Genomic DNA, 144,179 nt, shown 5'->3' on the forward strand with positions numbered 1-144,179 from the left:
TCTAGCACCCAAACTGTGGCTTTCCCCCATTTATGGGGTATCGGTATGTTCAGGAGAAATTGCACTACTGATTTTAGGGTCCATTTTTTGCTGTTACCCTTGTAAAAGTAAAAAATTGGGGTCTAAAATAAAATTGTAGTGAAAAAATGTTAAATGTTCATTTTTCTCTTTTCACATTCCATTTGTTCCTGTGAAGCACACGAAGGGTTAATAAACTTCTTGAATGTTGTTTTGAGCACCTTCAGGGGTGCAGTTTTAAGAATGGTGTCACTTTTGGATATTTTAAGGGCATAAGAACTCAAAGTTTGAAAATTGCAAAATTTATAACATTTTCGCCAAATTTCTGTTTTTTAAAAAATAAACGCAGGTCATAGCGAAGAAATGTTACCACTTTTATGAAGTACAATATGTCACGAAAAAACTTCTTAGAATCAGTAGGATCATTTGAAGTGTTCCAAAATTATTACCACATAAATTGACAGTGGTCAGAATTTTAAAAATTGGCCTGGTTATTAATATGCAAACAGCCTTGGAGAAAAAGAGGTAGCATGGGTTTAAAGAGATATTCTTATCTTCATAGATTGATATTGTAGGACAAGCTCTTCTGCAATTAACTGCTTATTAAAAATTTGTAGCTGATCTAGAGATTGTGATGTCCCGGGTGACTGGATACTCCGCCTCCAGCAGAGCGAATTTAAACAAAGAAACGTGCAGCCGGATACACCGCCTCCAGCAGGCGAATTTACAGAGATAAGGGAAACACCAGGGAAACCGATACAATGGAGGGCCCTGCAATAGGGAACGAGGATGTGGAGACCTCCTGCACTCCCCTGAGTCAGTGTCTCTACACTCCTGACGGTCCCTAGGCAGGTTCCGCACCTGGCGACGAGCAGGATACCTAAAAATCCTAGCTCACCCTGCACCTATCCCTTTCTAATGAATTGGACAGTGCAGAAACTAATCCCACCACTGCACTAAAACACACATAAGGAAAGTTACAAACAGGGAAAAACCACTTAGCTTTGCTCTGTTGCTATTGTAGCCCTGTACACAAACTAGCTCCTTCTACTTGCATGGGTTCGTCTGGAGACTTGGAACGCACTGGGCAGGCTCCCATAAAATGGCCCGGCTTCCCACAGGAAAAGCATACTCCCCCACCACAGCAAGCTGCAGACAACCCCTTTTTTGGACCAACAACACCGGGCTGCCTAGGTTCCGCCTACCGCACTGGTGGGTCCTCCTCCCTAGCAAGGACAACAGGGGGCACATTTTGTGTATGTCTCTCCCTAAGGCGTCTATCCACCCGGATGGCAAGGGACATGGCGGCCTCCAGCGACCTGGGGGCGGCGTACTGCACCAGAGTATCCTGCAACTTTGAAGACAGACCCTGCACAAATTGACTCCTAAGTGCAGGATCATTCCACTGAGTGTCAGAGGCCCACCTCCTAAGCTCTGAGCAGTACTCCTCAGCAACCCGGGCTCCCTGTTTACACCTACGGAGTCGGGATTCTGCCAGGGAGACGCCATCAGGATCCCCATACACAAGCGCCAAAGCCTCAAAAAACTTGTCCACGGACTCTAATGATGGTGAATTGTCCGGCAGGGAGAAGGCCCAAGATTGGGGATCCCCCTTAAGAAGGGACATAATGATTCCCACCCGTTGCTCTTCACTCCCTGATGAACGAGGGAGCAGCCTGAAGTATAATTTGCAGGCTTGCTGAAAAACCAAGAATTGATCTCTCCCTCCTGTCAGGGAGGGATATCTTGGTGAGCCTGTTCCTGAACCAAGCCCCCAAAGCCCACCAACAGCTGCAGTTGCTGCACCAACTCACTGCGCAGCCCCCTAATCTCATCAGTAAATATCTGCAGCATTTGGACAAAGGTCTGCATTGGGTCCATGGCTCTGCAGAAAAAATGTAGGGTTGGTGATAATGTGATGTCCCGGGTGACTAGATACTCTGCCTCCAGCAGTGCGAATTTCTATGACACCCGTGACCCTGGATACACCGCCTCCAGCAGGGCGAATTTAAACAAAGAAATGTGCAGCCGGATACACCACCTCCAGCAGACGAATTTCAATAGTTACACGTGTATCTGGATACACCGCCTCCAGCAGGGCGAATTTACAGAGATAAGGGAAACACCAGGGAAACCGATACAATGGAGGGCCCTGCAATAGGGAACGGGGACGTGGAGACCTCCTGCACTCCCCTGAGTCAGTGTCTCTACACTCCTGATGGTCCTTAGGCAGGTTCTGCACCTGGCGGTGAGCAGGATGCCTAAAAACCCTAGTTCGCCCTGCACCTATCCCTTTCTAATGAATTGGACGGTGCAGAAACTAATCCCACTACTGCACTAAAACACATATAAGGAAAGTTACAAACAGGGAAAAACCACTTAGCTTTGCTCTGTTGCTATTGCTCCCAGCAACAGAGTCCAGCACCTGAGTGCAGCTTTCCTCCTGAATAGTTGCTACTTCACCAAAGCTGTCAGAGCTGAAATGAACTCCTCACTGTTGCTCTTTCCACACCAGGACTCTGACTGAGCTGCAAGGAACTCCTCTCTAGCTCCTTCCTCCACCAAGGATGGTTGGAAATGACCAATATCACCAACAGTGAGTGAGACCACCTGACTCTCCTTTATAGGCAAGAGCCAGAGCAATCACACCTGCTAGTGATTCCCGTGTAATAATACTATCCACCACCGGGGGCAAAACTAGAACTAAAGACACCACTGTGTAATGACCCTAATGGTCACCAGGGGCAAAACTAACTTTAAGCAAACAGCTTAAAAGGAAAAAAAGGTTACGTGTGCTTTTATCTGTCACAATCCAGCATGGATCGTGACAGAGATGTCAACAAATTTATTTTCTTTTGTTTGCTCAGGAGTCCAATCACAACTGTTGTTTAGCTTGTGGACACTGCCCTGAAGCTGACTGGGATTAAAGGTAGCATTTTGCTCCTCTCAAGGTCCGCAGCTTGACTGCTATTTTAACTTTTAATTTTATTGCAAATTTGCTAAATTCAAGGAGGGTATCTAATTTACATCAAATAAATTAGTTGTAAGTCACAACTTCCAGAAAGATTCTAAAAAAGTAAATAAATAACCTGTTGTGCTCACCTCCCCTCAGATTATTGCAAACTTGTGCCTCTTGCTGTTTGTCTAGTCTTGTGATTGTCTCCTCTTCCTTGGTTTTTTTCCACCTCAACTATACAATAACTCATATGTCATTGATGTGAGTTGTGCCACACTTGATAAAGAAGGGTTTAGTTAGCAGTGGTGGTGCCTGCCAGAAAACCCTAAGGAAAAATAAGAGGGAGAGAAAACTAAAAGAAAATCAGATTGGGAACGGCGATGGCAACAAGACATGTTTGACTATGAGTCTTGCTGTTACTAGTTGAATTTTTCTTTGCTTCAGAATAACTAGTGTGAGAAAAAAACAGGTTTTATTAAAGAAGTATCACATCATGTTTATCCATTAGCTACATGCATTATGCCCTGTAATTCTAGAATTCACACCTAATAGTATGGGGCCTCTCTATCCCCAGGCTAGATCTGAAACACTCACCTTGCCTGACAAAGCTCCTCTGACAAAAGGAACAGAATCATAATTAGGTCAGTGAAACAAGCAGTAGCAATTATATAACTGTCAAAGATCACATCCGGAGGTAGGGGTCACGCTGAAGTACCATGCTGTTACCTTTTTGTCATGAACAGTCTTCTGCTGTCACCTATCATCAGGACAGTTACGCAAATAATGATTAACAGAGAAGGCTGAGGCTATTACTATTATTAGGCTGGTTACTGGGGAACTCACAGTGAGTGTATTGTATATATACAACCGTTTCCAACTCAAGGAATAAATATATACCTCGGTACGACGACGCAATTCATATAAACTTCTCACCTTTAATTCTAATAAGGAGCCAAATACAAAAGAGAGATCTTTACATTTCTCCTAGTCCTTATTGCGGTTGTAAATCTGCTTCTACACATTCCTGGTTAAATGGCCTCACATCTGTTAGCCATTAGGAGTTTCCTTAATTACCTGATTGCAAAGGAGGGAGTCAGCCACATAGTGACATGTGAAGTCAATTTTTTGCATGCAAGCTCCTTCTCTCATCTTTGCAAGGATTTTAATTTTCTCTATGAAAATAACTAACAAAACATATGCCACATAGAACTAGCGGCTGTATATGGCCAGTGCATAACAAGAGTCTTAAATGTAATTAACTATCAATAATTATTTTACAGTGTATCTGTGTTATACGAATGTTTAATTTATTTTTTTCTGGTGTTGTTTAAAGATCACCCCTTAGTTTTGTGATTTTTCTACTTTTTGTGTGTATTATGTTGCTCATATGGTCCTACTGGCAGATGAATTCAGGACTAAAAGGCATTTTTTTGTAAGCTTATCCTACTGAGAGGGGTTCAATTTAAATTCTGAGAATAAACCTTTAGACAGAGAAATGCGGAAATGGACCAGCTTTGGTCTCTTTGTGATTGAGGGAAGATTCACAAAACTGTATTGTACTCATACTAAACCATGTGTATTACAGACATAATTTTCTGTATGTCCTTAGGGCTGTTGTCCCACACCAACTGTCAGGATTTGAACGCAGCAGCTCTTGTACACCAGGCAGCAGCTCTTCCCCATTGTTTCCCTCCACATCACTACTGTTAGGCGTCAGGTTCCGGGTGCTGCACAGCGGGAATACCAAGCCTTACCATTGACAGTCTCCCATTCCCCTTCAGCCGCAGTGGAGCCTGCTCAGAAGACACCTCGATCCCGGCGTTCTGCTCACACCAGCATTGTGGGCTCGGTTGCTGCAGCCACCTCTGGTCCAGTTATGGCAATGCAGCCTGGCCAGCAGCAAAAGACTCCAGAGTCTAAGTCCTTCCTTCTGTCCACTGAGCATGCTCGTGGGACGATCTCCCATTGGGGATCGGGAGTCACATGCTCAGGTCCTTCTCCTGCTCACATTGGATCTTCAGGAAGGTCCTGGAAGGACGTTGCTAAAAAAGGTTTGCATACCCGCCCCGCCATGCGCTATGATAGACTCTGAGGCTATAGTGTTTAGTGTATATGTGATGACAGATGTATGAGACTGGTGATTGACTCATTAAGATTCCCCCTCCTTGGATATTACGCATGAGTTAGGGTTTAGGAATCAGAGTCAGCACCGTTGCTCTGACACTGCTTAGCGCCGCAGTGTAACTACTCATCACTCTCTAGCGCCCTGGGGTGTCGGCCAGTACAGACTTCTCGAACCACTGCTACCGCAGCGTCCGCCAGAGTAGCACCATGTGCTGTTTGTGCGCTTTCCAGCTCAGTTGTCAGGCTGGTTAGTGGCGTCCGCCAGAGCAGACATTGCACCTGCTCAGAGCAGTGGTTCACATTGCTGTGACCTGTGATCTTAACAGGTCTCATTTATTCGCCGGCTGGTGTGAACTCCGTGAGGTAACAGAGTTTGTCCCTGCAAGCACCAGGTCAGTGGTTACCCACCGGTGTCCGGCTTCCTCCTGCACACCTCTCTCCTCATTGCTTAGCTGCAGTTTGTCACCTCTGCACGGTGGGCCCCCGAGCTGCGAACGCACCTCATATCTTATTTCATCTTTATTATTTGGTGCGTTCCGCCAGCCCGTAACAACAACTTTCGAATCACACAACTTACTGAGGTGATCCACAGATGGGCGAATCTGCAGAACGGTTTGCACATTCTATTCCATGGCTTTCAGAGATCTGTTCCAAAGATTTACAGGCTCAAGAGGAGGAAAGCATCTTCAACGATACGCAAACAATGTTTCAATTGGATATGGGGGCACACGAAGTAGGGTTCTAGCAGAATCCAGACCCTCATTACCAGATGTTAATCCCAGAGGATGAAGGTGATCCTGATGAGACTCAGATACCTGAGGCACACATGGACTGTATTGTGCTGTCAGGACAGGAAAAGGAGGATGGTGAATCACAGGACATAGAGTGGGAGAACAGAGAGAATAACGATGAGGTTGTAGATCCTACATGGTGTGAACCCAGAGGCACACAGTTGAGTAGCTCATCAGATGAGGTGAAGGAGGAAAACCAGTAGGCTAGGCTGCGGCTTCCCACACAGACACTAAGTGATGCAATCACGACAAGCACTACATCCTCATCCACAACTGGCTATGGCAAGAAGCGGTCGTGAGTCTGCAGTTGCAGGGGTTGCCTAGACTGAACCTTTTTTGAGACAACAAAGGATCACCCAACTCACTTTATCTGCCAATTTTGTAAAAAAATTGACTGAGTACAGGCAAAAATATCCAATAATTTGACTATTACATGCATGAAGCGGCACATGCACGATCAACATGTGTTAGTCTGGGAATCTCACTGCTCTAAAATGTGGACTAGCGGACCTTGCCAACCACTGGCCACCACATCAACCACATCTGCTAATTCTTTCTCCTCGGCCAGTGTGGCAAATATCCTCGCACAGGCCTCCATCCGCAGAAACTCCACTTGTTTACCCACTACAGACGTGATGAGTGACAGCTTGTCAGCTGTTACCGAAGTGGATATGCCTGCTGATTTTGCCCAATCTCAGACACCGAGCACATCACATGTTTCTCAATTTTCCATAACATCCCTGCCTGCACCTCAGTCACAGTACAGCTGTAACAAATAGAAGCGAAGGCACAGATGTTGCAGTGTACATTCGTTTTTTGCTATTTTTGTGAAACCTCGGGACCACGTACTGGGGGGCTCTGAAGGGGGCGTGACTATGCGAGGCCCAGACACCCGTAGTAAGACCCCCCCCAAACAGGATCAGAATGGAATGTCCAGGGGATGCAGGTGCTACCTCAAGTTAGACCCGGACATGTGGAAGCTGGCCCAGTGGAGCAGGTAGACTGGCAGGAATAACAGGTAGTGGTGGACTTGACAGACCTCAAGCGGCTGAACAAGATGGACCTGGCACAGGCAGTACTGATGTTGTCCTGGGTAATGGAGTGACGGACGGCGGAACGGGATGGTACTTGTACAGGCAACACTGGTATCGTCCTGGGTACGAAGTAGAGAGCCGCTGATACTCTGAGAAGACAAACTGTATTAACTGGATACTGGCAGTGCACAACAGAACATAGCCACAGCAGTACAGGTAATTGGAAACTAGCAACAGGAAACACTTGTTGATCCGGCACCTCCTCTATTACTCACTATTACATCATTGGTTTGGAGCATATTTGAAAAATGCATGCTGTCTCTTTAAGAGACCGGGAGCGCACGCGTGCCCTCAGTGTCATTCCCAGAGATCTGCTGGCCTCGCGCAAGGAAGTAGGAGCAGGAGAGGGGCCATTGACCTAAGCCAGGCAGCGGGGAGCTGAGCAAGAATGAGAGCGAGAACGAGGGCCCCCTTTCCCTCGGAGGTACGGATGCTACAACAGCAGTTTGTCATGTTCACCCAACTCTACCCTTTCCGTACAACAGTAAGCCCTTTTTCACGTAGTTGTAGTCACATAAAAGATTGTTTCCTCCTTCATATGGCAAAGCTAAAATCTTTAAATTCACCATCCCCAATCTACTATTAACTTTATTTATACAGTGCAAACATATTCTGCAGCACTTTACAAGTCAGCAGTTCAGTCATAAGCTACAAAGTAAATTATAATCCAATAAATACAGCAAAACTAATGATGACCCTACTCGTAAGAGCTTACAACTTACAATGAGGTGGGGGGTGACACAAAGTACAGGTGCTTATTTTATTATTATTATTATTATTATTATTATTATTGTTTTTACAATGATGGTCCTGCAATCTTGAGGAAATGGGGAGCAGATAAAGTTTGCATGAGGTAGTCACCAGCCAATATTTGTAGTGCTTTTGGATGCAGTAGAGTTTGATGGCAAAATTATGTCCAGAGAAATAGAGAATGGGCTATATATAAAAAGGACTTCGGGAACATGATAGAATGCCCTAAACAGAGGTGTTTTTAGGGGGCGCCTAAAACTGTGTAAGTTGTGGTTAGTCCTAACTTCTTGGGGTGGAGAGGGGAAGAGATTATTTATCTAGGTAGGAGACTGAACAGAGCCAGAAAAAGAACAGATCAAGGGTGTTACCGTCTTTGTGTGTCTCAGAGGTTGAAAGCTGTGAGAGGCCAAGAGAAGTGGTTAAGTGTAGAAGCTGGGATGCAGATGGGGAGGTGGGGCTGTTTATGGGGATGCTGAAGTCTCCCAGCATAAGGGTCGGCAATTGTGAGGACATGAAGTGCATCAGCCAAGCAAAAAAATGGTCAAGAAAGTGGGTGGGTGAGCCTGGGGGACAGTATATGACCGCTACTCTGAGGGTGAGGGGATGGAAGAGCCTGATGGTGTGGATCTCAAAAGAAGAATGGTGTCCAATCGTCCTGTATTTATTTTTTTAAAATTGGTGATGGTAGCGAGTAGTATGGGGTTATCGTGGAGTTAGCAGTGATTGTATGGGGGTGTGGCAAGGTCTCTGGCATGATATGTGTGGGGAGATATGTGTCTCGGAGACTGCTTTCCTCCATGATCTAGAAACCCATAAGTTTCCTTTCAGCATGGTACGTGCTGAAGGAGTTAAGAGGCAAAGTTATGGGCAGGTTTTTAGGTGAGTACACACCTACTCACCATATCTCCACCGCAAGGGTGTGGCTAGGAAAATAAATGCCCAGCCAGTTTTTTTTTTCTGTTCTCTGTGTTGTGTAAAGGCAAGCAAGCCCTAGGCTGACGCCTCTGAGAGAGCTGGCCCAGAGGACCTTGGCAGGACTGTTTATGAACTTTTTGGTTTCTTTTGATCCAGCAAGGCTGTTTTTCCTGTTACCATTTTGTAGTTTATGATATAATAAGCAACCCACAGACTTTAAACCAATTGTGCCTGTGTCTACCTCGAGGAGCAGCTAAGTGAGCCGACCTGCCACAAGGGTTATTTTGGAAGCGGGCAAATGTTCCAGGAACACGTGTAGCAGCGGTGGACAAATCGTATGTACTGGGTAAAGTTAGCTACGGAGATGGAGCAGCGGTCGGACAAAATGGACCAGCTACTCAAGCACCTATTCCTAAGCCAGCAGCAGCACCAGGTACAGCAAGAGACAAATAAGCTCCTAATGCAACTGATACAGCAGCAGCAAAGGCAGTTGAAACTCCTGATGGGAGAGGTATGCAGCAGAGAAACCGCCCCACCCCCATATCAAGATGATGATTCGTGCGTCTGGAAAACGGTAAGACGAGCCATGCAAAAGATGAGATGAGAGCAGAGCGGGAGAGGCTACCCTGGAGCAGTGGACAGAGGTGCTGGCCCCCTATCTGACAGATGAACCCCAGAAAACCTATTTTGATTTGGCCTTGCAGGATGCCCGGGAATATGCCAAGTTGAAAACAAAGATATTGGCACGTTCAGGGGTCACAATGTCTGTCAGAGCCCAAAGTGTTCATCACTGGGTGTATTGTGGTGAAAAACCTCCCACTTCAAAAATGTTTGACTTGTTGCATTAGGTCCAGAAATGGCTGCAGCCAGAGTCCTCCACTCCAGCCCAGATGGTTGAGCAGGTCGTCATGGACCGATTTATTCACTCTCATCCCAGGCCAGTGCAGACCTGGGTTGCCCAAGGAGACCCCCGGAATGCGGATGACCTGGTGGGCGTCGAAGAAAGGTACAGGTGGTCGAGAGTTCACTGAGGAAGCCAATGGGTGGTACATCTCCATACTGGGATACTGAGTCCCAAAAGAGGGGTAACAGAGCCACCACTGGGGGGAATCCAAGATCTCAAGGAGCCGCTGAGGGGCTACAAAAGTCTGCTGCTAAAGGACTGGTCAGCTGGCAGTGTCACAGTCCTGGACACATAGCATCCCGTTGGCCTATGTCTGCCAAGCTGATGGATTGCAGCCTGGGCAGGTGCTGCACATATTATGCCTACCCAGCCTGCAGTGTGGACTATCAGACCAGAGAGGGGCCACAGTCATGTCCCGTAACCATAAACAGAGTTCTGATGTCAGGACTCTTGGACTCCTCCTTATGAGGGCCACGCTTCCCCACCAGTTGATCACAGGGAAACTTGTGGGCATCCGCTGTATCCACAGGGATACCAAAGACTACCCTGTTGCAAGAGTGATGATTAAAACTAGCCATGGTATGGAGTTCCATGAGGTCGGGGTAGTCAGAGACTTGCTGCACCCCGTGATAATCGGGCTGGACTTCAGCCTGTCCTAGGACTTGTGGGGAACAGCAGGGGTGTCCAGTGTCTCAGGCAGGAGCCAGCACAACCCTAGTGAACCCCCACTGCAGTCAGAGGTGGAGGAGTTCCCCTTGTGTGTCCTAGCTGGTGATGATGATGAATCGGTGGTTAGGGAGGCCAAGCTTCCTAAGCTGCAGGATTCTGGTGAAAATTTTGTGACTGCTCAAATGCGGTATCTTACCCTAAAAGGGGCTTCTGAGAATGTGACTGTGATTGATGGAGTTGCTCAAGAGCCAGGGGCTGACACGAGGTACCCACACTTTGAAGTCAATAGCAAATTGCTGTATAGAGTGACTACACTGAAGGGAGGTGAAATAGTGGATCAGCTGTTGGTTCCAGGTCCCTACCAGGGGAGGGTTCTAGAAATGGCCCATTTGCATGTTTTGGGGAGACATCTGGGGGTGGAGAAAATGCAGGAGAGAATACTGCAGAGGTTCTATTGGCTGGGATGTTATCGGGAGATCCGGAATTATTGTAGGTCCTGCCCCACCTGCCAGAAAACCGCTCCCTCTGCGAACATCCAAAGTCGTCTATTCCCATTACTGGTAATAGAGATCCCATTTGAGAGAATTGCCAAGTAATTAGTAGGTCAATTATTTAAGACGGCATAAGGGCACCAATATATCCTAGTGGTAATGGAATATTCGACCCGGTACCCTGAAGCATAGAATCATAGAATGGTAGAGTTGGAAGGGACCTCCTAGGTCATCTGGTCCAACCCCCTGCTCCAAACAAGATTCACTAAATCATTCCAAATATTTATCCAGCCTCTGTTTGAAGACTTCCACTGAAGGAGAACTCACCACCTCTCGTGGCAGCCTGTTCCACTCATGGTTTACCTTAACTGTCAAAAAGTTAGCAGTATGCTTAAGGAACTCTTCATCTAAGAGTATCGTCTGGACGGGCCTGCCGAAGGAGATTCTTACAGACCAGGGAACTCCCTTTATGAGCAAGGTTATGAAAGAACTCTGTAGGGTCCTCCAGATTGCCCATCTGTGAACCTCAGTGTATCATCCACAGCTTGACGGCCTAGTACAGTGCTTTAATAAAACTCTAACAGCCATGCTCAAAAAGGTCATTGAGAAGGATGGTCAAGACTGGGACTATGTGCTTCCATTTCTGCTTTTCTCCATCAGGGAAGCTCCCCAGGCCTCTACTGGCTTCTCGCCATTCGAACTCCTGTATGGTCAACATCCGTGAGGGCTCCTGGACATCGCCAAAAGAACATGGGAAGCTGAGGTCACACCGGAGCATTAAAGAGCATGTCGCCCGGCTACAGGAGAGATTGGCGAAAGTGATACCTATTGTGAAGGAGCATCTTCTCCAGGTACAGGAGGCACAGGCAAGCGTGTATGACCAATTTGCAAAGCTGAGGCTGTTCCAGCCAGGGGACTGCATGCTAGTGCTTATCCCCACGGTGGAAAGCAAGTTCCCAGCCAAGTGGCAAGGCCAATACGAAGTGGTGGAAAAACTAATCAAAGTTACTTACAAGGTACACCAGCTGGGGCGAAGGAAGCCGTACCAGATCTATCATGTGAACTTGCTAAAACCCTGGAGAGGCCGAAAATCACAGGGCACCCTTTGCCTGGGAGCCATTCCCAAAGTCACCATTGTAGAGACTTTGATGCCTACCCAAAGGCAACAGTGTCGGGAGCTGTTGCAGCGGAACCTTGATCTATTCTCAGAGTTGCCGGGGCATACACAGGTGGTGGAGCATGACGTGTTGACGGAAACACACGTAAGGGTGAACCGCAAGCCATATAGAATTCCGAAAATACGTAGAGAGGTGATATCCAATGAGGTGAAGAGGATCCCAGACTTCTGGGTGAAAGAGGAGACGAAAAGTGGATGGTCAAGTCCTATCGTGCTCTTACCAAAGCCTGTTGGTGAGTGGCGGCTCTGCAATGACTATCGCAAGCTGAATGAAGTCTCTAGTTTTGATGCTTACCCAATGCCTCGTGTGGACAAACTCATTGAGCGACTTGGACCTGCAAGGTATATTACAACCCTGGACCAGATGAAGGGCTATGGGCAGATCCCCATGCCCCAGAGTGCCAAGGATAAGACAGCCTTCTGGGTGCCTGATGGGTGTTTTCAATATACCAGGATGCCCTTCGATCTACAGGAGGCTCTGGCCACCTTCCAGAGGGCGATGGATCTGGTCCTGGATCCACATAAGAAGTATGCCACAGTGTACCTCGATGACATAGTGGTCTTTAGCCCTGACTGGGCTAGTTTTCTACCAAATGTACAGGCTGTCCTGGATGCTTTGAGGAATGTGGGGTACACCGCTATACGGTGTCTGTATGGAAAATTGTCAATCTCTGTCTATTTGTATAGGGACTGACACACGCTGTCTCTGTCTAGTTTTGACCATAATCAAACAGCAGATATAAGAAACTGTTTGAAAAGTGGACAGCACTCTAAGGTGTATGTCTGGAAAAACAGAAAAACTCCTCGGCTTTTTTTTCCAAAGTCACACACAGATAGCTTCTATTTGTCCGTGATACAAGGCGGTACACGGTAGTGTGTGAGGAGCGTACACCGCTATATGGTGTGTGAAAAAATGAACACTCAGTAACTCACCAGGACAAAATAATAAAAGTTGGAGTGCTTTGAAAAAAGCAATTTGAACAGCAGTATGCACACAGCAATGCAGCTAGCAGCTAGACTTAAAAGGCAGCCTAATCACTACCAGCGCTGCTGCACACAATAAAAGTCCTCCCCTTTCACTGCACACTAACTGTACAGTGAGCTCTATCAGCAGAGGCATTTTTTTTTTTCTTCTTCCATGCCTAATGCTCTCCCTGTTCAGAATCAGCAGCAGCACCTCTCCCTATTCTAAGATCGGCAAAAGTAAGATGGCGGTCGGCAGTCATAGCCTTTTATACCCACTGTGACGCCACACAAAGCCAGCCAATCACTTCAATGCACTCCTCTAAGATGGTGGTGGCCGCTGCCCATGTCATCGCGTTGCCCACAGTGTACGTCCTCCATCATTGGTTGAGAAAAGGCGCTGGAAGCATTATTTGAAACGCGACTTTGGTGCTCTGATCGGCGACCTCATGGCTGACCTCATGCTATGGTCAGGTTTCGATCGGCGAAACCCGACTTTAGCTAAAGTCGGCTATTTTTGAATTTGACCGACCTGTTTCGCTCAACTCTAGTAGCAGGCATAGCACAATGGGACTTGTAGTCCCATCAGACGATGCCTGCATACAGACACACACACAACCGGCAGCCCCCCCGCAGTCAGCAGAGCCCCTTCGCACAGCCCCCCCTGCAGACGGCCCACACAGCACTCCTTGCAGACAGCCCACACACAGCCCCCCCACCAGCACACACACAGCCCCCTCGCCTGCACACAACCCCCCGCCCGCAGACAGCCCTGTCGTTCTGGATGGGAGAGGAGACAGATGCTCCAGAGTGACGGGGTAGCCTGTGACGTGCGGTGTAGCACCGCCCACAGACTACTGTCACTCTTGATCAGTGACAGCAGTGTGCAGAGGCTGGGGCATGCCTGCTGATGATGTTACATCAATTTCCAAAGTCAGGAAATTGACGTGACATCAGCGGATATGAGCGGCGGCTGCAGCCTGGGGTTCATGTGACCCGGACTCAGACGCTGGCATAGCGCCGCTCACAGGAAGAATTGGCAGCACAAGGTAATTACAAAAATCATTAGGGGCCCGGGGGGATACATTGGGGGGTTAATATAAAGTACTGGACAACCCTTTTAATCATGCTCACTGCTACTCCATTTATTCTAATGTAATTGTCAAAGATTATCTGAGTGCAGAATGAAAATAATGGATGCACAAATGATTCCCAATTCTCCATTCACGCAGGGACTCTTCAGAGCTCTGGCTCTATGGATCACTGGGGGTCCTAGAGGTCAGACCCCAAGCGATCAGAAAGTAATACCCTATATTATTGTTAGGGGATAACTTCCAAACTTTAGAATACCCCTTTAATTGTAGAGTGATGTTCCATAGTATTTGTATATATGTATGTACAGTTGAGGCCAAAAGTATTGACACCCCTGCAATTCTAACAGATAATACTCAGTTTCTTCCTGAAAATGATTGCAAACACAAATTCTTTGGTATTATTATCTTTATTTAATTTGTCTTAAATGAAAAAACACAAAAAGAATTGTCCTAAAGCCAAATTGGATATAATTCCACACCAAACATAAAAAAGAGGGTGGACAAAAGTATTGGCACTGTTCGAAAAATCATGTGATGCTTCTCTAATTTGTGTAATTAACAGCACCTGTAACTTACCTGTGGCACCTAACAGGTGTTGGCAATAACTAAATCACACTTGCAGCCAGTTGACATGGATTAAAGTTGACTCAACCTCTGTCCTGTGTCCTTGTGTGTACCATATTGAGCATGGAGAAAACAAAGAAGACCAAAGAACTGTCTGAGGACTTGAGAAACCAAACTGTGAGGAAGCATGAGCAATCTCAAGGCTACAAGTCCATCTCCAAAGACCTGAATGTTCCTGTGTCTACCGCGCGCAGTGTCATAAGAAGTTTAAAGCCCATGGCACTGTGGCTAACCTCCCTAGATGTGGACGGAAAAGAAAAATTGACAAGAGATTTCAACACAAGATTGTGCGGATGTTGGATAAAGAACCTCGACTAACATCCAAACAAGTTCAAGCTGCCCTGCAGTCCGAGGGTACAACAGTGTCAACCCGTACTATCCATCGGCGTCTGAATGAAAAGGGACTGCATGGTAGGAGACCCAGGAAGACCCCACTTCTTACCCTGAGACATAAAAAAGCCAGGTTGGAGTTTGCCAAAACTTACCTGAAAAAGTCTAAAACATTTTGGAAGAATGTTCTCTGGTCAGATGAGACAAAAGTAGAGCTTTTTGGGCAAAGGCATCAACATAGAGTTTACAGGAGAAAAAAATAGGCATTCAAAGAAAAAAACACGGTCCCTACAGTCAAACATGGCAGAGGTTCCCTGATGTTTTGGAGTTGCTTTGCTGCCTCTGGCACTGGACTGCTTGACCGTGTGCATGGCATTATGAAGTCTGAAGACTACCAACAAATTTTGCAGCATAATGTAGGGCCCAGTGTGAGAAAGCTGGGTCTCCCTCAGAGGTCATGGGTCTTCCAGCAGGACAATGACCCAAAACACACTTCAAAAAGCACTAGAAAATGGTTTGAGAGAAAGCAATGGAGACTTTTAAGGTGGCCAGCAATGAGTCCAGACCTGAATCCCATAGAACACCTGTGGAGAGATCTAAAAATGGCAGTTTGGAGAAGGCATCCTTCTAATATCAGGGATCTGGAGCAGTTTGCCAAAGAAGAATGGTCTAAAATTCCAGCAGAGCATTGTAAGAAACTAATTGCGCTAATATAACCCACTAGAATGCAATTTATCACTCAATAGCGATCCATAGTAAAATTAACCAAATAATCTCAAAAGACAGAAATATCTCCCAGAAGTTTATGTGGATAGCGCAAATAATAAAGAAATCTCCTAAAACTGTTATCAAGATAATAATGATAATAATAATGCCAGCAACCGTGGGTCTCTTAACACGAGGAGACAATTTAAATGACCGTCCAGATCACTGTTCACAACACGTGCGTTATTAAAAGTTCAACTTGCACAAATGTTTCTCCTACCTTACCACTATAGGCTGGGATGATAACGCATTCCACAATGCCAATGCTGTATTTGTAGAAAATTCAATAGAGATTTCAGCTGGCGGAGAGACGCTCTCCTCCTGTGCTCCTACGTGCTGGAGTGATGGTACATTCCCAAATGGTGACGATTAGAGTTGAGCGACTTTTGTTTTTCTAGGGTCGCGTTTCGTTTCGTGAAACCCGACTTTTCCAAAAGTCGGGTCGAGCAAGATCGTCCGATTATAGGGAAAAGTCGGGGTCGTCCCGAAACACGAAACCCAATGTAAGTCAATGGGGAATAAAAGTCGGCAGTGAGAGGAGGATAGGAAACACACCTACAGTGCCCATTTGAATGCCAAAAGCATCAATTCTTCTTACTTAAGCTTGTCAACCTTAATTAACTTCATAATACAAGTTACGCACTGAAAAATGGGGGTTATTTGGCTACAGTTGTGGGGGGGGAGGGCTGGCTCCAGGTTTTCATTTGCCCTGGGTGAAAGAGCGCCCCTTTAACACATACCACAACTCATCATGCTCCGATACGGCAGAGAAATAGCGGTATAGTACAATGAAAAATACTTCACTTTTTACATCTCATGACGAGGCCCATCTATTTCTCCATACAGAATCATTGGTCCCATATAATGTTTGAAACAGTATATGATGAGCTCCACATAATGCTACAGTATATGTTGGTCCCCATGGATGAAGCTCCACTGTCTTATGGGCCCAAATAATGCTCCAAACATAATGGGCCCCATTTCTAATGCTCTAGTGTATAATGGGCCCTGTAAATGCTGCTCCAGTGTCTGATGTCCACCTTTGGAATGTTCCAGTGTATGGTGGGCCTCATCTATCATTCTCCAGAGTATAGTGCTCCCCAAAAATTGCTGTCCCAACATTGAAAACAATCAAATAAGTCTCCTCGCTAGGGAATCCCTGTACTTGTCTGGACTCCTCGTCGTCCCCATCTTCCATCTCACTGCACAGTATTTCAACTTTGCAAGTGCTGTGATCCTGAGCAAGCAGGGCGGGCCCACTCGTTGGCGACGGCACTGGCACAGGGCCCCTGATAGTACGGTGGTGTGTCTGATGGCGGGTGGGCCGAACCTGCACTTTCATCTGCAGCTTCCTCTTTGTCACCGTGTAAGATGGAACTGTATATGGGAAGGGTAACCTGAGTTTCATCAGGGTCAGATTCAGGCCGTGTAGCGTGCGAGGGGAATGTAGTGGTCTGGGTCAATGTACCAGCAGATTCATCGAGCAGTGGCTGGGCATCAGTGCACTTGTGTTGCCCCCAGGAGTACGGTCGCCACAGTGGCATTACCTTCCTCCTAGGGAGTGTGATGTCATGCTTGGGAGCAACGAAGGATCTCTCTAGCAGGTTAACTGATTGGGCGGCGTTATTCCCACGAGTCATGACCCTCCAAACAGCGTTCATGAAGGCAAAGTGTTTGTTTTACGTGGGCAGTATGGTTGCAAAGCTGAACCTTAAAGGAATGTCCAGAAGGGCACCACCAGGAGTGGAGCCTACGGTTAAATTCGACTCCACCTGGGAAACCTCAAACATGCCAGCTACAGAACAGATGCACACATTGCAAGCTTAATTCCGTTAACGAACGAGACTCCGTCATGCCCCGCGGTCCGAGTCCGGCTTATTAGAGGGACACGTGAGGCTCTGGCACATGAGATTGGCCAATAACTGGTGTGTCATGCCCTTACATGTCCGTGGCTGCATGTGCGCTACACTGAAAAGGCCAGCGTTTGTCGCTTACAGGTGCAGATAACCCGCTGAACAACGTTAGTGATGGGGATCACTGATTACAATTATTACCCGCGAACAATGATTTCCCAGTAAGTGCAGGTCAACCGCAGTTCCGGAATTAGGCCTAACCGTCATTCCTGAAAAAATGAAAAACTTACGTGTGCAAACCACAGGTGCTGTAGCTTGCTTAACAGCTCGCCAGCCGTTCTCACGCCCAGTATGGATTACATGTGATTGCACAAAGGTGAGAAAGGGTACCGTATCCCCAGATAACATGTATGGATAGCGTACACATTCAAAATATATGTCTATACATCAGAAGGCAGGCTCAAACGGTGTCAGGCCCAGTATGGATTGCACGTGATTGCACAAAGGTTAGAAAGGGTACCGTATCCCCGGATAACATGTATGGATAGCGTACACATTCAAAATATATGTCTATACATCAGGAGGCAGGCTCAGACGGTGTTAGGCCCAGTATGGATTGCACGTGATTGCACAAAGGTTAGAAAGGGTACCGTATCCCCGGATAACATGTATGGATAGCGAACACATTCAAAATATATGTCTGTACATCAGGAGGCAGGCTCAGACGGTGTTAGGCCCAGTATGGATTGCACGTGATTGCACAAAGGTTAGAAAGGGTACCGTATCCCCGGATAACATGTATGGATAGCGTACACATTCAAAATATATGTCTATACATCAGGAGACAGGCTCAGACGGTGTTAGGCCCAGTATGGATTGCACGTGATTGCACAAAGGTTAGAAAGGGTACCATATCCCCGGATAACATGTATGGATAGCGTACACATTCAAAATATATGTCTATACATCAGGAGGCAGGCTCAGACGGTGTTAGGCCCAGTATGGATTGCACGTGATTGCACAAAGGTTAGAAAGGGTACCGTATCCCCGGATAACATGTATGGATAGCGTACACATTCAAAATATATGTCTGTACATCAGGAGGCAGGCTCAGACGGTGTTAGGCCCAGTATGGATTGCACATGATTGCACCGGCACTCGCACGGTGTCGTGCGCTAGGTGGTGACCCCGGCCATGGGGCGGGGGAGGCAGCACAGTTAGGGAGTTTTAGAAAGTGGCATATGTTGATGTTGGACATTCAGCTGATGCAAAAGGTGAAATAGGTCAAGTCCCAGGAAGAGGTGGACCAAAGCAAGCCATTTTTCTGTCACCCTATGTGTCATCAGGGGAAGGTGGGACAAAATCCTTGGAAACCCATGCGTGGTTCATTTTAATGAAGGTTAGATCATCCACATTTTGGGTTGACAGACGGGTCCTTTTTTCTGTCAGGATTGATCCAGCTGCACTGAAGACTCTTTCCGATAGCACACTTGCAGCTGAGCAAGCGAGCTCCTGTAAGGCATATTGTGCCAATTCAGGCCAGGTGTCCAGTTTAGCGTTCCAATAGTCAAAGGGGAACATCGATATGGGAGGAAAAGTAGTTTGTAACCATAGTTGACAACTGCTGTCTCCTGTCACTTTCCATCGATGCAGTATTACCAGTTGTGTGAGCGGTACTTGAAAAATCAGTCCACAACATTGTCATGAAAACCCCTGTCTCCAACGCCACTTCTGTTGTGTGCACCACGAACACCTCTGGCAAGCTGCCCCCGGCCCGTACGGCTCGTGTGAGAACCATCACCGCTGCTGTGTGCTGGGAATGCCTCAAGCAACCGATTTACCAGAGTTGCTTGTTTATTAGCCAATATTAGGTCAAGGTTCTCCTGTGGCATGATGTTTTGTAATTTGCCTTTATAGCGTGGATCCAGGATGCTGGCCAACCAGTAGTCGTCATCGTTCATCATTTTGGCAATGCGGGGGTCCCTTTTTAGGATCAGCAAGGCATAATCTGACATGTGGGCCAATGTTCCCGGTGTCAGTGATGCACTGTGAGTGCTGGTTGGAGGAGCACTTTCTGGCAAATCCACATCCCTCCAGTCACGCACAAACCCTGTACCAGACCTTGCCACGCCAACATTTTCACTTGCCCCACGAGATGCATCCTCCTCTCCTAAGTAATCATCCCCATCATCCTCCTCCTCCTCTTCTTCCTCCACCTCGTCCAGGAGAGGTCCCTGAGCAGACAATGGCTGAATGTCATCAAGGATTCCCTCCTCCTCTTCCTCCTCATCAACATTGGCTGCAGAAGCCTGCTCCTTAAGGTGCGTCAAAGTTTGCATGAGCAGACGCATAAGTGGGATGCTCATGCTTAGGATGGCATCGTCTGCGCTTACCAGCCGTGTGCATTCCTCAAAACACTGAAGGACTTTACAGAGGTCTTTCAGCTTCGAACACTGCACACCTGTCAACTCCATGTCTGCTCTCAAAGTGCCTGGCCGTGTATCCTCCCACAAATGCATTATGGCCTGCCTCTGCTCGCACAGCCGCTCCACCATGTGCAGGGTGGAGTTCCACCTTGTTGCAATGTCGATAATGAGGCGGTGGTTGGGAAGTTGGAGCAATCGCTGCAGATTCTGCATACGAACGGAGTGTACAGGCGACCGGCGGATGTGCGCGCACAGTCTTCGCACCTTCTGGAGCAGGGCTGTTAACTCCGGATAATTTTTGAGGAAGCACTGCACCACCAGGTTCAAGGTGTGAGCCAAGCAAGGTATGTGGCTGAGTTTTGAAAGGGCTATGGCTGCCACAAAATTACGGCCGTTATCACTAACTACCTTGCCTGCCTCAAGATGTACACTGCCCAGCCATGACTCAGTTTGTCGCTTCAAGTACTCGGCCAGCACCTCGGCGGTGTGTCTGTCGCCCAAACACATCATCTGCAACACAGCCTGCTGACGCTTTCCACTAGCTGCTCGATAGGGGGACACCTCGTGTGCAACAGTGGCAGCTGCAGATGGAGTGATCGTACGACTGCGCTCTGTGGACGAGCTTTTGCTTCTGGAGGAGGAGGAGGAGGAGGAGGAGGGTCGAACGCCTACAGCCAACTGTTTCCTATACCGTGGGCTAGGCAGCACTGTCCCACCACCACTGTCCCCTGTGGACCCTGCATCCACCACATTAACCCAGTGCGCAGTGATGGACACGTAACGGCCCTGGCCATGCCGACTGGACCATGCATCAGTTGTGAGGTGCACCTTTCCGCTCACTGACTGCTTGAGTGCATGGACAATGCGGTCTTTCACATGATGGTGGAGGGCTGGGATAGCTTTGCGAGAGAAGAAGTGGCGACTGGGTAGGTCATAGCGTGGTACTGCATAGGCCATGAGTTCGCGTAAAGCTGCGCTTTCCACCAACCGAAAGGGCATCATCTCAAACGAGATTAGTTTGGCAATGTGGGTGTTCAAACCCAGTGTACGCGGATGAGAGACTGAGTACTTTCTTGACCTACTCATAGTGTCTGGGAGGGTGAGCTGGACTTGAGAGCTGCATATGGTGGAAGTAGCGGTGGACAGGGCGGACTGAGAGAGGGTTGATGATGGTGATGGAGTTGGTGTTCTTTCTGATGGCCTAGAATCAGTCTTTCATTGATATAACAGTGGGATTCCCTGACTGCTGTGGCCTTGCAACGACACCTCAACATTTGCTGCTGTGCTAACCGGTGGGCTTACAGTGGGGGAAACAATGTAGCGTTGCTGACTACCTTCGTTGTGATCAGTTGCACATGTGGCACTTGAGGTTTGGTGTTGTGTCCACGCTTGCAAGTGCATGGTGTTTAAATGTCTAAGCATGCAACTGGTATTCAAATTTTTCAGATTTTTCCCTCGGCTAAAGGTCTTTGCGCACTTTTTACAGATAACCTTGGCCTGATCATGAGGATTTTGTTCAAAAAAGTGCAACACTGCACTCTTCCTACTTTGGCAGACATTTTGCGGCCTAGCACACTGTAATCTTTTGACCCTCTGGACAAGCTGTCAAGCAACTCTTTTGATTTTTGGAACCTGTCTTTGGAGTGCTCCGGGCCTGCCAGATAACAGCTGTTGCGATGTCGATGTCTGCTGTGGATGCTCCTCATCTGAGCTATTGTAAGCAGCACCCTCTTCCCCCAATGGATGCCAATCTGTGTCAACAACTGGGTCATCCATCACCTCCTCTTCAATGTCATGTGCACCTTCCTCTGTGTCAACGTGTATGGTGGTATAGTGTGCGGGAAGGGGCACCTGAGTCTCATCAGGGTCAGAATCTGGATCTGTACACTGCGAGGACAATGTAGTGCTCTGAGTGAATGTACCAGCAGAATCATCCATCAGCGGCTGTGCATCAGTGCACTCCATGTCAGATTCATCTTGGCCTGGGTAATTCACCATTTCACTTGATAATCCAGGCATGGTATGTGAAAACAGCTCCATGGAGTAATCAGTAGTATGGCCTGCGTCATCCTTCAATCTTGGTTGGGGTGAAGGACACAAGGAAAGGTGTGGTTCATGAACATGAGCCTCCAATGACGACTCAGTGCTTTTACTTTTTACAACTGAAGAAGAGGAGGCGATAGAGCTGGAGGCTGAGTCAGCAATGTAAGACAAAACTTTTTCCTGATGCTCTGGCTTTAAAAGCGGTTTGCTAACTCCTAGAAAACTAAGCCTTCGAAGCCTTATGGAGCCAGACGATGACGCAGGCTCAACACCTCCTGCATTCGGTCCTATTTTGCTCTTGCCACTACCATCAGATCCACCACCAACACCATCATTACCAGCTGCCAACCCTCGCCCAATTCCACGGCCTCTTCCACCAGCCTTCCTCATTTTTGGTAGAAATGTAGACAAAATCCAACAAACTATATAGTAATGTAAAACAAGGTACAAGGTGTCTATAGGACAGGGGAGATTTTGAATTTCTGCTCACACTAGTGGACACTGGACACTTTTGGATTGTGTGAGGCCCACTGAATATCTGAGCGCTATGTCACAGGCTCGATGGCACAGCTGTGACCAAAGTGACTAGAGGATAAGGGAGATTTTGAATTTCTGCAGACACTGGACACTTTTGGATTGTGTGAGGCCTACTGAATATCTGAGCGCTATGTCACAGGCTCGATGGCACAGCTGTGACCAAAGTGACTAGAGGATAAGGGAGATTTTGAATTTCTGCAGACACTTGTGGACACTGGACACTTTTGGATTGTGTGAGGCCCACTGAATATCTGAGCGCTATGTCACAGGCTCGATGGCACAGCTGTGACCAAAGTGACTAGAGGATAAGTGAGATTTTGAATTTCTGCAGACACTGGACACTTTTGGATTGTGTGAGGCCCACTGAATATCTGAGCGCTATGTCACAGGCTCGATGGCACAGCTATGACCAAAGTGACTAGAGGATAAGTGAGATTTTGAATTTCTGCAGACACTGGACACTTTTGGATTGTGTGAGGCCCACTGAATATCTGAGCGCTATGTCACAGGCTCGATGGCACAGCTGTGACCAAAGTGACTAGAGGATAAGGGAGATTTTGAATTTCTGCAGACACTGGACACTTTTGGATTGTGTGAGGCCCACTGAATATCTGAGCGCTATGTCACAGGCTCAATGGCACAGCTGTGACCAAAGTGACTAGAGGATAAGGGAGATTTTGAATTTCTGCAGACACTTGTGGACACTGGACACTTTTGGATTGTGTGAGGCACACTGAATATCTGAGCGCTATGTCACAGGCTCAATGGCACAGCTGTGACCAAAGTGACTAGAGGATAAGTGAGATTTTGAATTTCTGCAGACACTGGACACTTTTGGATTGTGTGAGGCCCACTGAATATCTGAGCGCTATGTCACAGGCTCGATGGCACAGCTGTGACCAAAGTGACTAGAGGATAAGGGAGATTTTGAATTTCTGCAGACACTGGACACTTTTGGATTGTGTGAGGCCCACTGAATATCTGAGCGCTATGTCACAGGCTTGATGGCACAGCTGTGACCAAAGTGACTAGAGGATAAGGGAGATTTTGAATTTCTGCAGACACTTGTGGACACTGGACACTTTTGGATTGTGTGAGGCCCACTGAATATCTGAGCGCTATGTCACAGGCTCGATGGCACAGCTGTGACCAAAGTGACTAGAGGATAAGTGAGATTTTGAATTTCTGCAGACACTGGACACTTTTGGATTGTGTGAGGCCCACTGAATATCTGAGCGCTATGTCACAGGCTCGATGGCACAGCTGTGACCAAAGTGACTAGAGGATAAGGGAGATTTTGAATTTCTGCAGACACTGGACACTTTTGGATTGTGTGAGGCCCACTGAATATCTGAGCGCTATGTCACAGGCTTGATGGCACAGCTGTGACCAAAGTGACTAGAGGATAAGGGAGATTTTGAATTTCTGCAGACACTTGTGGACACTGGACACTTTTGGATTGTGTGAGGCCCACTGAATATCTGAGCGCTATGTCACAGGCTCGATGGCACAGCTGTGACCAAAGTGACTAGAGGATAAGTGAGATTTTGAATTTCTGCAGACACTGGACACTTTTGGATTGTGTGAGGCCCACTGAATATCTGAGCGCTATGTCACAGGCTCGATGGCAAAGCTGTGACCAAAGTGACTAGAGGATAAGTGAGATTTTGAATTTCTGTAGACACTGGACACTTTTGGATTGTGTGAGGCCCACTGAATATCTGAGCGCTATGTCACAGGCTCGATGGCACAGCTGTGACCTAAGTGACTAGAGGATAAGGGAGATTTTGAATTTCTGCAGACACTTGTGGACACTGGACACTTTTGGATTGTGTGAGGCCCACTGAATATCTGAGCGCTTTGTCACAGGCTCGATGGCACAGCTGTGACCAAAGTGACTAGAGGATAAGGGAGATTTTGAATTTCTGCAGACACTTGTGGACACTGGACACTTTTGGATTGTGTGAGGCCCACTGAATATCACAGCGCTATGTCACAGGCGGAAATTGGCTAGTGTATCACAAACTACAAGGTGTATGTAGAATTGGGCAGAGTAGGAATCTCCCTAGAGTGCAGGTCTGTAAGAACGGAACATGTCCTCGACTTATTCTCACAGAGTGACACAGATAGCTTCACTGTGGCTGTGATAACAGCCGTTACACGGTACTGTGTGAGGAGCGTACACCGCTGTATGGTGTGAAAAAATGCACGCTCAGTACCTCAGCAGGACAAAAAAAAAAAATTGGGATTGCTTTTAAAAAAGCAGTTTGCAGAGCAGTGGATAAACAGCAATGCAGCTGTCAGGAAGCCTTAGAAGGCAGCCCAATAACCAACACCACTGATACACCACAATATAGCCTCCCCTTGCACTGCACACACAGTGACTGGTGTGTTGTACAGGCAAAATCGCTAGCAGCAGAAGCAGTTTTTTTTTCTTCTTCCCTGCCTAACGCTCTCCCTACAGAATCAGCAGCAACCTCTCCCTATGCTAAGATCGGCAGAAGTAAGATGGCGGTCGGCGTGCACGCCCTTTTATACCCCCTGTGACGCCCACCAAAGCAAGCCAATCAGTTGCATGCCCTTCTGAAAGATGGCGGTGACCCGTGCCTATGTCATCACGTTGCCCACAGTGTCCGTGGATCCTGATTGGCTGAAAAAGAGCGCAAAACAAACTTTTGAAACGCGACTTTGGCGCGTAAGTCGCGACCTCGTGGCCGACCTCATCCTAGGGTCGAGTTTCGTTTCATGAAACCCGACTTTGCCAAAAGTCGGCGACTTTTGAAATTTTTCGACCCGTTTCGCTCAACTCTAGTGACGATCACATAGATGTTTAGGAAGTAACGGATAAGAAATAAAAAGTGTCCACCTCTGATGTGAGTAGGTAACGGGCAATGCTCCGGCCGGTAGCAATAGCCCAAATCTCCAATAGTAATCGCCGATAAAGAGCGGGTCCAGCGGCGGGAGATATGAAAAAAGCCGGCAAGGTGCAGGACCTTGCGTGACGTCACTATCACGTGATGAACTACGTGATCGGCGTTTCGGAGGCTTACTGCTTCCTTCTTCAGGGATCATCATCCCTGAAGAAGGAAGCAGTAAGCCTCCAAAACGCGTAGGATTGGTTTTTGGTCCTGTCAGTCATTTCAGCCGAAACATTTGTGCAAGTTGAACTTTTAATAACGCACGTGTTGTGAACAGTGACCTGGACGGTCATTTAAATTGTCTCCTCGTGTTAAGAGACCCACGGTTGCTGGCATTATTATTATCATTATTATCTTGATAACAGTTTTAGGAGATTTCTTTATTATTTGCGCTATCCACATAAACTTCTGGGAGATATTTCTGTCTTTTGAGATTATTTGGTTAATTTTACTATGGATCGCTATTGAGTGATAAATTGTATTCTAGTGGGTTATATTAGCGCAATTATTTTTTAATATTTTAATTGTTTTATCAGTCAGACAAAAAGGTGGTGTTGTCTGATAATTTGCAGCTTGTATATCCCTAAACGCAGCGCCACTGGTTGTATTATATTCATTGTAAGAAACTCATTGATGGTTAACGGAAGCGGTTGGTCGCAGTAATTTTGGCTAAAGGTTGTGCAGCCAAGTATTAGGCTGAGGGTGCTAATACTTTTGTCTGGACCATTTTTGGAGTTTTGTGTGAAATGATCAATGCTTTGCTTTTTGCTTCATTCTCTTTTGTGTTTTTTCATTTAAGACAAATTAAATGAAGATAATAATACCAAAGAATTTGTGTTGGCAATCATTTTCAGGAAGAAACTGAGTATTAACTGACAAAATTGCAGGGGTGTCAATACTTTTGGCCACAACTGTATCTGTATTGACCATTGCGTATGTACACCTGCATCTATATATATATATATAAAGATGAGAGTATGTATGTGTGTGTGTGTGTGCGTGCATGTGTCAAGCTAATCCCACTCCACATAGGCCTGCCCACTGGTGGCTGGAGAGCGGGGTTGCAGAGGGAAAGTGCGGGATGCGGGTGGAGAGTGGAGCTGGAGGGAGAGTGGGACACAGATGGAGAGTGGGGCTGCGGAGGGATAGAGCGTGCCTGTGGAGGGAGAGAGCGGGGCTGTGGAGGGAGAGTGGGACACAGATGGGGACTGGAGCTGCAGAGGGATAGAGCAAGACGGCGCATGGAGATTGGGGCTGTGGAGGAAGAGAGCGGGGATCTGTGGAGAGATAGCGTGATGGCGCGTGGAGAGCGGGGCTGTTAAAGCGGACTTGTCAGCACTTTTGGTCGATATAAGATACAGCCACTGCCTTTTATGGCTTATCTACAGCATTCTATAATGCTGTAGTTAAGCCCCCAATCCAACCTGAAAGATAAGAAAAATAAGTTTTATTATACCCACCCGGGGGGGCGGTCAGGTCCAATGGGTGTCGCGGGTCCAGGTCCAGCGCCTCCCATATTCTTGCGATGCCTCCTTCCTGCTTGCTTCATGGCTCCCCAGCATCGAGCTCCTGCGCAGGCATACTTCTCTGCCTTGTTGAGGGCAGAGCAAAGTACTGCAGAGTGCAGGCGCCGGGAAAGGTCCTCTTGCTCTGCCCTCACCGGGTTCTTCAGCTAGCAATAATCTAATATATAAAGCTCAAAGTGTGTATGTATGTATGTGTGTATGCATGTGTGTATGTATGTGTTTATGTCCGGGATAGGCATCCGCACCGTCGCAGCTACAGCCACAAAATTTGGCACAGTCACACGTCTGGACCCCGAGAGCGTCCTAAGCTATGTTGTGAGGTGAATTTTAACCCCGCGCGTTCCAATTCACCAAGCAATTTTGCCCCTATCTACATACTGGGGGAAAAAGTGTGTGTGTCAAGCCCCGCCCCTCATTATGATGTCATAATGCCCCTATTTGCATACTGGGGAAACAGTGTGTGCGTATCAAGCCCCGCCCCTCATTATCATGTCACAATGGTTGACTATGGGATGGAGGATGTGTGATGGGTATATGGGCACTGGACTATGGGATGGAGGATATGTAGGATGGGTATATGGGCACGGGACTATGGGATGGCGGATATGTATATAGGCACGGGATTATGGGATGGCGGATATGTATATGGGCACGGGACTATGGGATGGAGGATGTGTGATGGGTATATGGGCACTTGACTATGGGATGGAGGATATGTTTGATGGGTATATGGGCACGGGACTATGGGATGGAGGATTTGTGATGGGTATATGGGTACTGGACTATGGGATGGGGGATATGTATGATGGGTATATGGGCAAGGGACTATGAGATGACGGATATGTATGATGGGTATATGGGCACGGGCCTATGGGATCGTGGATATGTATGATGGGTATATTGGCACGGGACTATGGGATGGAGGATAATTATAATTTGCTATAACTAACCACAGTTACTTACTATGCCCGGGCAGCGCTGGGCTCTTCAGCTAGTACAATAATATAAGTAGTGCTGGCCTTGTTCTATATTTTTCAACACTTAGCCTTTAATTACTGATACTAAACCTCATAGCAGCATGTCCTGTTCATCACAATCTTTGACGCTTTTCCCAATTGACTGCAGTAGAGAAAATAAACAAGGCATTTTGTAAGTCATACCATTGGTGCAGTTTTGTATAGAAGCAGTGCTAGAAGTATTTCTGGGAACGGCTTACAGTAGTTCTTAAAACATGACTTGTTTGAGTGCTGATTTGTTATTTTCATTGTTGATAATATATTTGTTTAATTAATATCTTAATATTAATTAATATCATAATCAACCATTATCTTGAATAGACCATAAACCTTTCCTTAACTTTAGACCAGTTGTTTCCAACCTGTGGAACTTAGTCTACATCTCCCAACATGTCTTGATTGTCCCAGGCAGTGCTTAGGGCTCTAATTCATTTTGGAAAATCATCCATTGTTCATCCTGAATTTGTTTTTGATAGTTATTACATGCATAGTATGTCAGGTATTTTTTGCCTGTTATACACAGTGGGGAAAAAAGTATTTAGTCAGCCACCAATTGTGCAAGTTCTCCCACTTAAAAAGATGAGAGAGGCCTGTAATTGACATTGTAGGTAGACCACAGCTATGAGAGACAAAATAAGAAAACAAATCCAGAAAATCACATTCTCTGATTTGTCAAATTATGGTGGAAAATAAGTATTTGGTCACCTAAAGACATGCAAGATTTCTGGCTCTCACAGACCTGTAACTTCTTCTTTAAGAGGCTCCTCTGTCCTCCACTAATTACCCATTTTAATTACATCTGTTTGAACTTGTTAACAGTATGAAAGACACCTGTCCACAACCTCAAACAGTCACAGTCCAAACTCCACTATGGTGAAGACCAAACAGCTGTCAAAGGACAACAGAAACAAAATTGCAGCCCTGCACCAGGCTGGGAAGACTGAATCTGTAATAGGCAAGCAGCTTGGTGTAATGAAATCAACTGTGGGAGCAATAATAAGATAATGGAAGACATACAAGACCAGTGATAATCTCCCTTGATCTGGGGCTCCATGCAAGATCTCACCCCATGGGGTCAAAATGATCACAAGAATGGTGAGCAAAAATCCCAGAATCACACTTGGGCACCTAGTGAATGACCTGCATAGAGCTGGGACCACCATAAGAAAGGCTACCATCAGTGACACACTACGCCGCCAGGGACTCAGATCCTGCAGTGCTAGATGTGTCCCCCTGCTTAAGCCAGTACATGTCTGGGCCTGTCTGAAGTTTACTAAAGAGCATTTGGATTAATCAGAAGAGTATTGGGAGAATGACAAATAGTCTGATAAAACCAAAGTAGAACTGTTTGATAGAAACAAAACTCATCGTGTTTGGAGGAGACATAATGCTGAGTTGCAGCCAAGGAACACCATGCCTACTGTGAAGCATGGGTGTGGCAACATCATGCTTTGGGGCTGTTTCTCTGCGAAGGGACCAGGACGACTGATCCGTGTACATGAAAGAATGAATGGGGCCATATATCGTGAAATTTTGAGAGCAAACCACTTTCCATCAGCAAGGGCACTGAAGATGAAACGTGTTGGGTCTTTCAGTATGATAATGATCCCAAGCACACCACCAGGGAAATGAAGCAGTGGCTTCATAAGAAGCATATGAAGATCCAGGAGTAGCCTAGCCAGTCTCCAGATCTCAACCCCATAGAAAAACTTTGGAGGGATTTTAAAGTCCATGCTACCCAGCGACAGGCCCAAAACATCACTGCTCTAGAGGAGATCTGCATGGAGAAATGGGCCAACATACCACCAACAGTGTGTGCCAACCTTGTGAAGACTTACAGAAAACATGTGACCTCTGTCATTGCCAGCAAAGGATATATAACAAAATATTTAGATGAATTTTTGTTAATGACCAAATAATTATTTTTATTTTTATAATTTGCAAAATAATCTCGCCAAATTAGAAAAGGTGATTTTCTGGATTTGTTTTCTCATTTTGACTCTCATAGTTGTGGTCTACCTATGATGTCAATTACAGGCCTCTCTCATCTTTTTAAGTGGGAGAACTTGCACAATTGGTAGCTGAAATAGCACAGAAAGAGGACTTAAAAATCCTCCAAAAATAGAAAACAGCAAAATAGCATAAAGGTTTACCCGTCCAGGCCTCCAGACAAATACACTATCAGGATGCAGTGGACCCATATAATTAAGATGGCAACACATGTGCAAGAATACCAATGAAACAACCTCTCACAGCCTACCATTACAAAAGGAGGCGGTTGCCTGGTATGTTAATGCACAATAAAAAACTTGTATGCGGCGCTGTTCACACTATGGCCATGCACAGCATCCAGGCCAGCCTAGTAGTGACACCCTTCTATTAGCTTAGGCGGGCTGCCCTGCGCCATCAAAATGCATGCCATGTGAACAGACACAGCAGTTTACAAGACCAAATGGGCCCAACTGCACCCTGTATAAAAAGTGCAAAAAACACATTAAAAAATGTGGAGTATTAGCTGATATTTTGGCCAAAATACGTGAGCCCGTAACCTGCGCCAAAGGTCTCCACGTTTACGGGTACCTAACACTAAATCCTAACAATGAAATAGCACAGAAAGAGGACTTAAAATCCTCCAATAATAGAAAAGCGCAAAAGAGCAATAAGGTTTACCCATTCAGGCCTCCAGACAAATGCACTATCAGGATGCAGTGGACCCATATAATTAAGGTGGCAACACAGGTGCAAGAATACCGATGAAACAACCGCTCACAGCCAACCATTGCATGGAGGGGGCGGTTGCCTGGTTTGTTAATGCACGATAAAAAACTTGTATGTGGCGCTGTTCACACTATGGCCATGCACAGCATCCAGGCCAGCCTAGTAGTGACACCCTTCTAACAGCTCAGGCGGGCATTAACATACCAGGCAACCGCCCCCTCCTTGTATTGGTAGGCTGTGAGCGATTGTTTCATCGGTATTCTTGCACCTGTGTTGCCATCTTAATTATATGGGTCCACTGCATCCTGATTGTGCATTTGTCTGGAGGCCTGGACAGGTAAACCTTTTTGCTCTTTTGCTGTTTCCACAATTGGTGGCTGACTAAATACTTTTTTCCCCACTGTATAAAAAAATTAATAAGTCTGACTTACTAAGCATACATCTTTTTTGACTTTTTTTATCAGACGTCTAGTGACAATATTAACCTGCAAATTGGAATGTGCACTCTGTGATTTCTTTTTTAGAAAAGGATTTCAATTGTGCATCTGACCATTTTCAGAATAGTTTGCAGAAATAGGACCATTGACCATATTATTTTCAGTATTCAGTTACTAGATACTCGACATAAAATGAGTATGTGAATCAAAACTTTATAACATGTAACTATTTTACTCTTTTTAAAGAAGGTTTCTGTAAATCCTCAAGGAATCTTTTTAGCCTGTAAGTAAAGGGTTAAAACATTCGCTGCTGTTTCTTCAGGAACTACAGAACACTCCTCTACCTGCCTTCAACCACAGATTGGCTGTAAAACTGAAAGATCCGGTTTCTTTTGTGGTTGCTTGATTTAGAAAAAAAAAGACACTCCCCAGGACTTTGAGTCTCCGCTTTACAATTGAAGAAAGTCTAAAAAACGCTCTTTTATATTTAAATATCATATGGCAACGTGATACCATGCATCTACTCCCAAGGGAACATTGTAGCCCACTGTTAAGGTAAGTGTTTAATTCACTATTTCTTGGTTATACTACATATGATTCTCAGGGTAGAAGGTCTAAGTAATATATTTTCAATGATGTTTCCGAAGTGTACTTGAAAAGGAGAATGTATTGAGTCACAGCAAGGGCTGAACACTGGGCACTAAATGGACTACGTAAATGAGTTTGCCATTTCAGTGCTTATCAGAAAACCAGTATTTCCGAGTGGGTGAATTATAATTACTTACCGTAAAAGCTTTGTTAATATTATCATGCAGTAATTAAATTTATCCATGGAGAATAATTCTGCCCAATCATTGGCCACTCATCTGTAAACTTTGTGTAGTATGCTTTTTAAGTATTCTATTTTTTATAATATAGATACACCTTAAAGTCAGCTTTTCTTATTATCTCTATGAAGGCAGACAGACTGCATCATAAGTCACTCTGATGCCAATCAACATCTGAAAACACATACTACAGGCAGATATGAGAAGACCTAGTTATCCAAGCATTTAAATTCCTAACTGGTCATCAGTTTCAATCTTTTCCAATCACGACCTCTGAAAACAGAGAATCATGAATAAAATCAAAAGGAAGAAACTTATGATTAATCACTTATATCTGACTGCCTGGCAGCCACTAAATGTGAAAAATGTTCAATTGGCCACATCTATTCATGGGTCACCAGAAGCCTCAGAACACCTTCAGAGGTCTGGTGGACTTCACATGTCCTAGTTGTTTTTGTGACCTGAGGTGGACCTACACGGTATTAGACAGGTGACTGGTTTATACATTACATATGTTTCTTTTTCATTACAGATAATGAACACAGCAGTTGATAGAATATTCTATGTTTATTAGACTATCAAGTTCCAAACACTCCATAATGATTTATATGTGGTCAAAAAATGTATATACACATGCAATATATACCTAAGTGTATAATGATACTGAAGAAGCAAAAATTTTGAACCAGAAGACGACAGCATCTTGATCCTTTTCTCAGATAAACCATGAACTGGGGAATTTTCCAAGGACTTCTCAGTGGAGCAAGTCATTTCTCTACTGCCTTTGGACGTATTTGGATGTCAGTGGTCTTTGTTTTCAGACTACTGGTATATGTGGTGGCTGCCGAAAGAGTGTGGGCAGATGAGCAAGGTGAATTTGACTGTAATACAAAACAGCCGGGTTGCACTAATGTTTGTTACGATCACTACTTTCCAGTATCTCACATCAGGCTTTGGGCCCTCCAGCTAATTTTGGTTACTTGCCCTTCTCTTCTTGTCATCATGCATGTGGCATACAGGGAAGATCGAGAAAGAAAACATAGGCAAAGAGAGGGAGAGGATTGTGGAAGACTATATGCGAACACAGGTAAAAAGAGGGGAGGTTTATGGTGGACCTACCTTTTTAGCCTTATAATAAAGGCTGCAGTGGATTCAGTTTTCCTCTACATCTTTCATCACATCTATAAGGACTATTATCTTCCTTCTATTGTCAAGTGTACATTGCCCCCATGTCCAAATATTGTGGACTGTTTCATATCAAGACCCACTGAAAAAAACTTGTTCACCCTGTTTATGGTTATAACTACTATTATTTGCATTCTGCTCAACCTAATAGAGATAGGATACTTGGTCGGTAAAAGATGTCACGAGCGTCTGACAAAGCAAAATCAGTCTCAAGATGTTATTGCATATCTCCAAAAACAAGAAATGTTTCAAGTCAACAACAAACTGAACGAAAAGATAGACATGTTGCCAAGGATTCATATAACACCATGTGAAACTAAATTAAAATGAGGGAAGGAATGTCTACATACAGCCAATGTATTGACTGAATGACTGATACCATGAACCAAAGCAAAGTAAATAAAGTGGCAATGAAATAATTTCAAATTTCACGTCAAAAGGGCTAACACTTTAAAAAGAACCTGTCATGTCATCAGAGTGTCTGATCTAAAGTGCTGATCAAATTGATATACATTTTTTAGAAAAAACATTTATTACACTTTGTATTTTTTTCTCCACTTTGTATAAAAAAAAGTGTCTTGTGACTGGTCCTACTCAGTGACTGTCAGTTTTAACTCTATGAATGTGCTTAGATAGGTGTCAATTAGAGATGAGCAAATTTGTTTGGATTTTGGCCCCAAATCTGATTTTGACATGTTCTGGCCATATTCGAACACTATTTGTGCCGAATGTTTGTCTTATGTTTGGTTCCAAACATATTCGATAATTTCTACTCCCATTGACTCTAATGACCTTCGGCTGTGTTCGACGAATATTGCAAAAACAAAATTCGATTCCAATCATATTCGGAACCTAATCCGAACAAATTCGCCCATCTCTAGTGTCAATCACAAATTAGGACTGCCCACTGGATTCCTAAGTATGTATGGGGAGGAGTTTTTAAAAAATAAAATACAAGGTGTACTCAATCTTTTCCCACAAAATTAGAGATCAATCTGCTTGGCTTCTTTTGCTTTGTGTCAACAGATAGGACTTGATGTACAGGTACAGGAGGCTGCATGTACAGGCCATGACTAATATGCTTTATATTTCACCATGGAAAAGTGAACAAAACAGGCTCTTTTATTTCATGTTCAAGGACATTCCTGTTCTATCTTGCCTAGACATTATGTAGCACACATTTCACAGTGTGCTCATGGGAAACATCATGGAGAGGTAAATGGCCTAATGGGGAAATTTGCCAAACCATGATATTTTATAACATTCCTTGAATTTAATCTCATTGTCTATTTAGAGTCTAAAGGTTGCACTCATAAACTTAAAGGGTACATCATTCCGCAAAGGTCTCTGAACTTTTTAAGCAACAAAGCGGAACTTGCATTATACAATGAAGTTTGGGGGTAGGTTTTAAGTTCTAGTTTAATTAAAATATATCTATTGGAGCAGTAATAACGGTAAAACATAACCATCATCTTGTAACACAACATAGACACAAACGTTCATGTAGTTTAACCCTTTCACGCCATCGTTATTTTGTTTTTTGCTTCCCCTCTTCCAAGAGCAATAACCTTTTTATTTTTCCATCAATATAGCCGTATGAGGTTTTGTTTTCTGAGGAACGAGTTGTAGTTTTGATTTTACCACATAGTGTACTGGAAATTTGGAAAATAATTCAAGAGCGGTGAAGTTGCAAAAAAAAAAAAGTGCAATTCCACAACTGTTTTGTGTTACCAAATTCACTATATAGTAAAACTGACTTGGCAGTATGATTCTGCAGGTCAGTATGAGTACACAGGTACCAAACATGTTTATTTTTTATTTAAGTGGTGAAAAAAAATTCCAAAATTTATATGAAAAAAAATTTGCTTTTGACGTCATTTTCCGAGACCCGTCCCATTTTTATTTTTTGGGATCTGGGGCTGGTTGAGGGCTTAGTTTTTGCACCTAAAGCTAACATTTTTAATGATACCATTTTCCTGTAGATGCGACAATGTTTTGATCACCTCTTATTGCATTTTGTTGCGGCGGCCAAAAAAACAATTCTGGTGTTTCAATTGTTCTCGTTGCACTGTTTACCGATCTGATTAATTTATTTTATATTTTGATAGATCGGACATTTCTAAATGCAGCAATAACAAGTATGTGTATTTTTTTAATTGTTTTATTTTCAATGGGGCAAATGAGGGGTGATTTGAACTTGTGTTTTTTTTATTTTTTTTTTCATTTTTTAAAAAACTTTTTTTTTTACTTTTTACTGAATTTAATACACCCCTTAGGAGACTTGAAGCTGCGCTCTTCGGATTGCCTATGCTACACATAGTGCAGCACTGCTTTGTATAGCAGAAATCGTAATCTCCTATGAACGCAGGTTACGAGCAAGCATTAACAGGAGTATAGTAAAGACTAGCACATTGGTGAATTGCAGACACCTGACTGTCATGAAAACCCATTGGCGCTCGCGATCACATGACAGGCCAGAATAACTGCTTAACAGCTGCCAGTGGAGCTCAGATACACCCGCGGCTGTTAAAAGCACATGACAGCTGATTAAATCAGGAGTCATGTGCGGGGAATGACGCAGGCTCGTCGTTGGAGGCCGCATCAAAGTCAGGGACACGTCATATGATGTACATATACGTCATACATCGTGAAGTGGTTAAAAGGAACGTGTAATTTCCATATTGGTAAATAGTAAACTATCCATTATTCCCCCTAATAAAAAATTCCGAAGAGCATTGAGTTACTTGCTTTATCTCTTCCCACAGTTCTAATTTTTATACTTGTTTCTTCCATACTATTATGTGTTTTGGAAACTGGATATTTTTTCCTCTGCTAAGTAACAATGTCATTGTTTGCTTTATATCACGATGATACCACATGGATCAGCATTGTAATCTATACTTGGTTACCATGTTGGCACATTTATTACTGTGTTTACCTTTAGATTTTTACAATTTATATTTATAAAAAATTGGGGAAATTAAAAAGGCATATGTACTAAATTACATATTCTTTTTAATGTATTTTTACTACTTTTAAAATCTCCTCTGGAGCCTATTCCTATTTTCTATGAAACATGATATTTGAACTTTATGGTAGCTGCAATAATTGAAGGTTTATGGTCTGGAAAGTGGACTAAGACCTCTTTCACACCTCAGTTTTCTGCCATCAGTCACAATCCGTCGTTTTTTGAAAAAAAAAAACGGATTCAGCAACTGATGGCGCTGGATCTTTTTTTTTCTCATAGACATGTATTAGCAACGAATTGTGACGGATGGCCGCACGTTTCATCCGTCGTCCGACTGATCCGTTGGAAAATATTTTTCCGTCGGCCAGAGAAGACGGACATAGTAACGTTTTGTATGTACGTCGAAAAGTCAGACAGCGACAGATCCAGCACTGTCCCTCGTTGGCTATAATGGAAGCCTATGGGTGCAGGATCCGTCACGAGTGATTCCGTTCTTTAAAACTGAGCATGCCCGGAATAATTTCTATTCCTTTAATTTAACCCCTACAGCTGCTTTTTCCAATCGCGCTCTCTCTCGCTCTAGAATTCTATTCCTTTATAAATCCTACAGCTGCTGCTTCAACGGCTCCGTCAAAAAAACGGATCTGGTGCATCAGTTTTTTACAATCTGCACAGGATCTGTCTTTTACACACTTTGACGGATTGTGACTGTTTCTAAAAAAAAAATGTGTGAAAGAGGCCTAATACCTTTGAAGTACTACTACAGCATTTTTTTTCATATCAGCACTGGAATCTAAGTTCAGTGACCCTAGTAATAAACTTATCAGCAGCTGTCTTCTGCTGTTCCCATCTCTGCTCCTATCCTGTGCCATCATCTTGTGACCACAACTTCTGACTGAGCGGAAGTCAGGGGTAACGGTCCCAGACTCTCAATGTCTATGTTAATCTTGTTCTGGCCTCGTTCTGGCTGTCATAAACTTACATTGAGAAGTGACCTCTGGCTCACCCGCCAGTCACTGGAGTCATCCGAGAGTTCACATACTGCAGAAGACAACCGGCATGATGCTGATAAAACATGAAGGCCACATTAACGTGTTCAGTATTTGGTCAGTTTTTTACTTCAGTATTTTTAAGCCAAAACCAGGAGTGGGTAATAAATCCAGAAGTGGTGACGCGTTTCTATTATACTTTTCCTCTGATGTTCCACTCATGGTTTTGGCTTACAAACACTGATGTAAAATACTGACCAAATACTGATAGTGTGCACCTGGCCAATGATGGCAGCTGGTAAGTATAACACTAGGGGCAGGGAACTTAGATTAGTGGCACCACTCCTGTGCTGCAATAAAAAGTGCTGGAGTGGTACCTAACAGTACAAGGAAATGAGATGCAATTCCATGCATATCGTCTGTAGTGGTGTGCTGTGGTTTCTGGAAGAAAGCAGCTATGGTTTTCTAATATCATACAACCCTTTTACATCCCAACCATCTAATGGTAATGAGATGATTCTACTAACCCCACCCTTGCTTAACTAACAAAGCTGGAAAGAGGGCTGCGCAGACCAGGAATTTTCACCCTGTTGTGTATGCTCTAATGACTAAGGGTATGTGCACACGTGGAGTATTTGCATCAGATTTTTCTGAGGCAAAAACCAGAGTTTTGGCAGGAAAATCATCGCATTACATATTCGCACTTTTTCTTTCTTTTTTTCCCTCATTCATTTGAATGGGTGAAAAACGCTGCAAAAACGCTGAAAGAATTGACATGGAGCAGATTTGAAAAAAGTTGAACTCTGCAAGACAAAAATAAGCAGCCTGTGCATGAGATCTCAGAAATTTCATTCACTTTCTTAGTACTGTAAAGCACTGAATTTTTTCATGGCAAGCCCTAAGGTAGTATCTCAAGATTTTATTTAAATCATCAATTAAAAATAATAAAGCTGATTTAAACAATACAGTATAATAATCTCCTGATACATTCATTTTAAATCATATTTGGTAATGCAATGCCTAAATCTGTCAGACAAACAGTATTACATAAGAAAAAAAATATGTTATCAAGTTGGAATTTAGACCTGCAAGTTATATTTATGATATCCAAGTTACACGTTGTCTTGCTGTATAATATGACAATACATGTTTTTATCATTCACTGCTATGATTAATTGTTTATATCTATAATTGTTCATATTTTAAACAAACCATTTATTTTGTCACATATTTATTTCCATCTTGTTATGTTGTCTTATAAAGTAGTATTATAATCTTTGTATTACACAAAAATAAAATAGTTTTTGGCAATGAGATGCAGTGGCAGAGACTTGACGGCGCCTTCACAGAAGATCGATGAAGATTCTGCCTATAGAAGGGCGGATAAGGTTCACATAACCACGCAAGTGGACGGCACATGCGCGGGATTACAGTGCTGCAACTGCACATCACAGGTCAGTGTGACATGTATGAGAGAGGGGTGCTATTATAATGAAGACAGGAGGCAGGGATTTCTTCCTGGCACTGCACACCCCAGAGCCTGAAAAAAAACATTAACATATAACATTAAAACTGCTTTTCTCAACATCTAGACCACAGCTATGAGGCATACAGTTGTAAGAGTGGTTTAACCTTTCTTTTACCTGTATGACAATAGTAATAGTTTAAATTCGTCCAGGGGGTGACAGATTCCCTTTAAGCAAGTTGAAGATAAAATGATCTCTAGAAGGCCTGAAGTTAAAGATGTCAAATTTCCTTTGTATTTTAGTTGAGTAAATATTTATATATATATATATATATATATATACACTCACTGGCCACTTTATTAGGTACACCATGCTAGTAACGGGTTGGACCCCCTTTTGCCTTCAGAACTGCCTCAATTCTTTGTGGCAGAGATTCAACAAGGTGCTGGAAGCATTCCTCAGAGATTTTGGACCATATTGACATGATGGCATCACACAGTTGGCGCAGATTTGTCGGCTGCACATCCCTGATGCGAATCTCCCGTTCCACCACATCCCAAAGATGCTCTATTGGATTGAGATCTGGTGACTGAGGAGGCCATTTGAGTACAGTGAACTCATTGTCATGTTCAAGAAACCAATCTGAGATGATTCGAGCTTTATGACATGGCGCATTATCCTGCTGAAAGTAGCCATCAGATGCCTGTTCTTAGCTGAGAGGAGTGGTACCCAGTGTGGTCTTCTGCTGCTGTAGCCCATCTGCCTCAAAGTTCGACGCACTGTGCGTTCAGAGATGCTCTTCTGCCTACCTTGGTTGTAACGGGTGGCAATTTGAGTCACTGTTGCCTTTCTATCAGCTCGAACCAGTCTGCCCATTCTCCTCTGACCTCTGGCATCAACAAGGCATTTCCGGCCACAGAACTGCCGCTCACTGGATTTTTTTTCTTTTTCGGACCATTCTCTGTAAACCCTAGAGATGGTTGTGCGTGAAAATCCCAGTAGATCAGCAGTTTCTGAAATACTCAGAACAGCCCTTCTGGCACCAACAATCATGCCACGTTCAAAGGCACTCAAATCACCTTTCTTCCCCATACTGATGCTCGGTTTGAACTGCAGGAGATTGTCTTGACCATGTCTACATGCCTAAATGCACTGAGTTGCCGCCATGTGATTGGCTGATTAGAAATTAAGTCTTAACACACAGTTGGACAGGTGTACCTAATAAAGTGGCCAGTGAGTGTATATACTGTATATATATATATACTGTATATATGTATACATATCCACTATATAATCATCTAATTCTGTCTGTCTGTAACGGAAATCCCGCGGCGCTGATTGGTCACGTCCGGCCGGGCGCGACCAATCAGCGACAGGCGCAGTCCGGCTGCGAATTAGGGCGGCATTCGAACTACGCATGCTACCGCTACTATCGGGGGATTTTCTAGCCGCTGATCTCCCGACGGTTGCCACGGGTCATCTCCTGCCGCACGGAGGTCAGCGGCGACGCAGCCGGGAGCTGACCGGCACAGCGCTCAGTGTGCGGATGGTACCCAAGGTCCTCCAGGCCTTGGGTACCATAAACCGGTAAAAAATAGAACTAAAATAAAAAATAGTAATATACTCACCTTCCTATCGCCCCCGGACTCTCTCCCTCCACCCACCACACGCCTGGCATCTTCCGGTCCCAGTAATGCTTTGCACAAAAGACCGCTGATGACGTCGCGCTTTCACGAGAGTGACATCATCTCCGGTCCATCGTGCTAAGCATTACTGGGACCGGAAGATGCTGGGAGCGTGGAGAGGACATCGGGGGCCATCGGAAGGTTAAAATAAAAAAATAGTGATATACTCACCTTCCGACGGCCCCCGGACTCTTTCCTTCCTCTCACCATGTGCCCGACATCTTCCGGTCCCAGTAATGCTTTACGCGAAAGACCGCTGATGACGTTGCGCTCTCGCGAGAGTGGCGTCATCTCCGGTCCTTCGCGCTAAGCATTACTGGGATCGGAAGATTCCGGGAGCGTGGAGAGGAGATCGGGGGCAGTTAGAAGGTGAGAATAACCTCTTTTTAATTTTTTTAATTATTTTTTACATTCTATCTTTTACTATTGATGCTGCATAGGCAGCATCAATAGTAAAAAGATGATCACAATTGTCAAACACTATGCTTGAAAAACGTGTGAAAACGCATGTTTTCCGTGGGAAAATGCATGCGAATTCGCATGCGTTTTTCTGAAGGCGGGAGTTGCAGAAATGCTGTGGAAATTTCTGCAACATGGGTACTTAGCCTCAGTGTGACACGCAGCAGCCACCAGGCCCCCGCTGTGAGATTGCAGATCGTGGTGGATGGTCCTGAACCATCTTTTGAACGTCGGTCTCCCATTGGCCATATTCTAGAATACCCGATGCGTTAGAATCGGGCCACCATCTAGTATATATATATATAAAATATATTTCATCTTTTACATTTTAAAAATTATGAAAAGGAGGATGAGCTGACGCAAACGTTTTGGCAACCTGCATGGTTAGTACCTAATATCTTTTCCTTTTGAAATGATCATAGCTTGTAAACATTTTACAAAGTCAGCCAGCTGTCTTGTTTGAGGGATTTTCATCCTTTCTTCCTTGGAAAATTCTTCCAGTTCTGTGAGATTCCTGGGTCATATTGCATGCGTTGCTATTTTGAGGTCTAGCCACAGAATTTCAATGATGTTCAGATCAGGAGACTGTGAGGGTCATTGTTGTTCATTTTCCCCTTCACTACTGAGGCCCGAGGAACTCCCTCTTCTGGTGAAGAAAGGTAGTGAGCCTGATTGTCAAACACCTGGGGCTGATGATGATGACTGGCTGAGTGGAGTTAATGACTGGATATAAGGCTGCCGACGCCCCTCTGGCCTGCGGGTGATTTCTCTGTGGACTTCTAGGAAACCAGTCTGATTCCTGCTCATCTAAAGCTAAGATTTCTGCTTTGCCTTTTTGCATTAGTGTTTTGTTTTCCTTGCTTTTCTGGATTCTGCCATTCCCTGCTGGGGTGAGCTGAATCTCCTTTTGCCTGTTGCTTTGTCTTCAGAATATTCCTGAGTACTGACATAGCCTTTTTTGAAGCCTAGCGTCTTCAGGGCCTTTTTTACTGTCAGTTTGTTGGCTCTTATTTTCATAGGGTTTTTTCATGGATTGCAGACAGCAGCCTTCCTGTCCTTTCCTATCTAAGCTAGCTTGGGCCCCATCTTTGCTCAGTCTATCTTTTTGTCTGTGTTTTGTTCTTTCTTCTTGCTTCACCATCATTATATGTTGGGGGCTGCCTTTTGCTTTGGGGTCTGCTCTGGGGCAGTGTAGATTTCCCTTTCTGTCTTTAGGCTATGTAGTCCTCCGGCTGTGATCGAGGGGCCTAGGGCATCGTAGGAGCCCCCCACGGCTACTGCTTGTTGTGTTGATAGGTTCAGGGGTCTGCAATCCGATAGCTGCCAACTTCTCTGGTTTTCTGGACTTAACTAGCATTTCTATTTTTGCCTCCTACGGTGACTCAATCATAACAGGTCATTGTAAAACCTTCAGCTTGTGCCTTTTAAGGTAGTCTATTGTGGATTTTGACATGTGTTTAGGATTAAATTCATTATCCATTTGTAGAAACCATCCTCTTTTCAATTTTAGTTCTTTTACAGATGGTTTTATGTTTGCATCAAGAATTTGTTGAAATTTCATTGAATTAATTCTTTCTTCTACCTGTGAAATGTTCCCCGTGCCATTGCCTGCAGTGCAACCACAAGGCATGATTGTTCCATCCCCATGCTAAATGGCTGGAAAGATGTTCTTTTCCTGAAATTCTGTGCCCTTTTTTTCTCCATACATACATTTGATTATGTCTAAAGAGTTCTATTTTAACCTCACTGGTCCACAGGACTTGTTTCCAAAATGCATCACGTATATTTAGATGATCTAAATGCTGAATTTTATGGTGAGGATGCAGGAGAGGTTTTCTTCTGATGACTCTTCGATGAAGGCCATATTTGTGCAGGTGTCTGAACAGTAGAACAATTTACCACAACTCCAGTCTGCTAAACCTTTCTGAAGATCTCTTGCAGCCAAGCGCGGGTTCTGATTTGTCTCTCTAGAAATCCTACAGCAGATTTCACTGAAATTTTGCTTGGTCTTCCAAACGTTATCTTGATCTCCGCTGTTCCTGTTAACTGCCATTTCTTAATTATATTTATATTTTTATTTTTTTATTATTTTTTGTCTAAAATATAAAGGAAATGTGTCATCTTTAACTTTAGCCTTTTTATAAATCATTTCATTTTCAACTTGATTAATTGTTCACAATAACAGTAATTTTGACCAAGGGTGCCCCAACTTTTACATGCCACTGTAAATATGCATATGGGTACAAGGCAATTCAAAAAGGATGAAAAAAAGAGGGAGCAGACTGTCTGGTTGGGAAATAACACACACATACAATATACCAAAGCAGCAAGGGGTACAACTACTGTAATATAATATAACTGCAGCCATTTAATACATAGGTAAAAAATACAGTGGATACACATACAAAATATGGACAGCCGTATATAGATAAATCATTTTCAAAGACACTCAATGAAGCAATAAAGCATTAAAAAGGGAACAATAATACTATGAGAACTCAGGCAGCCTGTTTTCCAATTGCTTTGTGCATCCAAAGAAAAGTTAAGTAAAACTAGGCTAAAACCAATTACTAAACATATTCATCACCTAATAGAAAATTTTTATTTGTGCTAAAGCTAAACCAGCATTTATGTATGGAAAAAATACAAAACTAATATAATAACATAGTAAAACATTAATTTCATTCTGCAACTGTTTAGAATTAACATAGCCAAAGGAAAGATTTAAGGTCATCATCAACAAATCACTTGCTGAATAAAAATCAGCACAATTGTTGTTACTAAATGAATATGCGAACTGCAGGGTTCAATCAAGAGTAATTTTATCTGTTATTCAACTTGTTCCCCGCTGTGATTTATTTTTTTATCATTATCAAATATGGTCAGTTGGTATTTTTGTGTGCAATTGTAATAATAAGCAGCGGTGGCTGGCACAGGTAGAAGAGGGCCCTTGTGTAAGAACAGTATAAGGGTCCGGCCCATCTTTGTGACTGACAAAAACTGGAAATGGGCAACGGCACAGGTTGCATCAATTGTCTGTCCGCCCCTACTGTTCCATTAAGGAGAGAAAGAAGAGCACATGGCAGAACAGGCAGTTTCTGGTATGAGGGGATTCAATTATTAGGGAAAAATATCAAAATATAATTATATATGTGCTTATTGTTTTAGATAGATACTGACTAAAATCTTTACATTTGTATGCCTAGGTTTCAATGAAAGTGTGCTGTCATCTTCTGAATTGCACAGCTTCTCATTGAACTCTCTGTGCCACGCATGCTGCTTATGAGCACTTGCAAGCAGAGAGTAGAAATGCGCTGCTCCCAGGACCATAGTGTTACTTAATCAGAAGAGTTTTACCAGACTGTCTACAGCTTCCCTGTCTATCATGTCATACTGGTGTAATAGTGATAGAGAAGTTGCAAAGAGGCAAGGAAAATTGTGATTGGAGTACTTACTGTAGATGATGGGCAGTGCTTACTGGTTTAATAGATCATCATGTGATTAGTCATACAGTATGTGATTTGCATTTTTATGGTCATGTGCAGACTGGTTCATCTTCTTGCTTCTCCGAATGCTGTTGAATAAGCATTGGGAAAAGCAGGAAGAGAAGCTAGTCAGCATATGACCACAAGTATGCAAATCACATATTAGTGATTAAGAAACGACTGAGCAAATTGGCAAGAAGAGCCAAATCCTACACACTGTTAAGACTTTACATGACACAGTGCCTGAATATGATTATATCTGGTCTCGAAAACCTTTAATGATCATGCAAAACGACTATTGATGAGTGAGTATGCTCATTACAGAAACCTTTGCTTGCAATTACAGAGATCAGACATTTCCTGTAGTTCTTGACCAAGTTTGCACATAGTGCAGCAGGGATTTTGGCACACTCCTCCATACAGATCTCTCCAGAATTTTTAGGTTTAAGGGGTGATGCAGGGCAGCACTGAATTTCAGCTCCATCCAAAGATTTTCTATTGGGTTCAGGTCTGGAGACTGACTAGACCACACCAGGACCTTGAAATGTTCTTACGGAGCCACTCCTTAGTTGCCTTGGCTGTGAGTTTCAGGTCATTGTCATGCTGGAAGATCCTGCTGTGACCCACCTTCAATGCTCTTACTGAAGGAAGGAAGTTGTTGGACAAAATCTTGCGATACATGACTCTATCCATTCTCCCCTCCATATGGTGCAGTTGTCCTGTCCCCTTTGAAGAAAAGCACCCACAAAGTATGATGTTTACCCCACGATGCTTCATGGTTGGGATGGTGTTAATGGGGTTGTACTCATCCTTCTTCCTCAAAATATGGCAAGTGGATTTGATACAAAAAAGTTCTATTTTGGTCTTATCTGACCAAATGAACTTTTCCTGCGCCTCCTGTATCATCAAAATTGTCATTGCTGATCTTCAAACAGGCCTAGACATGTGCTGGTATGAGCTGGGGAACCTTGCGTGCCGTGCAGGATTTTAATCAATGGTGGGGCGTAATGTGTGCTATTACCAGTGATGTTTGAGACTGTAGTCCAAGCTCTCTTCAGATCATTGACTAGGTCCTCCTGTGTAGTCTAGGCTGAATCCTGACCTTTCTCAGAATAATCCTTACCACAAAAGGTGAGATCTTGCATGGAGTCCAAGACTGAGGAAGTTTGACAGACATATTATGTTTCTTCCATTTCATTTTTTAATAATTGCACCAATAGCTGTTGCCTTCTCAACAAGCTGCTTGCCTATTGTTCTAAAGCCCATCTCCACCTTGTGCAGGTGCCTTGTGCTGAAAATACCCCCCTCGGCTTATACACTAGTCAATTATCTCAGAGGGCCGGTGGGGGAGGGGGAGCAGCAGGTCACAGGAGGCAGTAGCCTGTGGGTGTCACTGTGCCCACTGCTAAAGAGAAATGAATATTCAGTTCTCTTATAGCATGCACAGTGACAACTGTAGCCGCTGGCTTCCAGAAGACATTCTGCTCACCCTCCTGCACACCCTCACAGCATCTTGTTGGTGCCAGAGCCCTGGCGCCGGCAGCTCTTCCTGTGCCTAGCAATCACACGGCCCCACTCATTAAGGTAATGAATATACATGCGTCTCCACTCCCATTGGCATGGAGTGCATATTCATTAATGAGCAGGGCCATGTGATTGCTCGGCAAGAAGAGCTGCTGGCACAGCAAAGAGGCATCAGGGTGCATAGGAAGGTGAGTAGGATGTTTTTTTTTTTAATATGAAGCATGCATACAACGACAGGGAGCCATGCGTACAATGACAGGGACAGGGAGCCATGCATACATGACAGGGATGGGGGAGCCACGCATACAAGGACAGGGATGATGGGACAATGCATACCCGGCTTATAAGTTTAAGTCAATAAGCTTGCACAGTTTTTCGTGGCAAAATTAGGTGCCTCGGCTTATACTCGAGTATATATGGTAGTATGGTTGTGAGCTAGTATGGTGCACTATAAACAGCCATATTAGGACCTATTCCCATCAAATATTTCCCTTATGTTTTTCTTTTATGTGATCCAGTACATGAGTCCATTTGATTTGATCGTGGCTGGGATTTACACGGGATTGTTCATTTCAATACAGTAAACACCATGAAACTAAATTGAAACCTCCCTATAAATTGACCCTCCCTGAAAAAGTATCCAATAAAATGTGATCAAGTCAAAATATGTACACCAAAAGGATACCAATTAGTGATGAGTAGTGATGGGCGAGTGGCATTGTTGCTTGGGTGATCTCCGAGTATTTTGGTGTGCTCAGAGATTTATTTATCGTTGTCTCAGTTGCATGATTTGCGACTTGTAGACAGACTGAATACATGTGGGAATTCCCTAACAATCAGGCATTCCACACATGTATTCAAGCTGTCTAGCAGTCGCAAATCATGTAGCTAATGCGATGAAAACTAAATCTCGGAGACCACCTGGGCATGCTCGGGGAGACCCGAGCAACGAGCATACTCGCTCATCACTAGTGATGAGCGAACATGCTCGCCACTACTCATTAATCACTCGAGTATCGCTGTACTAACGGTACTCGGCGTGGACCAACCATTTTCAACAGAAGCTCGGGTCCCTGCCCTGCATGTTTGGCGCTATTTAGAGCGCCAATCAACATGCAGGGATTGTCTGCCACGCACTGTAATGCCACAGCCATCTTTGTTGTAGTATAACAGTGATTGGCTGGCAGCATAGCATCATCAGGTCTATATCAGACCTGGAGCAGCCCTGCTCGGCGCAGTCGCCTCCGGAATCAGATGGTGTAGGTAGAGTTGTTGCTGAGATAGGGAGAGATTTGAGATAGTGTGGGTATACCATTGTTGAATCCACATATCCAGCTAAACCAACTGTCTTTATAAGGACTAGTTACGGGGTATATAGATTGCAGTGCTAGGTAGGCAGGGAGTGTATGTGGCTATATACATATCAGTGCAAAGCATGCAGGCACTGTATGTAGGTATAGAGATATCATTGTATACATCAAGAGGGTCAATTCCATTACTGTCTGCTGCTGCCTATAACATGTATTGCCTGTATATACCTAGCCCCAGGTATTAGTGGCTAGGAATAATATTTTTTGCATCATGATCCTGATTATTTTATTCCAAAGCAATCCAGAACCCCTTTTTTTCTCCAATTGCTTGTTGACACTGCAGACTACAGCCAGATCCTTTTGATAGTACAGCATGAAAATCCAGCAATTTTAAAGAGGTTAGCCTATTATGATGAGTCACCGAAGGAGGAAAAAACAAAATACCAGCTAAGTCCAGAAAAACCAGAGAGGTTGGCAGCTATCGGATTGCAGACCCCTGAACCTATCCACAACAACTAGCAGTAGCCGTGGGGGGTTCCTACGGTGCCCTAGACCCCTCGATCACAGCCGGAGAACTATATAGCCTAAAGACAGAAAGGGGAAAAACTAAACTGCCCCAGAGCAGACCCCAAAGCAATAGGCAGCCCCCAACATATAATGACGGTGAAGCAAGATGAAAACACTAACACAGATAGAAAGATAGGTTGAGCAAATGATGGGGCCCAAGCTAACTACATAGGACAGGATAGGAAAGCTGCTGTCTGCCATCCACAAAAACCCTATCAAAATGAGCCAACTGACTGATAGGAAAAACAGGCCCTGAAGTCGCTAGGCTTCAAAAGACTATATCAGCACTCAGGTATATTCTGAAGACAGAGCAAAATATCAACAGATCAGAGACAAAAATGGAGTTCAGCTCACCCCCGGCCGGGATGGCAGAACTCCCAAAAAACAAGGCAAAACAAAAACAAAACTGAAGAGTACAAGAAAGAGCAGAAAACTTAGCTTTGAGATGCAGGAATCAGACTGGTCTCCTAGAATCCAGCAGGAAAATCACCAGCCAGGAAGAAGGGCGTCGGCAGCCTTATATCCAGTCCTCAATTCCAGCCACCCAGTCATCATCTAGCTGCCCATGTGTTTGGTAATCAGCCTCACTACCTTCCTTCACCAGAGGAGGGAGTTCATCAGACCTCAATGGTGAAGGGAAAAATGAACTCACAACAGTACCTCCCCCTTGAGGAGGGGTCACCAAACCCTCATCCATGCCACCAGGGCGATCCGGGTGAGCCCGATGAAAGGCACGCACCAATCTTTCGGCATGAATATCAGAGGCAGAGACCCAGGAATTATCCTCCTGACCATAACCCTTCCACTTAACCAAATACTGGAGTCTCCGTCTAGCCAGACGGAAATCCAGTATCTTCTCTACCTCATATTCCATGTTACCTTCAACCAATATAGGGTCAGGAGGTGCCACCACAGGAACTACTGGTTCAACAAACCTCTTCAACAAGGACTTATGAAACACATTATGAATTTTAAATGTGACAGAAAGAGCCAACCAAAAAGAGACCGGATTAATAATCTCCAAAATCTTGTAAGGTCCAATAAATCTAGGCTTAAACTTAGGAGAAGCCACCTTCATAGCGATATTTTTTGATGACAACCAAACCATATCACCCACCTTAAACTGGGGACCAACGGTCCTACGCCGGTTGGAAAACCGCTGGGCCTTTTCCTGGGAGAGAGACAACTTATCCACTACTTGGTCCCAGATCTGGTGCATTCTCTCCACCACAGTGTCAACACCTGGGCAGGCAGAAGTCTTCACCTGCCCTGAAGAAAATCGAGGGTGAAAACCAAAGTTACAAAAAAAAGGTGACATCAAAGTGGCAGAACTAGCTCTATTATTTAAAGCAAATTCGGCCAAGGGCAAAAATGAAACCCAATCATCCTGATCGGCAGAAATAAAACATCTCAAATACGACTTCAAAGTCTGGTTTGTTCTCTCTGTCTGCCCATTGGTCTGAGGGTGAAACGCAGAGGAGAAGGACAACTGAATTCCCAGCTTGGAACAGTAAGTCCTCCAAAATCTAGACACAAACTGAACTCCTCTGTCAGACACAATGTTCTCAGGAATCCCGTGCAAGCGAACCACCTGTTGCAAAAACAAGGGCACCAACATAGAGGAAGATGGCAAATTAGGGAGTGGTACAAGATGGACCATCTTAGAGAATCTATCACAAATCACCCAAATAACAGTCATTCTCTGAGAGACAGGCATATCAGAGATAAAATCCATTGAAATATGGGTCCATGGCCTCCTGGGCACCGGCAAAGGCATCAACAAGCCACTAGAGCGAGAACAAGGTTTAGACGGGAGCAAGTCCCACAGGACTGCACAGAATTCCTGACATCATGAGACAAGGCGGGCCACCAAAAAGACCGACTCACCAGATCTCTAGTACCAAAAATACCTGGATGACCAGCCAATGCAGAGCAATGAACTTCAGACATCACTCTCTTCCTCCACTGGTCAGGAACATACAACTTTCCACTGGGACAACGCTCAGGTTTGTCCTCCTGAAACTCTTCCAGAGCACGTCTCAAATCGGGCGAGATGGCAGAAAGAACTACCCCTTCGCCTAAGATGGTAGCAGGCTTAGTCACAACAGGAGAATCAGCAAGGAAAATCTTAGAGAGGGCGTCTGCCTTGACATTCTTTGTGCCCGGAAGAAAAGAGACCACAAAATCAAAACGTGTGAAAAACAAGGCCCACCTAGCCTGTCTAGGATTCAAGCGCTTGGCCGACTCCAGGTAAATCAAATTCTTGTGGTCAGTAAGGACCACGACTTGGTGTTTGGCTCCCTCCAACCAATGTCTCCACTCCTCAAATGCCCATTTCATGGCCAACAGTTCCCGATTCCCCACATCATAGTTACGTTCGGATGGGGAGAACTTTCTGGAAAAGAAAGCACAAGGATTCATTTTAGATGTCACAGGATCTTTTTGGGACAACACCGCTCCTGCACCAATCTCAGAAGCGTCCACCTCCACCTGAAACGGGAGTGAGACATCAGGTTGCCGCAAAACCGGAGCAGAAGTGAATCTTCGCTTCAGCTCCTGAAAGGAAGAAACAGCCTCCGGAGACCAATTCAGCACATCAGCACCCTTCCTAGTCAAATCCGTCAATGGCTTGGCAATACCAGAAAAATTAGCTATAAATTTCCGATAAAAATTAGCAAAACCCAAAAACTTCTGGAGGGCCTTCAAAGAAGTGGGCTGAACCCAATCATAAATGGCCTGTACCTTGGCCGTGTCCATTTCAATAGTTGACGGTAGAGTTGAGCGACTTTTGGTTTTTTAGGGTCGCGTTTCGTTTCGTGAAACCCGACTTTTCCAAAAGTCGGGTCGAGCAAGATCGTCCGATTATAGGGAAAAGTCGGGGTCGTCCCGAAACACGAAACCCAATGTAAGTCAATGGGGAATAAAAGTCGGCAGTGAGAGGAGGACAGGAAACTCACCTACAGTGCCCATTTGAATGCCAAAAGCATCAATTCTTCTTACTTAAGCTTGTCAACCTTAATTAACTTCATAATACAAGTTACGCACTGAAAAATGGGGGTTATTTGGCTAAATTTGTGGGGGGGGAGGGCTGGCTGCAGGTTTTCATGTGCCCTGGGCGAAAGAGCGCCCCTTTAACACATACCACAACTCATCATGCTCCGATACGGCAGAGAAATAGTGGTATAGTACAATGAAAAATACCTCACTTTTTACATCTCATGACGAGGCCCATCTATTTCTCCATACAAAATCATTGGTCCCATATAATGTTTGAAACAGTATATGATGAGCTCCACATAATGCTACAGTATATGTTGGTCCCCATGGATGAAGCTCCACTGTCTTATGGGCCCAAATAATGCTCCAAACATAATGGGCCCCATTTCTAATGCTCTAGTGTATAATGGGCCCTGTAAATGCTGCTCCAGTGTCTGATGTCCACCTTTGGAATGTTCCAGTGTATGGTGGGCCCCATCTATCATTCTCCAGAGTATAGTGCTCCCCAAAAATTGCTGTCCCAACATTGAAAACAATCAAATAAGTCTCCTCGCTAGGGAATCCCTGTACTTGTCTGGACAGGTGCTGTAGCTTGCTTAACAGCTCGCCAGCCGTTCTCACGCCCAGTATGGATTGCACGTGATTGCACAAAGGTTAGAAAGGGATAACATGTATGGATAGCGTACACATTCAAAATATATGTCTATACAGCATGAGGCAGGCTCAGACGGTGTTAGGCCCAGTATGGATTGCACGTCATTGCACAAAGGTTAGAAAGGCTACCGTATCCCCGGATAACATGTATGGATAGCGTACACATTCAAAATATATGTCTATACAGCATGAGGCAGGCTCAGACGGTGTTAGGCCCAGTATGGATTGCACGTCATTGCACAAAGGTTAGAAAGGGTACCGTATCCCCGGATAACATGTATGGATAGCGTACACATTCAAAATATATGTCTATACAGCATGAGGCAGGCTCAGACGGTGTTAGGCCCAGTATGGATTGCACGTCATTGCACAAAGGTTAGAAAGGGTACCGTATCCCCGGATAACATGTATGGATAGCGTACACATTCAAAATATATGTCTATACAGCATGAGGCAGGCTCAGACGGTGTTAGGCCCAGTATGGATTGCACGTCATTGCACAAAGGTTAGAAAGGGTACCGTATCCCTGGATAACATGTATGGATAGCGTACACATTCAAAATATATGTCTATACAGCATGAGGCAGGCTCAGACGGTGTTAGGCCCAGTATGGATTGCACGTCATTGCACAAAGGTTAGAAGGGGTACCGTATCCCCGGATAACATGTATGGATAGCGTACACATTCAAAATATATGTCTATACAGCATGAGGCAGGCTCAGACGGTGTTAGGCCCAGTATGGATTGCACGTCATTGCACAAAGGTTAGAAGGGGTACCGTATCCCCAGATAACATGTATGGATAGCGTACACATTCAAAATATATGTCTATACAGCATGAGGCAGGCTCAGACGGTGTTAGGCCCAGTATGGATTGCACGTCATTGCACAAAGGTTAGAAAGGGTACCGTATCCCCGGATAACATGTATGGATAGCGTACACATTCAAAATATATGTCTATACAGCATGAGGCAGGCTCAGACGGTGTTAGGCCCAGTATGGATTGCACGTCATTGCACAAAGGTTAGAAAGGGTACCGTATCCCCGGATAACATGTATGGATAGCGTACACATTCAAAATATATGTCTATACAGCATGAGGCAGGCTCAGACGGTGTTAGGCCCAGTATGGATTGCACGTCATTGCACAAAGGTTAGAAAGGGTACCGTATCCCCGGATAACATGTATGGATAGCGTACACATTCAAAATATATGTCTATACAGCATGAGGCAGGCTCAGACGGTGTTAGGCCCAGTATGGATTGCACGTCATTGCACAAAGGTTAGAAAGGGTACCGTATCCCTGGATAACATGTATGGATAGCGTACACATTCAAAATATATGTCTATACAGCATGAGGCAGGCTCAGACGGTGTTAGGCCCAGTATGGATTGCACGTCATTGCACAAAGGTTAGAAGGGGTACCGTATCCCCGGATAACATGTATGGATAGCGTACACATTCAAAATATATGTCTATACAGCATGAGGCAGGCTCAGACGGTGTTAGGCCCAGTATGGATTGCACGTCATTGCACAAAGGTTAGAAAGGGTACCGTATCCCTGGATAACATGTATGGATAGCGTACACATTCAAAATATATGTCTCAGGAGGCAGGCTCAGACGGTGTCAGGCACAGTATGGATTTGACGGCCCAGATTACACAGCGGCGGAGCAGGGAGAGGTAAAGATTGCAAATGCTGGGGCCCTGGCCAAGCAAGGGGGGCCCACTCATGGGCGTCGGTACTGGCACTGGGCCCCTCATAGTACAGCGGTGTGTCTGACGGCGGGTGTGCACCACCACCGTCAGAGACACTTGATTGCACTATGAGGGACCCTGTGCCAGTGCCCGCGCCCAAGAGTCGGCCTACCCACCTGTCCAGGGCAACGGCACTCGCACGGTGTCGTGCGGTAGGTGGTGACCCCAGCCATGGGGGGGGAGGCAGCACAGTTATGGAGTTTTAGAAAGTGGCATATGTTGATGTTGGACATTCAGCTGATGCAAAAGGCGAAATAGGTGAAGTACCAGGAAGAGGTGTACCAAAGCAAGCCATTTTTCTGTCACCCTATGTGTCATCAGGGGAAGGTGGGACAAAATCCTTGGAAACCCATGCGTGGTTCATTTTAATGAAGGTTAGATCATCCACATTTTGGGTTGACAGACGGGTCCTTTTTTCTGTCAGGATTGATCCAGCTGCACTGAAGACTCTTTCCGATAGCACACTTGCAGCTGGGCAAGCGAGCTCCTGTAAGGCATATTGGGCCAATTCAGGCCAGGTGTCCAGTTTAGCGGCCCAATAGTCAAAGGGGAATGACCTGTGTGGGAGAACATCGATATGGGAGGAAAAGTAGTTTGTAACCATAGTTGACAACTGCTGTCTCCTGTCACTTTCCATCGATGCAGTATTACCAGTTGTGTGAGCGGTATTTGAAAAATCAGTCCACAACATTGTCATGAAACCCCTGTCTCCAACGCCACTTCTGCTGTGTGCACCACGAACACCTCTGCCAAGCTGCCCCCGGCCCGTACGGCTCTTGTGAGAACCATCACCGCTGCTGTGTGCTGGGAATGCCTCAAGCAACCGATTTACCAGAGTTGCTTGTTTATTAGCCAATATTAGGTCAAGGTTCTCCTGTGGCATGATGTTTTGTAATTTGCCTTTATAGCGTGGATCCAGGATGCTGGCCAACCAGTAGTCGTCATCGTTCATCATTTTGGCAATGCGGGGGTCCCTTTTTAGGATCCGCAAGGCATAATCTGACATGTGGGCCAATGTTCCCGGTGTCAATGATGCACTGCGAGTGCTGGGTGGAGGAGCACTTTCTGGCAAATCCACATCCCTCCAGTCACGCACAAACCCTGTACCAGACCTTGCCACGTCAACATTTTCACTTGCCCCACGAGATGCATCATCCTCCCCTAAGTAATCATCCCCATCATCCTCCTCCTCCTCCTCCTCTTCTTCCTCCACCTCGTCCAGGAGAGGTCCCTGAGCAGACAATGGCTGAATGTCATCAAGGATTCCCTCCTCCTCTTCCTCCTCATCAACATTGGCTGCAGACGCCTGCTCCTTAAGGTGCGTCAAAGTTTGCATGAGCAGACGCATAAGTGGGATGCTCATGCTTAGGATGGCGTCGTCTGCGCTTACCAGCCGTGTGCATTCCTCAAAACACTGAAGGACTTTACAAAGGTCTTTCAGCTTCGACCACTGCACGCCTGTCAACTCCATGTCTGCTCTCAAAGTGCCTGGCCGTGTATCCTCCCACAAATGCATTATGGCCTGCCTCTGCTCGCACAGCCGCTCCACCATGTGCAGGGTGGAGTTCCACCTTGTTGCAATGTCGATAATGAGGCGGTGGTTGGGAAGGTGGAGCAATCGCTGCAGCTTCTGCATACGAACGGAGTGTACAGGCGACCGGCGGATGTGCGCGCACAGTCTTCGCACCTTCTGGAGCAGGGCTGTTAACTCCGGATAATTTTTGAGGAAGCACTGCACCACCAGGTTCAAGGTGTGAGCCAAGCAAGGTATGTGGCTGAGTTTTGAAAGGGCTATGGCTGCCACAAAATTACGGCCGTTATCACTAACTACCTTGCCTGCCTCAAGATGTACACTGCCCAGCCATGACTCAGTTTGTCGCTTCAAGTACTCGGCCAGCACCTCGGCGGTGTGTCTGTCGCCCAAACACATCATCTGCAACACAGCCTGCTGACGCTTTCCACTAGCTGCTCGATAGGGGGACACATCGTGTGCAACAGTGGCAGCTGCAGATGGAGTGCTCGTACGACTGCGCTCTGTGGACGAGCTTTCGCTTCTGGAGGAGGAGGAGGAGGAGGAGGGTCGAACGCCTACAGCCAACTGTTTCCTATACCGTGGGCTAGGCAGCACTGTCCCACCACTGATGTCCCCTGTGGACCCTGCATCCACCACATTAACCCAGTGCGCAGTGATGGACACGTAACGGCCCTAGCCATGCCGACTGGACCATGCATCAGTTGTGAGGTGCACCTTTCCGCTCACTGACTGCTTGAGTGCATGGACAATGCGGTCTTTCACATGATGGTGGAGGGCTGGGATGGCTTTGCGAGAGAAGAAGTGGCGACTGGGTAGGTCATAGCGTGGTACTGCATAGGCCATGAGTTCGCGGAAAGCTGTGCTTTCCACCAACCGAAAGGGCATCATCTCAAACGAGATTAGTTTGGCAATGTGGGCGTTCAAACCCAGTGTACGCGGATGAGAGACTGAGTACTTTCTTGACCTACTCATAATGTCTGGGAGGGTGAGCTGGACTTGAGAGCTGCATATGGTGGAAGTAGCGGTGGACAGGGCGGACTGAGAGAGGGTTGATGATGGTGATGGAGTTGGTGTTCTTTCTGATGGCCTAGAATCAGTCTTTCGTTGATATAACAGTGGGATTCCCTGACTGCTGTGGCCTTGCAACGACACCTCAACATTTGCTGCTGTGCTAACCGGTGGGCTTACAGTGGGGGAAACAATGTAGCGTTGCTGACTACCTTCGTTGTGATCAGTTGCACATGTGGCACTTGAGGTTTGGTGTTGTGTCCACGCTTGCAAGTGCATGCTGGTTAAATGTCTAAGCATGCAACTGGTATTCAAATTTTTCAGATTTTTCCCTCGGCTAAAGGTCTTTGCGCACTTCTTACAGATAACCTTGGCCTGATCATGAGGATTTTGGTCAAAAAAGTGCCACACTGCACTCTTCCTACTTTGGCAGACATTTTGCGGCCTAGCACGCTGTGATCTTTTGACCCTCTGGACAAACTGTCCAGCAACTCTTTTGATGTTTGGAACCTGTCTTTGGAGTGCTCCGGGCCTGCCAGATAACAGCTGTTGCGATGTCGATGTCTGCTGTGGATGCTCCTCATCTGAGCTATTGGAAGCAGCACCCTCTTCCCCCAATGGATGCCAATCTGGGTCAACAACTGGGTCATCCATCACCTCCTCTTCTATGTCATGTGCACCTTCCTCTGTGTCACCGTGTATGGTGGTATAGTGTGCGGGAAGGGGCACCTGAGTCTCATCAGGGTCAGAATCTGGCTCTGTACACTGCGAGGACAATGTAGTGCTCTGAGTGAATGTACCAGCAGAATCATCCATCAGCGGCTGTGCATCAGTGCACTCCATGTCAGATTCATCTTGGCCTGGGTAATTCACCATTTCACTTGATAATCCAGGCATGGTATGTGAAAACAGCTCCATGGAGTAATCAGTAGTATGGCCTGCGTCATCCTTCAATCTTGGTTGGGGTGAAGGACACAAGGAAAGGTGTGGTTCATGAACATGAGCCTCCAATGACGACTCAGTGCTTTTACTTTTTACAACTGAAGAAGAGGAGGCGATAGAGCTGGAGGCTGAGTCAGCAATGTAAGACAAAACTTTTTCCTGATGCTCTGCCTTTAAAAGCGGTTTGCCAACTCCTAGAAAACTAAGTGTTCGAGACCTTATGTAGCCAGACGATGACGCAGGGTCAGCACCTCCTGCATTCGGTCCTATTTTGCTCTTGCCACTACCATCAGATCCACCACCAACACCATCATTACCAGCTGCCAACCCCCGCCCAATTCCACGGCCTCTTCCACCAGCCTTCCTCATTTTTGGTAGAAATGTAGACAAAATCCAACAAACTATATAGTAATGTAAAACAAGGTACAAGGTGTCTATAGGACAGGGGAGTTTTAGAATTTCTGCACACACTTGTGGACAGTGGACACTTGTGAATTGTGTGAGGCCCACTGATATCTGAGCGCTATGTGACACGCTCGATGGCACAGCTGCCTGTGACCAAAGTGACGAGAGGATAATGGAGATTTTGAATCTCTGCGTACACTTTTGGACACTGGACACTTGTGGATTGTGTGAGGCCCACTGATATCTGAGCGCTATGTGACACGCTCGATGGCACAGCTGCCTGTGACCAAAGTGACGAGAGGATAATGGAGATTTTGAATCTCTGCGTACACTTTTGGACACTGGACACTTGTGGATGGTGTGAGGCCCACTGATATCTGAGCGCTATGTGACACGCTCGATGGCACAGCTGCCTGTGACCAAAGTGACGAGAGGATAATGGAGATTTTGAATCTCTGCGTACACTTTTGGACACTGGACACTTGTGGATGGTGTGAGGCCCACTGATATCTGAACGCTATGTGACACGCTCGATGGCACAGCTGCCTGTGACCAAAGTGACGAGAGGATAATGGAGATTTTGAATCTCTGCATACACTTTTGGACACTAGACACTTGTGGATGGTGTGAGGCCCACTGATATCTGAGCGCTATGTGACACGCTCGATGGCACAGCTGCCTGTGACCAAAGTGACGAGAGGATAATGGAGATTTTGAATCTCTGCGTACACTTTTGGACACTGGACACTTGTGGATGGTGTGAGGCCCACTGATATCTGAGCGCTATGTGACACGCTCGATGGCACAGCTGCCTGTGACCAAAGTGACGAGAGGATAATGGAGATTTTGAATCTCTGCGTAAACTTTTGGACACTGGACACTTGTGGATTGTGTGAGGCCCACTGTTATCTGAGCGCTATGTGACACGCTCGATGGCACAGCTGCCTGTGACCAAAGTGACGAGAGGATAATGGAGATTTTTAATCTCTGCGTACGCTTTTCGACACTGGACACTTGTGGATTGTGTGAGGCCCACTGATATCTGAGCGCTATGTGACACGCTCGATGGCACAGCTGCCTGTGACCAAAGTGACGAGAGGATAATGGAGATTTTGAATCTCTGCGTACACCTTGGACACTGGACACTTGTGGATTGTGTGAGGCCCACTGATATCTGAGCGCTATGTGACACGCTCGATGGCACAGCTGCCTGTGACCAAAATGACGAGAGGATAATGGAGATTTTGAATCTCTGCGTACACTTTTGGACACTGGACACTTGTGGATGGTGTGAGGCCCACTGATATCTGAGCGCTATGTGACACGCTCGATGGCACAGCTGCCTGTGACCAAAGTGACGAGAGGATAATGGAGATTTTGAATCTCTGCGTACACTTTTGGACACTGGACACTTGTGGATGGTGTGAGGCCCACTGATATCTGAGCGCTATGTGACACGCTCGATGGCACAGCTGCCTGTGACCAAAGTGACGAGAGGATAATGGAGATTTTGAATCTCTGCGTACACTTTTGGACACTGGACACTTGTGGATGGTGTGAGGCCCACTGATATCTGAGCGCTATGTGACACGCTCGATGGCACAGCTGCCTGTGACCAAAGTGACGAGAGGATAATGGAGATTTTGAATCTCTGCGTACACTTTTGGACACTGGACACTTGTGGATGGTGTGAGGCCCACTGATATCTGAGCGCTATGTGACACGCTCGATGGCACAGCTGCCTGTGACCAAAGTGACGAGAGGATAATGGAGATTTTGAATCTCTGCGTACACTTTTGGACACTGGACACTTGTGGATGGTGTGAGGCCCACTGATATCTGAGCGCTATGTGACACGCTCGATGGCACAGCTGCCTGTGACCAAAGTGACGAGAGGATAATGGAGATTTTGAATCTCTGCGTACACTTTTGGACACTGGACACTTGTGGATGGTGTGAGGCCCACTGATATCTGAGCGCTATGTGACACGCTCGATGGCACAGCTGCCTGTGACCAAAGTGACGAGAGGATATGGGAGATTGGATTGCTTTTAAAAAAGCAGTTTGCGGAGCAGTGGGTAAACAGCAATGCCAGCGTGTCAGGAAGCCTTAAAAGGCAGCCCAACAACCAACACCACTGATACACCACAATATAGCCTCCCCTTGCACTGCACACACAGTGACTTGTGTGTTGTGCAGGCCAAATCGCTAGCAGCAGAAGCAGTTTTTTTGTCTTCTTCCCTGCCTAACGCTCTCCCTACAGAATCAGCAGCAACCTCTCCCTATACTAAGATCGGCAGAAGTAAGATGGCGGTCGGCGTGCACGCCCTTTTATACCCCCTGTGACGCCCACCAAAGCAAGCCAATCACTTGCATGCCCTTCTGAAAGATGGTGGTGACCCGTGCCTATGTCATCACGTTGCCCACAGTGTCCGTGGATCCTGATTGGCTGAAAAAGAGCGCAAAACAAACTTTTGAAACGCGACTTTGGCGCGTAAGTCGCCGACCTCGTGGCCGACCTCATCCTAGGGTCGGGTTTCGTTTCATGAAACTCGACTTTGCCAAAAGTCGGCGACTTTTGAATTTTTTCGACCCGTTTCGCTCAACTCTAGTTGACGGAGACAAAATAAATCCCAAAAATGAAATCCTCTGTACCCCAAAAAGGCATTTTGATCCCTTGACATACAGGGAATCCTCCCTCAAAGTCCGAAACACAGTCCGAACATGTTCCACATGAGAGTCCCAATTCTTGGAGAAGATCAAAATATCATCCAGATAGATAATCAAAAATTTATCCACAAAGTTTCGGAATATATCGTTCATGAAGCACTGGAAGACAGAAGGGGCATTAGTGAGCCCAAAAGGCATCACCAGGTACTCAAAATGTCCCTCCGGAGTATTAAACGCCGTCTTCCATTCATCCCCATGCTTAATGCGAATAAGATTATACGCCCTCCTGAGGTCAAGCTTGGTAAACCAGGAAGCACCTTTAACTCTGGAGAATAGATCAGAAATCAGGGGTAACGGATACTGATATTTAACAGTAATTTCGTTGAGGGCACGATAGTCAATACAAGGCCTTAATGAACCATCCTTTTTAGCCACGAAAAAAAACCCAGCACCTAAGGGTGAAGAGGATGGTCTAATATGACCCTTCTCCAATGCCTCCTTAATATAGGATCGCATAGCCTCATGCTCGGGTACAGATAAATTGAAAAGCCGACCCTTGGGGAATTTACACCCCGGATTCAGCTCAATTGCACAGTCATAACTCCTATGAGGAGGCAAAGACGCAGACTCATTCTCACTAAATACATCATAAAAGTCAGCCAAATAGTCAGGAACATCATGCGACTGGGGAGAGGTGGAGAAAACAGTAGCATCACTAAGGGCACACCGACAACCCCAACTCACCACAGACAAAGATTTCCAATCCAGAACTGGATTATGGATTTGCAACCAGGGAAACCCCAGAACAATGGTATTATGCAAATTATGCAACACCAAAAATCTGCAATTTTCTTGATGGTCTGGGGCGACCCGCATTACCACCTGGGTCCAAAACTGAGGTTTATTCTTCGCCAAAGGAGTAGCATCGATACCCCTCAAAGGGATAGGCGTCCGAAGAGGTGTCATAGGAAATCCACAACATTTAGCAAAAAAGTCCATCAGGTTCAGAGCTGCTCCTGAATCCACAAAAGCCTTGGCGGAAAATGTGGACAGGGAGCAGATCAGAGTAATTGCCAGAAGAAACTTAGGTTGAACACCACCCACAGAAAATGTGTGTGCACAACGTTTCTCTCATTTAGGGCAGACAGAAATAATATGCGAGGCATCTCCACAAAAAACACAGCTTATTACGCCTTCTGAACTCCTGACGTTGCGCCCTAGACAAAACTCTATCACATTGCATAGGTTCAGACATTTGTTCAACAGGTGGTAACATCTCTCATGTAGTTTTGCGTTCACGTAAACGTCGATCCACCTGAATGGCTAATGACATAGAATCGTCAAGACCAGAGGGAACAGAAAATCCCACCATAGTATCTTTTACAGTTTCTGACAAACCCTTCCAAAAGAGGGCTGCCAAGGCACCATCATTCCAGGTAGTAAGGACCGCCCACTTTCGGAATTTTTGACAGTACAACTCTGCCGAATCCCGACCCTGGCTTAATGCCAACAGGGTCTTTTCAGCCTGATCAATAGCATTAGGTTCATCATACAACAACCCCAAGGCTTGAAAAAATGCGTTCACATTATTCAGAATAGGATCATCAGGTTTCAAAGAAAACGCCCAATCCTGTGGATCGCCGCGCAGCAAAGAGATGACAATTTTAACCTGCTGCGCGGAGTTCCCCGACGAGTTAGGCTTCAAGGCAAAAAATAATTTACAATTATTCTTGAAATTCAAGAATTTAGACCGATCCCCCAAAAATACATCAGGAGTAGGAATCTTTGGTTCAGCAGCATGTGAATGAGCAAGATAGGCGGAAATTCCCCGCACTTCAGCAGCGAGCTGCTCCACATGATCAGACAATTGCTTCATCTCCATTGAGAGAAAAATTCCCCCTACGGCCTCAGAGATATAGAGGAAAAAATATGCACACAAAAAAAAAAAAAAAAAAAATTCTGACACTTTTTTTTTTTCTTACAATTCTCTCCTGCTATTGAGTACCCTAGGATCTGCGGTATGGCTGGTGATTCTGTTATGATGAGTCACCGAAGGAGGAAAAAACAAAATACCAGCGAAGTCCAGAAAAACCAGAGAGGTTGGCAGCTATCGGATTGAAGACCCCTGAACCTATCCACAACAACTAGCAGTAGCCATGGGGGGTTCCTACGGTGCCCTAGACCCGTCGATCACAGCCGGAGAACTATATAGCCTAAAGACAGAAAGGGGAAAAACTAAACTGCCCCAGAGCAGACCCCAAAGCAATAGGCAGCCCCCAAAATATAATGACGGTGAAGCAAGATGAAAACACTAACACAGATAGAAAGATAGGTTGAGCAAATGATGGGGCCCAAGCTAACTACATAGGACAGGATAGGAAAGCTGCTGTCTGCCATCCGCAAAAACCCTATCAAAATGAGCCAACCGACTGATAGGAAAAACAGGCCCTGAAGTCGCTAGGCTTCAAAAGACTATATCAGCACTCAGGTATATTCTGAAGACAGAGCAAAATATCAACAGATCAGAGACAAAAATGGAGTTCAGCTCACCCCCGGCTGGGGATGGCAGAACTCCCAAAAAACAAGGCAAAACAAAAACAAAACTGAAGAGTACAAGGAAGAGCAGAAAACTTAGCTTTGAGATGCAGGAATCAGACTGGTCTCCTAGAATCCAGCAGGAAAATCACCAGCCAGGAAGAAGGGCGTCGGCAGCCTTATATCCAGTCCTCAATTCCAGCCACCCAGTCATCATCTAGCTGCCCATGTGTTTGGTAATCAGCCTCACTACCTTCCTTCACCAGAGGAGGGAGTTCATCAGACCTCAATGGTGAAGGGAAAAATTAACTCACAACATTAGCCCGTCCCAGGCATCACATCTGGGAGCGCAGAAAAATCTACCATTTTTTGTGGTACTGTAGAATTTTTTTGGAGTGTCTTATAAAATTTTTTTACACCATTTTGCTGCCAAAAAAATATTTAGCTACAGGGCAGATATTTTATACTGGGTTTTGTCCACCACACGGATCACATATCATTGCGCTCAAAATTTTGCTTTTTCAGGCCTCCATAGAATTTTTTGTTTTTTGTGCATCATAGTCTACTTATTGATACAATTTTGCTATCTATCTGTGGGCTACAAATTGTCGCATTTCAGGACTCCATTACACTATATTTGCTGTCTGTTACTCCAGTTCTATAGACTATTAGACTATTTTGAACTAAAAAATAAAAAAATACAGGCCACATATTGAACAGTGTGGCATCTCCATCAGACTCCTGATCTATCTGTGGGCTACAAATTGTGGTATTTCAGGCCTACATTCACCTCTTTTTGCTGTGTCTTACCCTAGTTTTATAGACTATTTTGGGGTAAAAAAATAAAAAATACAGGCCACATATTGAACAGGTTAACAAAAACTGACTTCTTTGAAGCACATCTATTCATTCCCTATCTAGGAAAAGAGCTAGAGTACAACAGAAAAGCGGGACAACTCCCATTATAAATAGATCCTACTAGCTGAAGAGCCCGGCGTTAACTGGGCATAGTAACCAACTGTGGTTAGTTATAACAAATTATAATGATTATATTGCACATAAAAACATTTCACATCATATATTCAACACTACAGATTTGTAACACAAATTAACTAAACAATTACCCAAGTATTGATAGTATTTTATTTTCAACTTATTCAAGAGCCTTTTGATAAACAACATGTGTATCTGTGTATCGAACCCTATCCTGTGCGATAATGTCTGCTGAGCTGTGTACCTAATCCTCTCCTGTGTGATACTTTCTGCTGAGCTGTGTATCTAATCATATCGTGTGTTACTGACTGCTCAGCCATGTATCTAATCCTATCCTGTGTGATACTGACTGCTGAGCAGTGTATCTAATTCTATCCTGTGTGATACCGTCTGCTGAGCCGTGTATCTAACCCTATCCTGTGTGATATTGACTGCTGAGCCGTGTACCTAATCCTATCATGTGTGTTACTGACTACTCAGCCGTGTATCTAATCCTATCCTGTGTGATACTGTCTACTGAGCCGTGTATCTAATACTATTCTGTGTGATACTGTGTGCTGAGCTGTGTATCTAATCCTATCCTGTGTGATACTGTCTGCTGAGCCGTGTATCTATTCCTATCCTGTGTGATACTGACTGCTGAGCTGTGTATCTAATCCTATCCTGTGTGATACTGCCTGCTGAGCCGTGTATCTAATCCTCTCCTGTGTGATACTGACTGCTGAGCTGTGTATCTAATCCTCTCCTGTGTGATACTGTCTGCTGAACCATGTGTCTAATCCTCTCCTGTGTGATACTGACTGCTGAGCTGTGTATCTAATCCCTTGCTGTGTGATACTGACTGCTGAGCCATGTATCTAATCCTCTCCTGTGTGATACTGACTGCTGAGCAGTGTATCTAATCCTATCCTGTGTGATACCATCTGCTGAGCCGTGTATCTAACCCTATCCTGTGTAATACTGACTTCTGAGCCGTGTACCTAATCTTATCATGTGTGTTACTGACTGTTCAGCCGTGTATCTAATCCTATCCTGTGTGATACTGACTGCTGAGCCATGTATCTAATCCTATTCTGTGTGATACTGACTGCTGAGCTGTGTATCTAATCCTATTCTGTGTGATACTGTCTGCTGAGCCATGTATCTAATACTATTCTGTGTGATACTGTGTTATGAGCTGTGTATCTAATCCTATCCTGTGTGATACTGTCTGCTGAGCCGTGTATCTATTCCTATGCTGTGTGATACTGACTGCTGAGCCATGTGTCTAATCCTATCCTGTGTGATACTGACTGCTGAGCTGTGTATCTAATCCTATCCTGTGTAATACTGACTGCTGAGTTGTGTATCTAATCCTATCCTGTGTGATACTGGGCTCCCCCTGCAGTCTGTGTCAGAGGGTGGTCTGTGTTGGCACGGTAATAAATTGTGTTATTTCCAGCTTTACGGAAGGATGATAACACCATAGAAATGATAAGAATAATAGGAAAAATTGTTTGGTGAATTAGAACGCGCGGGGTTAAAATTTCTCCTCACAACATAGCCTATGACACTCTCGGAGTCCCGACGTGTGACTGTGCAAAATTTTGTGAAAAATGAGGATGAATGAACTCAAGGAGATCAACATGCAACACTACTGAGACTCCATCACATGTTTCTCAACGCAGTGATTCTAGAGCAATGCCCCCATCCCTTATGGGAAATATGCAAAAACATGCAAAACACAAGCTGCGGAGACACCATCACATGTTTCTCAATGCAAGCAATGACTAGCCAGGTCTTTCTCCGGAAAGGAACAACCACGGGAAGGGCAATCTCCAAAGAAGGAAACCACCTATGCCAAAACATGGTATCCATCCACAGACAGCTGTTTCGGGGTATTGCCCCTCATCAGTATGGAATAGGAAACTGGCTAGTAGGAGCAATGCCTAGTAGAAGACTGTGAAAAATGAGGATGAATGAACTCATGGAGATCAACATCCAACACTGCGGATACACCATCACATGTTTCTCAACGCAGTGATTCTAGAGCAATGCCCCCATCCCTTATGGGAAATATGCAAAAACATGCAAAACACAAGCCGCGGAGACACCATCACATGTTTCTCAACGCAAGCAATGACTAGCCAGGTCTTTCCCCGGGAAGGAACAACCACGGGAAGGGCAGTCTCCAATGAAGGAAACCACCTATGCCAAAGCATGGTAACATGCAAAACACAAGCCGCGGAGACACCGTCACATGTTTCTCAACGCTGTCTCCGCAGTGTTGGATGTTGATCTCGATGAGTTCATTCATCCTCATTTTTCGCAGTCTTTTACTAGGCATTGTTCCTACTAGCCAGTTTCCTACTCCACACTGATGAGGGGCAATACCCCGAAACAGCTGTATGTGGATGGATACCATATTTTTGCATAGGTGGTTTCCTTCATTGGAGACTGCCCTTCCCGTGGTTGTTCCTTCCTGGGGAAAGATCTGGCTAGTCATTGCTTGCGTTGAGAAACATGTGATGGTGTCTCCGCGGCTTCTGTTTTGCATGTTTGTGCAAAATTTTGTGGCTGTAGCTGCGACGGTGCAGATGCCAATCCTGGACATACACACATACATACACACACACACACATTGAGCTTTATATATTAAATAACGAAATACGGAGTATGAAGCCCGAAAATCATATATAACAAAGTACCACTTTTACAAAAAATATGCAAATTTTAATAAACAAATACAAAGACATAAAAAAAGAAGAAAAATTTGGTAATAATTATGGAAATATGGTGATGACATGAAGGACAAAAATAGCTACACCATACAATTCTATGTTACAATCTGCAGCAAAGCACTCAAAGTGCGCAATTTAGATGCCTGTATATTATATTATGCATACTCGGAGTTGTCCATCCCAGGAGCCGCAAGTGGTATAACCCTAAATGCTAATAACTGGGGTCAGAAGTCTGAACAATATCACAAGGAGTATCCACGTTTGCGGCTTACAAGTGGAACAAAACAACCGGCTCACAGGCAAAAAATTTATAAACAAAAGTAAAGTGCCGAGTACATATAAAAGTGCTACATATAATGCTTACCCATATGGGACATAGATGAGGTGCACGCTAGGTCCTTAACCCCAACGCACGTTTTGCGCTATAGGCTTCTTCGGGGGGCTTGTGTGAGTTGCTGTACACTGGGAGACTATAAATCATCCCTCTACACCTGATTGTAATTACCACCGCTCTGTGGAGCACATGGGGGGTGGGTCCCAGGCCGCAAACTGTGTCACTTCCTGCAGTCCCGGCATCGGAGCGGGTCAAGAATAAATTTCCTGTGATGTCAGTGACCCACACCGAGCCGATTGGATGCCTTCTGGGGCGTGGGCAAAGCCAGAATCCCACACTCATGCGCACACCGCGGAGGCCATCTTAATTGATGGATAAAGTCTGGGCAAAACACTGTGAGTACTTGACATTATAGGAAAACATCAAGGTAATCGGTCCCCAGCCACCACTATTTCTCCTGGTGTGCCATCCCGGCATTACACAAGCAGAGTCCCCATCATTGCCCGTGCCCTGATCAATGCTGTTACTGGGAAAGTCCACCTAACCACGGACACGTGAACAAGTGCTTGTGGGCAGGGATGCTACATCTTGCTGATGGCTCACTGGGTTAACATAGTGGAAGCCGGGACCCAGAGTGACCTTGGGATGGAACACGTCCTCCCGACGCCAAGGATTGTGGGCCCTGCATCAATCAGGGTTGCCCCTACAGTCTACAGCTCCTGCACCTCATCCTCCTCCTCTTCAGCCTCTGTCTCCAAAATGACCACATCAGTCACAAGCTGGAAGCACTGCAGCACTGCCTCAGCCAAGAGTCAACAGGCTTTACTGAAGCTAATATGCTTAGGTGACAAATTACACAATGCTGAATAGTTGTGGACAGCTCTGAAAGAGCAGGAAGATGTGTCACCACTGAACCTACAGCCAGGCATGGTTGTGAGTGACAATGGCAGGAACCTAGTGGCGGCTCGGAGGTGAGGCGAGCTCACACACATACCATGCCTGGCCCATGTACTTAACCTCGTTGTTCAACGGTTTCTCAAAACCTACCCAGAGCTACCGGATCTGCTTGTCAAAGTACGCCACCTGTGTGCCCATTTTAGAAAGTCAGCTCCAGCTTCTGCCACCCTTGCCGTGCTTCAGCAGCGTTTGCAGATTCCGGCTTACCGACTGGTGTGTTCTGTCCCTACGCGTTGGAACGCAACACTGCACATGTTTGAAAGGATTTGTGAGCAGAAGACGGCAGTTGTTGACTACCAACATCAACAAGGCCAACCTTATTCAGGTCAGACTCCATACATAAGACCTCAGGAGTGAATATGGATGTCAGTAATATGTACTATCCTACAAACCTTTGAGGAGTCCACCAAGATGGGGAGCGGTGATGATGCCATAACTAGCATCACCATTCCGCTTCTCTGTCTTCTGAAATGCTCTCTGCTCACAATTAAAGAGGTGGCATTGCAAGCTGGCAATATGACATGGAGCAAGGAAGCATACAGGGTGATTACACACTGTCCAGCCTCATGTCATACCAATGTGCATTGGATAATGTGAACTTGATTTTCCTGGGGCCATCCAGTACGTGGATTCAAAGGCTTATTGGAGTGCATGTAACTTTGGTGCTGGGCAGGCCTTGCAGTCAATGCATAAGCAAACAGTATGGGAGTACCAAATGAATACTGGGAACTATGGTTGCATGTCGCCATCAATAACGTGGCTTCAAAGGCTTATTGGGGTGCATGTAACTTTTGTGCAGGCCAGGCCTTGCATTGAATGTATAAGCAAACAGTATGGGAGTACCAAATGAATAATGTGAACTTGGTTTTCATGTGGCCATCCAGTATGTGGCTTCAAAGACTTATTGTTGTGCGTGTAACTTTGGTGCACGGCAGGCCTTGAATTGAATGCATAATGCATAAGCAAACAGTATGGGAGTACCATCCATGACGTCTGTTCAATGGGTTGTTGGGGTGCGTCCAAATTTTGGGCAGCCCGGCCACTCAGTGCATACGCAATAACAGTATGAGACCCAATGTTTAATAATGGGAACAACAAAGCATAGCAGGCTGATGGCTGTCACGACTAACGACCGCGTTCGCGGCCGAGCCGGCACCTCCACGTCGACCAACCACACCGACGTGGGGCGAGCGTCCTAGGTGGGGATGGAATGTGGACCCACTGGACCACAGGGGGGACCCGGGCCTACCCGGACTACGGAAGAGTAGCGACCGGGGTTCTGTGGCAGCTGAGCATGTGGACGAGGAGGCAGAACGACACGACACCGCACAACTTCAGGTATAGACACAATGTTTACTCAAAGTCAAAACAAAGTACATAAACAGAACATAATGCCAGACTCCCGATTCCACACATCAGGGAAGGGTACACATCTCAGGATAACAGACGAAGGACGGAGGACATCACGGGTTGATGCAGTCCAGGGTCATCTGGCACAGGCATATCAGGATGGCCTATCTCTCAGGCCTCAGGCATAGCACTGGCTCAGCAGGAGAACATCAGACGCATACCCAGGACAGACGTCAGACAACGGCAGGAGTCATCACGGGTTGATGCAGTCCAGGATCCTCTGGCACGGGCATACTAGGATGGCCTCTCTCTCAGGCCTCAGGCGTAGCACTGGCTCAGAAGGAGAACATCAGACACTGATCCCAGAAGGATGTCATCCCTGGGTGGACCTCAGGGCATTGGCGGAACATCAGGACACAGGCAGGACATCAGGAACACGGACCGGACATCAGGAACACGGACTGGACACCAGGATCACCAGGCAGGACAACAGGAACACCAGGCAGGACATCAGGACTCGGATCTCAGATAGAGCATCAGCACACTGGCATCGGACTCCGGACATCTGGCAGCAATCGACAGGCTCCGGACATCAGGCTGTGGACATCAGCTCCGGACATCAGGCCGCAGTCATCACGCTCCGGACCATTGGCAGCGATCGGCAGGCTCCGGACATCGGGTAGGGAAGCATATGATCTGGACAACTGGCAGAGGACAACAGGCACAGGCACCGGACATCTGGCAGCGACCTAGAAAGGAACCCCAGCGGTCTGGTACAAACCCTGCCGGGTTGGAAAGGAGCCGGCAGGGAATTGCACCGAATCCCCAGCTGAGCACAGAGTTGCAGAAACTCAACGGACACACCGGACTCCTACTTCCAAGATGAACCCAGGTAACATCACAGCAAGTCAGGTAGCAAAGAGTCACAGTCACTGGGCACAGGGTTCAAGACACGGAGGGCCCTCAGGAACATCACACAGAGGACACAGTTCAGACAGGGTCAGGTGCAGGGATAGATCCAGGATCCAGGATTTAGGAAACAAGACACAACATAGACGGGCCTGGATATGCAGCCTCCAGGAAGGGCGGTCTAGGTATTTCTGCCCCCAGAGCAGGCAGAGAAACAAGACACAATTCCGACAGGGTCAGGTAAAGGAGCAGATCCAGGATACAGGAAACAAGACAAAGCAGGAAACCGGTGCAAGGCAAGACTCCAAACATAAACACAGGGACCAGGATATTCTGCCTCCTGGGAGTGCAGACAGGGACAAGGGCCAGGATATTCTGCCTCCTGGTAGGGCAGACATGAACAAGAGCCAGGATATTCTGCCTCCTGGCAGGTGGAGATACAAGACACAGCTCCCCCAGAACTGATCAGAATCAGAGCAGGAGCTGAACACACAAATTCACATGGCTAGGTTCAGGAACTCAGTGCGAAGCTCTGGCAACGCCCCACAGGGCAGGGATCTTTTATATATCAGCTGCCTCACAGCGATAGGCTGGAGCAGCAATTGTAGCACACACCCATTCCTCATAAAAGCAGGGTAGGTGTGGCCGCACGCACCCTAAGCAAGGCCAAACAGAAATCAGCATTGCAGAAGAAACCTGGTGAGAGCTACAAGCCTGAACACACGTGGTAAGCCATACATAGTGCAGAGGACCTATACCCACGGATAGCTTTCCACAGCAGCAGCCAGGGACCGCACCAGCGGGTGGTCTTGCAAAGCAGCGGAGCCACGCACCCATGTACGGCTATGCAGCGGGGCAGGGAACTGAGCAGCATCCATAACAGTAACAGACAACAGTATCCCTGCTAATTAGGAGGAGAGGAGCAAAGGGTTAATGCAGACATGCACAGTAACGCCGGGAAAGCAAAGTACAAACACACCGGCATTACAATGGCTCTCTAAGAACAGTGAGGGTTGACTGCTGGCCCTCTAAAAATAGACTTTGTGACCTTCATAAATGAAACAGTATGTGTCTGATGATGTGTCACACACCACATGGCCAAAGAAGGTTGTAAACTGTTAAAATGACATTTCCCAGTGAATGCATTTGTCTTTGTTGAAAGCAATGCTAAAGTTGAAAAATGCATCAAAAGCACTATAAATCACTTATGAAGTTGCCTCCATAATCAAAAAATAAATACCATAACTATTGATATAAATCACAATGTCCTACTGAAAAATTAAATCAGAATAAAGGACCAATTGGTATAAATAGCAAAATTTTTTTATTCATAAAGAATTAAAACAGTACAAATAGAGAGATGCACATATCAATAAAGGGACGTTATAAGCCCATTTTATTCCATACACCAAACACTGAATAAATACACCATTATGAAAATAGTAATAAATAATGGATGAACAATAGCTGCAGAATCCCTTATTCTATAAAAACATACACAATAATATGAACATCCACAAAAGTGTGAAAGCTGTGGAATTTGTAATGTATCTATAAATTAGTGCAATAAGGATACTGATTAAAATGGAAGCTCTCAGACCTATGTAGCCACTGCAAATTGCCGAAAACCGCAAGGGGTCTAAATTACGGCGATGCCCATGGATTTAATCTGAGCCAAAGTGCTAGCCATCCCCATGGCAGTATCACCCTTTGTTGGCGGCATGAAATCCGCTCTCACAATGAAACCCATGCAACGGCATAATGGCAGTGGTCATATAACACAGAAACAATTTATATAATAGAGCAAAGCAGCCATTACCAATGATGGATATGGAGTCTCCTCAGGCGTCCCTCTGCCCCGACGCGCGTTTCGCCTTTGCTTCAACGGGAGGCATGACTTAGGAGGGGAAATCCCCGTTTAAATAATCCTCGACCCAGCTGCAATCAATTACCTGACTGGAATAACCATGGCGCATGCCCATTACTGGAATATCAATAGCGCATGCCCAGAAAAAGTACTCAAAACCATGAAAAATAAATCATAATATCACTAGAGGTAGATCACCAGATCTTAAAAAACAATATTAAATTTCTTAAATATAAGCGCTACAAAAATAATATTTATAAGAATAGAATAGATACTCTTAATATATAGATCACTAGTGTATCAACATATTGAAGCGCTATTTTAATACAAGTATGAAGATCTGTGATATACTACTAAAGCCCTATGTCTACACATATAGGACCGAAATGCTGATGTAAACTAATATTCATTCAAAATTTCATGATAAAGATAATAATTGGAGCACTGACCATGGTGAGCATGAAAAAAAAGGAAATGAAAAATAAAAAATGAATGGCAAAGAAGTCACCCTGAGTCCATGAAGTGAAAACGGCGCATGAGGGAGTTGAACTTGGTTCACTACTATCAAATAAGAGAAGTGTTTGTGTGCTCCTATGTCGTTCGCCACCAGTCATCATCAGATGACCCTGGACAGCGAAACGCACATAATGTGAGCATCACACTCTTCTCTGGTGAATCAAGACCCACTCATGCGCACTCACAAGAATGTATGTAAAATAGGGTACTTCAAAGGCACTCACCATACTAATAATAAATATGACAAATACACAATAATGAAAATGTCATATGTAAAAAAATGACACTGATAATGCTATATTCCAACTGTGAACAAGACCATAATGATGAGGATTATAACACGAGGAAACATGTATGTTTTTATAGAATAAGGGATTCTGCAGCTATTGTTCATCCATTATTTATTACTATTTTCATAATGGTGTATTTATTCAGTGTTTGGTGTATGGAATAAAATGGGCTTATAACGTCCCTTTATTGATATGTGCATCTCTCTATTTGTACTGTTTTAATTCTTTATGAATAAAAAAATTTTGCTATTTATACCAATTGGTCCTTTATTCTGATTTAATTTTTCAGTAGGACATTGTGATTTATATCAATAGTTATGGTATTTATTTTTTGATTATGGAGGCAACTTCATAAGTGATTTATCATTATTGACTGTTGTTTAAACAGAGCCATATTATGGATTTCAAAGCCAAGGAAAGTTCTTGGCAAGCGAAGGCCACTAGTATGTTCCAGAGAGGTGCTACATCATCACATAGTTCTACTTCCCATGCGAGTCAGGATAATATACAGAAATATAAAAGAGTTTTGAATAAAAAGATTAAGGTATGGTGGACGAAAATTACCTTAGAAAATTATGTGGCACAGAATATCGTTCCAAGAGGCTTAAGGATCAACATATATCCTACTTTTGATCTGGGAGAAGAAACTCTAATTAATAGGTGGATTGCGGCCGCTAACACCTGTTCTTTGGAATTCATCAAAATAATTATTGAAAAAAATTCCATTACTCTTAAAGATATAGAGACTGAAGTTGAGGATCTTCAAAAAATCTTATTACATGATATGAGAAAAGAGGAATTTCAGGAATTTGTTACGAAACTTGATAAAGACATTGAAAAATGGGAGAATCACATTAGTTTAAATAAACAGAAGAAGTATGAAAGGGATTGGGCTGATTTTGAGTCAAAGAGAATTTTCAAATGGCAAATGCCGAAGAAAAAAGATCCTATCCCTAGGAATTTGCTTAGGGATTTATCCACATCCAATTCCTCTATTAGTGATGTGGGAAGTAGTACTTTTGAAGCCAGCTATAAACCGAGGACTCGACAGCATCACATAAAAAAAGTGCTACCCCTAAAAATCAAGTGAGTGATACTGTTGAGGTTATTAATTTGTCTAGTCATATGTTAACAGATGCACAAATTAGGGTGCTACAGAGAGGGCTAACGTTTTCCCCTTCATCTGATTTAGACACGTTCACGGCAATAAAGGACTTGCATCTCTTCTCCAGAAAACTGGTTTTGAAGAGGTTACATCATAAAAAAGAAAGTGGTGGTGATTTCTCTAGTAGGGAGGAAAATGAAGCTCTTGAGATTCTTGAGTCTCTGATTGATGAGAATACATCAAATGTAAGTAATTTCCCCGTGAAACTAATTAATAAATCTACAAAATTTCCCTCTTTAACATTAGTACCGGCAGTTGATACGTTCACAAAGATTGTGTCATCTGAAATCGATAAATTAAAGAAAACTAGTAAGTTTGGCCATAACAATTTGTCCATGCAGGAGAGGAATGCTTTAAGAGAACTTAAGGAATGGGACGATGTGGTTTTCAAGGTGGCCGACAAGGGAGGTAACATAGTAATATGGCCGAACTCCATGTATGAGGCCCAAGCCAATAAATTGTTAAACAATACTCAGGAGTATAGGCTACTTACTTATAATCCTATGGGACAATTTAAACTGGAACTGATTGATATTTTGGAGGCCGCAGTTGAAAACCACATTGTCCCTAAGAAATTATTAGAAATCCATCAAAAACTCAGTCCTAGGTTAGCAACGTTCTATCTGATACCAAAGGTCCATAAAAATTCCCAGGATCCACCGGGAAGACCTATAGTGGCAGCCAATGAGGGTCTCTGTGAGATCATATGTAATGTGATAGATCATTTTTTGAAACCTTTAGTGACTCAGCTACCCTCATATATTAAGGATACCACAGCTGCACTTGGACATTTAGAAAATATTCAATTAACTGACAACATGATCCTTGTTACAGCAGACGTTGAGGCTTTATATACATCGATTCGCCATCAAGATGGACTTAATGCTGTTGGTAAATTCCTCTTAAACAGTAACGTAGATCATGATATGGCCAACTTTGTTCTTGCTTTATTGAAATATGTATTAACTCATAATGCATTTTCCTTTAATGGAAAAATTTTTCTTCAAAAGCAAGGTACAGCTATGGGGGCGGCTTGTGCCCCCTCATATGCGAACCTGTTTATGGGAGCCTGGGAAAGACATATTTTTCAAGATAGCGAAGTAGTGGGTATGGAACGGATCCATAATTGGATCCGTTACATAGATGATATCCTGTTTATTTATGAGGGATCAGGTGAGGAATTGAGGTGTTTAATGAATACACTTAACAACAACAACCAAAATATCAGGTTGACGTATCATTATGGACGTAAAATTGAATTTTTGGATCTGTCCATTACAGTTCTATCTGATGGTCGGCTATCAACCACAGTATATCGTAAACCCACGGCAACAAATTCCTTGCTCCATGCTTCATCGGCACATTTAAAATCCACTATAGATGGGATACCCATTGGACAATTTTTGCGTATTAAGAGAATTTGTTCTGATGAAGGTCTTTTTGAAGAACAGTCCTCTATCCTCAGGAAACGATTTCAAAATAGAGGATACAATCGGAAGTCTATTCAGAGAGGATATATGAGGGCAAAAAGTGTCCCCAGAGAACAACTTTTACATAAGAATGTGATTCCTCCTAGGATTGTGAACAAGGACCAGCAGGTAAGATTTATTTCAAACTTCAATAATAAATGGTTTGAGGTTAAAAACATAGTACAGAGACATTGGCAAATCCTTTTGACCGATCCTGTTTTGAGGGAAATTTTACCATCAGGTCCCTCATTTGTGGCAAAAAGGGCTCCAAATTTGCGAGACATTTTGACACATAGCCAATATGATCCTCAACGGAAAGAGAGGGAGAGGAATATGGAGCGCATGGGATTTTTTCCCTGTGGTATGTGCAAGGCATGTGCCAACATGAAAAAAAGTAGTAAGTTCCAGAATTTTGATCAATCCAGATGCTTTGATATTAGAACTTACATTACATGCTCTACGAAGGGAGTGATCTACTATGCCACTTGTCCATGCCAGAAAATCTATATTGGGATGACTAGTAGGGAGCTCAAGATTCGAGTTTGGGAACACTGCCTCGACATTGACAAAGCCAAAAAGATTGAAGATGCTGCTTTGTTGAAAACATTACCTAGGCATTTTAAAAATTTCCATCATAGCAATTCTAGGTTACTCCAAGTCAAGGGTATTGATCATATTAATTTGGGTCTTAGAGGAGGAGATGTTGGTAAAAGATTAGCCAAAAAAGAGTGCCAGTGGATATTTCGATTGGGCACCTTAACTCCTCAAGGACTCAATGAAAGCTTCGGTTTCGGTGCTTTTTTGTAGCTTTACCATTCATTATCATATTCCTGTCTTTTTCCATGGGTTGTGGACTTTTTAGGGTGGGTAAGTTTTTATAGAGTGACATTAACATTTGGTTTTTTTAGTTACAGAACATTGGTTGTCGTGTTTGATTCCTCCAGTGTTTAAATGGAAAAGAAGATTTATGGGCATTTATTGAAGACTCAAGATTTGAAGATGCCTCCATTTCTTATGTTCTTTCCTCGTGTTATAATCCTCATCATTATGGTCTTGTTCACAGTTGGAATATAGCATTATCAGTGTCATTTTTTTACATATGACATTTTCATTATTGTGTATTTGTCATATTTATTATTAGTATGGTGAGTGCCTTTGAAGTACCCTATTTTACATACATTCTTGTGAGTGCGCATGAGTGGGTCTTGATTCACCAGAGAAGAGTGTGATGCTCACATTATGTGCGTTTCGCTGTCCAGGGTCATCTGATGATGACTGGTGGCGAACGACATAGGAGCACACAAACACTTCTCTTATTTGATAGTAGTGAACCAAGTTCAACTCCCTCATGCGCCGTTTTCACTTCATGGACTCAGGGTGACTTCTTTGCCATTCATTTTTTATTTTTCATTTCCTTTTTTTTCATGCTCACCATGGTCAGTGCTCCAATTATTATCTTTATCATGAAATTTTGAATGAATATTAGTTTACATCAGCATTTCGGTCCTATATGTGTAGACATAGGGCTTTAGTAGTATATCACAGATCTTCATACTTGTATTAAAATAGCGCTTCAATATGTTGATACACTAGTGATCTATATATTAAGAGTATCTATTCTATTCTTATAAATATTATTTTTGTAGCGCTTATATTTAAGAAATTTAATATTGTTTTTTAAGATCTGGTGATCTACCTCTAGTGATATTATGATTTATTTTTCATGGTTTTGAGTACTTTTTCTGGGCATGCGCTATTGATATTCCAGTAATGGGCATGCGCCATGGTTATTCCAGTCAGGTAATTGATTGCAGCTGGGTCGAGGATTATTTAAACGGGGATTTCCCCTCCTAAGTCATGCCTCCCGTTGAAGCAAAGGCGAAACGCGCGTCGGGGCAGAGGGACGCCTGAGGAGACTCCATATCCATCATTGGTAATGGCTGCTTTGCTCTATTATATAAATTGTTTCTGTGTTATATGACCACTGCCATTATGCCGTTGCATGGGTTTCATTGTGAGAGCGGATTTCATGCCGCCAACAAAGGGTGATACTGCCATGGGGATGGCTAGCACTTTGGCTCAGATTAAATCCATGGGCATCGCCGTAATTTAGACCCCTTGCGGTTTTCGGCAATTTGCAGTGGCTACATAGGTCTGAGAGCTTCCATTTTAATCAGTATCCTTATTGCAGTACAAATTTATTGGGAGTACAAATTTATGACGAACTTTGACACTCTCAGTGCTGGAATGAATGTGTCGCATGGATTTATGTCTTTTTACATCAATTAAGGAATTTCCTTTTAAAACCTTGCAGGGCAACACAGAACTAGACCCCAATCAGAGGACCATAAAACATCCAGACTCCTTATCTATGAACTGGTCCAATGTTTATATTTATGTTTCTCCCTCTCCCATATTGATAGTTCTGCTTCACGTCACTTGTCTTATCTATTGCATTTTTTCTAGGCTGTATTGTGCATAAATATGTGACTTCAGATTTTGTATTAGTCTAGCCTGATGAAGAGACCTGAGTAGTCTCGAAAGCTTGCAATGTATTACCATCTTTTCAGTTAGCCATTAAAAGGTATCAACTACTGAGGACTCTCAATCCTGAATATTTTTCTATCCTTATTGCACTAATTTATAGATACATTACAAATTCCACAGCTTTCACACTTTTGTGGATGTTCATATTATTGTGTATGTTTTTATAGAATAAGGGATTCTGCAGCTATTGTTCATCCATTATTTATTACTATTTTCATAATGGTGTATTTATTCAGTGTTTGGTGTATGGAATAAAATGGGCTTATAACGTCCCTTTATTGATATGTGCATCTCTCTATTTGTACTGTTTTAATTCTTTATGAATAAAAAAATTTTGCTATTTATACCAATTGGTCCTTTATTCTGATTTAATTTTTCAGTAGGACATTGTGATTTATATCAAAAGCACTATGCGTGAACATAGCCCAATTGGTGGAGGAACATTTTTGTTTTGGGGTAAATATTTTGCCATATATAAAAGTCATTACCCTGGAAAGGATGTTCCTTAACATATTTCCCAGGAAAATCCATTTTGGTTTTCGTTTTTGAATGTTTTTGGTGCACCTATAAAAATGGTGACCTGGGAGTCAGAAATGCTTCCAGGGGCATTCCCCATGATATTGCCACGGCATTTGAGCACTGTTTCCATCATTTTCAGATGTTTTAAGACTTTAAAAGGACCCCCGGGGGGTCGCGGTAAAAATACTCGGTTTTCCCATAGACTTACATTGGGCTCGTTGCTCGGGTCGAGTACCCGAGTATTCCAATTTGCTTGACCCAAGCAACAACACCCAAGCATTTTAGTGCTCGTTCATCACTAATACCAATAAAAAAGACAGTTCAATCATCACACAAAAAGACATGCCCTCATACAGGCCCATCATCAGAAGCCAAAAGTGTGACCTGAAGTATCATGTTGTCAAGGCATATTTACTGCACACTGAATGACAAGACAAAACCCTCAAAAACATGGGTTTAAACTAATGCTACTATGGTCTATAAATAACGTCATGGTAGATGGAGTCATCCATCACTCTCTTATTCTAACATAACATCAGGAGCTTTACCTGGTATATGTAGAAAACAAGGTTTTAAGAGGGCCTTACTTGCACCACATGTCAATGAAAGATGCATTTCAACTTCTAAATAATATCACCATTAGTGTTGAGCATTCCGATACCGCAAGTATCGGGTGTCGGCCGATACTTGCTGTATCGGAATTCCGATACCGACTTCCGATATTTTTTCAATATCGGAAGTCGGCATCGGAATCGGAAGTTCAAAGTTGATTGACAGCCGAAATGACGTCATCATGATGCGCGGTGTGTGCGCATCATGATGCGCCGTCATTTCGGGCCTTCCGGGGGTCTCTGCCGGCCTGCCGGGGGGCTGTGTGGACTGCCCGGGGTCTGTACCGGCCTGCCGGGGGGCTGTGCCGGCCTGCCGGTGGTCTGTGCACCCTGTGGGGGTCTGTACCGGCCTGCCGGGGGGCTGTGCCGGCCTGCCGGGGGGCTGTGCTGATGTCCGGGGGTCTGTGCAAGCATCGTCCGATGGGACTATAAGTCCCATCTGGCGATGCCTGCTACCATGACAGTGATTGACACATTAGCCAATGATGGGACAGTAGTAGTCCCATCATCCGGCTAATGTGTTAAATGTTAAAAAAAAAAAAAAAATACTACATACATACTACATGCATGCTACATACATACTACATGCTACATACATACTACATATATACTACATGCATGCTACATACATACTACATATATACTACATGCATGCTACATACATACTGCATGTTACATACATACTACATACATACTACATACATACCACATATATACTACATACATACTACATGCATGCTACATACATACCACATACATACTAAATACATACTACATACATACTACATGCATGCTACATACATACTACATGCTACATACATACTACATATATACTACATGCATGCTACATACATACTACATGCTACATACATACCACATACATACTACATACATACTACATACATACTACATGCATGCTACATACATACTACATGCTACATACATACTACATACATACTACATACATAATACATGCATGCTACATATATACTACATGCTACATACATACTACATATATACTACATGCATGCTACATACATACTACATGCTACATACATACCACATACATACTACATACATACTACATACATACTACATGCATGCTACATACATACTACATGCTACATACATACCACATACATACTACATACATACTACATACTACATGCTACATACATACTACATATATACTACATGCATGCTACATACATACTGCATGCTACATGCATGCTACATACATACTACATACATACTGCATGCTACATACATACCACATATATACTACATACATAATACATACAATACATTCATACAATACATACATAGACATACAGTACATATAACATAGAGTAACATACTTACCAATACTTGTCACATTGTTCCCCGAAGCCATTGTCTTTTACGGAATAAATATTAACATAACAAACCACAAAAATACTCACCCACGATCCGAAGCAGTCCACGAGTGTGTCCCACGACGATCTTGGGTAGAGAACTGCAGCATCAGCTGATGCTGCCGTTCTCTACGGGCTGCAGGAATCCAATGACGGAAGGTAGGTATCCTTCCGCACTGTATTCCTCCGCCACTTAAAAAAAAAAAGTCCCTAGTCTCACTTTATGCCATTGCTGTGTGGGAATTTTTTTTTAAGTGGCGGAGGAATACAGTGTGGAAGGATACCTACCTTCCGTCATTGGATTCCTGCAGCCCGTAGAGAACGGCAGCATCAGCTGATGCTGCAGTTCTCTACCCAAGATCGTCGTGGGACACACTCGTGGACTGCTTCGGATCGTGGGTGAGTATTTTTGTGGTTTGTTATGTTAATATTTATTCCGTAAAAGACAATGGCTTCGGGGAACAATGTGACAAGTATTGGTAAGTATGTTACTCTATGTTATATGTACTGTATGTCTATGTATGTATTGTATGTGGTATGTATGTAGCATGTAGTATGTATGTAGCATGCATGTAGTATATATGTAGTATGTATGTAGCATGTAGTATGTATGTAGCATGCATGTACTATGTATGTAGTATGTATGTAGTATGTATGTGGTATGTATGTAGCATGTAGTATGTATGTAGCATGCATGTAGTATATATGTGTTATGTATGTAGCATGTAGCATGCATGTAGCATGCATGTAGTATGTATGTAGTATGTATGTAGTATGTATGTGGTATGTATGTAGCATGTAGTATGTATGTAGCATGCATGTAGTATATATGTAGTATGTATGTAGCATGTAGTATGTATGTAGCATGCATGTAGTATGTATGTAGTATGTATGTAGTATGTATGTGGTATGTATGTAGCATGTAGTATGTATGTAGCATGCATGTAGTATATATGTGTTATGTATGTAGCATGTAGCATGCATGTAGCATGCATGTAGTATGTATGTAGTATGTATGTAGTATGTATGTGGTATATATGTAGCATGTAGCATGCATGTAGTATGTATGTAGTATATATGTGGTATGTATGTAGCATGTAGTATGTATGTAGCATGCAGTATGTATGTAGCATGCATGTAGTATATATGTAGTATGTATATAGCATGCATGTAGTATATATGTAGTATGTATGTAGCATGTAGTATATATGTAGTATGCATGTTGCATGCATGTAGTATATATGTAGTATGTATGTTGCATGTAGTATATATGTAGTATGAATGTAGCATGTATGTAGTATGTAGTATGAATGTAGCATGTATGTAGTATGCATGTTGTATGTATGTAGCATGTATGTAGCATGTAATTTTTTTTTTTTTTTTTTTTTTTTTACATTCAACACATTAGCCGGATGATGGGACTACTACTGTCCCATCATTGGCTAATGTGTCAATCACTGTCATGGTAGCAGGCATCGCCCGATGGGACTTGTAGTCCCATCGGACGATGCCTGCACAGACCCCCGAAGCCTGCACAGACCACCGGCAGGCCGGCACAGCCCCCCGGCAGGCCGGCACAGCCCACCGGAGCCTGCACAGACCACCGGCAGGCCGGCACAGCCCCCCGGCAGGCCGGCACAGACCACCGGAGCCTGCACAGACCCCCTGGCAGGGCGGCACAGCCCCCCGAAAGGCCCGTACAGACCCCAGAGAGGCTGTACAAGGCAAAAACAGTGTTTTTCTTATTCCGATACCGGAAGTCCCATAGACTTGAGTGGGACTTCCGGTATCGGAATCGGCGATACCGATACTTTTTTTTAAGATCGGCCGATCCATTCCGATCCGATACTTTGAAGTATCGGACGGTATCGCTCAACTCTAATCACCATACTAAGTCCCTAGCTGCTACTCTTTTGTATATTTTCCGACTTTTGATAAATCTCTGACAATATTTATCCAGATAGCAGTAACTTGGCCTCGGATAAAATAATCTCATGTTAACATTCCTGCGTTCCAAACTTCAAGTTCTAACTAATCAGTTGTATGTTATTCCAGCTGCTTTACCAAATATGTTCCACGGAGCATTTTATAGCACAACTGTCAACTTTTCTGTATAACCTTTGGCAATTATCCACAAACATATCAATACAAGTGCAACTATTATCTACTGCCTAAAGCACTGTTAAGTCTGGTTGATTTTATATATATATATATACATATATATATATATAGTAGGAAACTCTACTCACTGGGGTACGTACAGAGGCAAAATACGGTAGGTTGTGCTTCCATTTAAACGTCCATGTTGCTTTATTGCTGCACCATAAACCATCCATAAGCAAAAAAATAAATAAACAGCCTTCAGTGCAGGAAAAACAAAGAACACAATTCTTTGGAAAAATCCCTTGTCAGCCAGTACTGGTCACACAGTCTGGGTCTGGTTAGCCTCCAGTACACTGGCTCAGTCTGGATATCCCACACAGGAGGCGTTCTCCCTCCACTGACAGACTTGTGCCAAACAACGGTCTCGATTTTAACATGTTAACAGCACATCCAGAGGTGAGGTATGTGGACAGTTAGACCTGCTCATCTCTCTGGCTGCCCATAAAACCTGGCCCAGATGCACCAAACAATACTCTTTCTTCTCACCCCAATGGGGGTGGTCTTTTTTGTCCTTTCTCATTCTCGGGTCCTCTGCCAGATGACTGGGAGTTTGAGGGTTCTACAGGATCTTTGTTGTTTCCAGAATTTTGCTTTTCCGGACAGAGATTTCAGATGTTGCTCCTGGGATATTTTGTAGCCATTTTCCAAACTTAGGAGTCCCTGTTCCAAGTGCTCCTATCACCACTGGAATCACTGTTGCCTTCACCTTCCACCTCTTCTCCAGTTCTCCTTTGAGGCCCTGGTGTTTCTCCAGCTTCCCATATTCCTTCTTTTTGATGTTGCTGTCACTTGGCACTGCCAAATCTATTATCATTGCTGTCTTCTGATCCTTGTCTACTATCACAATGTCTGGTTGGTTAGCCAACACCTGCTTATCCATCTGGATCCTGAAGTCCCACAGGATTTTAGCCCTTTCATTCTCCACCACTTTCTCTGGGGTCTCCCACCTGGACTTAAGGAGACTCAGCCCTTATGCTGTGCAGATTTTCCTGTATACTATTCCTACTACTTGGTTGTGCCATTCAGCATTCGCTTTTCCTGCTTGCGTTTTGCATCCTGCCACTATGTGTTGGACTGTTTCTGAGGTTTCTTTGCATAGTCTGCACCTTGGGTCTTGTCTTGTGGTAGATTCCTGCTTCTATGGATCTGGTACTTAGTGCTGGCTCTTTTGGCGCGCTATGATTAGTACATCTGTGCTGTCTTGGAGTGGTACATCCCATGCAGCGGCTTGTCTTGCCATGGTGCCTCATGTTCCTGTTCTTCCTTCCAGAGCTGGTTTTGTTGCTGCCTTAGGCTTTCTCTCAGCATCTCATCTTTTGGTGTCATTTTTCTGATGTATTGCTTGGATACTTCTTATTTCATCCATGATGGTAGCTTGGATCAAGCCTCAACCACCCTGCTTTCTGTTGGTATACAATCTTTGGGTGCTAGACTTAGGGTGGAGACCTCCATACATTGTGAGGAGCTTTCGTGTCTTCATATCTGCAGCTTCCATCTCTTCTTTTGGCCAGCACACTATGCCAGCAGGGTATCTGATAACTGGCAGGGCATATGTATTGATGGTGCAGATTTTATTCTTTGCATTAAGCTGGCTCTTCAGGACCTGTCTTACCCTTTGATGGTATTTGGATGTTGCTGCTTTCCTTGCCTCCTAATCATGGTTACTATAAACCAAGGTACTTGTAGCTTATCTGTACATCTGCTGTGCCCTACTGATAATTCCACTCCATCAGTCTTGACTATCTTGCCTCTCTTTATTACCAACCGGCCACACTTCTCCAGTACAAAGGACATCCCGATGTCTTTGCTGTAGATCCTTGTCAGGTGGATCAGTGAATTGATGTATCTTTCGTTTTTCACATACAGCTTGATGTCATCTATGTAGAGGAGGTGGCTGATGGTGCTTCCATTCTTGAACTTGTATCTATAGCCAAACTCGGTAATTATCTGACTGAGGGTTTCAAGCCTGTGCAGAACAGCAATGGGGACAGCGCATTACCTTGGTATATGCAGCATTTGATGGTCACTTGTGCTATTTGTCTTGAGTTGACTTCCAATGTTGTTCTCCATAGCTCAATTGAGTTTTAGAGGAAGGTTCTTAATTTCCTGTTGACATTGTGGAAAGCCACCATTCACAGATCTATGTGTGTGGCATTGAATCATAGGCTTTCCTGTAGTCAATCCAGGCTGTGCTGAGATTGGTCTGTCTGGATCTTGAGTCTTGAGCGACTGCTTTATCTGCTTGGAGCTGGTGCTTAGAGCCTCTGGTGTTGGTCCCAATGCCTTTCTGAGCTGTATTCATGTACTGGTTCATATGGTTCTGTAGCTTGGAGGCTATGATGCCTGACAGGAGTTTCCAAGTTGCTGTAAGGCAGTTTATTCGGTGGTAGTTGGATGGAACTGTTCCTTTGTGAGGATCCTTCATGATTAGCACTGTTCTTCCTTGTGTTAGCCATGTTGGGTGGTGGCCTGCTTCTAGCAGTTGGTTCATCCGCTTTTCCATGCGTTCATGTACCGCTGCTAATTTCTTTAGCCAGTAGGTGTGGATCATGTCTGGACCAGGTGCTGTCCAGTCCTCTTCCAGGGGGGACACATATTTCTGTTGTTCTTGCTGGTTGTATAGTCAAGCATTTCTATGATAGCTGAGGCAGTAGCATAGATCAGCTAATTAGTTTGAGTTTATGGTGGTGGTGCTCTAATGCCCAGAAACCAGGGGAAGAGTCTTGAGGAGATCATTTGCATATTCCCGGTGCCTTCTGGGATAAGTGAAGAGTCTCCGCGAGCTCAACGATCACTGGGTTTTGGCCGTTGCAGCTGAAAAGAGGAAATCGGAGAAACCAGGGGAAGAGTCTTGAGGAGATCATTTGCATATTCCCAGTGCCTTCTGGGATAAGTGAAGAGTCTCCGCGAGCTCAACGATCACTGGGTTTTGGCCGTTGCAGCTGAAAAGAGGAAATCGGAGAAACCAGGGGAAGAGTCTTGAGGAGATCATTTGCATAATCCCAGTGCCTTCTGGAATAAGTGAAGAGTCTCCGCGAGCTCAACGATCACTGGGTTTTGGCCGTTGCAGCTGAAAAGAGGAAATCGGAGAAACCGCGCGCCTGTCGGCGCACGAATTTTGGCTCATCTTTCATCTTTTTAAGAAATCTCAAGATGGAAGAGGCCAGGAGCCATTTGGTGAGCTGCATTTCTTGCTACATGTTCACAGATTTACCAGTGGAAAAGCCAAACTTCACATGCCACAAATGCAAGCTTGTGACCCTGTTGGAGGAAAAGTTGCAAAATCTCGAAGAGAGGTTAGCTACGTTGAAGATCATTAAGGAAGGTGAAGAGTTCTTGGACAGAGCAGAATTATCTCTTCATGTTACAGAAAGAGAAGAAATTCGAAGTGCACCTGAAGAAACAGAGGATTGGAGACATGTGACCCAGAGAAGCAGGAGGATCAGGAGGCAGTCAGCACCCATACTGCTCAGAAACCAGTACCAGGCTCTCACGCAGGAAAACAATGAAGAAATACATCAGGATAAGACTTTGCCAACAAACAGCAACCTTGTACGCCTTCAGAGTCCTCCTGGATGGAGAAAGAAAAATGTTGTGAAGAAGAAACGGAGAGTGGTGGTCATGGGGGATTCCCTGTTGAGAGGAACAGAGGCCGCTATCTGCAGACCGGATATAACTTCAAGAGAAATGTGCTGTCTTCCAGGTGCAAAAATTAAAGATGTGTCTGACAGGATATCAGGACTCTTCAGACCTACAGATGACTACCCATTCCTGCTACTACATGTGGGGACAAATGACACCACAAGAAACGACCTGGAAACCATCTGCAGAGACTTTGAAGACAGGCAAGAAAGTGAAAGAACTGGGAGCGCAGGTGGTCTTCTCTTCCATCCTCCCAGTGGATGGCCATGGAACAAGGAGGTGGAATAAGATTCTGCAGGTGAACAACTGGCTACGTCGATGGTGCCGTCAGCAACGATTTGGATTTCTGGATCACGGAGTGAACTACTTATACGATGGACTACTTGCTAGAGATGGGGTGCACCTTACGAAGACTGGAAAGCAGGTATTTGGAAGTCGCCTTGCTACACTTGTAAGGAGAGCTTTAAACTAGAACAACATGGGAAGGGAAGCAAAAGACCAGAAAAGGCCATACACCTGACAAATGCTACTGAGAACTCTGCTATTAGAAGTGGAAAGGAAGAACAAAGACGAAATAATCTAATTAAAAAAAATATTGGAGAAAGAGAAACCAATCACAAACTAAAATGTTTCTATACTAATGCACAAAGCATGGGCAACAAACAAGGAGAATTGGAACTACTAACACAGGAAAAGAAATATGATGTCATTGGAATCACTGAAACTTGGTGGGACAATACACATGATTGGAATACAAGACTAGAAGGATACAACTTATTTGCAAGAAACAGACTTGATAAACGAGGAGGGGTGTCGCATTGTATGTTAGAAATGCGTATATCTGCACAGAGATTGAAGCTTCAGAGACTGGGAGTTCTGTGGAAACTGTTTGGGTAAGAATACAAGGACAGAACAATGGAAAGGACACCATTGTAGGCATTTACTACAGGCCGCCTGTGCAAGCTGAAGATATGGATGAACTCTTTATGCATCAAATGGCCAAGTTCTCCAAAAAATATGACATAGTTGTCATGGGAGATTTCAACTATCCAGACATTTGTTGGGAATCTCTCTCAGGCAAAACTAACAGGTCAAGGAAATTCTTATTCTCTCTTGCTGACAACTTTATCTTCCAAAAGGTAAAGGAGAAAACAAGGGGAACTGCTACCTTGGATCTAATCCTTATAAACAGGGAGGAAATGGTTGAGGAGGTAAAAGTGGCTGGGACCCTAGGAGGTAGCGACCATGCTATTTTAGAATTTTGGATAACTAGAGGAGGAAGACCTGTGAAGACTCAGACGTCAAGGTTAGATTTCAGAAAGGCAGATTTTAAGGGATTCAGAAAGAGAATTGGAGGGAGCCAATGGCTGGATATCCTTAAAGACAAAAATGTCCAGGAAGGATGGGAAATCTTGAAAAATGAAATTCTCAAAGCACAGTTGTTAACAATTCCGAAAAGAGGGAAGAATAGGAAGCATTTAAGGAAACCAGGATGGATGAACACAGAACTTAAGCACATGCTAAAAAGGAAGCAAAAAATGTTTATAAAATGGAAAGAAGGAGGCATATCTAAAGAAGAATATAATGCTGTCTGCAGAACCTGCAAGGCACAAATCAGATTATCTAAAGCTGAAAATGAATTGAGGCTTGCAAGAGATGTCAAAAGCAATAATAAAGGATTTTGGGGATATGTCAAAAGTAAAAGAAAAGTCAAAGATGCTATAGGATTTTTACAGGATGAAAATGATGAAATGGTAAGACAGGATGTTGAGAAGGCTGAACTTTTAAATTCCTATTTTGCATCTGTTTTCTCTCAGAAAGGAAATGTAACATCAACTGTTATTCACTGTCCTATTAAGGGAATAGAAGAATCCAGGATATCTATAAACAGAAAGATAGTGAGGAAACACTTAGTTAACCTAAATGTATTCAAGTCTCCAGGTCCAGATGAATTACACCCCAGAGTACTGAAGGAGATAGCAGAAGAAATTTTTGAACCCCTCTCCATAATCTTTGAAAATTCTTGGAGAACAGGAGAAGTGCCAGAAGACTGGAGAAGAGCAAATGTTGTTCCTATCTTCAAAAAGGGGAAGAAGGTGGACCCAGGCAACTATAGGCCGGTGAGTCTGACTTCTATACCAGGAAAGATCTTTGAACAAATTATTAAACAACATGTATGTCAATACCTGGATAAGAATGAAGTGATTAAACAGAGTCAGCATGGGTTTGTAACTAATAAGTCATGTCAGACTAATTTAATTTCCTTCTATGATGGTATTACTGATTGGGTGGATCAAGGAAATGCTGTAGATATAGTATATCTTGACTTCAGCAAAGCATTTGACAAAGTCTCTCATACAATCCTTATTGAAAAAATGACTAAGTATGGAATGGACAAGGCAACTGTTAGGTGGATTCATAACTGGCTTAGTGATCGGACCCAAAGAGTGGTCGTAAATGGCTGCACATCCAGTTGGAAGAATGTCTCAAGTGGGGTACCACAGGGCTCTGTCCTGGGCCCTGTATTGTTCAACATCTTTATCAACGATTTAGATGAAGGAATTGAGGGTAAACTGATTAAATTTGCTGATGACACAAAGCTAGGAGGGATAGCTAATACTAGAGAAGAGAGAGAGAGGATTCAAAAAGATTTAAATAAACTGGAGAAGTGGGCAGCAACTAACAGAATGGTTTTTAACAGGGAGAAATGCAAAGTACTACATCTGGGCAATAAAAATGAAAAAAGCATATATAGAATGGGAGGAATAGGGCTAAGTGACAGCACATGTGAAAAAGACTTGGGTATACTAATAGATCACAGACTGAATATGAGTCAACAGTGTGATGCAGCAGCAAAAAAGGCAAATGCAATTCTAGGATGTATTAACAGAAGCATACAGTCTAGATCACGTGAAGTAATTATTTCCCTCTACTCCTCTTTGGTCAGACCTCATCTGGAATATTGTGTCCAATTTTGGGCACCACATTTTAAAAAAGACATCAACAAACTGGAGCAAGTTCAGAAAAGAGCGACCAGAATGGTGACCGGTCTGCAAACCCTGTCTTATGAGGAAAGGTTGCAGGATTTGGGAATGTTTAGTTTGCAAAAGAGAAGACTGAGAGGAGACTTAATAGCTGTCTACAAATATCTAAAGGGCTGTCACATTGTAGAAGGATCAACTTTATTCTCATTTGCACAAGGAAAGACTAGAAGCAATGGGATGAAGCTGAATGGGAGGAGACACAGATTAGATATTAGAAAAAACTTTTTGACAGTTAGAGTGATCAATGAGTGGAACAGGCTGCCACGAGAAGTGGTGAGTTCTCCTTCAATGGAAGTCTTCAAACAGAGGCTGGACAGACATCTAACTGGGATGATTTAGCGAATCCTGCTTTGAGCAGGGGGTTGGACCAGATGGCCCAGGAGGTGCCTTCCAACGCTACGATTCTATGATTCTATGATTCTATAATGGCATCTTCTAGCATACTGTCTGGTGGTGTTTCTTTGCTGAGCCTTGGCAGTTAATCTCTGGTATTGATGGTATTTAGTTTATCTAAGATTTTCTGTTTCAAATCAGCTGCAGTGCTCTCTAGTTACAGGATTCGATCAGGAATTTTAGGGGGTTGCACATGCTGTTCTTCCAGGTCTTCATGTGGGGTGGATCTGCAATGCAGTTGATTCATCTCAAGTTGTGATAATAGCTTTCTCTTTATGACATAGAAACGGGTGACCAGTTGCAGGGCAGTTTCTAGGGAATTTTGCCAACAGGACGAACATCGAAAAAGCCCCCCCCGAACATTAACATGCTGAATACTTTAGATAAACTTAGATAAACGTGTCCTCATGCCACTGTTATTATCGGCAGCAGGTGTAGGTTGATAGGAGTAATAGTCCCAAAAGCCTCCTCTTACTGTCATTGTTCTCACCTTAATATAATGTTCATCATTCTCCCCTGCTCTAGCCGATCGCCGGCAGAGCAGGGGAGAATGATGAGAGCCGTCTTCAGCACCCGCTGCGGGGGAACAGTGCTTACTGTAGCGCTTCTTCCCCCGGCGACCTCCTGTGTTGTACTGATGTGGCACACGGGCGGCACACGGTTGCCACATGTGTGCCGCAAGTATTACACACTCAGTCACGGATATTTCCGGTACCAGAAATATCAGGACGTGTGAAACCGGCCTCACACACAGTGACTCACAGACCCTGTGCTATCAATCTGCAAATTGCAAAGATGGCAGTGTGTGAACAATGTATGTAAGACATCCATCTCTATTCTTGGAAACAATGGTTTTCATTTGGGATGATAACGTATGAGAATAACGAGAGTGGCTCCCGTCCTGACCGAACATCAGTGAGCCGGAAATGGTCCATCATCATCTATAGGAGCCTGTGCAGACTTCTGTGTGCAGCCTCTGACCCTCTCCAGTGCCATTACATCACTCACCCCCCCACCAACCAGGACATGACAAGTGACATCAGCGAAGCCTCCCAAAATCACTGGGGCAGACACTGGGGTATATACACATCACTGGGTCAGACAGTGGGGTATATATACATCACTGGGGCAGACACTGGGGTATACACACATCACTGGGGCAGACACTGGGGTATTTACATCACTGAGGCAGACACTGGGGTATACACACATATCACTGGGGCAGACACTGGGGTATATACAGATCACTGGGGCAGACACTGGGGTATATACACATCACTGGGGAAGACACTGGAGTATATACACATCACTGAGGCAGACACCGGGGTATATACATATCACTGGGGCAGACACCGGGGTATATACACATCTCTGAGGCAGACACTGGGGTATATACAGATCACTGGGGCAGACAGTGGGGTATATACACATCACTGGGGCAGACAGTGGGGTATATACACATCACTGGGGCAGACACTGGGGTATTTACGTCACTGATGCAGACACTGGGGTATACACACATATCACTGGGGCAGACACTGGGGAATATACAGATCACTGGGACAGACACTGGGGTATATAAACATCACTGGGGTATATACACATCACTGGGACAGACAGTGGGGTATATACACATCACTGGGGCAGACACTGGGGTATATACACATCATTGGGCAGACACTGGGGTATATACACATCACTGGGGCAGACACTGGGGTATTTACATCACTGAGGCAGACACTGTGGTATACACACATTTCACTGGGGCATATACAGATCACTGGGGCAGACACTGGGGTATATACAGATCACTGGGGCAGACACTGGGGTATATACACATCACTGGGGCAGACACTGGGGTATATACACATCACTGGGGCAGACACCGGGGTATACACACATCACTGGGGCAGACACCGGGGTACATACACATCACTGAGGCAGACATAGGGGTATTTACATCACTGAGGCAGACACTGGGGTATATAAACATCACTGGGGCAGACACTGGGGTATACACAGATCACTGGGGCAGACACTGGGGTATATACACATCACTGGGGCAGACACTGTGGTATATACACATCACTAGGGCAGAGACTAGGGTATACAGACATATCACTGAGGCAGACACTGGGGTATATACAGATCCCTGGGGCAGACACTGGGGTATATACACGACACTGGGGTATATACAGATCATTGGGGCAGATACTGGGGTATATACACATCACTGGGGCAGACACTGGGGTATATACATCACTAGGGCAGAGACTAGGGTATACAGACATATCACTGAGGCAGACACTGGGGTATATACAGATCCCTGGGGCAGACACTGGGGTATATACATGACACTGGGATATATACAGATCATTGGGGCAGATACTGGGGTATATACACATCACTGGGGCAGACACTGGGGTATATACACATCACTGAGGCAGACATTGGGGTATTTATATCACTGAGGCAGACACTGGGGTATATAAACATCACTGGGGCAGACACTGGGGTATATACAGATCATTGGGGCAGATACTGGGGTATATACACATCACTGGGGCAGACACTGGGGTATATACATCACTAGGGCAGAGACTAGGGTATACAGACATATCACTGAGGCAGACACTGGGGTATATACACGACACTGGGGTATATACAGATCATTGGGGCAGATACTGGGGTATATACACATCACTGGGGCAGACACTGGGGTATATACATTACTAGGGCAAACACTGGGGTAAATACATCACTGAGGCAGACACTGGGGTATATACACATCACTGGGGCAGACAGTGGGGTATATACACATCACTGGGGCAGACACTGGGGTATATACACATCACTGGGGCAGACACTGGGGTATATACACATCACTGGGGCAGACACTGGGGTATTTACATCACTGAGGCAGACACTGGGGTATACACACATATCACTGGGGCAGACACAGGGGTATATACAGATCACTGGGGCAGACACTGGGGTATATACACATCACTGGGGCAGACACTGGGGTATATACACATCACTGGGGCAGACAGTGGGGTATATACACATCACTGGGGCAGACACTGCGGTATATACACATCACTGGGGCAGACACTGGGGTATTTACATCACTGAGGCAGACACTGGGGTATACACACATATCACTGGGGCAGACACTGGGGTATATACAGATCACTGGTGCAGACACTGGGGTATATACACATCACTGGGGCAGACACTGGGGTATTTACATCACTGAGGCAGACACTGGGGTAAACATACATATCAATGGGGCAGACACTGGGGTATATACAGATCACTGGGGCAGATACTGGGGTATATACACATCACTGGGGCAGACACTGGGGTTATACACATCACTGGGGCAGACACTGGGGTATATACACATCACTGGGGCAGACACTGGGGTATATACACATCACTGGGGCAGACACTGGGGTATTTAAATCACTGAGGCAGACACTGGGGTATACACACATATCACTGGGGCAGACACTGGGGTATATACAGATCACTGGGGCAGACACTGGGGTATATACACATCACTGGGGCAGACACTGGGGTATATACACATCACTGGGGCAGACAGTGGGGTATATACACATCACTGGGGCAGACACTGGGGTATATACACATCACTGGGGCAGACACTGGGGTATTTACATCACTGAGGCAGACACTGGGGTATACACACATATCACTGGGGCAGACACTGGGGTATATACACATCACTGGGGCAGACACTGGGGTATTTACATCACTGAGGCAGACACTGGGGTATACATACATATCAATGGGGCAGACACTGGGGTATATACAGATCACTGGGGCAGATACTGGGGTATATACACATCACTGGGGCAGACACTGGGGTATATACACATCACTGGGGCAGACACTGGGGTATATACACATCACTGGGGCAGACACTGGGGTATTTACATCACTGAGGCAGACACTGGGGTATACACACATATCACTGGGGCAGACACTGGGGTATATACACATCACTGGGGCAGACACTGGGATATATACACATCACTGGGGCAGATACTGGGGTATATACACATCACTGGGGCAGACAGTGGGGTATATACACATCACTGGGGCAGACACTGCGGTATATACACATCACTGGGGCAGACACTGGGGTATTTACATCACTGAAGCAGACACTGGGGTATACACACATATCACTGGGGCAGACACTGGGGTATATACAGATCACTGGTGCAGACACTGGGGTATATACACATCACTGGGGCAGACACTGGGGTATTTACATCACTGAGGCAGACACTGGGGTATACATACATATCAATGGGGCAGACACTGGGGTATATACAGATCACTGGGGCAGATACTGGGGTATATACACATCACTGGGGCAGACACTGGGGTATATACACATCACTGGGGCAGACAGTGGGGTATATACACATCACTGGGGCAGACACTGGGGTATATACACATCACTGGGGCAGACACTGGGGTATTTACATCACTGAGGCAGACACTGGGGTATACACACATATCACTGGGGCAGACACTGGGGTATATACAGATCACTGGGGCAGACACTGGGGTATATACACATCACTGGGGCAGACAGTGGGGTATATATACATCACTGGGGCAGACACTGGGGTATATACACATCACTGGGGCACACACTGGGGTATTTACATCACTGAGGCAGACACTGGGGTATACACACATATCACTGGGGCAGACACTGGGGTATATACAGATCGCTGGGGCAGATACTGGGGTATATACACATCACTGGGGCAGACACTGGGGTATATACACATCACTGGGGCAGACAGTGGGGTATATACACATCACTGGGGCAGACACTGGGGTATTTACATCACTGAGGCAGACACTGTGGTATACACACATTTCACTGGGGCAGACACTGGGGTATATACAGATCACTGGGGCAGACACTGGGGTATATACACATCACTGGGGCAGACAACGGGGTATATACACATCACTGTGGCAGACACCGGGGTATATACACATCACTGAGGCAGACATTGGGGTGTTTACATCACTGAGGCAGACACTGGGGTATATACAGATCACTGGGGCAGACAGAGGGGTATATACACATCATTAGGGCTGACACCGCGGTATATACACATCACTGAGGCAGACATTGGGGTATTTACATCACTGAGGCAGACACTGGGGTATATACACATCACTGGGGCAGACACGGGTATATACAGATCACTGGGGCAGACACAGGGGTATATACACATCACTGGGGTAGACACTGTGGTATATACACATCACTGGGGCAGACAGTAGGGTATACACACATATCATTGGGGCAGACACTGGGGTATATACAGATCCCTGGGGCAGACACTGGGGTATATACACATCACTGGGGCAGACACTGGGGTATATACAGATCACTGGGGCAGACACTGGGGTATATACACATCACTGGGGCAGACACTGGGGTATATACATCACTGGGGCAGACACTGGGGTATATACATCACTGGGGCAGACACTGGGGTATATACATCACTGAGGCAGACACTGGGGTATATACATCACTGGGGCAGACACTGGGGTATATACACATCAATGGGGCAGACACTGGGGTATATACAGACTCTGTGGTATATACACATCACTGGGGCAGACACTGGGGTATACACACATCACTGGGACAGACACTGGGGTATATACACATCACTGGGGCAGACACTGGGGTATATACAAACACTGGGGCAGACACTGAGGTATATACACATCACTGGGGCAGACACTGGGGTGTATACAGACACTAGGGTATATACACATCACTGGGGCCGGAACTGTGCATACAGTAACAGATGCTCCATGTCTGGACTCACCCAGATCCCGATGAGGGGAAGATGAAAGGCGGGAACGCAGAGCAGATTCCATAGACAATACAGGCACAGAGCAGACTCCATAGAGACAACGGGACAGAGCACAAACTACGCCCACAGAAAAACTTCCTTGCCGGAAGTTCAGACATGTGACACAGCAGGGGTTACAGGGAGAGTCAGCACCACGTTATCTGACAGGGGGCCGCTCTGCCGCCTGAGGCAAATAGCTCAATTTGGCTCATGATAGGTGTGGCCCTGCAGGCGCCCCCTGGCTTGGGTGGTGCCCCGGGCGATCGCACCCCCCGTCCCCCCCCTAAAACCGGCCCTGACTAGTTGTTTCTCAGTCAGTGAACATGCAGGTCTTGGTTCCATCCAGAGTTTCCTTATACGCTTCATATATCCTCTCTCATTTGGTCTGCTGTTATAATATCAATTCATCAGATCCAGGTTCTCTTGCCTTTTCCATGTATGGTTTGTTCCAGTAGCCCATTTATCATCATATTGTCCTGGTTCCTAAACGTCTGACGGGGACCTTGTTAATCCGGGCGATGTTCGGGCCGGCATGACTCTCTTTGTTCACGACACTCTCATGTTTATTGAGGTAGGCCCTATAGTAACAGAATGTCATATCATCCAAATGAATTTCACCCCAGAAAGGACAGAATATAAAGCTGCACCCAGAAGGTGGTAGACAGAGAAATGAAAACTTCTGTGTTAAACTAAACAGACTGCAGCAAGAATACCGTCCATAACCCAAACACCAAGAGAAAATGAGTGTCTCGTCTGGCTCTGTAGAAAGAGAAGCCGACCACAGAAGAAACTCAGGGGAACGAATCCAGGAGCATGACATCGTCTTTTGTTTATTCCAAGATGGTCAGTGTTATAGGTATACAGTAAGTCTCCTCAAAGCTTCTACCTCCATATAAAAAAGAGTTAAGCGAAAAGTCTTTTTAGTGATGGTGTCAATAATATTCTGATAACATTTACCTTAGTTTATACCCAGCTAAATAATAGTGTCCCAAGGACTGATGTGCCAGACAAAAGCTCACTGTTGTGATGTATTTCTTTAGAGCATTGTATAATTAAACCACTTACACTGAATAATATGTAGGTAATAATGTAGGTAATATTGTAATCAGCGGCAAAAAACAAAGAAAGGCCTTTATATTTAAAGAAGGAGGCTTTGTAACTGAAATGCTTGCCTTCTTAATGGCCTTATTGTCTGTGTATGTTCACGCCAAAGTGATGTTCCTTTTTGTATACTACAGCTTTTGTTCTCAATCCAATACAAATTTAGGATATATTTTAACAGGCATAAATGTACTGCATTTTCTGCGGTGGCATTACTTTCAGAAAATCCACTGCATCTTATAGTAGAAGCATGTTGAATGGGATTTCAAAAAATCTGCACCCAGGCATAACATCCAGAACGTCAATATGAGGCATTGCATTTCCATAGTGGAATGTCTTATCATGACCTTAAGAATACCTAATGTTTTTATACTGTACCTTAAATATGCTTTCGTGGTAATAATCATTTTGTGTTGTCCAACTGTGTGTCCCTTTTTGTTTGCAATGTAGATATGTTTTATTTAGTATTGCCATTTTTCCTGTTGTATGGATTAATAAATGGTTACCATTCACTGTTGCATCATTGACCAACGCTATTTCAAGCCATTTTGTTTTATCCCTAGGATATTTGAAAACTTGTTCGGATGGTACATCTATAACCCTGATGCCAGAGTGCATTTCATTGGCATTCCCCTGTATGCACAAACTTTTCGGCAGGCAGTGTTTTTTTATTTTGTTGGTAAAACCCACTGTCATGTCCCACGACTTGGGAAATCATTTAATATTTGCATTGTTTGTGTTGCATCATCTGTTGCTAGGCAGAAGTTTGCCTTTCCCTGTATTTTGTTCCAACTCTCTCCCTGTAGTCCTGTGATGTATGTTTGTTCCCTCCTTCATTCTCCATTTTGTGATCGTCCCTCCATCTGTATGCATCTTGTTACATGTCCTCTGAAGAATATTCCTTTTTACCTGCTGCTTTCATCATAATACAAGAATTTCAGTTAAAGCATCCCTCTTTTCCTGGAGTCTTCTTACATGAGATCGTGGCTGAGTTAAGCTGTCTGATTAATCGGTATGAACGTGAGTACAGGTCGATACGGAAGGGGCCCAGAAAGAGAGGTCTATCCAGGCACCATACGTTCTACATATCCATGAGTCAGAATAGTAAAAAGGAATAACCTGCCTTCAGAGACAGTAACTCAAGGTCTGTGCTAAATCTCAGTGGAAAAGGACAGTTCCAGCCAGACCCCAGCATGCATAGAAGCCACACACTGCAGCTGAACAGAGAGGAATATAACTCCCATCATTACACAGGACCCTGCAGCTGCTCCAGCATTAGATACAAAGTATCAACTCTGTGCAGAGTCTCTGTGTATTTCCTGTTGCTGAACAGTGGGAAGTATAACCCCCATCATCAACTCTTCCGGCCTGCAATCTAATCATGTCTGAAGCAAGGAATACAATGTCCCTACCAGACTTACAAGCACAGGAAAGAGACCCAGACCCCCATCCACCATCTAGCGAAAGGGGAAAACGTACAGTCAAACCCACATGGAAAGTCATGGAGAATTTAGAGACTGCAAAATGTGAATTATATAGTGATGTGTCTTCAGTATGGAAGAAAGTGCTGAGTCATATAGACACTGCATCAAGGCCTGCTTCTCATGAGTTACCACCAGAGGGAGTCCTAGAACAATTATGCACAGCATACCAAATGTATATGGAGAAGAGTGACCAATACATTATTCTCCTGAAGAAACTGAATCTCCCAAAGACTTTAAACGAATTGCAAGGTTTCCAGCAGCTTAATTCTGAAAGAGACTGCACTGTACGTGACATTAAAGCCAAGATAGAGGCTAGAATCGCACGAACACCAGATGCATCAACTCGCTCATCCAAATCGTGTAAGCACTCAAAACGTTCATCTAGGTCAAGTTCATCAAAATATTCTACTCTTACTGAGCAGCTTATAAGAGCACGTGCTAAGGCTGAAACTACTAAGGTACAAGCTGCCTTTGCACAAAAGAGAGCAGAAATGGACGCAGCTGTTGCACAAAAGAGAGCAGAAATGGATGCAGCTGTTGCACAAAAGAGAGCAGAAATGGATGCAGCTGCTGCACAAAATAGAGCAGAAATGGATGCAGAAGCGGCAAGCGTGAAAGCGGAAAAGGAAGCTCTAGAGAAGGAATGTGAGCATGCAACAGCCATGGCAGAATTAAAGGTACTCGAGCAGGCTGTCAGTGGGAGTCAAAGAGACAGCGTCAGTTTGTGTGAAATGGAGGCAGAAGACCCTATTGAACGCACAAGAGACTACGTGCTAAGCCAAGATTGCGAACCGCAGATCATCACTAACACTCTTGATGGTGTTGACGCTTCTCTAGAGCACCAGGATGCCGATCCACTTACAGAATCCTGCATTCAAGTTCATTATACCCTCGACAACCACACTGTGCCACCTCCACATGTTGCAGAAACTATACCCACCAAACCAGTTGCTGGACTAAATGCATATGCCACTCCATACTTCCCCATGTTTCAAGGCCAAGACGTCTCCACCTCTATGTACAACACCGCTCAGCCTACAATTGTGCATCCTAAGTCAGAAAGAACAGACATGTCCGACTTCGCAAGGTACATGATTCGCCGTGAACTTACTAAAACCGGTCTCACAAGGTTCGACGACCAACCTGAAAATTACAGAGGTTGGAAAAGTGCCTTTAGAACCGTAACTGGTGACCTCGGCATCACTGCTGCGGAAGAGCTGGACCTGCTGATCAGATGGTTAGGACCACAATCCACAGAGCGTGTCAGGAGACTCAGGTCTGTACATATCAGTAATCCAACGGCTGGTCTCATGGCTGCATGGGAAAGACTAGAGAGAAACTTTGGCAGTCCAGGAGCCATAGAGGATGCACTGTTCAAGCGACTACAGAGTTTTCCAAAGATATCCAGCAAGGACAGTTCAAAGTTCCTAGAGCTCAGTGACCTGCTGTTAGAGCTCCAGCTGGCCAAGGCAGACACCTACCTACCTGGCCTTAGCTACCTGGACACTGCTCGTGGAGTAAACCCCATTATCTCCAAGCTACCATACAATGTACAAGAGAAGTGGACTGCAATAGGGTCAAAATACTAGAAAGACCATCAAGTGTCATTTCCTCCATTCTCCTACTTCTGTAAGTTTATAAAAGACATTGCAGAGCGTAAGAACGACCTAAGCTTGTCCTACGGAGAATCCAGTGGCCCAGCTTCACCTCCCTCTAAATACGTGAGCACACGCTCGAATGACAGAAACCGCAGGGGTCCAGTGTCAGTGAAGAAGACGGATATTCTTCCCTTACCAACATCAACCCCAGGCAAGAGCAACAAGGGTGAAAAGATAGAGAACCCAAATCGTGAGTGTCCCATCCACAAGAAGCCACATCCCTTAAAAAAGTGCATCGGCTTCAGGAAGAAACCGCTCCAAGAACGCAAGGAACTTCTAAAGAAGTTCGGGGTATGCTACAGATGTTGTGCTTCTACTGAACACCTTGCTAAAGACTGTAAAACTACAATTAAGTGTATGGAGTGTGACAGTGAGGATCGCGTACAAGCACTCCACCCATACCGTCCTGACTCTACACGTACTCCCAGTGGCGGATTAAGTGGACTATGGGCCCGGGGCTGTTCATAAAACCTGGGCCCCTGTACCCCCCTTCCCAGGAAAACATTTTCTGTTCACATTTTGTGGCTCTTCTCACAAAAACACTGCATATGCTGATTTTTAGGTATACAAATTGCGGGGTCTGGAAAGGAATAAAATGGCCGCGCTTGGGAGGGGGTACCGCCGGCCTGGCCGGCTACTGGTTAGGGATGTTAATGATTAATCACACAGTCACCTGCCTCCATGCTCTGCCAGGTCTGCCTCTCCCCAGCCTCCCTGGCTGCTCCCGGCTCCAATGCATTATGCGGCTGCCTCCATGCTCTGCCTCTCTCCCCAGCCTCCCTGGCTGCTCCCTCCAATGCATTATGCGGCTGCCTCCATGCTCTGCTTCTCCCCAGCCTCCCTCCAATGCATTATGCGGCTGCCTCCATGCTCTGCTTCTCCCCAGCCTCCCTCCAATGCATTATGCGGCTGCCTCCATGCTCTGCCTCTCTCCCCAGCCTCCCTCCAATGCATTATGTGGCTGCATCCATGCTCTGCCTCTCTCCCCAGCCTCCCTCCAATGCATTATGTGGCTACCTCCATGCTCTGCCTCTCTCCCCAGCCTCCCTCCAATGCATTATGCGGCTGCCTCCATGCTCTGCCTCTCTCCCCAGCCTCCCTCCAATGCATTATGTGGCTGCCTCCATGCTCTGCCTCTCTCCCCAGCCTCCCTCCAATGCATTATGTGGCTGCCTCCATGCTCTGCCTCTCTCCCCAGCCTCCCTCCAATGCATTATGTGGCTGCCTCCATGCTCTGCCTCTCTCCCCAGCCTCCCTCTAATGCATTATGTGGCTGCCTCCATGCTCTGCCTCTCTCCCCAGCCTCCCTCCAATGCATTATGTGGCTGCCTCCATGCTCTGCCTCTCTCCCCAGCCTCCCTCCAATGCATTATGTGGCTGCCTCCATGCTCTGCCTCTCTCCCCAGCCTCCCTCCAATGCATTATGTGGCTGCCTCCATGCTCTGCCTCTCTCCCCAGCCTCCCTCTAATGCATTATGTGGCTGCCTCCATGCTCTGCCTCTCTCCCCAGCCTCCCTCCAATGCATTATGTGGCTGCCTCCATGCTCTGCCTCTCTCCCCAGCCTCCCTCCAATGCATTATGTGGCTGCCTCCATGCTCTGCCTCTCTCCCCAGCCTCCCTCCAATGCATTATGTGGCTGCCTCCATGCTCTGCCTCTCTCCCCAGCCTCCCTCCAATGTATTATGTGGCTGCCTCCATGCTCTGCCTCTCCCCAGCCTCCCTGGCTGCTCCCTCCAATTTGGAGGCAGCCGCATAAATTGCATAATGCATTGGATTGGAGCGGAGGGAGCAGCCAGGGAGGGAGGCTGGGGAGAGGCAGAGCATCCTCCTCCCAAATGGTGACGCCGACGGTGAGTGTTTCAGTGACCCACCTGTCCTGCGCTAGCCGCGGCCAAAATCTCCTGGGCTGAGCGAGTCCTCCTCACTGTGCACTGCCAGTCGGCGCCGCCGCCTCCACGCTTCTCAGTCCCGGCCGCCCACAGCACACAGAGAGAGGAGGAACTTCTGCTCTGCCTCCTGCCGTGCTGCGCCGCCCCCACACACGTGCCGCCTGGGACTGCCCGCCGCCCCCCTTCCAAGTTCCTATGCCACTGGGTGGCGGCGGGCGGCTGAGCGGCTCACACATTGACAGATCATATGCGACGCCGACCGACCGATTGGCCCCTGCCCTGGGCCCCCTAAAAACCTTGGGCCCGGGGCGACCGCCCCATCCGCCCCTATTAAGATCCGCCATTGCGTACTCCTTCCCCCACCACGAACCATGGTGGGGAGGACTCAGCTCAAACTGCAAGTCATACCACAATATCTTCTTCATGCACAGAAGTCTGCGGAGAAGGTCTCTGGGACAAGTCCTGTGCGAAGATTTGCCTGGTGAACGTATATCCCAATGGTCACCCAGAGAAAGCCGCGAAGGTGTACGTCCTCTTGGATGATCAGAGCAACCGTTCACTTGCAAGGTCAGAACTCTTTGATATGTTTAACTTAAAGGGAAATTCTTACCCTTACACCTTAGGTACCTGCAGCGGTGTTACAGAGGTCTCTGGGAGAAGGGCCAGTGGTCTTATAGCGACATCCCTCGACAACACCGTGGAGATACCCTTACCCACACTTGTCGAGTGCAACCAGATTCCATCCAATCGAGAAGAGATCCCAACGCCAGAGGCTGCTCTTCATCACCCTCATCTCAAGGGGATAGCAAACAAGATACCAGCCCTCAACAACAGCGCAGATATCCTGATTCTGCTTGGCAGAGACATTCTCCGGCTGCACAAGGTACGTCAGCAAATTAACGGACCACACGACGCACCATTTGCCCAACGCTTTGATCTAGGCTGGGTAATTATAGGCGATGTTTGCATACACAAGATGAAGAGACCTAATAACATCTCCTCTTACAAAACACACATCTTGCCAAATGGTCGCAGCACTCATTTTCAGCCATGCCCACATCATTACTGGGTGAAAGAGAAAGTGAGCAACACCAAGAGGCAACAGGAATCCTTCAACAACATGAACATGCTCCAGCCCTGGGACGAAAACCTTGGGTCAACAGTGTTCGATTCCACAAGTGAAGACAACAAGTTAGCACCCACAAGGGAAGATAAAGAATTCATAAAGGTTATGGACAAAGAATTTGTTCAAGATGACTCCAACAGTTGGGTAGCTCCTTTATCCTTTCGTTTCCCAAGAGCGAGGTTGCCAAACAACCTGCAGCAAGCAACTGCAAGGTTCTCATCCTTAAAACGTACCCTAAAGAGGAAACCAGAGATGGAGAAGCATTTCATTGACTTTATGCAGAACATCTTTGACAAAGATCATGCTGAACCTGCGCCACCACTGAAGGAAGGAGAAGAATGTTGGTACCTTCCATCCTTTGGTGTCTATCACCCTCGCAAGCCTAACCAGATCAGAGTGGTGTTTGACTCCAGTGCTCAGTATGAAGGCCTCTCTCTCAACAACCTGCTACTAACTGGACCCAACCTGAACAACAGCCTCCTTGGAGTATTGATCCGCTTCAGACAAGAACCTGTTGCTGTAATGGCCGACATCCAGCAGATGTTTCATGGCTTCATCATGAAGGAAGACAGCAGAAACTATCTTAGGTTCCTATGGCACAAAGACAACAATGTCAACAATCAAGTCATAGACTACCGGATGAAGGTCCATGTCTTCGACAACAGTCCTTCACCTGCTGTGGCGATCTACGGACTGAGACGAACAGCCCAGGAAGGTGAGAGAGAGTACGGATCCGATGCTCGTCAATTCGTAGAGAAGAACTTCTACGTAGACGACGGGCTCAAGTCCTTGCCCACAAGTGAAGAGGCAATTGACCTACTCTCCAGGACACAGGAAATGCTATCCACATCAAACCTCAGACTCCACAAGATCATCTCTAACAGTCAAGAAGTAATGAGCGCGTTTCCATCTGAGGACCATGCCACGAACCTAAAGGACCTCAACCTAGGTTCTGATGTTCCTCCCACACAGCGCAGCCTTGGTCTACTGTGGGATATCAAACAGGACACCTTCACCTTCCAAGTGTCGCCCTGTGACAAACCCTTTACCAAACGAGGAGTCCTATCTGTCTTAAACAGCATCTACGATCCTCTCGGGTTTGTAGCATCCATCACTATTCAAGGCAAGATACTGTTAAGACAGCTCACTGCCGAGAACACTGATTGGGACACCCCGCTTCCGACTCAGAAACAGCAAAGGTGGGAGACATGGAAGAAGTCCTTGAAGTTCTTAGAGCAACTCCAAGTCCCACGTTGTTATTCTCCAATGATTCTTACCCCAGCTACACTTCTTACACAGAAGATTGGAGCTGCTACAGTTCCTCCCGGGAATTTCGATAACAAGGACATTTACAAACGTCAGTGCAAGCAAGTACAACACATAGCCAACGTGTTTTGGCACCGTTGGAAGACCGAATACTTGCACCTGCTTCAAAACCGTCACAAATGGCAGACACCCAGTCCCAATCTCCAAGAAGGAGACCTTGTTCTCTTAAAAGACAAAGAGGCTCATCGTAACGACTGGCCAATGGGTCTTATCACTAAGGTCATGCCCAGCGAGGACGGAAAGACTTGTAAGACAGAAGTTAAGGTGACAAAAGGGGGCTCTACCCGAACCTTCCTCCGTCCGGTCACCGATCTCGTGCTGCTACTGCCAAAGGAGGACGTCACATGAACTGAACATTGCTCCTGGACGTTGCTCACGGCGGGGAGCATTCCTCCTCATTCCCCAGTTTTTTATTGAACATTGACATTTTCCATTGGATTGCTGGGTTGGTGGAAGAGTTGGCATGTTTCCGGCTTCCCCAATCCGAAGATGGGTTTATAGTCTTGGACTTATCTTCCGGTGTGATCTACGGGTCAACAACAACGAGTTGGACTTTAAAAATGTTTGATGTTTATTATTGCATACATGTTTTTCTCTTTTCTCTTGTTTTTCAGGTTCGAACGACTTCGAAGAATTACGGACATCGTGAAATCCAAGGATTTCAGACTGGGAGTGTCATGTCCCACGACTTGGGAAATCATTTAATATTTGCATTGATTGTGTTGCATCATCTGTTGCTAGGCAGAAGTTTGCCTTAATTGATCAATTTTTTTGCCAAATATCTCATTTTTGAATACAGCTGGATATTATGTGCATATGCACTTTAGTTTATGCGTTCTAACCTTAAGCAGTGCTGGCTTCCCCCCCTATTTTCTAGAAGTTTGCCTTTCCCTGTATTTTGTTCCAACTCTCTCCCTGTAGTCCTGTGATGTATGTTTGTTCCCTCCTTCATTCTACATTTTGTGATCGTCCATCCATCTGTATGCATCCTGTTAGGCTAGTTTCACACTTGCTTTTTTTTGCAGCGCGTTTTTCCCGCAAAAAAATGCATTAAAAAAACGCATACAAATGCATACAAACGCTGCGTTTTTTTCCAGCATTTTAATGCGCATGCAGGAAAAAAACGCAGCGTTTTTGCGCGTTTGTATGCGTTTTTTGTGCGTTTGCGTTTTTTTACAGATTTTGGAAAAACCCCACAAAAAAGAAAATACAACCATTCAACAACACACAAGACCAATGGGACTTCATTGTGGGTGTGGTATGTTAATATATATAGACCTTGTCTACAGTATTCTTCACATTTGCTTGATTCTTCTCGTGACCATGGATCTGCGCTGGAAGAGTTTTCACTTCAACTTGGATTTGGACATCGCGATGGCTCAGGCGTATGCAGTTGCTTGCCATGAACAAAGGAAGAGAGAGAGGCAGCGAAGACGGCGGCGTATGTGGATACATCCGATTGTTGAACTCCGGGAGAGCCGTGGGGCATACCACACCCTCTACAGCGAGCTACGTGCAAACCCGGAGAAATTTAATGATTATATCCGGATGTCCCACGAAAGTTTCATGGATTTGCTTGCTCGTGTCCAACAATCCATCCGGAGACAGGACACACAGCTCCGTCATGCGATTCCTCCTGAGGAACGGCTACTGGTGACATTACGGTATGTTTTAAAAACAAAGGGGTGTGGTCTGATGTTTTTTTTTGGAAATTTAGTATTCAAAACCTTGGGTAATTAGTTTTCGTGAATGTACTAATATCTTATTTTATAGTTTTTAAAAATAATATACATAAATATTAATTTTACTTCTTTGTCTGTTCACAGATTCCTGGCGACTGGAGAAACCCTATCCTCACTACACTTCCAGTACCGTATTGGAATCTCTACCTTGTCTGGAATTGTTGCTGACACCTGCCGGGCTCTCTGGAATGTTCTTTGCCCAGAATTTATGCCCCTGCCCACCGCTGAAAAGTGGATGGAAATTGCTGACAAATTCTGGACAGTATGCAATTTTCCCAACTGTTTGGGAGCTGTTGATGGGAAACACATACGGATCATCAAACCCCAAAGAACGGGATCTGAGTACTATAATTACAAAAAGTACTTTTCAATAGTACTCATTGCAATTGCAGATGCCGGATGTATGTTTGTAGCAGTGGACATTGGAGCATTTGGCCGTGGTAATGACTCGCAGGCTTTTAAAAACTCAGACATGGGCCGGAGGTTGTATGGCAACCAATTTAATTTCCCTATGCCACGGCCTCTTCCTCACACCGAAGCTCCGCCACTGCCCTTTGTAATGGTTGGCGATGAGGCTTTTCAAATGTGCGGAAACTTACTGAAACCCTACTCCAGCCGGGACTTGGACCACACCAAAAAAATATTTAATTACAGGCTGACCAGGGCCAGAAGAACTGTCGAGTGTGCTTTTGGGATTCTTGTTTCCAGATGGCGAATTCTGGGCACGGCCATTAATCTTAAACTTGAAACAGTCGATGAGGTGGTGAAGGCCTGTGTGGTTCTACATAACTTTGTGATGGCTAAAGAGCACCCGACCTTTGAACTGGACGATGATGCTCCTAACCCATTGCCTGAATTCACTCAGCACACTCTCAGGTCATCCGTTGAAGTTGGCCAAATGAGGGACAAATTTGCGGCCTACTTTATTTCTGATGTAGGACGGGTGCACTGGCAAGATGAAATGGTGTAATGTTGTTGTTTATGGTAATAAAAATCCTTATTTGATACCATTACTGAGTGCACTATATTTTTTAAACTACAATTAATTAAAAAACTTCCCATGTATAACTGAATTTTTTTATGTTCACACACCTGGGCAGGTAAATACACATATGAGTTAAAATTCAGCATTGCTAGTCTGCGTGAAATATATTGGAATGAGCAAAGCTGCAGGCCATGAATCATGAAACAATTTTTTTTTCAATCGAAAATTGTGCAACTAGTTTAAAACAAAGTATGTGATTTTCTCAAAACACAACCCTCAAAACCCAACCCCAATGAAAGTCCATGGGGAATACAAGTAAGTTACACTAGGCCTTGGAATGACTATACTAGGCCGTGGTATTTCAAATATGAGTATATTAGGCCTTGTGCCTACTAGTATATTCATATGTGAAATACCACGGCCTAGTATAGTCATAACAAGGCCACAAGGCCTACTCGATTTTGGCAAACTAGTATCTTGTTTCACAAAACTTGACAAGTTTCAACAGTTTGAAAATAGATTCTATTTGGTAAAACTAGAGTTATTACACTAGGCCTTGTAATGACTATACTAGGCCGTGGTATTTCAAATATGAGTATAGTAGGCCTTGGGGCTAGTAGTATAGTAATATGTGAAATACCACGGCCTAGTATAGTCATACCAAGGCCTACTGTAATAACTCGATTTTTAACAACTAGCATCTTGTTTCACAAAAAACAAACTGGTGAAACTAGAAAGAAACTTATTTTTTAGACAAGTTTCAACAGTTTGTTTTTCATGAAACCAGATTCTATTTGGTAAAAATAGAGTTATTACACTAGGCCTTGGAATGACTATACTAGGCCGTGGTATTTCAAATATGAGTATAGTAGGCCTTGGTGCTAGTAGTATAGTAATATGTGAAATACCACGGCCTAGTATAGTCATACCAAGGCCTACTGTAATAACTCGATTTTAAACAACTAGCATCTTTTTTCACAAAAAACAAACTGGTGAAACTAGAAATAAACTTATTTTTTAGACAAGTTTCAACAGTTTGTTTTTCATGAAACCAGATTATATTTGGTAAAACTAGAGTTATTACACTAGGCCTTGTAATGACTATACTAGGCCGTGGTATTTCAAATATGAGTATAGTAGGCCTTGGGGCTAGTAGTATAGTAATATGTGAAATACCACGGCCTAGTATAGTCATACCAAGGCCTACTGTAATAACTCAATTTTTAACAACTAGCATCTTGTTTCACAAAAAACAAACTGGTGAAACTAGAAAGAAACTTATTTTTTAGACAAGTTTCAACAGTTTGTTTTTCATGAAACCAGATTCTATTTGGTAAAAATAGAGTTATTACACTAGGCCTTGGAATGACTATACTAGTCCATGTTATTTCACATATGACTATACTAGCCCTTGGGTTTGTTTTTAACATGTATTTACCCATCAGTGTGTGTGAGCGGCGCAAACAACATTAATGAAACTTATTAATGGTGAACCACAAATGTAAATTTATTTTTTATCACAAAAATAAAACTAAAAATTATTTTTTACGGCGTTTGGGGGCAGATGGTTTCAATTTGGGGGTGTGCAGGGAATATGCAACACTTGCAGTTGAAGACGGTGTTTGAGGGGAAGGGGCAACAAAACTTGTGGGGGAAGGTAGTCCAGTTAAGGGAATTAAAGTAGGAACACTTGTAGGAGAGGAAATCTGTTCAGGTACATTAGTTGTAATGGCATGTCGCCGTAGGCTTGTGTGCCTGGACCGACTTTGGCCCAATGCCCGCCTTGATTGATTTCGCCTTGAACTAGGGGCAAATATGGAATGCAGGTCCCCCGTCTGCTGGTATGGCTGCTGCTGCTGAGGTGGCGGCTGCTGCTGAGGTGGCGGCTGCTGCTGAGGTGGCTGCTGCTGCTGAGGTGGCGGCTGCTGCTGAGGTGGCTGCTGCTGCTGAGGTTGCGGCTGCTGCTGAGGTGGCTGCTGCTGCTGAGGTGGTTGCTGCTGCTGCTGAGGTGGCGGCTGCTGCTGAGGTGGCTGCTGCTGAGGTGGCTGCTGCTGCTGAGGTGGCTGCTGCTGCTCTTCGTTGTCAGTGCTCGTCCTTGCAGGAGGACTGGTGGCGGCAGTGATGGTCCAGGTTTGCAGAGTGGTGGTGGCAGGGCTACTACATGTTGTTGTAGCGGCAGGGCTGTTCCATGTTTGCCTAGTGGTGGCTGAGCTCCACGCATGCATGGGATTGGCGGTGGTGCTCCAGACAGGAGCAGCGCTTGCCATGGTGGTGTCGGTGAAGTGACCAGCTGCACTCAGACTTGTGGTGGTGTAACGGTGGGTGTCCTGGCTTTGAAGAGAGGTGTCCGTGCAGTGGTATGCAGCACAAGTCGGTAGTGAGGTGAAGCGAGTCAATGGTGGCACAGGTGGAAAGGACACCACTGACTGCTGACCGTACCGATTATGCTGCATAGCCTGCAAGAAAGCATTGTTGCAGGCCTGCAGCACATTCAGCTGTTGATCAGGACTAAGGTGTTCCGCCATGCCCTTTTCAATCTTACTAAAAAAATGGTGTGCTGGTCTGTTGAGGTCGGCCTCCAGACGGTCAAGTCGCTGTTCTACAGAATTGAAGCGGTGTTCAAAGTGGTTAAAACCACGTTCCATCAGTGCAAAACCGCTTTCAACTCTGTCGGACAGTGACTTGAGGCTGGAATTAAATGTCTCGCTCAAATGCATAAACTCGGGCAAGACATTCCTGTCCAAGGCCCTCTGCCGCTGGCGGGTAGTGTCCGCATAACCAGTGGCAGAGACCTGGGACAGGGGAACACCTGATGGCCCAGCTTCCTGGTCACCAGCTGTGTGTGTGTGGGACCTGCAAGGTGCTTCCTGGCTGTCGGATGGCTGGGACGGGTCAGAGGACGTCCGAGGAAGGACCGCTCCAGGGCCAGGTTGCAGGGTGCTGCTCCAGGTGCTGTGGAAGAAAGGAAAATCATTACTACCATGCCTTTACAAGAAGCATCAGCTGTGGATTAGAAAAACACAGATTAATAAAAATAAAAACCCAAAATGTATAATACTTACGATCTTGTGGCAAGGACCGGTCTTAGGAACTGCAACGCGTGATAGTGACGGTATCTAGTTCTGGTCCTTGACGCAGATCCACTGCGAACCTGGCCCTCAGCACGAACATCACTGTTGAAGCGGTCCTTGATCGAACGCCAACGTGTTCGGACTTTGTCCACTGTTGATAAAAAAAAAAAACAGTGCCGTCAAGGACAACAGTCACTGCGGCACAATGTAGCAATACAATACTCAAAGCAGTCACTGTAGACCCCGACGACACTGTTGGGTTTCCTGCTAGAATACGCCTAGCACGAAACCCAACAGTGCCGTCAAGGACAACAGTCACTGCGGCACAATGTAGCAATACAATACTCAAAGCAGTCACTGTAGACCCCGATGACACTGTTGGGTTTCCTGCTCGAATACACCTAGCACGAAACCCAACAGTGCCGTCAAGGACAACAGTCACTGCGGCACAATGTAGCAATACAATACTCAAAGCAGTCACTGTAGACCCCGATGACACTGTTGGGTTTCCTGCTAGAATACGCCTAGCACGAAACCCAACAGTGCCGTCAAGGACAACAGTCACTGCGGCACAATGTAGCAATACAATACTCAAAGCAGTCACTGTAGACCCCGATGACACTGTTGGGTTTCCTGCTAGAATACGCCTAGCACGAAACCCAACAGTGCCGTCAAGGACAACAGTCACTGCGGCACAATGTAGCAATACAATACTCAAAGCAGTCACTGTAGACCCCGATGACACTGTTGGGTTTCCTGCTAGAATACGCCTAGCACGAAACCCAACAGTGCCGTCAAGGACAACAGTCACTGCGGCACAATGTAGCAATACAATACTCAAAGCAGTCACTGTAGACCCCGATGACACTGTTGGGTTTCCTGCTAGAATACGCCTAGCACGAAACCCAACAGTGCCGTCAAGGACAACAGTCACTGCGGCACAATGTAGCAATACAATACTCAAAGCAGTCACTGTAGACCCCGATGACACTGTTGGGTTTCCTGCTAGAATACGCCTAGCACGAAACCCAACAGTGCCGTCAAGGACAACAGTCACTGCGGCACAATGTAGCAATACAATACTCAAAGCAGTCACTGTAGACCCCGATGACACTGTTGGGTTTCCTGCTAGAATACACCTAGCACGAAACCCAACAGTGCCGTCAAGGACAACAGTCACTGCGTCACAATGTAGCAATACAACACTCAAAGCAGTCACTGTAGACCACGATGACACTGTTGGGTTTCCTGCTAGAATACGCCTAGCACGAAACCCAACAGTGCCGTCAAGGACAACAGTCACTGCGGCACAATACAGAGCAGGGAAATACTCACTAAACGCCTTTTTGGCGGATGCTGTGGCGCTGTCCCAGCCATCCATCAACGCTGCGGCCACCTCATTCCATAGCCGCCGGGTCACCACATTGTCCTTGTACAGCCGGTCACGGCTGTCCCACAACGGCGAACGCTCCTGGACCAGGCTGATGAGCTGCTCATTATCCAGGTAGACGTCTTCATCCCGTTGTGGAACCTAGACAAAACACATTCATTAGAATAATCAAATTTAAATTGACTAAAAAGTTACAAAAAAAGAAACAAAAAAAAGAGTAAAAATAGAAGATAAAAAAAAAATAAAGAACATTACAAATCATTTGATACTTACATTCCGTATCACCACCGGGACTTGGCTTCGCTGCTCCTGCTCTTCGCCCTCACTATTCCCGTCCACAGATGATGATGACGATGTCTGAAAGTTGAAAAAAACGTAAGAGATTTGGAGAAGCAGCAGATATACTTACCAGATGCACGAAAATAATCACCTCACGGTCTGCTTGCGCCAATTCCTGCCGCGATGGGGAATACTCAGATTCTGAAGACATACTGCATGTAAAAATAATAAAAATCATTAGTACATACATAATTTAAAAGGACAGGCATATAATGTAATATACTCACATTCTTCGCTGATATAATGGGTTCTTGGTTGAATGTCTGCTCTTCAATCTGTCTAGTGTAGTAGTGGCAGAGTTTTGGCAGGCACCTCCTTTATATAGACTTTTTTTTTTTGACTTTAGAAGATTCTAACTAGGATAAAAAGTGGACACCACCCAAAAAACGCAGCGCTAAAAAATCGCATACCTGCGCATGCCAGTGCGCACGTATGCGCATCCATAGGCTATAATGGCCATTTTTAGCGCAAAACGTGCGCATACGTGCGCATGCGATTTTTTCAAGGACCAAAAAATGCAACATGCAGCGTCTGGAAAATACCAACGCACACCCCAAAAAAACGCAGCGCATGAAAATCGCATACATGCGCTTACAAGCGCGCAGGTATGCGCACCCATGTTAAATATAGGGGAAAAATCGCATGCGCACGTATGCGTTTTTTTCCAGCGCTAAAAAACGCAAATGTGAAACCAGCCTTACATGTCCTCTGAAGAATATTCCTTTTTACCTGCTGCTTTCATCATAATACAAGAATTTCAGTTAAAGCATCCCTCTTTTCCTGGAGTCTTCTTATATGAGATCGTGGCTGAGTTAAGCTGTCTGATTAATCGGTATGAACGTGAGTACAGGTCGATACGGAAGGGGCCCAGAAAGAGAGGTCTATCCAGGCACCATACGTTCTACATATCCATGGGTCAGAATACCCACCTCACAGCTACCAGCCCTGTGAAATGTGATGACCATCACCAAATCTTCATATAAGCCAGGCTTTCATTATATGTGTGTAAAGTAACGTATATGTAAAGTATATGTGTGTACATAAGTAACAATGACTGTGTGTAAAATACAATGCTGTAATAGACTACTCATCATCTTTACAAATTTGGGGCTATAAGGATATCTTTTGCCACCGTATATTTCCAGTTTTTTAGCTGGAAAGTCCACAAATTCTTCCATTCTGCGTTCAGCATGTGACTTCATCTGGGCATGGCTGAAGAACACTGTGATGCTGAAGCCTACTGAACAGCAGTGGTTGGAGTTTTCCAAGGGCTTTTATGCCAATTCCCAAAATTCCAAACTAAGTGGGTGCTTTGGATGGAAAATATATCCATGTTAAGAAGTCACTGCACTCTGGGTCCTGATACTATAATCATTGGCCTTTTTTACATAGTACTATTAGCCTTATTTGTTTTATAATTGCCTATGTTATTTTATGTCCCTTCTGATTTTGGCTCAGTTGAGCTTCATTTGTGTTGTAATGTAAAAAAAAACTACAGAGAAACCATATGTATGGTATTTCTTAACTTTAAAAAATAACGTAGTTTTTAATAATTTGTTAAAAAAAAAGAAGAAAAAGCATGGTCCATATTTTTGGATAATTTATTTAGAATAAAAAGCACTCCGCCAATATTAGCAAAATAATATACTAACCAGATTAATAATCATGTAAGTTAATAATAATTAAAATACCTAGGTAGGGAGAGGGCAGAATTGGTTGGTCTGTTGAGTGAGTTGAATCTTTCAGGTGTCTGATGTGCTGGGAAATTAGAAGGCCCACCCAACGTAGACAACACAGAAGCTAGGTATGAGGATCCATCAAAGTTGGGGTTTACATTAAATGCATATAGTATAGTATATCCTTCTGCAATGCCCAATGGCTGTAAAGGAGTGCAGTAATGTAGCAAGACAGCTGGGACATCAGAGATCCATACAGTGTAGTTTAAGTAACAGTCTTATTCATGCAGTGCTTTTCAGAGTCGATAGGGCTCCTTCATCAAGCATATAACATACAGTGACATGTAAACGTTGGGTAGCTTATTGGAAAACTAATGTATATACACTGTCATTGTAAATTGTGGCACTTTTTTTGTCTGGACTGGAAAACTCTTTTTGAATAAAAATTCACTGATTTTTTGCAAAGTATCAAGTAGTTGTGTGCGGTGGATTACAACCTTTTCATATACTTAGGGCCTACTCGGTCCAATACACCAGCACCACCCCTTTATATGACCAGAGTGCACACCATCCTTTTCCTCTGATTTACGATTTTTTCTGGGGGTTGCACCGGTCTACCAGATGTCTACAGATATTTTTGCCTATGATAATGCTACTTGTTCAAATATTCTATCTCGGGGGCGTGTCCTGGCCATGCAGGAGAGAGGAAGCTGAAAACAGAGGCTCCTGCTCTGGGCCACTTTGAGGCCATATAACAAGCACCGCTGCGCTGGAGAGAGACCCACATGTCACCTAAGAAGAGGGGAACACAGCCCACGCAGAACCCGGGCGGTGCAGCAGCTCCTTCTGCTGATATAACACGCTTTCTCCGCAGTGCGGGAAAGCAGGCTTCTGGACTGACACCGGCCAAGATAGCGACCGCAGGCAGCGTGGGGACCGGCCCTGGCGTGCACATGAGAGAGGGGACGGAGAGGCCAGCGGAGACTGTGTCAGAACAACTGCAGGGAGCACAGAGGCCCGATCAAAACCTAATTGAGACGGCAGCAGGTACCAACCCTATCCCAAACGCCACTCAGAGGGATGATACAGCACCTCTGCAGGGGGTTACAGCCTCCCAGATAGCTCCGGGTGTAAAGGACAACGGAGGAAGCCGGAGAGAGCATGGAGGGAAGGAAGATAAGGCAGCACAGCAGGGAGGGGAATCCCTATCAGGAGAGGACATTGAAACTGAAACCCAGAGTGCAGGAACTAAGGACACAGAGAGATCACCACAAGCTGAGTGGTATATACATAAGCCTGACAATTCTGGGCCCCCTGACTTAGGAAAGTCTGACTGACGGCTTCACTGTAATGACCCATCCCAAAACCCACACTTAACCCTTCTTAACTTAAATAAGACACGACTGCGTGACATTGGATGTAAAAGGCCACAGCAGCCCCGTTTATTAACACCAAACAAGCAATAACATTTTATCCATAAACGTAGAAATATTCCATAAACATAACCACCAGCAAAAGGAGGGGGGGTAAATGAAGAGTCCATTGTACATGATTGCAACACCAGCTCCGCCACGTGCCCTCAGCCGCACCACACCGGCTTGAGGACACCCAGCCGAGTGTTGCCCAACCAATGTCCTGCTGGGACCCAGCCCAGCAGGGACCCACGTTAACATGCCCTGCTGTGACCCAGCACAGCAGGGTCCCACGTTAACATGTCCCGCTGTGACCCAGCACAGCTGGGACCCACCTTAACCAAGTATACCATTGCACCACCAGGGGTAACCCGCTCCTGCACTGGGTTCACCCCCCGCTCTTTGTGCAATCCACCGACTTCAAATACCCCCCTCCTTTCCACCGACTGCTGCAACAACGTCAAACCTCTTCTTCTCTTCACCATGTCGATCTCCAGAAGATCCTAAAATTAGGGCGGGAGGGCGGGACGATTCCGGACGTCTGCAAGGTAAGGAATGACCATCCCCCCACAGTTCTGCCCTATATATTCATCCCACAACTGACCACTCCCTGCCAACTCACATTGCACCATAAGCCCCATAGCTCCAACCCACACCTTCCTCACAAACACAAAAGCACTACACCTTAACCCTTCACTAACCCTCAGGCCTAGCATCCCTCCTTAGTCATGTGCGCCCTCCCTGTAGCCCCTTTGGGGCAGGCGTCCGGGCTTGCCTTGACTTAGGAAAGTCTGACTGACGGCTTCACTGTAATGACCCATCCCAAAACCCACACTTACCCCTTCTTAACTTAAATAAGACATGACTGCGTGACATTGGATGTAAAAGGCCACAGCAGCCCCGTTTATTAACACCAAACAAGCAATAACATTTTATCCATAAACGTAGAAATATTCCATAAACATAGCCACCAGCAAAAGGAGCGGGGGTATATGAAGAGTCCATTGTACATTATTGCAACACCAGCTCCACCACGTGCCCTCAGCCGCACCACACCGGCTCGAGGACACCCAGCCGAGTGTTGCCCAACCAATGTCCTGCTGGGACCCAGCCCAGCAGGGACCCACGTTAACATGCCCCGCTGTGACTCAGCACAGCAGGGTCCCACGTTAACATGTCCCGCTGTGACCCAGCACAGCTGGGACCCACCTTAACCAAGTATACCATTGCACCACCAGGGGTAGCCCGCTCCTGCACTGGGTTCACCCCCCCGCTCTTTGTGCAATCCACCGACTTCAAATACCCCCCTCCTTTCCGCCACCGTGAGCACGTATGACACCTTGTACGTGCGAGTACCACCACCAAAAAACCCAACCCGAGCCGACTCTGCAGCTCGAGTAACCAATGCTTCTGTACCAAGACCAATCGATCAAAACTGATCCCCATTAGACCTCACAATGCCAACCTACACCAACCAGTACAACAAGGTCAGCCACACCCAAGACCTGCAACTAGCCAACCACATCATCCAATCCTATGCACCGCCTGCGCGACCAGTCCCCAACCTGAGCCGCCGCCTCTGCCTCGTTGAGACCGCAACATTGCAGGCGCCTCCGAAAATTGCACTTCACCTAATAATTAATCAAAGCCAACCATTATTGCCGTGAACAAAAGAACCTACATTGGTTCCCCAAACCTCCGATAGATTCTTGAAAATGTGCCCAGTAAAACCCACAATGTAGTCATTCCAAACAGGAGCCCCTATGAACAACAACACGAGCACGGCTCCCAGGCAGAAAATTGCACTCCACCTGATAATAATCAAAGCCAACCATTATTGACGTAACAAAAGAACCTACACTGGTTCCCCAACCTCCGACAGATTCTTGAAAAACGTGCCCAGTAAAACCCACTATGTAGTCATGAACAACAACACGAGCTTGGCTCCCAGGCAGGAAGAAATGAACCACAGCATTCAGGCCCGATGTCTCAGATCCACACGTGCAGTACCAAAACGCTGTTGGTCCCGTCAACCCTGCGTGATAGCATCGATCTTAAAATATCCACCCAACTCGAAAACATAAAACAATCCACCCCGTAATCACCACGACCCGGAAACGAATTAATTGTGTGCATCACCCGTGCACTTCGAACCCAGAATCACAACACTACTGTTGCCACCCTCTTACCAAAAGTGAGATGTATTCCGCACCCATTCCCCGCTGAACTGCGGACTCGACACTACTCACAAAAAGAAAGAAAAGCGACTCCACACCACCTGAAGTCCAGGAAAACTCAGACACACATCACGTCTCCCGAAAACCCCAGACACCATAAACCCGGGCCATCTGTCAAAACATTGCACTCACCGGTGCCCGATGCTTGTCCACCACTCAGCCTTAAAGCACCGCAAAAAACACCCCCAAACGGATCACAGCCCCAGACAATTACCAGGTCCTTAGAATCATTAAAAGTCAATGCACATCGCACTAGCTTCCCCTGCCACGGCGTACCACCAGCCCGACATTAATGAAAGTAATGTTATAGTTGCAACCTGCTCACCCACTACCTAAAGTACACCTCCCCCGCAGCAGCGCTGCACCACAACCATGTCCCCATAATACCAGCCGGTCCTGACAAGTGCGCATAACGGAATGAATGACATAGCCATGTATTGCCGGACGGGCTACACCCACGCGGGAGACCATTCACACGGCCATCGAAACAACATGTCCTGCCTCATGCTCTATACAGAATTCCCGACAAATGGAACAACACCCGCTGGATAAACAAACCGTTCACCAACCAGGACCCCCGAGACCAGTAAAGCACACGCTGGGTTACCCAACTCAAATGTTGCATCATCCTTGCGCAACACTTCACCCTGGCCCCCTTCCGGGGGCACCCAAAAAGAAAAGACTCTAAGGAGAGCTGTATACCCAGAAGGCAAAGCAGGACCAGCTGCACCCACAATAAACCTCCTAGCCCATCGTAACGAAAAACTACCCACTCTGTATAATAAACTCCTACGTTACTGCCATCGACGGCTGTAACAAATACCACCCGATACAGTTTGCCAAAAGCTCAATCGGCAACCCTAAAGAACTGCAGTGAGAACCCACCAGTCCTTACGTACAAAAGTTGTTAAAACTGCCCCTGGGCAGCCACGACGAGCAAATTACCGTAAGAACTCCATATGACTGCAGATCATGCAAAAGCCCCCAGTGGATCGTAGACCCACGTATTCAATAACCAAACTCAACCCCCAAAACAGCAGCGTGATATACACGGGAACCCAATAACGACCCCCGACCTGACACGATGTACTCGTTAACCAAACCTGACTTAGACATAGGGCCCCAGGTGAATCAAACACGTTGACTTATCCAAATGCATGATAACCGCAACTACGCCCTGAGCATGAAGAAACCTTAAGTAGTCAAGGGTTGGACCATGAACAGAAAATAAGCACACCACCTTCTCTAATACCAGATAATCCGTAGTAGTCCCAGGTTGGACCATGAACAGAAAATAAGCACTGCACCTTCCCTAATACCAGATAATCCCCGATTACCACACAGAAACCAAACCACGGACCTCAACAACCAGACATTGACCAACCATAAAACCCCAGCTCCACGCCATATCTACGTACCCCCAGAAATTAACCAGGAAAACAAATCCTGTAAAAGGTCAACTCCAAGCCCCCCAGGGGAAATGTCATCCATTGCTGCCAGAAAGGCATGTTCCCAAAAGATCTGCCGTCCCAAACATCTCGACCTCTCCTGAACGTCTGCCGCAACAAACCATAATGCCCCTAGTGAACATGAAAACCCTTAGTACACTCAAAGCCCCTATTGGAGAACCGAACCCGGACCGAGGCATATAAATAAAACACACCGTAATGAAAACTCGACCACCTACCCCCTCACCTCTGACCAGCAATAGCACACACCCCACTGTAACGTGAAAGATTAAGCCGCCCGATGCACTCCCCAAACTGCTCACCACGTCAGTGAACTGCCATCCAACCCTTATCAAATGCTAGGCGCGGCGATAAAACTGCTCACCGCATCAGTGAACTACCATCAAACCCTTATCAAATACTAGGCGCGTCGATAAAACTGCTCACCACATCAGTGAACAACCATCAAACCCTTATCAAATACTAGGCGCGGCGATAAAACTGCTCACCACATCAGTGAACTACCATCAAACCCTTATCAAATACTAGGCGCGGCGATAATCCTCCAGCCAAAAGACCCCATAACAATAAACCATAAAACCGGCATGGATATGGCTATCCACCACCGCTCTGCCAATATCCGTATCACCACCTGAATTACTCACAAACCGCCATGGAATCACCACCAGTCATACACAAAAACCCAGAGAATGCAAGCACAATTATACCAACCAAAATAAAATGATGTCGTCACCTATAGATATACCCACTATCATAAAAGAAAACTAGCATGAAATTAAAATAAAAATACCTCCCAACACTCATGAAGTGCACAAAACAGCCTCCTGGACCACAAAGCAACCATTCCCTCACAGATTCGAACTCTGTCCACATGGACCAGCCGCGCATCTTTCAGAAACCCAGACAAACACACTACCACCCTAGTGCACCCGAAACCATACGTAGCAATACCCTTCCCAACCAATGTAATCTAGACATTAATAAATGTTTAAGTGTGCCTTAGTGAGCCTTACTTACTATAGATATACCCACTATCATGAAAACAAACTAGCATGAAAATAAAAACCACCCAACACTCATGAAGTGCACAAAACGGCCTCCAGGACCAAAAGCAACCATTCCCTCACAGATTCGAACGCTGGCCACATGGACCAGCCGTGCATCGTTCCGAAACCTCGTGACAAACCAACTACTACCCTAGTGTGAAACTATACGTAGCAACACCGTTCCCAACAATATAATCTAGACATTAATAAAGGTTTAAGTGAGCCTTACTTACTAGGCTGACTCCGCGGAACCCTACGGAACAGCCGTCACGTGTCCTCCACGTCGAGCACTGCGATCTTCTCCATGGATCTACGCCGACTGCAGCCCTCCTGGGCAGCAGCGCCAGCGCCCAGACCGACTGTCCGTCCGGGAACGCTTGGCAAAAAGTCACCGGCTCGGAGCCTCAAACGGGGGGGAGGTTGGCGCTCCAGCCGCAGGCAACACCTACTGAATCTGGCACCCAACGCCGGGGGAACGCGACGCCGGACCACATGACCTGTGGCCCTTGGCTGCTGAAGGGTGGCCACATGACCGTGCCACCGCCAGCTTCCCCCCAGCGCCGCGAGAAAGGAAATGAGGCCGGTGACGTCACACACCACCTCGCCACCGGGCTCCTTGCCGCGTCACGTCACCGCCGTCCACCGATGCCGATGACCGCGCCGGGTCAGGTGGCCACGCCGGGTAACGTGGCCGCGGCGTGCGCGTCACCACTGTGTGCCGCGATCCGAAATGGAGGGGAGGCCGGCCACGTCACTCACCGCCCCGCTATCTTGCTGCCTGCTTCTCGACTTCTGGCACCGGCCCCGCGATGTCTTCTGCAACAGGTCTGCTAATGGGGCTCATCCACCGCTGCAAACTTAACTTCGGGCTGAGGTGCTCAGGAGGCCGTGATCGTCGCTGCCGCTTCGGAGGCAGAAGGGTCCCATCTTCTCCGCCGTCGCCATCACCAGACCATCGCTGCAGCTGTTCCTTCATCCACTGCTGGCCGCGCTGCTCCATCATCCTCTTCATCTGTGCCACGAGGTATTCCATCTTCTGGATCCAAAGATTCAAGCTGAAGTCCCAGATGTGAGAGGCTGACGATTCTGGACGTCTGCAAGGTAAGGAATGACCATCCCCCCACAGTTCTGCCCTATATATCCATCGCACAACTGACCACTCCCTGCCAACTCACATTGCACCATAAGCCCCATAGCTCCAACCCACACCTTCCCCACAAACACAAAAGCACTACACCTTAACCCTTCACTAACCCTCAGGCCTAGCATCCCTCCTTAGTCATGTGCGCCCTCCCTGTAGCCCCTTTGGGGCAGGCGTCCGGGCTTGCCTTTGTCCAGCGGAGACTGTGTCAGAACAACTGCAGGGAGCACAGAGGCCCGATCAAAACCTAATTGAGACGGCAGCAGGTACCAACCCTATCCCAAACGCCACTCAGAGGGATGATACAGCACCTCTGCAGGGGGTTACAGCCTCCCAGATAGCTCCGGGTGTAAAGGAGAACGGAGGAACCTGGAGAGAGCATGGAGGGAAGGAAGATAAGGCAGCACAGCAGGGAGGGGAATCCCCATCAGGAGAGGACATTGAAACTGAAACCCAGAGTGCAGGAACTAAGGACACAGAGAGATCACCACAAGCTGAGTGGTATATACATAAGCCTGACAATTCTGGGCCCCCTTGTCCAGCACCTTTGATCAATAACCAGCCATTAAATGCATATGCAAATTCTTGGACACCCCGTGAGGGAGATGAGGGGTGTGAGGCACATACACTCCCCATGTCTATCAAAGTTATGCAGCCTGCTGTTAGTATCCCTTTATCTGTAAGAAGAGATGCGCAAGCTCCCTCACAGAAATATATCCATACCCAACAAGTTCACTCTGGTACAGCAGATAGGGGTGGGCAACCTGAAGGAGTATGGGATGACTTCAAGGCCTGTATTGCCGCTACCCCTTCAAGGGAAGAATTTGAAAGTTTTATTAGTCGGCTGGAAGCCTCCTTTAAAGCTGAGACAGCAGCTATCAGAATTGAGGTCCGCCACCTTAATGACAGGGTTACTGAATCTGAATCTGTCACTGACAACATTTCAAGGCGTATAGCCGCAGTGGAAAAGCATGTTGCAGACCAGGCGTCTCATGTTGAACTTGCACTAGTTCTCATGGAGGATTTGGAGAATAGAGATCGCAGAAATAATTTAAGAATCAGGGGGTTACCAGAGTCAATTCGGTCAGGAGACCTGGATACGACATTAAGGGGCTTTTTGAACTCCATCCGTAATATGGAAGATGATACTCCTCTTGAGTTTGACCGAGCGCACAGATCCCTGGGCCCTCCACCGCCAGAGGGAGCGAGACCGCGGCATGTTATTTGTCGGATCCACCTTTATAAAGCAAAAGACGAAATCTTCTCAAAAGCCAGACTGTGTGAGCCTCTGTCATTCCAGGGACATCCCATACAAATATTGGCAGACCTTTCTTGATGCACACTCCTGAAACGAAGAGCCCTAAGACCTGTCCTCGATACCCTGCGAGCTCACGAACTCTCCTACTCCTGGGGGTACCCCTTTCATCTGCAGGTGAAGAAGGAGGGCCGACTCTTTGTGCTGTCTCATCCCAGAGACATCCCTGACTTTCTTGGCCAACTGTGCATCTCGTCTTTGGGGATCGCCGTCTCGGACTGGACAAACACCCCAGGAGGCCCTGAGGGAGGATTGCCACCACGGGACCCGAACCGACGGAGGAGACAAAGAAGGGGCCCCCCCCGGAGACGTGACCCAGAGAGATATGTTAAGGGGTCGTCCGGAGACGGATGAATAATTTATTATATGCATTAGAGGGGTCTCTTCCCGTTCTCACAAGGTTTTATATGTGGGATATTGATATTGATATTGATATTGAAATTGGTTAATACTGTTTCAGAAAATCTTTCCCTTCTTTTTGGAATATCTTGCTGGTAATTAATCACAAAGTTGTGTTGTGTTTCTCACTATATATGCTAAGCGGTTATATATGCTGTGCTTACATCTAATGATATAGGATGGTACTAGTTACCAATATTCTAATTATAGAATCACAGTTGTTATATGTTAATAATTAGCAGGCCTCGCGGTCTGGGGTGGCTCTCTGTTGTTTGGAAAGGACACACTCCACTGGGGCATCCGCACGCTGCAGGTAGGTGTGGAAATTAACATAGCCCACCTAAACTTAGAACTGCTTGAGTTCTAATTATTTTGGTTGCATCGGTACAATACATATTTCTACTTTTGCAACCTCTTTCCTCTAATATCTTTGCTCTCCCTTTGACTTCCTCTCTTTATCTTACTAATCTCTTTCCTCTTTACCCTTCTTTCCCACCCCTACCTACCCCATCCGCACCACAGCACCATTGAAAGTATACAGCTGTACAAGAGTGACCTGAGAACAGTCTAATACTCAACTGTATAACAATGAGCTCATTAACAATTTGTACCATGAATGTAAAAGGGTTTAATTTACCCCAAAAGAGATCTCAGATCCTATATGGATTACATAAACAAAGGGCCCACATAGCCTTAATTCAGGAGACACATTTCAAAACGGGCTCAGTTCCTACTTTGGTGAATAGGTATTATCCAACATGGATTCACAGCACCAACCCCGACTCTAGATCAAAAGGGGTATCTATAGGGATCCACAAGAACTTATCTCATGTAACCTTGGATTCCAAGGTCGACCCAGGTGGTAGATACATCTTTTTGAAAGTAAAAATTGGGGCCACAGTCTTAACAATTGTTAATTGGTATCTCCCAAATAGAAACCAGTCTTCCATTTGCCGAACTCTCCTGCTTCAACTTGCCGATTTTGCAGAAGGAACGGTCATTATAGGTGGCGACTTTAACTTTGTCCTAGACCACTCTGTGGATTCCTCCTCTGGAAAAGGTACTGTCTCATGTAAAAAATTGCGCTCGGTTGGGAAGCTCCTCCACACTCTCCAGCTTGGGGACGTATGCATCCACAGGATAGGGACTACACGTATTTTTCTTCGGTTCATAACTCCTATAGTCGAATTGACTTTTTTTTAGTCAGTCATATGGCATTGGAATGGAGTCCCAGCACTAAAATTGGCGACATTTTCCTGTCAGACCATGCTCCCGTATTTCTTTCTTTAGAGGTACAGGATCTGGCACGCAAAACATGGTCATGGAGGCTTAATGACCAGTTGTTAAGGGATAACTTCTGTCTCATGGAGTTAAAGAGGGATATTGATGATTTTGTGCATACCCACTCAGGCGACACTACACCACAACCAGTTAAATGGGAGGCGTTAAAATGTATATTAAGAGGCACCCTGATAAAGCATGGGTCTCGTATTAAAAAAGATAGGGCAGAACAAATACGGGATCTATATACCCAGATCTATAAATTAGAGATGACACATAAACAGACGCTGTCACAGGTGGTTAAAACGGACCTTGTACAGAAACGAATGGTGCTCAAAAATCTGCTGGACCAAAAATATGCACAACAATTAGAGAAATCTAAGAATTATTTTTATAAATTCGCCAACAAATGTGAACGCCCCTTGCTCGCATGCTCCACCCCAGAACAAACTGTACCCATATCCCTAAAATTAGAACGGGGAAGGATCAGATGACTCATAAGCCCTCCGAGATACTTGAAGTATTTAGGAATTATTACCATAACTTGTACAATATTAAAGGCAAATTTGTAGACATGAAACCAGATGAATTGATTAAGAAAGTTAGGGATTATGTATGGTCCACTGCACTTCCTACTTTATCAGAAGATATGATTATGACCTTAGAGGCGGACTTCACTGAGGAGGAACTAGTGGAGGCTATTAAAACAACGCCACTTTCAAAGTGTCCGAGGCCAGATGGCTTTACGCCAGCCTTTTATAAAACCCTACGGGAGGTACTAACGCCTCACATGCTTAGCACGTTCAATTCTATAGAGGAAGGTGTGGACTTGACACCCCAGTCCTTAGAAGCTCACATTAGCATAATTCCCAAACCGGGAAAAGATCCAACCATGGCCCCCAATTATCGACCTATTTCCTTATTGAACGTGGACGTGAAGATTTACTCAAAAGTTTTAGCGAACTGGTTGTCGCAGTTCCTTCCTTCTATCATCAAGGCTTTGTTAAAAATAGAGAGGCCAGAGACAATGCAATCAAAACATTACTTCTGATGCATAAAGCCAAAAACAGGAAATTACCGGTCTGCCTGTTGTCAGTCGATGCCGAAAAGGCATTTGACAGAGTTCATTGGGCCCACACTTCCTTTCCAAGTATTTTGAGGGAATTTGAGAAATTTGGTGCCTTAAGCAATTTTAAAGTCAATTATTCAAAGTCAGAGGCCATGAACATATCTCTCTCCTCAGGAGAGGTACACCAGCTTAAAGCTAACTTCCCTTTTCGGTGGAAGGAGGATTTCATTAAATATCTAGGGATTTGTATCCCAACTGATTTGGCGAAGCTTAGCTCCTACAACCACTTTGCGCTACTTTCACAGGTAGAGGAGCAGTTGGCTTCCTATAAGTCATTAAAATTGTCATGGTGGGGGAGAATCAATGTAGTACGTATGGATATCCTTCCACGGTTCCTATACGTATTCCAAACAGCCCCTGTTCATCTTCCTGGGAGCTTCTTTATGAAACTTAACGCAGTTATAACTAGGTTTGTGTTACGCTGCAGATGACGGTGACGAGAGTGGACCCTCTGGGCCGTGACGCCGAGCCCTCCCCTAGCGAGCGCACCAAGTGGACCGACCCCTATACAGGGACCGTTAGGGAACAGACTCGGGAAGTTCAAGCGCCATGGCAGCCAGGACCAGGGGTCGGCTCAGGAGAGTGAGCAGGTGATGAGGAGCAGAGGAAGATCCGGAGAGAGACCAGGGAGACCAGGGTCCAGAAGCTGAGGGAGAAGGACAGAAGAGGATGGCGGGAACCAGGTAGAGGCAAACTAAAAAGGGAAGGAGACACAGAGGTTACCAGGAGGCACAGACAGGAGTCTCAGAGGGAACACAGGAGACACAGGCGGGAGACACAGGGATTATCAGGCAGAAGGGATACAAGACACAAGGGGTTAACCAGCGCGCAAGCTTGCAGGAAACTAGCAGAGAGCACGGCCTAGACATAAGAGAGGTAACTCAATAGTCAGGTGCCTCCACTGAGGGAGGGCGGCCTGAAATACCTGGTGGTGAGCTCTGGTAGGTCAGGAGGCTGGTCCGGGTCAGGACGCCGGCCGCCGGAAAGCGAGGAGAGCGGGGGCGCGCGTCCAGGACGCGTCAGAGGAGCAAGTCGGACCCGAAGCGGAGGTGGTGAGTATGGCAGCGGGAGCGGGAGCGGCAGAACGGGGAGCGGTGCTGACAGTTTGTGTGGGGTGGACTGAGACCAAGAATAAAATTGAAGATTTTGATGGCACCAAGGAGAAATGGAGGTGCGGGTTTGCCTGATTTTAAGACCTACTTCCAGGCTACAGCGTTTGTCCGACTGCTTGATTGGCAGTTCAGATCAAATGTTAAAAAATGGGTGGGGGTCGAGCAGGAGGGCTTGGGGATACCTTTGCATCACCTTCCCTGGATTGATCCAATAACTACTGGAAAGCTGGGACCAGAAGCGGAGATCACTTTAGCTACCTTAAGGACTTGACATACATTCAGACGCACTTACATACCTAAGGGCACTCTTAGCCCATTAGCGCCTCTTTTTTGTAATCCTGACTTTCCACCGGGCATGAACGATCCTGGGCTGGACGAGTGTGGAGGGGATCCGATTGGGACGGATACTATCAGATGGGAATATCCCTACCCTTACCGAGCTTCGTCAGAGGGCGCATTTCTTACAGGTGAATTGGCTTGAGTTTGCACAACTTAGATCGTTTCTTTCATCGGCAACTTATCCATGCAGAGTTCGCTCTACTCCTTGCTCGCTTGAAAGGTTGTTCCTTGCTAGCTCGCTGCCGACACACGCAATATCCGTGCTCTATCAGAATATGATTTTAGAAACAAAAAAGGAAAAATTTTCTTACCAACTAGCTTGGGAGAGAGAGTTGGGTAGAGAATATACAGAGGAGGACTGGAAGGGGAGCTTCTTTTGTACTTACTTCATGTCATCCCCATGTGTAGCGCAGGAAAGAAATTATAAAGTCCTAACAAGGTGGTATTATTGTCCAAGCCAGCTTAGCAAAATTTCCTCTTCATATTCTGATAAGGGTTGGCGCTGTGACACAGAGACAGGAACCATGCTACATATCTGGTGGGATTGCGGGAAGATACGCCGTTTCTGGGATAAAGTTTTCAGAAATTATACGTTGATTACAGGTATAATTATTGTGGGGACCCCTGAAGTGACGCTACTGTCTATGCTCCCAGGTTCTCCGAACCACATTAAAAATGACATCTTAAGGTTTTGCGTAGCCGCGGCTCGTGCAATTATCCCGAGGCTCTGGAAAGCGACAGAACAACCATCTATACGAGATTGGTATGAGGAACTATCTATGATCTTTCGTATGGAAGAGCTGGCAGCTGAATGCTTTAACACACAAGATAAATTCAGTGTGACTTGGTGTGAATGGATTGTATTCCGTAATTCCCCTAACTTCCAGAGGTTGTTCATTTGAAGCCACACAGGTTAAAGGGTGGTGTGGGATTTCCCCTTGCCCCGATCCCATCCCCACCCCCCCGTCCACTCTCTCTTTTCGTCCCCCCTTTCTCTTCCCCCTTCCCTTATTCCTCCAATTTTCTCTTTTCTCCTTCTTTCGTCAATTCTAACTTTTCTTATACCAACCTTTTTTCTTCTCTTTCCTTCCTTTCTTAAATATATTGTTTCTATACTATCAAATATAGGTAAGATAGGTATTTCTGGACCCACTTGTCTAGATTACACGAGAAGTTCAATACTTATTCTATTCTATAAGCTTACTAATAGCAAATACACTCACTGGCCACTTTATTAGGTACACCTGTCCAACTGTGTGTTAAGACTTAATTTCTAATCAGCCAATCACATGGCGGCAACTCAGTGCATTTAGGCATGTAGACATGGTCAAGACAATCTCCTGCAGTTCAAACCGAGCATCAGTATGGGGAAGAAAGGTGATTTGAGTGCCTTTGAACGTGGCATGATTGTTGGTGCCAGAAGGGCTGGTCTGAGAATTTCAGAAACTGCTGATCTACTGGGATTTTCACGCACAACCATCTCTAGGGTTTACAGAGAATGGTCCGAAAAAGAAAAAAAATCCAGTGAGCGGCAGTTCTGTGGCCGGAAATGCCATGTTGATGCCAGAGGTCAGAGGAGAATGGGCAGACTGGTTCGAGCTGATAGAAAGGCAACAGTGACTCAAATTGCCACCCGTTACAACCAAGGTAGGCAGAAGAGCATCTCTGAACGCACAGTGCGTCGAACTTTGAGGCAGATGGGCTACAGCAGCAGAAGACCACACTGGGTACCACTCCTCTCAGCTAAGAACAGGAAACTGAGGCTACAATTTGCACAAGCTCATCGAAATTGGACAGTAGAAGATTGGAAAAACGTTGCCTGGTCTGATGAGTCTCGATTTCTGCTGCGACATTCGGATGGTAGGGTCAGAATTTGGCGTAAACAACATGAAAGCATGGATCCATCCTGCCTTGTATCAACGGTTCAGGCTGGTGGTGGTGGTGTCATGGTGTCGGGAATTTTTTCTGGGCACTCTTTGGGCCCCTTGGTACCAATTGAGCATCGTTGCAACGCCACAGACTACCTGAGTATTGTTGCTGACCATGTCCATCCCTTTATGACCACAATGTACCCAACATCTGATGGCTACTTTCAGCAGGATAATGCGCCATGTCATAAAGCTCGAATCATCTCAGATTGGTTTCTTGAACATGACAATGAGTTTACTGTACTCAAATGGCCTCCTCAGTCACCAGATCTCAATCCAATAGAGCATCTTTGGGATGTGGTGGAACGGGAGATTCGCATCAGGGATGTGCAGCCGACAAATCTGCGCCAACTGTGTGATGCCATCATGTCAATATGGTCCAAAATCTCTGAGGAATGCTTCCAGCACCTTGTTGAATCTCTGCCACGAAGAATTGAGGCAGTTCTGAAGGCAAAAGGGGGTCCAACCCCTTACTAGCATGGTGTACCTAATAAAGTGGCCAGTGAGTGTATACTAGATATGCTTATCCATTTATGTGGTTCACAAAAACAAAAACAAATATATGGATACTAGTATTAATATTAATAGAAACACAGAAGGGTCATGTCAATATGAAAAAGAAGATCTTGAAGTGGTACGATGTAATGTAATGCTTATTCTTTATACTTTTACTAGTTGTATATCATATTTCTTTAAATGTGAACATTTGATGTTTGGCTTGTCTATACCCTTAAAGGTACTTATAGTGCTAACTGTACTTATTGTATATGATTATTGTACCTTCTGTAATTTAAAATACAAAACTCAATAAATAATAGATTTAACAAAAAAAAAATATTCTATCTCAAGTATCTAATTCAAATGATTTTTTGAAAACTTCAACACAGGAGTTGAGAACGAGGGACTACGAGAAAGAAAGGTGCAGGTTACTATCATATGACCTTCACTGCATTACTTTGGCCGAGTATCACAAACAGGGGAAGATCCCAAGGGGCCTAAGGAGCAACCTACGCCCAACTCTCTTTAGCGACAATGAGCAATTCTGCGACGAGTACAGAAAAATTTTAAACAAGTGCTCTCTTGATATTATAATTTTGAATATTGAGTTTCTACAAAAAGCCATTACCGACACAAAAGAAAAAATACAAGCTGTCGAGACACAACTTTCATCCACTCTTTCATCAACAGATTGGTCAAGTCTAAAGGATAAAACAGATAAGATTATAGCCGATCAGCAGAAATTTTTACAAGAAAGGAAACGTCAAAAATTCCAACGGGACACCGACGACTATACAAACAATAAAGTCTATAGATGGAGCGATTCATCTGGAGTGAATTCCTGGTGGCGTCAACCGAATCGCAGACTGGGCTCCTACAGTACAGAAAGCGATTCCTCCGCGGGCTGAACGAGGCAATGTTTTTTATCCAAAAGTCACAGGGGAGGCTTCCAACACAATGAAAGACGCGAAGATCTAGGAGGCAAAAAAATGACCACCAGATCACAGGTAAGACACCATCCAACCCAGTGATCAACATTTCAAGCTACATGCTTTCACCTGCTGAACTGTCGGTGCTTCAAAAGGGACTCTCATTTTGTCTTACCCCCAACTGGGATGCATTCCAGCTGGAAAAGGACCTTCAACATTGTTATCGCGCTCTGAGGCTCAGAACTCACTTTGGGACATTACAGGGAAATCCCGATATCAGAGTGTCTCCAGCCGGGGATGTCTCTGTTGCGGAGATCTCCGTGTCTAATTTAGGGCTACGCAATCCTAGTTCATTTAATCCTCCTCAGACCTTTCATGCTACTGAAACTTTTATTTCTTTTGTCGATCGGGAGGTTAAAGACCTGACACATCAACAACATTTAGGCTTCTTTCCTAAACATAACAACCTTACATTGCTAGAGAGTCAAGCACTTTGTTCGTTGCAGCAAAACAAATCCATTGTCATTAAACCAGCGGATAAGGGCGGGGCCACTGTGATTATGGATCACTCTATGTATACTAACGAGATTATAAGACAACTCTCTGATACTCAGACATACAGGGTGATCCCACGGGATCCTACTCCGGAGATAAACAAAAAAATTCAATCTCTGATTAATGACAATCTGGATAGACATATTATCGACAGCAAAACAGCCAAATTTTTATCAAATTCACATCCTATCATTCCTGTCTTTTATATCTTACCAAAGATACATAAATCTCTCATTAACCCACCAGGCAGACCAATTGTGGCTTCTACTAATTCCATACTTTCACCACTTTCAATTTTTTTAGAAAAAATATTAACACATCTGGTAAAGACTACTCGTTCATTTCTACTCGACACAGGGCATTTCCTCAAAGTAATTAATGACCTTAAAATAACCTCTCCTGACAGTTTATTGGTCACATTGGACGTGAACAGTCTCTACACATCCATCACCCATAATAAAGGCTTACAAGCCACTAAATCACTATTGGAGACTTCCAACATGACAGCTGACACGATCCAACTGTGCCTTGATCTACTTAAACTAGTACTATACGAAAAAAATTTCCTATTTGAGGATATGTATTACGTTCAGCGATGGGGGACCGCAATGGGTTCCAACGTCGCACCGGCCTACGTAAATGCTTTTATGAATTCCTTTGAGGAACATTTCATTTATCCCACAAATGACTTCCGGCTACACATAAAATGCTATTATCGTTACATTGACAATATTTTTCTAATTTGGACAGGCTCCACTGATTCTCTACAATCATTTTTTACGTATCTTAATTCTCAAGACCCACAATTACAATTTACTATCCACTATGATACAGCTTCCATTCCATTTTTAGATACCAGAGTACTCAAAGATCCACAGGGTAATCTTACTATGGATCTATATACTAAACGAACGGACTGTAACAGTCTTCTACATTATTCGAGCATCCACCCTAAAGCCACAAAAAACAGCCTTCCAAGGTCCCAGTTTACACGGATATCCAGAATAGTCACTGATCAGAGTTTACGTCCAGTTCGACTAGGAGAAATGTCTAACAAGTTCAGGGATAGAAACTATCCAAATAAATTACTTGAACATGAAATGACACGGATCCTTGATCCACCAGCCTCGGACCTGGCCATTTCTAAACCAGAAAGAGTTCTGTTTGTGCACACATACCATCCCCTGATGCCAAAAGTCCATATGATCATTCGTAAACATTAGCCTCTCCTATCTAGGGCATATCCCAACATTGAGGCATTCTCCACACCCACTCTTATGTGTAATAGGCGAGCTCCTAACATTAAAGACAAATTGGTACGAGCTGACATTGGAAGCAAGGGGTCAGGCCCTGTGCAACGCCAACTCGCCACTCGACGCAGAGGGACATTTCCGTGCCTTAGTTGTGCTTCCTGCTCTAATATCATCAAGTCTGACACAGTAAGCCATCCACGTACAAGAAAATCATTCCCCATTCAGGGATACTATACCTGTGACTCAAACTTTGTTGTCTATGTGATTAAATGCCCGTGTGGCCTCCTGTATGTGGGAGAGATGACACAACATGTCAGGGATAGAATTGCGAGCCATAAGTCCACCATACGTTGTGGCAAGACATGGCTACCGTTACCGGACCACTTCATCAAACATAAACACACAGTAGCACAACTTAAATATCAGATCATTGAACAGGTACCAAAACCAAGGAGAGGGGGCAACCACGTTAGATTATTAAAATTAAGGGAAACATTTTGGATTCACAAACTTGATACCCTATCTCCAAAAGGCCTGAATAGGGAGATGGATTGGCTATTATGATCCTAATCATGTCTATTACTTTTTCAGACACGATAACCAACTGCCACACTTGGTAAGTGTATTATTTTTTCCACTTTATTAATTTTTTATCTTTACTTTTATTTTATTTTTATTTTTTCAATTTTTTCTTATTTTTCTTATGTTTATTTGCAATTTTCTTTTTTTCTTATTTTTGTTTTTGTCTTTTATTTTATTTTTATATTATTAGGTCTATTTATTTTTATTTTTATTTTCATTAGGGTTACCTCCATTTCTCTTAGCCCATATCTCACGTGCATGTTCAAAAACCCCCCTCTAATATTTAGGCAGAATTATTCTCTTATATAATTTTTGTCCTTCTAGTGGATATACCACTAAGTATGCTTCCCCAGCCTTCAAGCATGTATTCTTCCCCTAGACATTCCTACTCGTCCTCTATTATGGCCATTATCGCAGCTGTACACTAAAGTTTTTTTCATCTACAGCCTCCTACAATATGGCGGCCATAACCACTACTGCGCCTGCGCCGCCGTGCTACTGCACATGCGGTACTTCCAACCGCGACCTCCTCCAACATGGCGGCCTTGGCTGCTAATACGCCTGCGCCGCCGCGTCACTTCCGGGCCGGATGACGCACTTCCGGTCCGACGGTGCGCGCCAGCCTATTTCAATGCCGCTTGTCGGCTCTGGGCCACACTGGCATCCCCAGAACTCTTAGGGCAAGGCGCAGGAGCAACGCCCCTTCCCAGGCTCCTACGCATCTCTAACCTTCTCCCAGGTAACTCTCTTCACCTCCCCTCCTGGGACTAGATCTTCTCCAGCGTTGGGTTCCTAATGTTCTGCCTTTTGCTCTTTAGGACTACTATCAGAAATGGCCCGCAATCCATCTATTCTGCCCTGACAGCATCCATAAGGTATCAATTCCTCTTCACTGAAGAACCACCAATCTAAATGCATATAATATAATTTTTCTAATAGCACGTCGCTTACTGTTTAGGACTGATATCAGAAACGTCCTAAATACTATCTATTCTGCCCTGGCTGTGCTCAAAAGGTATTGACTCTTTTCCTATAGATGAATCATTTGTCTAAACACTAAACTAATGGGTTTTCACCCCTCCTATAGGTTTACCTCATATAACGCCCTCTATACGGCTGCAACAGATTATTTAAGGTAAAAATACCAAGGCCGCATTTGCTCTCTTTATACTGAAGGTATATTCTCTGATCATTTACCTTTCTTCTATATGTGGTTGGTCTCTCAGGTCAAAAATACTATGTGATGGCTACTATAGCCCGTATTCAATCCTGGATTTAATTCTGAGGTACAACATAACACTTTGGTTACATCAATTTCCTTACACATGGGTCCCAATCCTATTAATATTTGTACTTCTCTTCAAAAGCCTAGGCAGTTACAGTCGTATCTCATCTATATTCAACATAGTACCTGGGAGTACCTGGAAGGGTGACCTTCTTTTTCACATAAAGTGCCTTATGCCGACTCTCTTTTCTTCAAGGTAAATAATCTTTGGGTCTCTCTCCCTCTCGGAACCTGTGTTCTTTCATAAATACAGTGCTATTTTTTATTTATTTATTTATTTAATTTATTATATCTCTTTTGTTTGATATATATTTCTGAGTTCCTGACAAGTATTAATTCCTGGTGTACTATTATTACTGTCTTATACATATCTGTTTTCGCTATTGCCAGTCTACAGTCCCTCTTTTTGCTTTCCCTTGTATATGAACTCTTTCTTTATGTGTACCCCTGCTTTATTGTATGATTTGCAATTTTATGCACTGTTTTCCTTGTCTTGTAGTACCCCTTGAGTAAGATCCGGGAGGATCGAAACGTTGGGTAGCTTATTGGAAAACTAATGTATATACACTGTCATTGTAAATTGTGGCACTTTTTTTGTCTGGACTGGAAAACTCTTTTTGAATAAAAATTCACTGATTTTTTGCAAAGTATTAAGTAGTTGTGTGCGGTGGATTACAACCTTTTCATATACTTAGGGCATACTCGGTCCAATCCACCAGCACCTCCCCTTTATATGACCAGAGTGCACATCATCCTTTTCCTTTGATGCAAGACAGCTGGTTCATCAGAGATCCATACAGTGTAGTTTAAGTAATAGTCTTATTCATGCAGTTAGTTTCAGAATCGATAGGGCTCCTTCATCAAGCATATAACATACAGTGACATGTAAAAGTTTGGGCACTCATGGTCAAAATTACTGTTATTGTGATCAGTTAAGCAAGTTGAAGTTGAAATGACCTCTAAAAGGGAAAATTTTAAAGATGACACATTCCCTTTGCATTTTACGGGAAAAAAATATATATAGTGATTTCTTACATTTATAGAAATTACAAAAAAGAAAATCGGCCAATTAAAAAGTTTGGGCACCCTTAGAGATTTGTGTTCTCAACATTAATGAGCCTGTAAGGGTTATGGCTTGTTCACTATCATTGTTAGGAAACCCCAGGTGATGCAAATTTCCCAGCATTATACAAACCCAGCCTCCTATTACCTTCAGCCAAAAAACAGCAGCCATGGGTTCTTCTAAGCACTTGCCTAGCACACTGAAAATGAAAATGGTGGAAGCCCACAAAGCAGGAGAAGGCTAAAAGAAGATAGCAAAGCGTTTTCAAGTTTCCCTTTCATCAGTTCGAAATGTAATTAAGAAATGGCAGTTAACAGGAACAGTGGAGGTCAAGATAAGGTCTGAAAGACCAAGTAAAATTTCAGTGAGAGATGCTTGTGGGATTGTTAGAGAGGCAAATCAGAACCCCCACTTGACTGCAAAAGATCTTCGAAAAGATTTAGCTCTGGAGGCGTGGTACATTGTTCTACTGTTTAGAGACACCTGCACAAATATGACCTTCATAGGAAAGTCATCGAAAGAAAACCTCTCATGGGTCCTCACCATAAAATTCAGCGTCAGAAGTATGCAAAAGAACATCTAAATTATCCTGATGTTTGGCACCCCCAGGAGTATGGCCGCCACAGTGGCTTTGCCTTCCTCCAGGGAGGGTAATGCCAGGCTTGGAAGCAGTGAAGGGTCTCTCTCGCAGTTAACCTATACATGCAACACAGTTCCACTCCAGGCCAGCAGGGGGAACTCTGAACCAGAATTGAAGGGAGGAGTGCTCTCTGAGGGCCAAGAGGAAGGAGTGGTCAGTTAGTGTGAGGAGGGCCACGTGTGTAGACGTGTGGAGAGAAGCTGGAGGTTGAGCTGAGGAAAGAGAGCTCCGTCACAGCGAGAGCGCATGAACTGGAGCCTGGTCTCCACGGTTTTACGGATACTAACGGTCCTGCAACAGACACCAGAGGAGTAGGAGGCTGTAAATGCCCTACCCCCCATCTAAAACTCGGAAGCACAACAGCACGGAGTGAGCCAAGAGAGGAATAGCGGCTACAGCTGTCTGCCATACGAGGAGTGCTAGTAGAAGAGAATTAGGAGGAACTTCAGTGTAACTCAGTACTAGGAGTACTTCACTCAAACAGGCGCTAAGAAGGCGACTGCACAGCCAATCTGCTGAGAGAGAATCCCTGAGTTGCTTCCAGGCTAGCCAGCTCCGGTACCATCTCTTATCAGGACCCTGGACTGCATTTATCAAGTAAAGGTACTGAAATTGTACCCCGCTGTGTCTTTGTCTGCTTCCTACCCTTCCGGCACTGCTACATCCCCGTGCCAACCACAGCTACACTGCCCTGTGACTACAGCTTCACCTGTGGGGAGCTTTTACATCTTTGCTGCACCATACCTTCAGTCCCAGTGGATCTGCATGCAGCGTCGGCTTAACATCTCACTTGCCGAACACCACAGGTGGCGTCACGAACTATTCGATTAACTACATTCCACCATTCAATCTCCCCTATTAATTGGGCACCCAGGGCCATGGACAGGGTCACCGCCGCTGTGACACATCCCGCTGACACCGGCCCGATACCAAGTACCCCACAGCCCTGGGAGGGTGACCCAACTTGGCGTCACGAACAGGATTACAGAGCCCGGTATCACCGGGTCCTGTGTGCTATAGACTGTGTGCGAAATTGATGCCATCGCCGCCATTATCCTGCTGATTGGCGCGCGCAGGAAGAAAAAGGGGCAGGCCTTCATGGGCGGAGCCTGCCACAGAGCGTGAAGAAGTGAAGTGCCGCACGGGAAGAGAGGACAGCGCGTGAGAAGGGGAGGAGCTGAGGCCTACAGCCCAGAGCATCGGGCCTGTGAAGCGGCCACCGGTAAGTTCACTCAACCCCCGGTCCTGGCTAACGATAACTAGGGGTGAAGAGAATGTCTGTGCCATGCAGAACCACCAGTAGTGTATCCAGTACATTACACACTACACCAGTAGGATCCCCAGTCACACCAGTATTACGCAGGTCTACCCGTACTACACAAGGTATACCACCCATCAGATATCGTATATAGCAAAGTAAATGTAAATGTTGAAATTGTGTATATATGTAACTGTTCTCAAGTTTTGTGCCTACGGGTAATCTGTAAGAGTTTCCTTTGAAATTTGCCAGTTTTGTTTTATGGACATTGTACCACAGGACGTGTGTGGTCACCAATTTCTATATAGTCCACCATTTGCCCAGGAATGGACCATGGACCTGGATGCTTGGACTTGTCATCATAGGACTGTTTTTGGAGCTTTTGGTTTTTGTACATTTTTCATTTTTCAAATCTTGTAACCTTCATACTGTTTACATGTTTTTCATATGTTTTTCATCAGCCCAGGAGTGTTGACTTGCACTAGGGGGGAATATGGCACCCCCAGGAGTATGGCCGCCACAGTGGCTTTGCCTTCCTCCAGGGACGGTAATGCCAGGCTTGGAAGCAGTGAAGGGTCTCTCTCGCAGTTAACCTATACATGCAACACAGTTCCACTCCAGGCCAGCAGGGGGGACTCTGAACCGGAATTGAAGGGAGGAGTGCTCTCTGAGGGCCAAGAGGAAGGAGTGGTCAGTTAGTGTGAGGAGGACCACGTGTGTAGACGTGTGGAGAGAAGCTGGAGGTTGAGCTGAGGAAAGAGAGCTCCCTCACAGCGAGAGCGCATGAACTGGAGCCTGGTTTCCACGGTTGTACGGATACTAACGGTCCTGCAACAGACACCAGAGGAGTAGGAGGCTGTAAATGCCCTACCCCATCTAAGACTCGGAGGCACAACAGCACGGAGTGAGCCAAGAGAGGAATAGCGGCTACAGCTGTCTGCCATACGAGGAGTGCTAGTAGAAGAGAATTAGGAGGAACTTCAGTGTAACTCAGTACTAGGAGTACTTCACTCAAATAGGCGCTAAGAAGGAGACTGCACAGCCCATCTGCTGAGAGAGAATCCCTGAGCTGCTTCCAGGCTAGCCTGCTCCAGTACCATCTGTAATCAGGACCCTGGACTGCATTTATCAAGTAAAGGTACAGAAATTGCACCCAGCTGTGTCTTTGTCTGCTTCCTACCTTTCTGGCACTGCTACATCCCCGTGCCAACCACATCTACACTTTCATGGGACTACAGCTTCACCTGTGGGGAGCTTTTACATCTTTGCTGCACCATACCATCAGTCCCTGTGGATCTGCATGCAGCGTCGGCTTAACATCTCACTTGCCAAACACCACAGGTGGCGTCACAAACTATTCCATTCAACAAAAAAGGAAAGAAGACCACATAAAAATGCACACCACCGATATATATGATAATAACAGGAAAAGCTTTATTGACAACAATATAAATTTAAAAACATGTAAAAACAAAAAGGGAATACAATCCCCCTGTTAGTCCTGATCAATACAATAATGAATTGAGTCTCATGCATATATCATCAGCATAAATAAAGGAACAAAAAAAGGAAAAACATCCACAATAAGGTGTATCCATATGAAAGATGTAAATATATAATTACAGCAAAGAGCACCTAATGGCGCACAATCCTGATCAAATCGCCCTAATGCTGGAGACTCACACAATAAAATAGCCATCACGTGGAAAAATACCATGGATCTCATGTCAATCACAGCTGAAGTGCCACATAGTCTAATAGAATATACAGTGGGGAAAAAAAGTATTTAGTCAGTCAGCAATAGTGCAAGTTCCACCACTTAAAAAGATGAGAGGCGTCTGTAATTTACATCATAGGTATACCTCAACTATGGGAGACAAACTGAGAAAAAAAAATCCAGAAAATCACATTGTCTGTTTTTTTTTCATTTTATTTGCATATTATGGTGGAAAATAAGTATTTGGTCAGAAACAAAATTTCATCTCAATACTTTGTGATATATCCTTTGTTGGCAATGACAGAGGTCAAACGTTTTCTGTAAGTCTTCACAAGGTTGCCACACACTGTTGTTAGTATGTTGGCCCATTCCTCCATGCAGATCTCCTCTAGAGCAGTGATGTTTTTGGCTTTTCGCTTGGGACATTTGACGTTAACCATCAGGAGGTCAGAAAGGTCCTATCTAAGCATTGGGATGTTCTCAGGTTGGATCCAGATTTGAAGAATATAATTGGCGAGCGTCCCAACATTACCTTTAGAAAGGGTAGATCTATTAGGGACATGTTGGTCCACAGCCAATATAGGAGACCATTGGCTGGTGGTACCTGGTTGGATAGGCGACCATGTGGTTTTTTTAAATGTGGGGACTGCAGTTTTTGCAACTATATGAGACCGGGGAAGTCTTTCTGCAGTGCGAGCACTGGTAGGATGTTTTTTTATCGTGGCTTCTCAAACTGTAAAACCACAGGGGTCATCTATATGGCTACATGCTCATGCCCAAAAAATTATATAGGAAAGACCAGGAGAGAATTCAGAAGAAGAGTAGGAGAACATCTTGGAGACATCAGACATAAAAGAGAAACCCCGCTTGCAAAGCACATGTGGATGTATCATAATGGTGATCTCGGTGACATAAAATTCTGTGCTGTAGAGGTAGTCCATGTAAACCCAAGAGGAGGAAATGTGGATAAGGTGATGCTTAGGAGAGAGTGTGAATGGATATTCAGGATGGAGTCACTCGAACCGAGAGGGCTGAATGAGCAATTGTCATATGCCTGCTTCTTATGAGCCACAATTGAATTATATGTTCCTTTTCTAGAGGATACCAGCCTCCTTGATTTTGTTCTGTTGGTTCCCTGTTATAGTGGAATCTCCATGTATTGGCGTGGAATATTGTATATATAGAAAGTCCCTCTTTACTGCCGCAGACGTATATCCCTATAGGATCTAGGAGCATTTTGAATCTGAACCCTTGTTGCCTCTTAATAAGGCTCTCAATATATTACTTTGACGGGGCAGTTGCATAATATTTAAGTGATCCATGGTGTGGATCATCTTTAGAATGCGTAGACTGTCTGAAGATAGAAAGAAGTAAGATATTTGTACATATTTGCCTCACAGTGACTATCTTGGGAGAGCAGATACCTTGAACTTGATGGGGTAGTTATACATAGACGCCTGTTCACATTATTAAAGGTTGTGACGCAATTTATATCTATCTTTTTGCGAAGTATGAGTGTCATATGTTGATTACATATATTGAGATAGGTAGCTATAGACGCCTGCTCACACTGGTGTAGGCGATGATGCGGTTTTGTATATATCGAGCAAAACGCTAATTATCATTATTAATATAATGTAGGTAACATATTGAATGAGATCGTCAGACATGAGCTCTTTGGGTTAAATGTAGCGATGTGGGTATATACGCCTGGTTTGTGGAGCGTTTACTGCACATATGGGGTTAAATCGCAGAGATGACAATATGCCTGGGGTGCAGTGATTGGTGATTGCTGTGAGACTCTCCGTCTAAGGACATGTGATCGGTGAGTCAGCAGTGACGCTGAATGCAGGCTAGGTGCAGTGACCAATCTAAGCCAGGATGACAGGGGAGCTATGGGGAACCCTGTGTGTGAGGACACGTGATTGGTCAGTATGACGGTGCATCAGAGATCAGTTAACCGATTGGGGCAGCAGCAAATGGGTGGTGCTGAGAGAGGCAATGGGATTGGAGTGGGCGGAGCTTAGGCTCTGCGCGGCAGATTATAAGAGTGGAGAAGTATGGAACATCGGTAAGCTATTTGCACCTTTATGGGACACGAATTATCGTAGCATCGGGCCTCCTGATGAGCCCTGGAAGGCGAAACGCGTTGAGGCATTCATGATTTGATGGCAGGTGGCGAAAAACGCAGATAAGTACCGCTGTTGCAGCTCTGCGTTCCCCACATTTTTTCTATTAGTGGGAGACTATTGATGGCATTTTTTAGCCATTTCTCAATCAATTTTTGAGCTATGGCCTTCAATTGAGTAAAAGATGCCTCTCCTTATCTTGTGTATAAGATTTAGGCATGATCTGAACTGAGTTATCCCACTGGGCTGCCTTGAAGTTGTTTGTATCTTTTTGTGGGACTTTAACATGCCACCCCATGCCATGTGTGTTCTAAATTGTTTTTAACCTCTTTTCTTGGGACACAGGGTCCTCTATAGAGCAGGCTTGATCTCTGTCTAGAACTAGGGGTTCCCTTATATCGGGTAGAAGGGACCACTAGTGGCTGTAGGGTTTGTCAGGGCCCCCAGGGATAGCCATCGTGAGCGGGGGCGCCACAACGTTCCCCCCTCAGGGTGCCAACCTCCGCAGCCAGGCAGGGTACAGCTCAGTAAACAAATAGGGACTCATAGGGGTTACCCTAGTGTGGGCTAATTTTTGAACACCTATTTTTTCATTTTCACATTTTTTCTGGTGTGTACCACATTTGTTGTTTTTAAACAATAAAGTATCGTTTTAGGGATTTAATATATGAGTTTGGCTTTTCGCTTGGCAACATGGACTTTCAACTCCCTCCAAAGGTTTTCTATAGGGTTGAGATCTGGAGACTGGCTAGGCCACTCCAGGACCTTGAAATGCTTCTTACGAAGCCACTCCTTCGTTGCCCTGGTGGTGTGCTTTGGATCATTGTCATGTAGAAAGACCCAGCCACGTTTCATCTTCAATGCCCTTGCTGATGGAAGGAGGTTTGCACTCAAAATCTCACGATACATGGCCCCATTCATTCTTTCATGTACCCGGATCAGTCGTCCTGGCCCCTTTGCAGAGAAACAGCCCCAAAGCATGATGTTTCCACCACCATGCTTTACAGTAGGCATGGTGTTTGATGGATGCAACTCAGTATTCTTTTTCCTCCAAACACGACAAGTTGTGTTTCTACCAAACAGTTCCAGTTTGGTTTCATCAGACCATAGGACATTCTCCCAAAACTCCTCTGGATCATCCAAATGCTCTCTAGCAAACTTCAGATGGGCCCGGACATGTACAGGCTTAAGCAGTGGGACACGTCTGGCACTGCAGGATCTGAGTCCATGGTGGCGTAGTGTGTTACTTATGGTAGGCCTTGTTACATTGGTCCCAGCTCTCTGCAGTTCATTCACTAGGTCCCCCCGCGTGGTTCTGGGATTTTTGCTTACCGTTCTTGTGATCATTCTGACCCCACGGGGTGGGATTTTGCGTGGAGCACCAGATCGAGGGAGATTATCAGTGGTCTTGTATGTCTTCCATTTTCTAATTATTGCTCCCACAGTTGATTTCTTCACTCCAAGCTGGTTGGTTATTGCAGATTCAGTCTTCCCAGCCTGGTGCAGGCCTACAATTTTGTTTCTGGCGTCCTTTGACAGCTCTTTGGTCTTCACCATAGTGGAGTTTGGAGTCAGACTGTTTGAGGGTGTGCACAGGTGTCTTTTTATACTGATAACAAGTTTAAACAGGTGCCATTACTACAGGTAATGAGTGGAGGAAAGAGGAGACTCTTAAAGAAGAAGTTACAGGTCTGTGAGAGCCAGAAATCTTGATTGCTTGTTTCTGACCAAATACTTATTTTCCACCATAATATGCAAATAAAATGAAAAAAAAACAGACAATGTGATTTTCTGGATTTTTTTTTCTCAGTTTGTCTCCCATAGTTGAGGTCTACCTATGATGTAAATTACAGACGCCTCTCATCTTTTTAAGTGGTGGAACTTGCACTTTTGCTGACTGACTAAATACTTTTTTTCCCCACTGTATAACATCCACAATACTTGAGATGAAGGTCCAGAAAAAATATATGTACACCAGCACACAACATGTGCACAAAATGGTTCAATCCCATAAAGATGAATAAATAACCGCACTGAATGCTGAGCTGCACACATAAAACCACTTAAATGAGTGGTAATAAAGTATCAAACAGGCAGATATTATTCAAGAAGCCATGATAATACCAAGTGAAAACCACACTAATGTGGATCTGCATGAAAGACGCCACATAAATAAGTGGCAATAAGATATCAGGCAAAAAACGCTGTTGAAAAACAGCCAAGTATGCCCAGTGAATGGCAGCCCTCTCACGGTTAGAAGCAACAGCTCACATGTGAAACAGGTATAATGAAATGCATGAAAGATCCATACCAAGGCAACAGTACAGACAGGACGGCAGAAGGGAGGAAAGCCAACGCGTGTCGCCGTATCAAGACGGCTTCATCAGGGGAAGTATCACAGGTGGCGTCACGAACTATTCCATTAACTACATTCCACCATTCAATCTCCCCTATTAATTGGGCGCCCAGGGCCATGGAACGGGTCACCGCTGCTGTGACACATCCCGCTGACACCGGCCCGGTACCAAGTACCCCACAGCCCTGGGAGGGCGACCCAGATGCATTTCAGAAACAAGTTCTGTGGACCATGAAGTTATAAATAATCCTTATGCATTTCGGAAACAAGTCTTGTGGACCGATGAAGTTAAAATAGAACTCTTTGGCCACAACATTCAAAGGTACAGTATGTGTGAAGAAAAAATGGCACAGAATTTCAGGAAAAGAACATCTAGACAACCATTAAGCATGGAAATGAATGAATCATGCTTTGGCGTTGAGTTTCATTCAGTGGTAAGGGAAAAATTTAATGGGTAGAGAGAACGGATTCAATGAAATTTCAACCAATTCTGGATGAAAACATAACACCATCTGTAAAAAAGCTTAACTTGAAAAGAGAATGCCTTATACAAATGGATAATTATTCTAAACAGACATCAAAATCCACAATAAACTACCTCAAAAGGCACAAGCTGAAGGTTTTACAATGGCTCACAGTCTCCTGATCTGAACATCATTGAAAATCTGTGGCTAGACCTCAAAATAGTTGTGCATGCAAGACAACCCAGGAAACTCACGGAACTGGAAGAATTTTCCAAGTAATAATGGATGAAAATCCTGCAAACAAGAATTGAAAGGCTCTTGGCTAGCTATAATAAGTGTTTACAAGCTGTGATATATAAAACGGGGATGTGGAAACCACAAAAGTACGACCAAAGATCCAATCTAAGCAAAAAGTAGTATCTCTTTATTAAGGAAGGACAAACAGACGGGAATCAAATGGGGAACATGTGCAAAGGCGCAAACAAAGTGCAGCAGTGCTAGAGGACGTGCAAGACTAGCCACGGCCAAAACAACTGTATTTGGATATCAAAGTATCACTAATATAATAATCTGGAGGCAGAGGATGTCTCATTAAAATCTCCAAAATAGTACAACAATAAATAGAAGTTGCTTATCAGATTACCAGCCATCACATATATGACCTGCTCTCAACGGCATATAAAAAACCCTACACTATAACAAACCTGTGTCTGTATAGGTACATATCTAATGCGTGCCTATAATTATATAAATAGTATGACCAAAATATCAATGTGGCCAATCAGTACTAATACCTCTAAATGAGGATTACAGCTGGTGAGAGCTTGTCATACCAGGGAGACACATTACCCACCCTACCGGGGGAACACATACTAGTACCCACCCAGAAGGGGTCAATGACCCAGAGACGGTATTACCTCAAATGATGAAACTTCAGATGGCCGGGCGGTCCGCACGTCACCCCGACGTGCGTTTCGGAGATGTACTCCTTCGTCAGGGGGCGTGAGATCAAATGGAGTCCTCAGATTAAAAACCGCTGGACCGGAAGTGCCTGTGACGCAGACCGGAAGTGATGCATGTAGCGTCGTAGCAATTCGGGACGCCTGGGTAGCCACCGCGTCATGCAGTGGGAGGAGCCAAAATGCTCCCCACACACATAGAGATGCCGAAACCACCTGGCATATCGGGGCACAACGCGCATGCGTGCACGGTCGTCGTCACGTCAGTTCAATAAACCGCCAGTCATATGGGCAAACACCTTGTAATGGTAATATGCCTTCAGTCATATCATATCCCTACGGGCACAGCAAAATAATACAACAAATTGTGTCCATTATGCCACATTATACCCCCAGTATATAAACAAGTCCGACTTGTAGCCCATAAGCCATATCTATATACAATTACCAATACATAAGAGTTGTATAGATCAACAAAAAACAAGAATACAAAAATAAATAAAAATTAAATATGAAATAAAGAAATAACAAAATAAAAAAGACAACAAAATGAAAAATAAGTAAATAAACAAATAAAAAAATGAAAGTCAATGAAAAAAGAAATAAAAGTAACATAACTGGATGTTATGCCTGGGTGCAGATTATTTGAAATCCCATTCAACATGCTTCTACTATAAGATGCAGTGGATTTTCTGAAAGCAATGCCACAGCAGAAAATGCAGTACATATATGGCTGTTAAAATATATCCTAAATTTGTATTGGATTGAGAACAAAAGCTGTAGTATACAAAAAGGAACATCACTTTGGAGTGAACATACACAGACAATAAGGCCATTAAGAAGGCAAGCATTTCAGTTACAGATTTGCAGCGACTGATCCTTTATTGTGTCCATGATTCACAGCACCTGTTGTTGCACTGTCAGGATGCCGGTATATACCTTTGCTATTGTATTAAGCTGTATATTTGCA

The 144,179-nt window shown here is 45.0% G+C and overlaps 1 protein-coding gene and 1 long non-coding RNA gene across 2 annotated transcripts; one reads left to right on the plus strand and one right to left on the minus strand.

The window, feature by feature from the left end:
- Positions 1 to 31,001: 31,001 nt before the first annotated feature.
- On the plus strand, positions 31,002 to 38,422 carry LOC141086144 (gap junction beta-5 protein-like). The gene is made up of 3 exons (XM_073571940.1): positions 31,002 to 31,039; positions 31,462 to 31,694; positions 32,499 to 38,422. The coding sequence occupies exon 3, from the start codon at positions 32,693 to 32,695 to the stop codon at positions 33,479 to 33,481; it is 789 nt and encodes a 262-aa protein (XP_073428041.1). The 5' UTR covers positions 31,002 to 31,039; positions 31,462 to 31,694; positions 32,499 to 32,692; the 3' UTR covers positions 33,482 to 38,422.
- LOC141086149 (uncharacterized) lies at positions 38,323 to 95,036 on the minus strand. Its single transcript, XR_012231523.1, has 2 exons — positions 94,899 to 95,036; positions 38,323 to 38,648 (listed from the first exon to the last, which is right to left on the minus strand). It is a non-coding gene; the product is annotated as an uncharacterized lncRNA (long non-coding RNA).
- Positions 95,037 to 144,179: the final 49,143 nt, after the last annotated feature.

This window comes from Dendrobates tinctorius, unplaced genomic scaffold (assembly GCF_039654945.1).
Source record: "Dendrobates tinctorius isolate UK_male_01 unplaced genomic scaffold, ASM3965494v1 ptg000007l, whole genome shotgun sequence".
NCBI classification, from domain to species: Eukaryota; Metazoa; Chordata; class Amphibia; order Anura; family Dendrobatidae; genus Dendrobates; species Dendrobates tinctorius.

Coding starts and splice junctions, on each gene's coding strand:
- LOC141086144 (XM_073571940.1), top strand. CDS start 32,693: ATGAACTGGGGAATTTTCCAAGGACTTCTCAGTGGAGCAAGTCATTTC.